Genomic DNA, 144,179 nt, shown 5'->3' on the forward strand with positions numbered 1-144,179 from the left:
GGTACCATCTGTACACATTTCTGGCACTATTTATTTGCAATTAACCAGGGCCTTATGTTTTATCCCCTGCAACTTGAAGTCTTAAATTCTGGAGGAGGTAAGTTTAGCAGAAAGGAATACTGAATCCAGCATAAGGCTTTCTAATGAGCAAAACCTACCCTGCTACTCCCTATTTAAACCGTTGTGACTGAGAAAGATCACTTTTCCTAGGTAAAAAAAAAAAAAAAAAAAAAAAAAAAAAAAGTTTTAATAGCACCTGCAAGTGCAGATTAAATCATTTGTAACGATTCATTAAACTTGATGGCTCAGATACTCCACCAGTGAAAACAATCTCTGCTGATTTCACCAGAACACAAGGACTTAATTAATAACCAAGAGGCCATGGCAATTTACCCCAGGTGACCCAAGGTGTCCAGTCACATAATAACCCTTTCATCCTCCAGAGCTGCTCCTGAGGTCAGTGTTTAAAAAGGAGAACCTGTAAGAGAACAGATATTGATGTGAAGTACCAGAAACTTTACTGATGCCGGAGACTGTTTCTTCTCTTCTTTCACCCCACCACACTCATCCCACAAGTGGGTAGAACAGAAACTGCACATCTTGAAACTTGCAGATGCACTTATCTATCTGCAGAGACACCCGGTTTAGGGACAACACTTAAGCAAAATGTAGCAGGTTCAGAAAAATCCCTCTATTCATAAAATCACATGAAGTATCTATGTGTGGATTCCCGTATGAGAAGCAGTAGTCAAAAGATACGACAAATGAAGTAGAGCTATGAGACATACTGACATTACCAACAAAGGAATAGCCAGAAAAACATCGACAACTGCATCACTTTTTAGCTAAATCACTTCTCTGCTTCTAAAACATGGGAGAAAATTGGACAGGCAGCAAATATTTTGGGACAACATGGTGCACCTCAATTCTTCATAGCACCGCTTTCACTAATGCTATTTCAGTGTCCTAAATGCTGAGTGATGGATGCTTTAACACCCTTCCCAGAAACACCCACCTGTGATGGTAAGATTGGTGGAAATGACTTGTGATGCTGAAAATATAAACATTTCATCCCAGACATTGGTCACATTCTCCTAAGCTGAGTGAAATTCTCTGAAACTCACTAGTGTACACGTACATCTGTGTGTGAGCATGTATAAAAGTGAGTGAGGAAGTGGGTGGGGAAAATATGTGTGGTACAGAACAAATAAAACAGAAAATCCCCTCTTTCCATGCACAAGGAAAGTCTATTCATGTCAGCGCAAGTACTTCTGAAGCAAACAAACAAGACAAGAGGGAGTAAATGACTATGTTTCCCTCCAGTTTAGATACCATCCCTGAAATCAAGTGAGGAATTATGTGTCAACATATTAAGGAGAAGGAAGTGATGAGTTGTACAATCAGAAGAACATGAACAAACATCAACACAAAACAGTGTCAAGAAGTGATGAGGATTAATGAAATTTGACTGCCTGGCTAAATTAAATCAGTACAGCAAAAAAAAAAATGTAACCAAACTACAAAATACTGGCCACATCGTTTCATAGAAATAAGTCTTACCACCTCCTGGTCACATCATTTCATAGAAATAAGTTTTACCATCTCCTGGAACAAATTTACCAGAACTGAGAAAAGGACCCAGAAACTCTGAATTCCCCTTCCTCTTCTCAGGCTCAGAAGCACCAAAGGGCACAATGTAGAAGCTGTGACAGGGAAGCAGTGGCACTGCTCTCAACATCTTCCCACTGCGGCCACTGCAACTGCCACCAGCTACCACACACATTCACGTATACACTTCATATATCATATAGACTACAAACCAGAATATCTGAATGTACTCTCCAGCTCCTGAAATTAGAATCATAGAATTATAGAATGGTTTGGGTTGGAAGGGACCTTAAAGATCACCCAGTTCCAACCTCCCTGCCATGTGCAGGGACACCTCCCACCAGAACAGGTTGCTCAAAGCCCCATCAAGCCTTCTCCTCCAGGGATGGGGCATCCACAGCTTCTCTGGGCAACCTGTTCCTCACCACCCTCAGAGCAAAGAATTTCTTCCCAACATCTAATCTAAATGTCCTCTCTTTTAGTTTAAATCCATTACCCCTTGTCCTATCACTACACTTCCTGACAAAGACTACACCTTACTTTTCATTTTGTACTGAAACACTGAAGTTGTGTTGGTGTTGCCATTTTTTTTTAATAAACTTTTTTTATATATGCTGACTTCCCAACAGTCTCTTCTTTTGAGTTGGATATTTTCTTCCTCCCACATTTGCATGTCTTGTGCCAGAAACCAAATAGAGGAAAGGAAACTTGGTCTTTCTTTCTTTTTTTTTTTTCTTTCTTTTTTTTCTTTTTTTTACATACTGGAAGCCCAGTGGAATTTATATATTTTTTTAGTTTTTTCACAGAATCACAGAATCGAAGGGGTTGGAAGGGACCTCAAAAGATCATATGGTCCAACCCCCCTGCCAAAGCAGGTTCCTTACAGCAGGCTGCCCAGGTAGGCATCCAGACGGGCCTTGAATATCTCCACAGAAGAAGAGTCCACAACCTCCCTGGGCAGCCTGTTCCAGTGCTCTGTCACCCTCACCATGAAGTTCTTTCGCATGTTGGTGCGGAACTTCCTGTGCTCTATCTTGTGGCCATTGCCCCTTGTCCTATCCCCACAAACCACTGAGAAGAGGTTGGCCAAATCCCTCTGTCTCCCACACCTCAGGTTATTTATACACATTGATAAGATCCCCTCTCAGTCTTCTCAAGGCAGAACAGACCCAGGTCTCGCAGCCTTTCCTCATAGGGAAGATGCTCCAGGCCCCGTATCATCTTTGTGGCCCTCCGCTGGACTCTTTCTAGGAGATCCCTGTCTTTTTTGTACCGGGGAGCCCAGAACTGGACATAGTACTCCAGGTGAGGCCTGACCAGGGCAGAGTAGAGGGGGAGGATCACCTCCCTTGACCTGCTGGCCACGCTCCTTTTAATGCACGCCAGGATCCCATTCGCCCTCTTGGCCACGAGGGCACACTGCCGGCTCATGGTCAACCTGTCGTCCACCAGGAACCCCAGGTCCTTCTCCTCAGAGCTCCTCTCCAGCAGGTCGCCCCCCCAGCCTGTACTGATACATCCGGTTGTTCCTTCCCAGGTGCAGGACTCTACACTTGCTCTTATTAAACCTCATTTGGTTTATTCCTGCCCATCTCTCCAGCTGGTCCAGGTCTCGCTGAATGGCGGCACAACCTTCTGGCGTGTCAGCCACTCCTCCCAGCTTTGTGTCATTGGCGTACTTGCTGAGGGCAAACACTATTCCCTCATCAAGGTCGTCGATGAAGATGTTGAACAAAACCAGACCCAGCACCGACCCCTGGCGAACGCCACTAGTCACAGGTCTCCAGCCGGACTCTGCGCCACCGATCACCACCCTCTGAGCTCGGCCAGTCAGCCAGTTCTCAACCCACCTTACTGTCCACTCCTCTATCCCACACTTTCTCAGCTTTGCCATCAGGATGTCATGGGAGACAGTATTGAAAGCCTTGCTAAAGTCAAGGTAGATGACATCCACTGCTCTCCCCCCATCTACCCAGCTGGTGATGTCATCATAGAAGGCAACGAGGTTGGTCGAGCACGACTTCCCTTGGTAAATCCATGCTGACTACTCCTCATAACATTCTTCTCTTGCAATTGCTTGGAGATGACATCCAGAACGAGCTGTTCCAACACCTTTCCAGGAACAGAGGTGAGACTGACTGGCCTGTAGTTTTCCAGATCTTCCTTCTTGCCCTTCTTGAAGACCGGAGTGACATTGGCTATCCTCCAATCTTCAGGCACCTCTCCTGTTCTCCAGGACCTTTCAAAGATGATAGAGAGCGGTTCGGCAATCATCTCTGCCAACTCCCTTAGCACACGTGGATGCATCCCATCAGGACCCATGGATTTGTGTGCGTTGAGCCCACTCAGGCGCTCCCCAACTACCCTCGGGTCAACCACAGGGGAGCTCTCCATTTCCCAGCTCCTTTCTCCCCCCACCAGGGTTGAGGAGTCCCGGGGGGGAGTCCCTGAAGCAAAGAAAGCATTCAGTATCTCTGCCTTCTCGGCATCTCCCATTACCAGGACACCCCCCTCATTCAGCAAGGGACCTACATTATCCCTAGTCTTCCTTTTACTGTTTACATACTTAAAAGAGCCCTTCTTATTATCTTTTATCTCTTTTGCAAGCCTCATCTCTAGGTGGGCTTTAGCCTTCCTCGTTGCGTCCCTGCAGGCCCTGACAACACTTCTATACTCTTCCCAAGAGGACAGGCCTTTTTTCCACATTTCGTAGACCTTCCTCTTCCTTTTGATCCTATCGATGAGCTCTTTGCTCATCCACGCAGGTTTTCTTCCCCCCTTCCCCAATTTCCTACTCTTAGGGATGCACCGATCCTGAGCTTGGAAGAAGTGCTGTTTAAATGTAGCCCAGCTCTCGCAAGCACTCTTGCCTTCTAGCAACCTAGCCCAGGAGATACTTCCAAGCAGGTCCCGGAAGAGGTCAAAGTTGGCTCTTCGAAAGTCCAGGGTAGCAATCCTGCTTTTAGCCTTACTTCTTCCACCAAGTTCCATCTTGAACTCCACCATCTCGTGGTCATTGCATCCCAAGCTGCCCCCAACCTTCACATCCCTAACAAGCCCATCCCTGTTGGTAAGGACAAGGTCCAGAAGCACCCCCCGCCTCGTTGGCTCCTCCACCACCTGCATCAGAAAATTGTCTTCAGCGCATTGTAGGAACCGTTTGGACTGCTCGTGCCTGGCCAAGTTGCTTACCCAACAGATGTCTGGATAACTGAAATCCCCCATGAGAACCAGCGCCCGTGATCGTGAGGCTACTACCCACTGTTTGTAGAAGGCCTCATTGACCACGTCCTCCTGACCTGGTGACCTGTAGTACACCCCCACAACAGTGTCTCCCATACCAGCCCACCCCTTAATTCTCACCCACAAGCTCTCCACTTGTCCTTCACCCTCTCCCAGGTGGAGCTGGGTACACCCCAATTGCTCCCTCACATAAAGGGCAACCCCACCCCCTCATTTCCCCAGCCTGTCTTTCCTAAAAAGGACATAGCCCTCCATGACAGCGTTCCAGTCATGTGAGCTGTCCTACCACGTCTCTGTGATCGCAACAAGATCGTGGCCCTGCGACCGAACGCAGATCTCGAGCTCTTCCTGTTTATTTCCCATGCTCTGCGCATTGGTGTACAGGCACTTGAGGGAAGCAGTGGGCGCAGTTACCTCTGGAGGGATGCAAGAAGATTCCGGATGGGGTATCGGGATCATTACCATCTCTGAGGAGCCCTCAGACAATCCTATGGGACTAATCCTTGTGGAGACTAATCCAAAAAGGATTGGTCAAAATGGATACTCAGAAGGCCTGGTGTAAGTTTATTCATCCAGTCATCCACCTCTGAAATACATTAGTATATGTTTGTGATAGTCTGAGAAATGACATCATGGCAATCCTCCCATTTTCCCATTGTCCGTTACTCAATAGTTTTCTAGCTGATCATCAAGATATAGTGGCAATCTCTAGGAAAAAGGAGCCATTGCTGATAGTGCCCAAAACTCAGGGCAAATAAAGTTCAGAGTGGACCTCATATTTGTTAATAGATGGTTACTTCCCATCACATCTCTAACACAGCTAGCCCATTCACATTTGCCTTCCCAATCCCTTGAGCAAATTCATGAGAAAACCTAGTAAGAAAGCATAATATGACACTAGAAAGTTTCTGGATAGGATAGGTGACTATCTGTTCCTCCTTCAAGTCTGGCAGGCATGCAATTTATTTTATGAAAAATGATTTATGGTTGAACTCTGCATTGCCCTCAAAGCACCTACATGTGACCTCAGTATGCTTCTGCCAGACATGTAGGGCCAGGGTGTGGAGAGAAAGTCTGTGGGTAGGTGTTGAGCCCCATGATCAAAGGAGTTCCTCATGTAAGAATATTCGTCTCTGGCAGACAAGTGCTACTTCCATTCTGCACACAAAATGGAATGAACAGACTCTAAATAGTTTGGAGGGTCTTTCATAGATCTCATTCATAGTGGACTGGTATTGGATACTTAAATAATCCCTTTTATAAAGCACTCTTTTAACAGCAAGAACTGTGCTTGGCATACCAAGCACTTAGCTCCAGATGCTCTATAGGCACTACTACCACATCATAATGCCATTGATCTATAAAATAAAGGTAAACCTTGAAAATAAGCAGCAACACTGCTTCTTCACAGTTATTTTTAGTGAAACATACTCTTCATGTAGTGATTTAATTTCATTTGGACTAGTCCAATAAGTAAGGTCAAGCCCTTGTAAGAACTACAAAGGCCAATGTTGTTTATCTAGATAAATTAGGTAGAGTGTCACAGCATTACTCTTGCATTAGTGTGGGAGGCAGATAAATGCAAGAGATGCAGCTTTAGGACATAATACTGCAAACAATGTTCCTATGATTATCTAGCTAATATAACACTTTGTTTTGGAGACTTGAACATGCAAATTGGAAATGATAAGGTACCAAGTTTTGTTCCTTTCTCTGGTAGCAATGCATTTTGTTGTCTTGAGGACCATCTGCCTTTATAAGAAAATCTTACCTGTCCCATAGATGTGCTGTGAGCATTAGTTAATGACTGCTAAGTGCTTTGAACACATAAAGCCCCATGGCTCACAAATACATGTATTATGAAATATAATTATGTAGTTATTGGAAAAGTCCCTGATTGTCTCTTAGAAACAACTGTCACACAGCACTTTCTGTACATAGAGAGTGACACATAATGATGAAGCAGTTAAAACTGAAAATTATATTCTTGCTTCTAGACAGAGCATTTGCATTTTTGGAGAATAGTCTTGTTTCTTTTTTAGGGATTGGCTTAAGAAGCTTTCAGAAAGGCTAAAAATAACTTTTTGTATTAACTAGCTTTCCCTTTCTTTGAGCTAAGCACACAGAAGTACCAAACAGTTTTGATAAGGTCGAGAATATTGACACTAGAGCTAGAAAACTATAAATGTTAATATGTTATACAGGCTCATTTTATGTAGCAGCAGGGACCATTCACTAATAAAGAATTAATATAGTTTGAATTTAGGATTGTTATAATCATATAGGTTGCCTTCAGGCACAACATATACCATAGTATTTTTCCCAAGGACTTCTGCATAAACCCTGCAATTACTGGTCAAGCTAGAGCAGCTTTTTGCAGAGATACATTTTAAAATCTTCATATGGCTGAAACTCCACCAGTACCCTAAAAAAAATAATAAATAAAAATAAGAAATCACTGTCTTAGCTTCTGCAATCTCATACATTTTACATCTTGCATGAACTTGTCTAGATTAAGCATTCAATCACAGGATCCTGCTATGGCTTTGTCTGCTAAATTAGAGATTTCCCATGTATTGGAAAACTGTTTCTCAACTTGGGACTTAGAAACCATGATCAAGTCACCTCTTAACCTTCTTTTAGATAATCTAAGTACATTGAGCTTCTTTAATCTTTCAATGTCAGGCAGGATTTTCAGACTTTCAATTGTTCTTGCTGTTCTTCACAACCTTTTGAGATTACCTTAATTCTCCAGAAGTAAGGACATTCAGCAAAAAGGATTATGGGATGCTGTGTAGAAATCCCTGGGAAAAATCCCAAGCTCTGGAACACTTACCATGGGAATGGTATTAAAATCAGTGGCCACTGGCTTTTTGCATGGCCTCAGTTAAGCCAGGCTGGCAGTTTGTTTTTAGAACAGAAACCAAAGACTTTCCAGTATCCAGTGACTAGAGGTGACAGCAAGGCAAAGACCTTCAGAGCCAGAGCCTCTAGGACTTAAGATTTGATGGGAGAATTTATATTTTAGTATGTTTTCATATTTTCCAATCTGAATTAGAATCAAATAATTTTGATTTAAAGCTCAGAACCCTCTAGGAAATTGAATCAGCTTGCCTCATACAATTTTATTAATAAAATAACTTTTATTTTTCATTCCTTATTCGCTGCATCCCATAAAAGCATTAAAAAGATCTGTGATTTGGAAAATATCCCTTTATATTTTAAAGATTGTTTTGCTAAATCAAATAGAAAACAATGTTTCTATTGCAATCAAATGCTAGCAGACTGGACTAAAATGATAGGGCAATTAATGGTTGAGAATGCTTACATTCATTAATAATTACACAGCATGGTTATGAAGCATTCTAAGTATTTGAAATTCACCACTTAACCCAGAAACACCTTGGTTTCATAGACAATATAATAGTATTATTACTTTATTTATAGATATGTGGTCTCGTTGAGATTGCACAGTTGCATCAACTCCTTCCCCTTCCTGATAATTCTGACTTCCCAACAGATAAAACAAACACATGATCATTAATAGGTAGAAAAGTGGAATGAATAACTGAAAGGATTAATGTTATCATCCTCATTCTCTCTTGTTGTAATCTGTAAACTGTTTTCTAGGCTAATTCATCATTGCCCTAAAGCTTGTTTACTTGTTACTAGAATGTGCATATAAAATGCTCCTAAAAGTGAATAATTCAATGGTGTAAATCAGATCACACGGTGCCCAACAACCACACAATGGGGACTGAGTTTCTATTCTTTCTCTCCTTTCTTGTTCTGAATGCCCCATGCCTGCAAGTGTTCAAGGCCAGGTTGGATGGGGCTTTGAGCAATCTGGGCTGGTGGGAGGTGTCCCTGCCCATGGTAGGGAGGTTGGAACTGGATGATCTTTAAGGTCCCTTCCAACCCAAACCATTCTATGATTCTATGATTCTTCTGACTTCTCTTGCCAGAGCCCACCAGTTTATGTCCAACCCACCAGCAAAAGGATTTGGCGTTAACTGTGTCTGAACCACACAAATGCCATGCCCTCTGTTGTGAGTGAAGAGACAGAAAAGATATTGAAGACACCCCTTAAGGACCAGTCTTTCGGCCCACATTCTCCTTCCCTTAATTACATATCCTGTTCTCATCCCTGAGAACCAATGCAGGAAATCCAGGCCTCCAGCCCAAATCTTATGACCTGCCCAATTTCTCAGTGGTCTCTGCAAACCTAAACAGTCCAGTAAAGAGTGATGTAATCAAAATGTACTATCAGCCAGCTCACTAAGGGACTTAAAAATAAAAAATAATGATAACAATGCAGCTGTATAGTTTTCCTGTAAAAAAAAGTAGTGACTGGTGTTATGGCCAATGCACCAGTGTCTGTACAGGGCAGTATAGAATGAGCTTCGTCTGGGGCACCAAACACCGACTTCAAAATACAGCTGTGTACCATGTTTCTGAAATGCTCATTACTCAAAATACATGCCTAAACGTGTGGTTTTATAGGTGTCCTACATGTTAGGATGGCACCTTCAAGGTCCTGCTTCAGGTAATGTTAGCATAGGTTATCCACCAAGGTCAGCCTAGGAGGCTCCTGGGGAGTGAAATGCAACTCAGAAAAGCAGCTCTGATTTCAGGCTGCAGCTCTATCCCCCATTCTGCTTCTTACGTGCCAGAGACCAAGATAAAGGACAGGAAATAAAAACTTCTGCTCCCTTTGTTTTTAATGTATTTCTGTTTATCGGTTCATTGTATCATTTTGTGAGGCAGCTTCAAAGCTTTGCAGGCAGGCTGAATATTAACCATTCCGCTACGATCCACTCAGTCACTCCTGGCACAGGTTAATCCCTGTATCATAGGCTGCCACCAGTTTGCTAAGCAGCTTAAAAGGACATGTTATAACTTTGACAATGACCTGCTAATGGTTTTACATTTCTCAGAAGTATTATGAGCTATCTTTGTCATTTTTATCTTCTAATGAGATCAATAAATTTAGGAAGCAGACATAGATGGAGCAAACTGCAATGCCACAGCCAAGGACGTGGCATGTATAACTGCTATACTATAAATAATAATGCAGAAACTATAATCAAACCTTGACTTTTACAGAGGAAAATCGAGTTGCAAGTGCCTCAGCATAAAAAAAAAAAAAAAAAAAAGCTATCCTCATTTGTTAGGAAAACAGTGTAACCCCTGATTTCTTCTTTCATATCACACCATGCCAATCTCTTAATGAAAAGCTTCACACTGAGAAACATGTTTCACTCACTGATTTTTTTCTTTTCCAGTGGGAAATAACAGTTTTTGATGTTTTAACCCTCCCTCGCAGTCTTTGGTGCCGCTACGTGAAACAAGCATGTCAGGTTAAAATTTTCGCATAGCTGCACAGCACATTTTACTGTTTCTTGAACACATATCATTATCTCTGCCTTCACCCTTCCAACAGCTATGAAAAGTCCTAGGCTTAAAAAACACAGAGATCTCAGGTGGCTGCCAGTGCAGGGGACCACAGCTGCAGGGTGACATGGCAGGGAACGTGTCTGTTGACATGATCCACATGTACCTGTTATGCCACGCTATGACCAATTTGGGGCAGGATTCTACACTATGACCAGTTTGGGGCAGGATCCTGGCCGTCTCTGTGCGGCATGAACATTAGAGATGCTCCTTGGGTGCTGATCCCCCTAGGAGGTTCGCAGTCCCAATGGTCTCCAGAGATAGTGTTTGCAAATGGGGTCAATGCACCCAATGCCTGAATGGCCTGGGAGCAAGGTACATGCACCCTTCTCTGACATCTGTTTTACTCCCATGGTTATCCTCCCCACCTGGCCCAAATTAGCCCAAAAACATGTGAACATTCAGCATACCTGAGACCCACATTTTATTTTACTGTGCCTTCAGTCTCCATTCAACATAACGAATTGAAACCTTGACATCAAGCAGCTGCACCCAAAGTTATTTCTCCAGCTCAGCAACTACATGCACAAGAAGGTGCTGTATGGCAAAATGGAACTTTCTGGAAGCATACATCTTCAGGTACAGGAGTCCCAGGTAGAGAATTATCAAAACAAGTATAATCAGGTAAGTATTTAAATAGTCCTCATTTCTGCAGCATGCAAGCATTTTTCATGCAATGGTTGTATAAGAGGAATGCACCATCTTACAGAGCACCAGCTGCACATCTCAGTCAGAGTACAGGCCTGTTTAGCTCTCCAAACTCAACCTGAAAAATATCTTGTGACAAATGGCTCCACATCCTACCTGCCTATTCTGTAGAGAAGAACTGTTCATCTTAACAGGGTTTGGATGTTCATGCTGGTCAGATTCAAAATTCCGACTACAAAACTTGATGGATTTATGCCTTGCACAGTAAAGACATGTTTAAAGAGCTTGCGCATTACAATTTTTAGGAGGTATTCTAGTAGAGCACAGGTATTCTTCCCCATTCTTAAGCACAAAGCAAACTTTGCTGCCAGCTTACAGAGCCTTCCTTTGGAACACAATTTAAGCAGCAATAGCATTAAATGTAGAAAGAGATTCATACCAGCTGTATATGTCTATAAACAAAGACAGGGCTAGCTAGTAATTCAAGTACCCCAGGAACTTATGGCTTGGCTTGGCATAGATTCTCCTACTGCAAAATAGAATGGTTTGGGTTTTGCTTTTCTTCTTTTTTTATATCTTTTTTTTTTTTTTTTTAGCAAACGATCACAGATGATGAAAATTAAGGCAATTGAGCACCTTTGAAACGCCAGCAGTTCCTGCCTCAGTGCATTGCATTGTTGCGATGTCAGGAACGAGCCCCAGGAAGGCTTTCAGTGGCACTGCAGCCATGCTGCTCTAAGTGCTTACTGCTGACACTGGTGCAGATGAGCCCAAGCTACATGTGAGCAGAAAATCAATTACAGAAACTAAAGAATGGGGAAGGGAGAAAAACAAGTCTCCAGTTATCAAATATCTTGCAAACTATTGTGCACTCACAAGCCAAGAACATCCTTGTTTCTCAGCTTCAAAAAATGCCATTTTTGTTTTGGACAACGGACCTGGATTATGTTTTCTAATACGTGTGCATGTTGCCCGATGAGGACATGAGAGTTACGTTGCTGGTTTGTGCCCAAGAAAAAGCATAGAGTTCAACACACACATTATCCCTCAGGCATATGTGAGTAGGACTAATGCAAAGATACATGTGCAATATTTAATCTAGGCTTTATTTCTCCAGCAGCATCTGCATTCTGCTCTTCACCTGCTCTGAAATGAGGTTAATAAGGGCTCCAAAATGGAAATGCTGGGCCCAGCTCTGCCCCCTCCCTTACCAGATGCAGTAGCAAAATCTCTTTGATGTCAATAGAAACAGGATAAACCTCACTGTTTGTTGGGAAGTTTATGTTTCTCTGCTCCAGATACCATGTAAACCCACCTGGCCTTTTGTGGAAGGTTTGTCTTCTTTTTTATTTACCAGCAGAAAACAGCTCTTGGAGATGTTTCATTCACAGTCAGGTGTGGTGTCATAAATGGAAACCATACAGTGTGTCTCCAGCATGATCAGGAAACAAATCACTTCACCTATTTCTGATTATCTATAATGTAGTCACCTGTGCCTGATTTAGCAGGCTGGACTCTCTTTTCTAGTTGATAAAGAGGAACACAGGCTTTGCTAATCTGAACATTGATATCAAATTTAGGGTGACACAGATCATGCCTCAGCAGTGTCTGTTTCTCTTTGCTGACTATTAAGTGAGTCTAGAAAATGAGCTCAGATTTTGAGCAGCTACAGCGCACTAATCTAATTTCGACCATGTCCTCCACCTACTGGTTTATCCTCCAATTTCCATAGACATGGCTGCAGGGGGGCCTGCTCTTCCTGTATAGTTGCTTTTTTTAGCCACAATTTCACAAACTTCTGACGCTATCTATACATCCAGCTTCCGTTTTCCCAGTAACCACCCACTTTTTGAGATGTGCCCCTCTACACACACAGTTGCAAGTGCTTAATCTCACATGGCAGCATGGAATCTAACATTATTTAACCCATACACTATGTCTCAAGATCAAAATATACCAGTGAAAAACAGCTACTTTCTACATGTTAGATGAGTGGACCATTGGAAGAAAAACGCTAAAACCTGTTTTGTTCTCTACTTCTGTCTCCAAACCCCATCCTATTTGTCTCTAGCCTTTGCGGAGGATTTTAAAACCTGAGGTGAGGTTCACCAAGCTGATGCTATGGGACTTCCCAAGAGCTGAGTGTACCTACACCTACTTTTGATATAATGGTCTGGAGGAGTAGGAGGAGATGGGAGAGACAGAGCCTCTGAATATTTCTATGCCAAAACAGATCCAGGAAAATGACAGCAAGGAGACACAAAGGATCAAAAAAATTTACAGCTATTGCCTTCAGCTGTGTTTCACCTTTTTTCCAATATTTCATCTCAAAATATTCATCTCATTTCGAATAAGAGTGATGTCCTTGTTAAATACATGCATTTTAATCAATTATTTGCTGATAAGGCTATGGTATAATATAAACCAGAAAGAATATTAGGCAAACAATGGATTCATACTGTTGGAGCATCATTCATATGTGGAACTTCATGACATTTGAACATTTAATATTTCAACACAAAGATCAGGAGTTATATTTTACAATTTCTAAAAATCTTACACATGTGCTTCACGGTTTCATTAATAACAAGCTAAATACAAAGGCCCAGTATTATTGTTAAGGATGAAAACTTAATATCTGCTGAAGCCATTGACCTAAATGCATACAGAGAGCTACCTAAATGTATTAAGGAAGGCCTTTGAAAATGGTACTACAATGCCAGGTTTGAGACTATAAAACTAGCCCCCCCACACACATGAAGTATCAGTGACACTGATGAATGAGTATTAACACTCCAGTTATGAAATGAGGAGACAAGAATGAACACCACCTGATACTGTAAATAAGCATGCTTCAGACAAAGAAGACATAATTTTCTATCTGAAGTCTAACCATGACCTCAGTCCTGACCTGAAAAGACCACTTTCCCTAGTGATTAGATCTGAGATAATCCCACTGTGGCATGCAACCAGGTGTGTCGAACTGAGCTGAAGTGCTTTTGAAACAAACACCTGATTTTTAATATTCAAAAGCAGGACCAGGAATATTTTGCAAACTGAATTCAATTTGTGCAGAGTGAGAATCCATTATTTTTTACCTTGTTAGCTAACCACACCCAAATTTCAGACAGCATATTTTAAAACCTTATAAAATGTTCTAAAATTACTAGCTTTTTATAAATAGTACTTGCTACTATGACTGCCTTATGATCTTTAAAACTCTGCCAATGAAATTTGCGTGATGTTTTATGTGTCCAAAGAATCAGCACACTATTAGGCTGGCAGGTACCTGTTTTACTGATACAGGTAACTCTACTGGTAATTCATAGTCCTAAATTTAACACTCTGAAGACCAAATATTACATTCACAATGCTGTTACCACAGCTCAAATTGCTGTTACCTAACTTGTTGCATATAAAAGTGTTTCATCCCTTGACACAAATATCTGTCCCTTCCAACTCATCTATACAAATTTCAACTCCCTGCCTTCAGATATTTATTTTTCTTTTTTGCTTTGCACACATCAGTAACTCCTGATCTCCAGCAGTAACACACCTTAGCACCTGAAGTGGTTATCCTTAGACCATCAAGTGGAGAAGATCTATGACCCACATGTTTCAGCTGAGTAGGCAGAGTGACCTACAGCAGTCACTCAGGAGGACTGTGCTCTTAACTGGAAAAGTGCATCTCAGCTAGACAAGGCATGGCCTTGTAGATGTTGCTTCCATGCATTGATCCACAGGGCTGTCGACCTCCCTTCTGCCTTGTGCAGAACCTGTGAGCCTGATGCTGGCTGTAGGCCTGGCACCTGATCTTTGGTGTTTATTAGCATTTATTTGTTGAGCTGTTTCCACGTGTAAATGCCTGGTTCTTGCAACAGGATTTTCTATGCTCCTATTCTACCAAAACTTTTAAAAGTAGAGAGTGCCCTTGTGAGAGTTTCACCTGTACAGCAGCAGGAGGTTTCAGCATGCTGAGCAGTTTCAGCACCATGATTATTTGGGTCTAATAGGAACAGTTTCCAAAATGCAGTCACCTAAGTGGTTTTATTTTAAATGTCACAATCTCGGTTGCATGAGACAAATCGATTGTGATGAAGCATCTCCCACCTGTCTGTTCTTGGGGTAATATTTCAGAGACACAACCCCACCCAAGAAGAATTCATATAAACCTTTTTCAGGTACAGCAATTTCCCTCTACTCTGCACTAACCATCAGTTTGGTTTTGGTATGACACTTTGCCACTGGAATCAGTAATGGGTCAACTCAGCACATAAACTGTCTCATGGTACATTTCTGCATACCAGTAAAAACAACAAGTAACAACAAGAAATGTTTTTAGGTACCTGAAAAGAGTATACTGATGTACAGGCATAGTCATGCATTCTCCACACCATAGTTCAGGCTTGCCAGACACGTTATTTCTTACCATAAATACCTGCTCTTCCCTATTAATGAGGAAAGAGAGATAGCTCCAGAAATACATCTATAGCAAATGACATCTGGGGAGGAAGCACTCCTCACTCCTTACCACAATACTGCTGCTGACCTTCCCTCTGGCTCTGCATCCTTTGAACCACTCAGAACTGTTTATCAAAATCATAAATGAGGCACAAGTCAATTACCTTTTTAGTGCATAAAGCCCTGAGCGTTGATTACATGTGTAAGAGGAATATTTACTTTTTAATCAGGGTTGACTGTGGGGTGTGGAGGTAAGGCTATTTTGAAGATTAATTAGTTAATATTTGTAGGTTGCTTTGAAGCTACAAGATAACTAAGTATTTTTATAACACCCAGCTAATAGCCTTAACACTTTCAGCCATACTAATGCCAAAGACTTGAAGAGTGATCATTCTAAGTGAGACATTTTTTATTAAAACCTTTGGTAGGCTGTACTGACAACATACAAGGATGGAATTTGTACTTTCAATCACAAAAACTATTTGAACTCCACCAAACCCAGTGAGAAAATGGTATATTGTTAAAACATCAGTAGAAGAGGCAGGTAGTTGCACAGATTGTATTTTTAACTCCTTTTGATTCAGTTTTTGGACTTGGCAAAAATGAGCAGTTTATATGTTACAAGCATGGTTCATCTGTTATCATGACATCCTGGTGAAGAAAACCATGAGCTTACATTTGTAGATGAGGTGCACTGAAGGATTTAGGATCTTGATAAAATTGGACCTTTCTCCCATCTAGGTGGCTAAATCCCACAGTGGGATTTAGGTACATAAGTATTTTCTGGATCTCAGCCTCTGTGACTTGTACAAGGTCAAGGACAGACCATATCTTAGAGTAAAGGGAGGAAAAAGTTCCAGGTTACAGCTCTAGCCACTGCCTTATTCCTCCTTTCTAAAATGGACAACTGAGCTCCCATGTTCTGCAGTAGGACAGCCATTCTGAAACAAAAGTTTCAGTGTTTAGCTTTATTTAGTCTCATGAATAGTCAAATCTATGCAAAGGATTTGGGGTCATAAGGAGATGTAAACACAGTCCATTTCTTAGGCAAGCACAGACTACAAAATCGCAGAGGATATTCAAACTTTGGGATGTACCAACTGCATCCCTTCAGTATACCTCATAGCAGCTGGCCAGAGCACAGTATCAAACCCCAGGAGGAAAATGGCTATTCTGTCAGCCACAATGCCGGTGTACATCTGCCACTGTGAGAAGAGGAGATTATGAAAACAGGAAAAACAATAAAGGTGGCACAGTGATGCCAGCCTGATATTCCGAGACCCATCCTCAGGAAAGTTAAGAGGCCTCTTGGCATATGGCTTCAGCTGAGACGATGGGCAAGATAAAACCCTAAGGTCTCCAGCTGAAAATATAAATGACAAATAAAAAGAAATTTCTGGAGGGGAGAGAATGGAGAAAGCCACCATGCATGTAACCAGCATTTAAAATCAGATAACAAATGGGAATCTTGTTATCATCAATTATGACAAAGTATAATGTCACATAAAGGCTCAAAAATGTAAAAGAGACAAGGTTCTTTGACTGAATATGCTCTTGCTGCATCCAGCACAAATTACAGACTGGAAAACTGAGCAGATTCTTACAGGATCAGGTATTATATGAAGTGTTCAGGATTTGGGTTAATGAATACAGTGTTCTCCCAGATGTTCCATCATTGTTCCAGAGTGGGAGGAAAGCTGGCTGCAGACCAAATCAAATTTTTATATTCCTCTTAGATAGTGCCAGACACTAAAATTTCATCAATATAACATCTGAGGCACAGAGACAACGCATCATGGTTGGATAACCCTATATTCAATCCATTTTGCTGAAGACAGGGCAAATAAACTAAGAATCAGAACATTCAATGAGTCATATCAAAGGTATAAATTGAAAGTCAACACTTGTACTGCATATAATCTAGCTGAAAAAGAATTTATAGTCTGGAATTTCCCATTTAAACACTGCTGCTGCTTCTTGCAGATATACTCCAAATGCTAACTTTAAACACTGCCAGTCCTTTCAAGTTGGGTTTTTTGCTTACTTTAGAATATCTTTAGGATGCACATCCTTCTCCAGGGTAATGGAGAGTTTAAGAAAAAAAAAAAATTGCTTAAAATGCCTGGTTTGCTTAGAAAAACGCACCATTTAGTTTTTAGTAAGTAGCTAAAAATCATTTTAAATTATTTTTCTTTAAACACATCATCCTTTTCTTCTAAGCAGAATTAAACAAAGAAGCTTCTGGGATGTGCAGAAATGGAGATCAGTAAAGGCAAAAAAGGGTGGTCAGCACAACACTCCAGAAATGCTTCAGAGGTGATGACAGGAATAAAGAGACGCAACATCTACAGGGGCCCAGAAGCTCACCACAAGAAATAAACCAAGCTTTGCACAAAAATAGACAGAAATTAATAAAAAAAATTAAAAAAAAAAAAAGTTCATTTTAAGTGCATGGCTGATCCTCATGCCCTGCAAGAGTCAAGCTGAAGTTAGAGATGAGTGTGTCCTTGGGGAAGGAGTTTCAAGTGTGAGGCTTAAAAGCAGACTGGATAAGGCCTGTGAATAAAAAGCTAAGATCCAGTTCAGTTACACTAATCTGGTTTGGGCCACACTCCCACTTACCCTGTTCACTTAGCTTAAAGGACTGTGGCATGTGCATGTGTGCTGACTTGTGCATACACATCCACGAGACCTAAACACCTGCACAGATTTTTTTATACTCTTCATGAGCAGGTCAGCAGTGAGCATTCACTGGGCATGAAACAACATTAGACTATAGAATGCTCCCTGCCTTGTGTTGGTGAGGATTTCAGTTTGGGGTGAGAAGCAAATATCTGTAGAGTCTCCTCTGCAGATATATTCACCACAAGTGTTAATGCGCTGCTTCATAGGTATTATATCGCAACACACACATATGGGGTCACTTAATAGGAGAAAAAAAACAAGATGGGGAGGAAGACTTGCCATGAAGCTACTGGCCAAGAGTGGGTCATGCTTGTGGACCCACTTCAAGCATAAGAGACATGCCTGGAGTGCAGTAAAATTCCTCTGCCTCTTCAGGGACTCATCAGAACCTGGAGTTAAGGAGCTACTGCTTCACCGTGAACTCATGGTACATGGGAGACATGGGGGGGGGGAAAGCTGACTGAGCACCATGCTTGGACCACAAGTCCAACATTTATCTGGTGCGACACTTAGGGCTGTACTTTCTCCAGATTCAGTGATTCCAGATTCCATGAATCAGCACATCAAAAACTGAAATATAGCCACTCCATTGAGAATGCATGGAAATATACTAGCCTGAATTTATCAAAGCTGAAATTCAGCCAGAATGCAGCGATTATAGGATCTTCTTTTTTGTGTCTGTGAAGGGGGAAAAAGTGTAAACTTTCAGAGTACGAAGAAAATCTCACCTTCATTTATGTCCCATCTGAAACCTTTCACTTCACCACTCACAGAAACATGGTATGTAAGTGAAAAAGTATTGACTTGCTCTTAAAGGGAAAAACTATTTGCATAATATAGTTTCATGAAGCCTATTTCTGTGTGCTGAATAAGTTGATAAAGAGGAAGATGTATTCTTGGAACTTCAGACCAGGTTTTGTTGATGATAGCTGAAAAACTTGAGCTGTATCTGTTTATCTGGAGACTATCCTGCCTTCTTAGCATAAAGCATGTTCTCTTCAGCCTGCATTTACCTGGATATATCTTGCGTTTCCATTCAGCTCTGACTTGTTGCTCTTTTTTCTTTAAAGTAATTATTTACAAATTAGATTTCTTGAGAGTAAACTATCAGAGGAGGCACACTCCACCTCTCTACAAATGTATGCAATAGATCTAATTATTTTTCTGTAAAACTACAAACAACATTCTAAATAATGACAATCATTAGGAAACATTAGGGTCTGTCACTTATAATCTCTGCCAAATGCTGATAACATTTTATTACTGTTTAGAAAGGTTGATTAAAGCTTGTAATAGATTTAGTGAGGGTGAAAAATTAACAAAAAGGTATTTATGATAGAGACACTAAAACATAATATGTTCTTAGTAAACACTCAAAAAAACCCAGCCCTGGGACATTTATAGATGTTGCTCAAGACTTAGCTTTTCTTCTGCACAATGAAAACTGATAACAAGTTTCTACATGCTAGAAGAAAAAAGAGAGAGAAAGAGAGAGGGAAAGGGAGAGGAACACACCACCTTTGCATGTCTCATGTCAGAGCAAGCGAGAAAGTGCACTTCAGAAATAAATCAGATGAAACCCCTAAGTTCCTGGGACTGCTCTTGTTGGACCACTTGAACAAACCTCTCACTTTGAAATCATGACAGGGGAAAATTAAAAATTTGGTTGGATCAGAAGGCAGTGGCTAAGGGGCACCTACTTATGCCTGGCCTTGGAGGAGGATGTTACTCACACCTCTCAGTCCATGTTCCCCACACCCCTTCATGGAGGGACACCGGCCGGCATGATGGGCATCAAAGCTTTCCTCCTGCTTGTCTTTCACTGGGGAAGGTGCTGCCAGCATTAGGCTAGCATTTTGGAAGAGCGTATTCCACTGTGCAGCTGATATGGAGTACGGAGAGGACTGCAAGAGCATGTGGAAACACCTTCACCAGTGGTGAGGACCACAGATCTTCTGGAGAAGTCAACCTTGCAGTGCATTGCAAAGATGCCAGAGTGGCTGTGGGAGCTGCATTGATCCCTGGTGCCTCCAGAGAGAACATGCATTTCTGTGGCACAATAGAATTCCTCCATGAGATGTTTGATCATTTATCCAGCCTCTTGCAGATACTAAATTAGTATCTGCAGGATAGTTTAGTAGATTAGTATCTGCAGATACTAAATTAGACTGCAGGGTCAGCTTGCTCATTGCTTCAGAACAGCCTCTGCTGAGGTCAGCTGTGAAAGAACTGGTGCAGCTGAGAAGCAGGTGTTCAAACTGAGCGTTTTCAAGCTCAGGCTGAGGCTGTCGATACACATACCATGGCAAACAGCTTCAGTTGTCCTAGCTCAGACTTGGCCTTCCATTGTTTGCTCTGCCTTTCTACCACTCCTCTAGTCAAGGAGATGGAGCAGGAGGGTTCACCTGCCTTCCACTGCCTTCAGCGTGCCTCAGTAAAATAAAATGAAATCTATTCCAATAGTCTGTGCCTGCTGAGCATCCCTGCACAGACATCAGGGAGCAGGGCAAACCTCCAGGAGAGGGCTGGAGCAGACAGCTGGGGAGTTAACTGGTTCAGCCTCCCTACCTTAAGCCAACACAGCAAGACTGGACCTCTCAAGGTCCTTTCCAACCTGATTCTGTAACATCCACTACGGATTATCATCGCTGTTGTTTTGATGATGACAGGCCAATACTTAACAGTACTTCTCAACACCAAGCAGCAGACACTATGAAAATAATTTACCAGGAACAAGAGACCAGACAGATCACAGCCAAGACCAAACACATTAAAAAATAAAAATTATTTCTGTGATGTGCATGCCATGACAAGTCTATAGCCAGATATACATACACAGTCTGTAAACATATTAACTCATGGCTCATCAGAGAGGTCAAATTTTGGTGAAGTAGAATGAGCCTGTGGTTGATTCAAGCAGAGAGCCACTGTCTGCACCCTGTGAATATGTTTGTGAGTTAAAGTACTGCAAGGTGGATGACAGATTACAGAACCTGTGAATGCAAGTCAGCCTGCCCCAAACCGTTCCTCAAATGCACAACGCGGGCAACACTGACTTCAAGAATGACTAATGGCTTTCATGCTGAAAAGTGGAATTTTTTTTCTTTAATGTCAAGAGATGATCATTGAAAGAGTGCAGATTTCAAAACTAAATTTTTTAGTAACCCAGAAAGACATAAAACCAGAGCTCTCTCAGGTTTAACCATAAGACACTGTGTCATAGCCACCAAATGAGCCCAAACACCTCTTCCGAGTTGAGATTATACAGTGATTTCTTTCTCCCTCATTCTTTCATACCTGGAAAATGAATAAAGCCTTGAAAAAATATTTCCAGGCTATTTAAAGATACACAAAAAGCAATAAATGTAAACAAAAGTCTCATATTTATGTGTTGATGTAGTGAGTCAGAATAAACATGACAGCTTTACCTGAGAAGCTAAGAGTCTGAAAACAAACCCCGCGTGTTTGGCAACAGGCACAGAAGATTTTAAAAAGAAATACCAAAAATAAGCTCAGTAACATACTTTGCAACTCCCACAGGTAAGCCTCATTCACCCAGGCAGAATCACCAAAGTCAAGAAAAAAGAAGAACCTTATAATGCTGGGAGCTGAGCATCCCTCAGGCCTGTGTCCCTGCATCCCACATGCTGCCTGTATCCCACAGAACTGCTAGCCAAAACCTGTTCCTACAGGGCTAACCCACTCTGACAGCAAGATTTCTCTTGGAAACAATAAGAAATTAAAAGACCAGCAAAGGCTGGCATAGCGAGTGAAAGCCATATACTCACAGAGGAAATAAAAAGACTGTGACAGGCACTATACTTCAGCATTTATGTGCTGGGACCAGCACAACCAGGATGTGACCAACTATAGGATGACACGGACTTGGTCCTCACCAGGGAATGCTGGCATGAAGCCGGCAGCCTCCTCTACCTCCCTGGCAATACTCTTCCTGACCCCTGTGGCACATGAATACTTTGAATATGATCCAGAAAGGTTTTCTTCTGGTGCAACGAAGAAGATGAGCAGATCTCAAAATACTTTGCTAACACCTGATTGTGATTATGGAAAAATAATCCTATGTGGTCTGAACCATTTTAGAGTAGACCAGAGACAGGGTTTTCTCTAAGGTGTTACTTAAGTCTGGCTGAACAGAGGAGACTATGACAAATCTAGGCATGGAAGAAATTGACAAAAAATTTGAAAGCTAGTTTGTATGTCCAAAATACAATTATTTTAAGAAATAGAGAGAAGATCAAAAGAACTATGAAATCCATGAAAACTCCCATATTGTCAGTGTCTGAACAAAGCTAAACATCCTAAATACTGGTGTATCAGCTGTGAAAACAGAAAAATAGCAGAGAACTCCAAGCAGGTGGAATCAGTGGAAATTTTCCCCCCAACATTAGATAGAGGCAGTATTTCAGTTTCTGCCTCCCAATTAAAAAGTGCCATATCACAAATACATATCAGAAGCAGTGATATTTTGTTCATGTCTCCTTGATTCAATAAAACTATTTTGGCGGCAGGGATTCCTTATTTTAACCTTTAACATCAAAAGGTAGCAAGCCACAGGTTAAACCATGATTTTTTATCAAGACTCTTCACTTCAAACCATTCATTTTTCTTCCAGCTTCGGAAACAGCTGCATAAGCAAATCTATGGCTTATGCCAAATGCATTCAAAGAAATGGCATCCCTTCTCTTTCTGTCTCTCTCTCTCTCTCTGTCTCTCCCTCTCTATCTCTCCATTTTTCTTTGTTGGTTGGTTGGTTGGTTGGTGTTTTTGTTTGTTTGGTTGGTTTGGTTTTCTTTTTTTTGCGTAGTATAGACTGTTTTAGAAAAGGTGCTAAAGATTTCACTGGATGCATTCAAGAAGTAACCATTCAACAGGGTAAACACTCTTTCAAGAACAGAGAACTCTATTTTTTGCCCCTTCTGTTTCTATGTTTGCACCATTTCTTATGCCTCAGATATCATACATTGCCTATTTATATGTCTCAGACTGGGTAATGCATGGGTATAACACGGTCCTCTGTATTTTATATCTGGTGCTCCTAATAAGAAAATAAATGAAACTTTCATTCTCCATATTCTACTGCCTAAATAACCAAGGTTTTATTTTATCTTTCCCTGAGCTCAGTTCAGTGTCAGTGAGAGTTGTTTTTTGTGTGTGTTTTGTTTTTTTTCCACTGTATGTTAAAATAAATAATAATGAAGCAAATGAATACACGCTTGATAGCTGAGATTTGTGGTATGTTCCCTAAATACCAGGAGAGCTTTCTGTTACGTTACTCAGTTTCATTTTTTCTACTGCCCAGCATCCACTCTGTGCTTGTAGCCAAATTTATGGCACTACTTTTTTTTTTGTTAAAGGCAAGAGAACATTCCTCTAAAAGGTCTCCTTTCTTTTGGTGGCATCCTAGCTGTTGACAAAGGCAATGTTCTTTGACAATTTAGGACTCCACACCTGCTGCCCTCAGGGTGGGAATATACTTCCTAGAAGAAATCACAACTGGGAGCAGTGGGATGGGCCCTGGGTGGTAAATCCCCTTCCCTGCTGACCCAGGGAGCCCCCGCTGCTCCTGGTTCCTAGACCTCACAGTGCCCTGGCAGCATCTTCTCTTGAAGTAACCCACTGTTAATCTTCTTGTACTGCTTGAAATGGTAAAAAAGCTCCAAAAATTAGTTGCTCCTAGTGTCTTTCTTGAGGAAAGGTCATTTAATTTAAAATATTTCCTCATGATTACTTTCTTTCTCCAAGTCACTCCAATTTCATGAGTTAACAGTATATAACTTTAGTTCCTGACCTTGAAGTAAATCTCACTCATCAGCAGCAATCCTATCTCCCTCCCATAAGCACAGAAAGTCCAGAAACAAATTGGTCTGACAATAATAGAAGAACTCGTATGCATACCAAATATGGTCAGTCCTGCAGGAACTACTGCATATCTTTCAGTATACAAGGGGCAGAGCTGTTAAAGGAAAGCTAAAACATTACCTCTTTTTTACCTGCTCCCCAAGAGCCCTGGAGAGGAACCTGAACCTAGAGGATCGATATGCTCTTCAATCCCCTCTCTATGCACTTTTCTGCCTTGCGCTGTTCAATCACAAATTCTACTTTCACTTCATGTCCCTGCTTTACCAGTTCCCATACTGTCCCATGCAGAGACAGCAATTTCTGTTGATCAGTGGATATTGTGGAGCAAAGTGTTGGGGACTTATATGTTAGTAGACTGGGCCTTCCAGGGTAGGTTTTCTATGACAGACAACATCCTGAAATCATCCTTAGCTCAAGCAAGGAATAATACTTATTTATCCAATCCAAAAAAAAATAACACAGTTGCAGAGGTTTATAACATTAGACCAGCAGAAAGGAAAGAAAACTTACTCTAAAATAAAGTCCAAATAGGCCCACCACTCTCTCTTTTCCCCCTCCTGTCTCACCTTATGTCTACCTGCCAAACAATCTCTAAACCACATCAAATCCACATGTCTAGCATCTTAGAGCTGATATACAAACTCCATCCTAAATATATGTTCATGAGAGGGAACTTGCATCTGAGGAGGAAGGCTGACTTATAACCCTGCACTCCTTTTTGGAGGTTTGCTTCAAGTTTCATTCAAATTCATTTCCCCTCCTTCATTCAGGAGGCGTTTCTGTGTCCTTTCCCTGGACTATTAACTGGCCTAACTTCTTCAAATGCAAATGTCCCTTCAATAGGCCAGGTGCAGACTTCCCTTAAGCTTTACTGAGCTATCAGTAAATCATTAATCCACAGAGGAGTAAAATACTCCCATTTAACAAGACAAATCTCAGTGTGAAGCTTTTCCTGGCTCCAAATTCCATATTTCTTAAAAATAAATATATACGTTGACAATCACACTGATGCAAACATTTGGTCCTTTGGGGCTAAACAAGGGTAACAAGGACCGTGGTACCCCAGCTTCTCCCAGGGGCTTACTGTGAGCCTGATGTGACATGCCCACCAGGAGAGCAGCAGGAACAGAAAGCATCCCTATTACCAAATCTGAGAGGGGCAGGCATTTGAACACTATTCAGTGTTTGAGACCATTGGAATTTGTGGTGGCGACGACAAAGGGTCTGAACAGATGCATTCTTCCACCAGCTTCTGCCATGTATTTATTAATCAAACATAGCAAAAAGGGGAACAATTAAACCACAAGAGACTCTAAACCTAAGAATGTCTTAAACCTCACCGTCTCCAAGTCACCCCATAAAAAACTCCAGAGACAGCCAGATGCACTGCTAAATTGTCTGCCGCATCTGGGACATCCTGAGAACACAGCTTCTGCGGGAAGCTGAATGAGGGGCAGATGTGCTGAATATCAAAAAGAAAACTCCGCTCCCTCCTACCCACAAAAAGCACCTCAGCCTGCATAGATCACACTGTCCCACTCTTGTGATCAGTCATCTGAAACCAGATACTTCACAGAGCCATGCTGAATGCGGAACTGCCGACACTGATTCACTCTGTTTGGGGCTGCCCCCACATATAAAAACATTTTGGTTATTGATCTAAAGATTCGTGACTCACGGGCTCAATATAGGACTGGGTTTAAAAGGCAGCTTTGTTCTTGGAAGTGACACATAAGGTCTCCTTGGGGCAGCAGCCCTCATCTGTGGCACCTGCTCCTTCCAAAGAAACTTCACAAAGAGTTGAAGATCTGCCCAAAAATGAAGTAACTGAGGAAGTGGGCTGTGCAGCTCTCACTCCATCCATCCACCCTTTTCCAGCTTTCCAGGCTTGGATGAGGCATCGTCATCCATGTTGCAGTGCATCACAAAGGATTATCATCATGTCTCTTCTCATTTCAGAGTAGAGGGATCTGAGATCCCTGGGACTGTCAGGGATCATTCGCTATGCGAAGCTCTGTTTAATCAAATAGCTTTAGACCAAAAGACAATCTCAAGTCAGAATCTTTACATCTAAGATGTGACCTCAACCTAAAGGAGCACTTTCTGGAGCCACGGAAATATTTAGGGGCCAGACATTGAGGCTCTCATAAAATTCGTATATGAAAGCTGTAGCAGCTGCAAGTAACTTCTTATGGCACTCAATCATTTACAGAATATACAAGAGCATACTCTTCCAGTGTACTCTACAATACTTTCCTTGCCTGGGGAAATTCATTTTGGATGTCTGATGCCTCTTTGAATTAACTGGCACCAGTTTTGTAATCAAGCACTGTTGAGCCAACAGGAAGACAAGAACTTAACAGTATTTTGGTGTGGAATACATACAAAACCAGAAGAATTGGCCCAATATGCTACAAAAGACCACAATACATGTACTCATTCATACAGAAATTAAATATATAATCACATGATGAGCAAAGGACTTTGTATGATGGCATACAAATTTAAAACATACAACCCTATTTAAATAAACTGCACACTGTGCTATATTCCAAAAAAAAAAAAAAAAAGATGAAGTTACAATAATTGTCACTTTCAGTTTTATATAATTTTACAAATAAAAATGTGAGAGTTGCCATTAACTAGCACTGACAATGCGCGTACAGTACACACATTTGTCAATTTCATTAACCTTCCAAATTAGGTATTCACAAGGAGTTAATGGCAGCATAACACATCATTACAATATTCAATGCAATTTCATGGATATTATGTATAGGGAGAAATTTTAGGCTCTCTTGTCCTTACAGCTGTTAGAAAATATTATACTTTGCAAATATCCCATTAGGGATCGGCAAATGCTAAATAGCAGAATCTGAATAGCATGAATTATGTCCCCCTCTCCCGCCTCTCCTCGTCAGGAACAGGGTGCCTCTATTTGTGTCATATTTGGCCACGAGTAAGGAATACAAATCATTTGCCTGGACTTTCAGTCCTCCTCACCATTGCTATTACAGCCTCCATAGCCAGGATTAGGATCCATGAGGTTTGGGCTTAATTTACCCGTTAACTTTCTTTATGACCTTGGGCAAATACATTATTTCTTGCATCTACAATTCCCTGCTTCACAGGGCACAATGTAGACAAAATCTATTATGGATCATGAGGGACTGAAATACCCATAGAAGGGTTACTGTCCTCCTCATAGCTCATAGAAAAAAATAGGTTTTATTGCATGAGAAGAGGAGGTCTTCCAGCTGGGACTGTGTGGGAAGGCGCTGGGTACAAGAAGAAAAGTTGAATGTGGGCAGGTGTGGGAAGGAGAAGAAAACAACAGATATTTTGAATTATCTAAAGGAAGATTTATTTGGTGATGTGATGGGGGAAGATACTCAGAAGAGAAGCAAATTGAAAGGATTTTAAGTAAAAGGAAGATTCTTAGGAAGTGAGTATATAGGAGAAAGTAATTTTGTGACACAAAATGAGAGATGGGTCATAGTACTGTACACATCAGAAATCAATATGTTCTTACTAGAAGAAGAGAATATGAAAGAAAAACATTGTCCTGCAAGACCAGAGGAGGAAGGAAAGTTGGTGAATGACAGAAATCTGATTTTAGCTTTGAAGTACTTCCAAGAGTTTTCTTTTCTGGACAACTTTGAATTCCTCAAACCAGTCATCTGTGAGTCAAGCGAGCAGGACTAGACCTCATGGAGACTGCTCTAGCATCAGCGGAGAATCCTTAATTACAAGATAAACAAAGAGTTTTTGACTCTCCTTGTAATTAGGAAAATTTTAAAAACAAAAAATGTATGTTAAATTCTCAGTCTTTTTCCTTCTGATCTGCAATAAAATATTCAAAAAATAAAAGCCATCAGCAGCCACATTACAGCAAACTAAACAAACAAACGCCCATGTGTGATCTATAAGAGCAACAAATTCCCACGCAAAGCATGCCCTACAGAAACAGTCAAAGTTACCTAAAGCAATTTTAATTGAATTTTGCATTCCTGCTCAATGCAGCTTTCCCCACAGGTCCCAAACGGAGCTCAGTATTCACCTTGTTCACCTTGTCAAATAGGACTAAAACTAAATGCTCTTATAGCTTACTGAAGAAAAACATTTTTTTGGGGTAGTTGGTGACAAGACAAGCGGTGCTAGCAGCCTCCCTTACCCATTGTTTCTAACCCAGTTGGCTACGTTGAATCTTGCAATATTTGAGGTTCTCTATTCATGGGAAATGCTTTGGATGGTCCAGCTTCAAAACAGCCAGCTCGTGTTAATTTGAATCACTTTGGTTTGCTTTTCTCACTGTTGCTCTCACTGCCAAGGGCTGTCAAAACACATTGTCCTGCTTTCAGAAAAGAGCCACATACTGTGTCATGGAGAGATACAAAACACAGCTGATAAAACTACACAGAAGAGTTCAGCTGTCTTCCTACTCTATGAATTTAAATGTCTCCTATAGAAGAGCATGAAGAAGCAGTTTTTTCATTAATTTGTCATTTTCCCCTCCATACAGAGCACCAGCTTCACTTTGCCACCTCATTTTGCATTTAGTTTTGTCTATTTTCCATTTTGGAGATTTGATGTCATCTAGCCTACTGGAAAAGTGAGCTTTTAACCATCTTCCTTTCAGGAGAGTTGAGTTATCCATCCAACCAGTTGTGGTAGTTTAAAGTTAGCTTTATAGGTAGCCTTTTCTTACCCTGTGTCTTTGCTTACTGTAATAACATAAGATGGAACATGGAACAAACGGGTGCCTCTGCATCTCCAAATATAGGCATAAAAGAAAATGTAATGTTACAGCCTGTTTAAATTTTGGTCAGTATAAAACTGTTTGATAACTAGGGGAGAGGGAAAAAAAAAAAAAGTAAAACAGAAACATTTTTTCTTATAGTTGCAGATTTACCACAGACAGAAATAGAGTAATCTTTGACACAGGACAGAGGGAATATTTTTAATAAGGTGTTGTGCCAAATTGGCTTGTTATGCTTATACATAAAGTATCCTCGTGTCCTTTAAATTAAAAAAAAAAAAAAGTTCAAGACGGACTGAAGTGCCAGCAAATGTTATAAACCAGTGGATAGTGGGTGGGTGGTGTGAAAACGTTTCATAACTGCTAACAGCAACCCTGTTGTGAACCAAACAGCTGTGCGCAGAACACAGGTGTGCTCACACAACAAGGGCTATTCATGCCTTCCCACAGGGCGCTGGCCAGGTTTGCAGAGCCACAGCTGACCACATAAAGCATCAGAGATGGAAAAGGCTGCGAGTGAAATGTCCACTAAAAGTGTAAACACCGGATGCCACACAGGCGCATGCGCACACGCACAAACATACGTACGTGTTTAGCACGTTCTGCTCACTATTGAAACGAAGCAGAGAATATAATGGCTCAGGAAGTTAATAGGAACATTATTTGCATGGAAAAATAAGTAAGAAAGTACTGGCATATGGCACAAAAAAAAAATAAAATCAGTATTTTTATTGACATTATCAGTCCAAAATATCATTCAAATGATGTATCCAGGAATTTATAATTAAAGAAAATTTAGAAGAAGTTCCTAATAAGGAAGGACTGCAGATTCTCTTTTCCTGTGCAGAACCTCCAAGATAAAAAATAAATTTCTAGAAAGTAAAATGTTATGATTAAATATTAAAATTATTTACATTTCATATGTTCTGCACAAAATGTTTTGCAGCATTTCTTTGACAAATATCATGGCAGTAAATGGTTGTGGGGTGTGGGGGGTGTTGGTTCTGTTTCTTTTTTTTTAACTGGATTGTAACTAGACAGTTTATAAAAAACAATTCATATGAAAAAGGAGTGGTAATTAGAAACCCCCAAGTTCTAATTCTGACTACAGAAATCCTGTTTTGGGCATTTAAATTGAACACACGAGAAAACATAATGGTTCAATTGCAAAACGTAGAATTCCTTTGCGGAAAAGCACAGGACTACCCGCCCAAATAGGTCTTCTCTGTCTATTGTACCTATTATGAAAAAGCAGGGGGTTTTGTTGATTTTTATTTTTATTTTTAAATATAGTCTCCAGATACGATATTTTTATCCAGGTGGTACGCATCAGGAGTGAATGGTAAAATGCTTTCCAATTGTAGATATATAAAAGACACCTCTTATTAAAAAAACATGGTAATGGAAGTAAAACACAGCATAAACACGATGCTGACTAATATCTCTGCATTTAAAATTCTCACTAGCCAGTCTGAGGTGAAATCTCACACAACACCAGCTTAGGCACAGCAAAGCCCTGCCTGGTTCCCATGAGTGCTGGTACTCATGGATTCAATTCTTCTTTCAAACCCACATACAAGCTATCAACACTGAGCAGGGTCTCGCTAATAAATCTAATGATCAAGCGACACTCTGCACCTGGAATATCCTCCAATTCTCTAAGTACCTTTGGGCTCAAACAAAGTTATGAATCCTCGTTCCTCTCTTTCAAAGGCATTTAAATATCACAAGTCCTGTTCCCAGCAGATGTAGGGCCTCAGCACTACAATTAGAAAAGCACAACGGCAGTGGTAAAGATATATTCAAGGAGCTGCTGCAGATGCACACTTTTGGCCGCCAGCAGCAGCGACCTAGATGTGTATCTGGCCAACGTTCGGAGCGTGGCTGTTCCGCTTCTATTAGCAGCAGCTAGTGGTCAGCCTCCCTGAACCACGCTTCAGAAAATAGCATGCACAAGCCTCGCTGTTTACACATTATGGCCACTATCTGGGGTAAACTGAACATCCTCTCTCACCGACTACAAAGCCCTACAGAAATGCTTTTATCGCTGCTGTCGTTGCTTTCTTGTAAGATGGCCCCAGCTGTCACAGGAAAAAAAGGTCCCGAGATCAACCGAGATCAACAATTTGCATGTGTATTTTTGATGCTGGTTGACAATCTGATAAAATCCAGTGTTTATCACCATTAAAACACTTGCAACTGAAAAGTGGTCCGTGGGTCTTCGCACATCCACAGAGCACATGCAGCTGTGTTTCTCATTAGTCCCAGTTTTGTCCATGAACCTCATGAGAAAGAGCTATCTCAGAAAACCAGAGCATAATTCAGTCCTCTACCTCCATACAGTCCCTGCCCTCTCTGCCAAGCTGGTGAAAAGTCTGTGGAATGGCTGACCGCCAAGTTTTTGGCTGACATCCCCAATTTACTACCTGTGATCTGAGAAATAGTGATCATACTCAACCAAAGGAGTTAGTTTGCCTCCTCTCAATGTTAGTCCTTCAAGAGTCTACTGATATTGCAGGTATTAATTAATCACAGCTTATTTCTATAAAATATACTGTAGTAATTTAAGCAGTACTCAGGCAAAAATAGTATTAAGATTGGCTAGCAGCTTGTAATTATGAACATTTTCTTCGTCACAGCCTTCTTAGAAGTGATTTACTCTTGCCTCAAAATGTTGAGCAAACGTGAAGCGAATGCTCGCAAAATTCTCAAGATCCTTTTTGAGATTTCTCTGCAACCAACAAATCCAGCTTCTTTCCAAAAGCAGCAGAATTTGATATCTTCCAACAGAATGACATCTATCTGCCTTGCAGCACACCATTTAGCCACTGTTCTGTATTTAAAGAGCCAGCCAGGGAATTACAGGGTCATTGGATCTGTAATCTTTCAATAAGTACTGGCACCAAAACTTTTGGCTTATGTATGATGTAAATTGTTTCAGCTCCAGAAGCCTTGAGAAAGATCTATAAAAAATAAGAAAAGCTCAGGATCTGGCCCATGTATACAATTGCTATGAGCTTACACTAGCTACACCTGTGCAAAAGCCAGACTAGTTTCAGCCTAAGTAGATCTAACACCTTTAAAGAGAAACCTTAACATTGGCATTCATATCTTAAACCTTCCAATCAGTCTTACAGAAACCCTATTTTTGTGCTTTTTCATGTGGAAATGAATGACTTGCTGTTCTTTTGTGTGATAATTTAGCTAAGCAACAATTATTACTTTGTGTCCTCAGCTGTGGAAAAGACAGAGTTGAGTTACTTCAGTTCATTTGCCTTTCTTTCTCTCTTTGGATTTATGAATTATATATATATATATATATATTTTTTTGTCCTTATAAGCAGTATAAAGTACACATTACTCTAGAAATTCACTTTCTAATCTCAAACAAAGATAAAACTTTGCACTCATGTAGGTTTGGTGGTGGTTTTTTTTCAAATTTTTTAATCCATTTTTCAAATTCAGGCCAAATTCTGCCCTTTATCTTTCTTCCTTCTTAGAGGATCTGTACATGGAGATTAAGAGGAAAAAAAAAAAAAAAAAAAAAAAAAAAGGATGGAAATACTGCCACAGAAAGAAAAGACACAGTGTATGAATGAAAATCTTCTGTCTTTGGTCATAACATCCTTTTATTTCAGAACTGTGATTTTATAGAGTCTTTAGAGAAAGCCTGTAGATAGATTAAAATATGGGTTAATATAAATGCTACAAAGTTGTCTTTATAACAATACGTCCAGCAAGTCACACAGTATGGTGGTGAGCCCAGTAGCACCAACATAGCTAATGCCACTGCAAAAATTCAAAGTCCAGGGAAGACTTCCATGTACAAACTACACTAATCACTTCTAAGAAGCAGATTACCTTCAAATGAGAAAATGTGAAGAAAAAGCACCAACTGCAGCAAATAAAAACCCCACCAGTTATTTAAAGAAAATTGCACACAGCAATGCTGCCAAGATGCCACAGTGTCTCCGTCACAGTCGGAGGTGGATGGCTTCTGTAGGCTTGGGCAATTCACATTTCAGATTCTTTTCCCACTGCCCACATGTTCAATTTTACTCAACAGCAAGCCCTATTTGTCCCTTATTTACCTTCTAAAGCAAAGCCCACATTGGTGGGAATGAACACCGAGGTGACACTTAGAAAAAGCAACATCATTTGAACAGCTGTAGACAGTCTGTTATTTATCAGAAATTTTAACAAAGGCCAAAGGAAAAAAGCAGCAGTTCAGTAGAGAGCGAGTCCTGCCCTAGCACAGCTGTTACACAAGATGGGAAAATTTCAAAATGAGAAAGTAAACACCACTCTATATTCTAGCGAAGAGGGAAGAGATTTTTCTTCCCAATCCTTGGAAATGGCAAACTTAACACTAATGAAATGCAAACATTCCCCTAAACCCTCAAATATAAAAAAAACGGATCCAGTTGTGATTCTTTTCTTGTGGCATTAGTTTGCCCACACTACCCACAGGGTGAAAAGCTACGGATGCTGGAGCAGACCCCCAGCAGCAGTAAAATAGGATTGCCTTATTGATTGTCACGCACTGACGGTATTGCTGGGCAGACGCAGAGTTCCCAGCCAGCCTCTGCCAAGCTCGCTTCTTGTTGTGCTGAGATTTGGGGAAATGCCCATGGGGGTAAATAAACTCTTCCTCCAGTAAACAGCTATAATAAAAACACCGCAGAGAGATGCTTTTGAGAGTCCTTTCAGCAGGTTCTTGTTCAGGGCAGGAGCCAATGCTCCTTTGATAGCAGTATTAGGAATTCAAAACTGCTCCCCTTCTGCATCAGGTGCAAACCGATGACAGAGCCAGCATGAACCAGCCTGACATGGCTCCTCTGTCATTCAGAGGCTCACATCCCTCAGTGCTGTTCACTTACTACTCAGGTGGCAAATGCACTGTAGAAAAAATAATCCCAAGCCTCTAAGAGGGGTACCTAAAAGACTCCCTCCTCGCAACGTCGGAAGGTGAGCGGCAAACAGCTTTGCACCAGGTAATATGTAGACCTGCAGTGTTGGACCTAGAGACACAAAAGGACTTTACAAGCCACCTGTGGAGCAGTGTCGTCCTCACAACACCCACCCAGCTCTGAGGAGAGGTGAGGAATGAGTGCCCCACTGCTCACCCACATGGACTCAGGCCTGTAACCGATGCATGGGGCCTCTCCTGGGGATGAGCAGCAAGTGGAGCAGGGAAGGCAGAAGCTCCCTGTCCATGGGCTTTCACCATGGGGTCCTCCCAGCACCTCCATCTCCCTGTAGGTGGTTCCTAGAAGTCAGAATGGGCTGGTTTTCCCAAGGCAAAACATGTACCTGGGAAACCACTCAGAGTTATATATCCTGATCTACCTACCACAGACAGCCTCTCAGGCTGCCAGAGGGTGTTAAGAAGTGGAAATAGTAGCTGTTGTTTCTAGCACAGATAATCACCACCCAGAGGTCCACTACCACTGGGATGGCACAGGTAAACTGGACGTTGCTTGGTACCTTAGAAGATAGTAAGAGATAAGTTAAAAGTGGGAGGGGATTTGTTGCTTCATTTATGGTTGGACCAGATGATCTTGAAGGTCTTTTCCAACCTTAATGATTCTATGAATCTTAATGATTCTATGATTTAATGTTGTATTCTATTTTTAGCAGTTTTCTTCTCTTGTTATGTCTCGGAAACAAAGTGTGGAGATCTGGGCATCTACAAGAGCAGCTGTGTTGCACAGAGGCTTGTGCCTCACAGCACTGTCACAGCAGAAATCAGGCACTAAGCAACACAGGCACTGGACAATTTCTGAACACCAGTCACGTCCTTTGAGTATTTTTCTTACAAGGAAAAAGAAAAAGGCAGAGCACCACAAGAACAAACATAACCTGGTAGTTAGAGGATACCTAGGAGACGTTAGATGTAGAGTAGGGTCTTAGATCTTAATCTTCTACCTCCCATTTAAATTCCCTAGTCACTGGTTCGGGGGTATTCTGGGCTAAGCTCTATCCACCTTCCTCATTGGAACAGCTTCCTTCTGTGCAAACAATCAGACGTTAGTTGGAAAGGGAATCTCACTCATAATCTTCCACCTCTTCCACATGAAATTCTTCACTGTATAAAAAGTAGTCTTTTTCTCCATGATTCGAGGTATATTTATTTTTAAAAACAAGAATAGCTTCTATTCAGGGAAGTGAGAGACCCTTGACAAAGTGCTTCATGGGTCCCTTCAGCAAACTACACTTCTCACCCTGCCTCTAACCACTTGGATGTGGTGAGGCTGGGTAAGTCCAGGGTAGGTGGAGCATCTTGACCAGAAACTCTTTGCAAATGTCAGAGTTAATGCATCCCAGGAAAAACCTCTGGGTTTTGGCAATCTGACATTTTTCGATGAAAAACTGTTTAGTCAGAATTCTTTTTCTGACAGTCCTTCCCCTTGACTCTGTTGTCCATTTCCCCTGGTTATTCAGTGAGCAGCAGCCTGCTGGAGCACACGGAATGCTCTGTGCCTTATATCATACCCCAAAGGTCCAAAGCAATACGCCAAAGAAATAACACTCTAGCTGTGTTTCTGAGCTTTAGCTTAGTTATAACACCATGGGTAATAAGAAAACTCAATGTTCCAGTTACTAATAGAAATTTTACTAACTTCTGAAAGGGGAGTTTTTAATCATTCACTTGTAATATTTTCCTTTTTAAAACAAATATTCAAGTTTCTAGGAATTTCTGACTACTAAGCTTATGAAATGGAGCCCATTTTTGCTGTGTCTAGGGAAGGATAAAGAAAACATGATGCACAAACCAGGAAAACTGTAGAAAAAATATTGGCTGGAAAGTCTGTGTTCCTGAAGACAACCAAGGATAACATTTAACCAGAAACTGGTTTTGACATTCAGCTGTCAGTAGTTCCCCTAAGCACTGGAGCCTCTCAGTCTGCGAATAAAATCCTGATTCATAAAAATGCGTACACTAAATAAGTGTATGAATCCACCAAATTTCTTCAGAAAATTCAATGGGAAATGACCCTTCAAAAACTGATTTCCAAAACTCCAAAGCATGTTTTTTATGCATGCAAATCGATATATACACTCATGTATGTATAATGCATGATTTTATAGGTTTCATTTCAATTTCAGTGTAAAATCTACTTCTTATTAGGAGAGAAGGATTAGCATCTAAATGTTAGCCAGGTGGTTACAGAACTTGCCTGTATGAAACATGATAGGTTAAATCCCATTTACACTAATTACATCCACAGCAGCGCTTGCACATATAACCTCACATGTGTTTCAGCTTTGAAACTTAAAGCACATTAGCTCAAAGTTAACTTAGGACATCCATGTCTTTCTCTGAAATAAGCTAAAGAATTTTCCCTTGATTTTTTTCTTATCCATCAGCAGCTCACTAGAGGCTCAACATGTATTTTCCTGTTCACAAATTACGCCAATTGAAATGCACAAGCTGTGAAATAGAAGAGATGAAAACAAAGACAATAAAACTCCTACCACTGGTCAATCTGCACATAAAATCACACATCAATATAATTTATTATAAATTCCCTAACACCCCCACTTTGAATTTAACAGTTGTCAGTGAAACTGGATATATTGACTTCTGAACAAATATCAGTTAACAGAAAATATTGCCTGTTTCTCTGGTAAAGTAACTTCTGAGTTTTCTCTTCAGAGGATTCTCCTGTCACTAGTGGGTCACTCTGCCATATATTCAGTGCTCCGCACACTTTTTATAGCTAAAAAGCTATGTATACCTTCACCTTCATAAACAATAGTTTATGAAAAAACTAAAAGCAAAGTTCTAGGATCCATTGCTATTATTTTGTAGGATTCAAAACAGAAGACAAAAAGAAAAAAGGCATCTCCTTTCCGAAGTCTAAAATCTAAAATCTGGCTAAGGTACAACTGGGGTTGTGGGGTTGATGATCTGAAGAGATAAGGCAAGAAAAAAAAGCAAGCTTACACCATCGTTAGTCAGCCAGTTTAGGGGAGAGGAAAAAAAAAAAGACATTGTCACACTTACTTTAAATAAATAAATAATAGAAGGCATAGAGGTTTTGAACCATATCCTATCTAAGTCATTGGAAAGATACTTAATGGCTACAGTGCCTAATATTTTATATTTTTAAGCTGAGATCATAAATCATTTTAGTTCACATGTATATTCTGTTAAACACAGTGAACCTTACATTTTACAAATGCCTGATGAATGTCTTTGAATAGGCTATGCTATGAATAAGGTGGGTTTCAGGAAGACATTTAAATGGATAGCAATAACTTTTTCTTGCAGAGCACTTTATTCATGTGAAAACCCTGAGCTGGAAGTTGCTGGAGGCTGGGATTGCACGATGTACAGGTGCCCTGATCCTGCACCATCTGTGAGCATCTCCTGCCAGTCTCTGCCAAAAACAGGACACTGAACTGTGGGGGCTTTGGCTAAAATGGCCTAGCTAATATTTTTATGCAAGATATGGAAAATCAAACAGGTAGCTTCACAAAACTCCCCTCCCCTCCCCTCCCCTCCCCTCCCCTCCCCTCCCTTCCCCTCCCCTCCCCTCCCCTCCCCTCCCCTCCCCTCCTCTCCTCTCCTCTCCTCTCCTCTCCTCTCCTCTCCTCTCCTCTCCTCTCCTCCACAGTCACTGTTCCACACATTTTCTTTCTAAATTTTTTTTATTTTAAATCACTGTCAAATTAAAATCGGCCTCACAGGATCAGCCATACCTGACTGCAACAAGCTAGTGGTTTAAACTTATTTCTTTTATTAACAGAGTAGTGTAGTGCTCTTCCTGCCTAACATTTTACCAGAGCATCTTTCAGAAGCATTAGCAGAAGATTACACAGTCCTTCTTGATTATCTCAGACCTTAAATTTATTATGCCCCTATCACACACAGCTATTATAGTCAACTGCAGGTTTGTAATTGCTCTCAGTGGGAGAAGGTTCAAGCCCTTTATTTCTTCCTCAGAAGGATATTGGGCTTGATCCAATTCAGGCCAGGCTCATACTGTTTTGTTCTCTAAAAATCTATTTCCTTATTTTTACATTAATTCAAACTACAAGATAACCATCTTTATCTCTGGCCCTTGACCTTATAGATAACCCTTCTATATTCCAGCAAATAAATGTGTAGCAGAACACAATATTAATTAAAAGGCAGCATACCTTTGATTTAAGTATCAAATAAAAATGTGATAGTACCACTGAAGGAAAAAGTCCTAAATATGGTTCATCATATAGACAGTGGGTAAAATCAAAGTGCAGCTGTGAGCCAGTACCAACAACACATGCATACTCTCCTCTGATGCAGATGCCATCATAACTTGAATTTAGGGGTCAGATCCTTGCGCACACACAAGCAGCTTAATTTACCTTTGCATGCCTATTATGTCCTGCCAACCTGCTCAGAAGAGGAAGAGCCACTGTCTCAAGGGAGAATTTCTGTGGGGGTCCTTGACTTGATGGTGGTACGAATAATATGAGATGCTCACCCCTACGCACACATATACATCACCTGCAATTGTACTCTGGTCAGTTTGCATCTGGGTGTTTTCTTAAATGAAGATGCATTTGTCTTCCCAGTTAGTTGTTCTCTGTGAAAACAAACTTTGATGTTTATTTTTTCCAAGGTACCTAAGAAATCTCATTTATTACTAATTAATGGGCATAAGAGAAAAATATAGCTCAAAGATTTTGTGGGAGGAGGCCAAACTAAATAACAGTGGCTGGGGAGGGGGACAGAAATCATTCAGTTGCTGCCACTCTTATTTAGACTTGATGGGGTTTCCAGGAACACAGGGTTTAACAGTAGCTCAGCAGTGCAAACGGTCAGTGTGTAAGCTTGGCTTTCACATATTACAAGTCTACAAAACCTCTCTCTCCGAAAAGAGGCCTTCATTACTCATTACCCTCCCCTGGGAATCCCACACAATAATTGCTTCCAAAGAGGGAAATCAACTGAGTTCTTCATCGGACAGAGAGACACTATAATAAGGTTTAGGAAGTGATTATCATAGAGAGATGCCTGATTTAGGAATTAATGTGTGACAAGTCCCCTAGCACTTGATTTTGTTCATAATCTACACTGCAAAGTCTGCTACTCTTCCCATTCCCTCAGTATTGAGTTTAAACAAGAAGAGGAATAAAACCAGCTTACAGTAGTTGCCAACTACAGCAGCTGGTTTTGTCTTCTCTTTAAATGCTATGAATTTCTCCTTTACTACATTCTCAGCAAAAAAAACAATTGGTGGTACAAAACCTAGATTTAGTACCCATTGTATATTTAGAAATCTTTCAAAGCTCAGGACTTTGGGATATGGAATTTTCATTTTATAATATCAAAAGGTTTAGAAAGTAACAAAATTTTGATGTACCTATTTTTTATCAAACAACTGACCAAGCTAAGCTGTAATAATGAATATTTGAATGCTTAATTTATGTTGGTGAACTAAAATGCCTAATAGTTAAAAATTCATTGCATGATAAATAGCGCTACTGAGTAAAGTTAATATTCTTTGGATGGGTATCATAACTGTGCATTTTCAGAAACTAAAATGTTTTGATTTCATTGATGTGTCATTTTAGCACTAGATTTCCTGTCTCATATACTTGTTTTAGGTTTAATAACAATATACGTGTTACCAGAACATACTGTCAATTTTAACTAAATTTTAACATTTTTTCTACTTCAGAGTACAAATCCATACTGTTTCCTCCCAGCATCTCCAGTCTGCTCCATCACAAATTACTCTTAAGACCCCAAATATTGGTGTAAGCATTTATAACATAAATGCTACCATACCTTGTTTTGTATTTTATGTATTTAGACACACCCAAGTTTTGACATTGAAGGATTTCTACTTTAGTGAAGCTCTGAAATCTTGACAATTGATATGCTTAACTGCCAGAGAGGCTCTGCGAAGGCAAAAGCTCAGCAGTGATGCTGTGGCATGACAGAAAGATCCAAACTGAGGATGTTTGTGAAAAGGCTTTCAATAAGCCAACAAGATTTTATGAGACTCCATTCAGTATAGCATTATTATGGCAGAACTATTAGGGCAGCTCAATTTACACAGCACAATCATATTCCCGGTGTATGCAAAAAAAAAAAAAAAGTGTGAAAATAAAAGACTACTTAGGTTACAAATACAAAACCTATAATGCTCAGCAATTTAGGGAACTTTCACTGTTTCCTATAACAACCTTATCACATTTTCTAAGATCTGTCATAATAAGGAAACACTTACAGCATTGATGTACTTAAAACTTTGCTACTGAGAGCAGTCCATTTTACAAATTGCCAATTAGTCATGTTCAAGTAGTTACCACTACAAATTTGCTGGAATAAATGAATAAAATAACAACAGCTTTGATTTTCTCATTTTTTAATCTTCTGCAACTTGATCCTTGGGAAACTGAGATTTTGAAAGTGCTCGACATGCTGATTTAAAATATGGAACCTGGAATTTGCCCAAAATGATGATATCCTCATAAAAAGGCAGGCTGGTCAAATTTGTTAGTATGAAGCATAGACATCCAGGCTTTAAAGACCCATGTGCTGAGAGAGTCTCACATTGACATGGCTTTAAAGGTCACATACATACTCTGCCTCAATTGAACCCCAAGGGATGCTGTGGCTAAGCACACAAGATGTTCAGATACTACAATTAGGTTTAAATGGGCATATGGCAGAAGAAATCTGTTCCCATAGGAGGAGGAAAAGGAGAAGTAATATCACAAGCAAAATTAAGAAAAATCAGGATGACAGCATATAACTAAACTAATAGAAGGGGTGATACAAAAGGGAGGAGGTTGAGTTGCAGGGAGACACTTGAAATTAAGAAGCCAATTGTGGGAGCATGGCAATGCATTCAGTGCTTGTGTTGACCTTCAGCCAGAGGAGAATGTCATTCCTTTTCATTCATTTGGATTTGGGTATTTTTCACATTTATCTAGTGTTTTAGGTACAAGGCAGTTAATCTCAAAAACAAGCTTGGTTTGAAAGCTTAATAAATGTGGGAGTTCACACAAGACAAAGAAGTAAATGAGTAAGGAACATTTTTTTTTCCTCCTGTTCAAAGACAAGCTGTCCTCATACACTAGTCTCCAGATCTCAGAATCTCTCAGATAACACTGTCTATATCTGCCAGGCCTCCTTCACAGACCAGAAGCTAATTTGGCTAGCAAGTTTGGACCCAAATCTAAGATACTCCTTGAGTAGTCCTTTCCTTGAGCTAATAAGATACAAATCAGCCTCAGAAAGAATGAACATTTTGTGTGATAGTTTTACTTCTGTCATGTCTGAGCTCAGCTCTAAAAGTGTAGTTGCAAATGCAGAAAGGGTCATTTGTCTGCCAAAATGCATTTTGGGGTAGCACTTAGCTCTGCAGTATCAATAAAAGGGCAAGCAGCAGGGTTGTGGCCTCCTCTTTGCTATCTGCAAAGGAGCATGATGCATCTCACTCATTTTTCCATTCAAAAATAATTTAGATGAACACAAGAAGTTCTTCACATTTCTACTATCCTGTGTATTTAAAAAAATCTAGAAAGCATGAAACATTCACAAGCCCTCCCATTTAAAAATTCCTCAGGTCTACAAAGCGCACCCACCTGGAACAACGTCATTTTGGGAAGGATTTTTCCATACGGACAAAAGATAAATGATGCAAGAATCCTCTGCTGACACCTCCCCTACTGCATCCAAAAGACAGAGAGTATCTGGTAGCTCTCACCAGGCTGGGAGCCAGTGGAGCTGAATATGGGGTGGGAGGAGGAGAGTCTGAAAGAGGCTACCAAGGGAGAGGGGCAAAAATCTCAGCATCCTCCTGGAATTGCCCCAGTTTAAGCTCTGACTCTGGTGTACAAAGCACAGTGCAGATTGCAAGCATCCTTGTCGTGACTTGGAAGGACTGCATGGAGTCCTTCATCCCAACTTTCACATTTTTGTGGTCCATTTGTTTGCTTTGTTTTCCTTAACAGCACATTCTAACAAGATTATTTTAATTAGAGTCGTATCTATATACAACTTTGACTGCATCTTAATGAAGGGCTTTTTTTTTTTTAGTCTGGTATTTTTAATTTATAGCTAAAATATCTAATTACCAAAGAAAATATAATGAAATCCACTAAATGTGAAACAACAAACAGCAATTCCAATTAGCAGGGGGACTGATAAAAGAATTTACATTTCCAAAGCTAGAGACGGATACTTTTTCTTATTATGTTACCTGCTATTCATTTCATGCTATCAAAGCTCCTTTGCACAACAGAGAAGCATTTACAAATTCCACCCGTGATTCTTCCCCCAGATAACAGCACAGAGGGGGAAGAAGGAATGGGCAGCAAAGAAAGAAACCAGGGAAGTTTCAGTGAGAGTTTGTGGGGAAAAAAACTTGGAGATTTTTTGCCCATTCCTATGTGCAGCTTTTATCTGCAGGAGCACACATAAATCCATCAGACCCTTTTGTAAATGTTGTCTGTAGAGCAGGTAGAGCATTGTGACACTAGCTTCAGCTCCTAAGACTCCGGTAAAACACTTTGCCTGCACATAGGCAAAATTATGCCAGGAGACATCTGACTACTGCTGCTTTCATTGATTTTGCTCCCAGGAAGACTCATCACCTACCGCAATGTCACTCTGTATCACTCTGCTGAGGAGCTGCACCCCAGCTTTTGTGTACAAGCTTGTAATTACCAAGCGTGGCTCCCACGAGCGTGGGGACTGATTCACACAATAAGCAGCCCTGTCACCTTTCCCATATTCAGCCAGACACTGGAAATGATTAGCCCAATACAATTTCTTACAAGATTGAATTGCAGGCTAGACATTGAAGAAAAACACCTCTTTTCAACATAAAGATAGGAATTTAGCAGATTTTAGATGGGAAACTACAGTTGTAATGACATTATTCTGGTGCTTATCACATAAAACTCCAGTTTCAAAACTCAGTTCTACAGCATGTTTTAGCTTTGTCAGTCAAAATTTTCAGCTGACATAAAATCAGCCAGAGTGAGGCAGGAATTTTTTTCATGTTTTGTCTTTCCATTCTGAGGAGCCTGAGGACAAATAACTACCCATTTCTAACCTTGTATGAGAAACCCAAACCATTCTGTTTAAAGGAAAAAAATAAAGTTGTGGAGGGCTGTTCATTTTCCTTGTGCTGCTTTGATGGGAAATTCTCCTCTTTCTGCTCACTGCCTCTCCTTCCTCCATCTGGCTTGGGAGGCATCAGTGACAGCCAGGAGAGCACACCTACAGGGCATAGGTGGCACGGGAGCCAAACTCACCCCCCTTCCAGGCCTGCTGAGAGCATTCCTTGAAAGCATTGCATCTGGCCAGGGTGCAGCCTTGTGCCCAGTGCCTTCCTAACTCCGGCACACAGCAGAAATGGCTGCAGGGAGAACTGGTTTCTGATCCAGAAACCCAGAGTAGCGATGTTTCCTGCCCACATACCCTTGTTCCAATCCTGGGAACTCTCCTGACAAATATTGTGAAGGTCAGCTATGGCTAGCAATAACAATATGCACCACCAGCTCTGATGACACTGCCAAATAAAAACATGGAGCTGATTTTATCCTTCTCCTCAGTCCTCTTTGAATCTGAATTTCGATCTGTTTCATCTTTTCTTATCTTGTTCCCTTTGTATTTTCTGCTTCCTGTCCCAAAATGTTGGGTAATACTGCTGTGCACTGGTAGAAAGACACTCTGCTCCCTAGAGCTGCTGGTAATTCAGCGGTGTGGGAACTGATTCATGTAGCCACATGTAATTTGTATAGCACTTTGGGACCCTTCTGGAAGAAAGACACTATAGAACAGCAAAATCATTTGCATTACAAAGGTTCTGGTGGCTGTTTCTTGGATTAGGCACTTTAGATTTGTATTATGTCTCTATGTCAGAAGAAATGGGAGCTGAAATGAAGTAAAAAAGTCTTTTCCCCAAAGTCAGATATGCATTCCATATATTAAGTACTGTATATTCATTAGGTTTCTGATTTTTCCTTTCCACTTCCAAAAAACACTTCTTTTCCATATTGTGTTTCATTGCTTAAAAGCAAACCTTCAGAACATTCAGATTAAGGTGTTGCATTTTGAGTTTAACATCAACATTGCTCTTTCACAGCAGAAACACAGCCTCAGAGGCAATTCCAAGAATTCAGTTTCCCAATCATTAGATGAAATAACACAGTTGCATTCTCTGATGGGAGAGCCCCCATCTCACAGGGGAAAATGTTCATCAGTGCCTTCTACAAACCAGTGTCCAGGAAGGGCCAGTAAGGTTGTTCTCAGGCAAGATGCCAGATTGCCTCTTCATGGGGAAAAGGTACATGGAGAAAAAGGGGGCAGAAGTACATGTGAAGAGTCCTAGGTTTTAAATGAAGAAAACAACACATTTACATTTTATATACATTTTATATATACATATAATGTAAAGAAAGGGTTAATATGAAGTCAAGCATAAGGGAAATTTTTCCTGAATCCTCTGGCCCAGATGTATTACTGATATAAATAAGGTTAGCTTCACTGACTTCAAACCACAATTTATGCCAGATAAAGATCTGGCTGACTTATTTTTCCCCCCTTAACCCATTACAACAATTAAATGACACTATCTATAGCCCTGCCTTCAGCAGCAGGAGAGCAGAAAGTATTCTCTAGCAATGACAAGAATCCATCCTTTTCTAAATAGATTTTAGTTTAAAAATGCCCCATTGAATGTTTTCTTACCCGCAACACAGGACAAACTTCTTCCATTTACAACAGGGATATTCCAGACTGCTGGAATTACTCCAAATACATTCAACTGCAAAAGACAGTGCAATCATTCAGTATCCCTCTGACCAAACTTATATATACATACCATACGCTCCTCTGCCAGCACAACACTAACTGTCACATTTTCATGTCATTCCATATAAACAGACCCTTTTCCTTATTTAACTGATTTTTTATAGTGAAGAAAAGTTGTTTAAAGTGATATTTTTGAGTGGGGGACACAGTCAGAGATTACATTTTAAGTATACAAAGAGAGCATCCTATTTTAAGATATTTCAAAGAAGTCCTGTGGTTTATCTACTCACAACATGATGACTGACTCGGTCTGCCTCCTTACTGCATGACGGTCTAATTGTTCTGCACTTTCTCCCACTTGGAGAGGGACCAAAAGTCCACTGACTTTACCACAGATCCAGCTTTGGGTCAGGACCTCATTTCATAAGAAATGGTCTGTCTGCAGCAGGATTTACTGCTGGTGCAAACTTCTATTCAGTGTGGCTATGGATGTCACAATCTGATCCTGAGTGTTTTTAAATGCATTCTTCCATAACTTATCATGCGTGTTCAAAAAAGTTTGAGTAAAATCTTCAAAAAACATGATGCTACAGCAAGCTACTGCAAAGAATACCACAGTAGAGCGTGTGTCAGTGTTATCAAATAAAACAAGATATACATCTGTTATTTAAGTTATTACAAAGCATTTGATGTCATACTCAATAAATAATACTCCAGGAAGTTTAAATGTTACCCTGATGGACAGTTAGCAAAGAATAATTTTAAAATGAATAGCATATGTGGAGAGTATCTGATGGTTTTCCACTCTGAAAACTGAAAGAGAGCTATTTGTGCCAGAAATTGACACTCTTCCAGTCATCACCGTGCTAGGGTAGCTGTGCTCCAATACAGTATACAGTGTGCATAACATATTCTCACAGTTAAATGTGGGCCAGAAGTGTAGGAGAGAAAGAAAAAAAAATAAAACAGCAATGTAGTTAGGAATTCCAGGCTGCTGGTTATTAAAGTGCCCTTCGTTCACCTGCTACATCCAAATCACAGCGCGGTGATTGGCGTTTGCTCTTGTAAGCGGGCATTGTGTAAGCAGTGGGCAGCTGGAACCCTCCGAGAATCTTCACTTGTCAGAGATGAATCAATCATCTCAAAAGATGTCAGCATCTGCCCAAACCATTTTATATTAGAATAAATGGCAGATGGTGGTGTTTTTATATTTAATCAGTTCCACCAAATGCAGTTTCATCTCTTATAAAACTAAACCATCTGCAGTGTGTAGGTGTACAAATCTAGCTAAATGCCCACTGCAGAGCCTTTCCTCTTAAAGGTAAACTGTACATGTTTAACATTCGTGGATGCTAAGTTCAATAAATTTCAAAAGCTTTAACAAACTGCTCTGTTTTTATAAATACTTGTTTATATTTTTATATTTTAAATATTTAGTATCAGTGGTCGGTGCCTACCTCTCACTTCTGAATCTTATTATGTAAACTGCTCATACTTGACAGTATTAAAATACTTTCTATGAAAGATCATTCCTCCCTTCTTTCTATAAAACTGCAAACCTCAGGTCCAGCCTTGTAAAACACTGTTCAGGAAGAAACTCAGTGACTTGTCCAGAACAAAAGACCCCAACAGTGGTATACGTCTGGAAAGAAAAGGTCATCCTTGCAGGATCAGATCTGAAAGTCTTGATCTTAGTAAGGTTTTACCTTAATTTTAGCAAGGCTTTCAACACAGTCTTCTAGAGCAGCCTCATAAACAAACTAATGAAGTACAGACTAGATAAATGGACAGTGACGTGGACTGAAAACTGCCTGAACTTTTGGGCTCAAAGGATTGTGATCAGCAGCACCAAGTCCAGACGGAGGCCAGTCACTAGTACCAAAGAGATCTATACTGGGGCCAGTGCTGCTTAACTTCTTCATTAAGGACCTGGATGATGAGACAGAACACACCCTTAACAAGTCTGCAGGTGATACATCATTGGGAGGAGTGTTTGGTACACCAGGTGCTTGTGACATTGAGATCATCCAGAGGGGACCTCGACAGGATGGAGAAATTGGCACAAACTGAAATACAAGAAATTCCATTCAAACATAAGAATTTTATTTTATTTTATTTTTTTTACTGTGCATGTGGTTGAGCACTAGAATAGGTTGCCAGAGAGGTTGTGGAACCTCCATCCCTGGAGATATCCAAAGCTGGACTACACGCATCCATGGGCAGCCAGCTCTGCTGCTGACCGCGCTTTGCACAGGGAGATCAGACTAGGCAATCTCCAGGGGGCCCTTCCAACCTATTTAATTCATTCTGTGATTCTGTGGAAATTAGTGTTCTTTGACTTTCCCTTGATTTTTTTTCCTAGTTTCTCCCTGTGTGGCAAGCTGTTGCTGTCAGCTGCATGGAGACACCCATGATATCAATATAAATTTCCCCAGCACCACCTGGGTGAAGCCTGACCAACAGCAGGCTAGACAGCTGATTTCCTACAGTCAGATGGGATTTGATGGGAGTGACAGGAGTAGCAATAAAGCAGCCACAAATCTTAGCACTGACTTCAGTCTTTGCACTTTTTTCATTTCATTCAGTTAGCACCAATGCTGGTGCACAAAAATTAGCACAAATTAGAACTACTGACATATACTGGACTCTGCTCAGATTTAAACTAATAGTGAAATCACTTGGAAGGTCTCAAAGTTCCCAAAGTTTCATAAAGAAAAAATAGCTATGTTCTCTATGAGAAAGAATTAACAATCCAACAATGGAAAATATTGAGCATCTATCTAGTTATCTAATATTTCAGCAGCTTTGGAAAGTGATCTAAAAATAAAAACTTGCCACAAGTTTGGAAAAAAAATAAATCCTTTGCTCTGTCATAAATCTGCAACACTAAAAGTAACATTTTCCTTAGCACAGTGTCAATAAATACAGTGTCAGGCTTTTGTGTATCATTAAATAACCCGTACTTTTCAACCCAGCAGAGGCTATACTTTGAGGAATGGCTGTAGACTACAAGAAACTGGGGGGAGAGGGAGGAGGGGAACATTCTCTAATTTTTCTAATTTTCTCTATTAGAAAAATGAAGAAAATTAAATGAGACTGAAACACCCTTGTAAAGCTGCCACCCAGGCAGTCCCTGGAAAGGCAGACACAGAACATGTGAGGGAGGGCTGCAGCCCAAGGTTTGCAGGGGAACAAGCTGCCCGCAGAGGCTGGACACCCCAACAGCATTGGCAGGACAGGGACAAGACTATGCCAAGAGCAGCTGGCAGGGAGAAGGGCTCAGCTCAGAGGGATTTACACCTCCCACCTTACACCCCACGCAGGAGAGGAGGAAAGCAGAGCTTGTAGTTGAACAACCATTCCTTCCTGGCGTTATATCTAGGACTGCGAACTTTGTTCAAGGTCACCTCCTAGGGCTTTGTTCTGGTCCCCAGGGAGCGAGCAGAACGAGGTATCTCAGCCGGGAAGTAGGGCACCCATCTAGGTTATCACAGTGGTTTCCGTTTGCAGCGATTCATGGAAAGCTTTTCTTCAGTTTCAGCCCAAGCGCATTCACAAACACTCCACTCAGGTTTCAGTCTGAGCTTGCCTGTCAAATACGGCTCATTTGAAACTGAGTTACTCCTGAAACTCCTGCTTTCTGCATGAAAGCGAAAACTGTTCCTATGCTGCATTGTTTAAAAAGTTGTCTTTTTTTTTTTTTTTTAATCTGGAGAGCTCAACACTTATTTTTGAGTTACTAACTAAGTTTTGGGCCTTGCATTCCCCCTAGGTCAGTCTTTTTTTCAAAAAAATTTTAGGAGTCATCCAGCACATGCCTATACACCTTACCAAATCCTAGTTTCCGTGTGGGAATCATTTGTACTTTCACATCAGGCTGTCTTCACCATAACTTGGTTCAATACAGTTTGTGTTAATAAGCAGGAAAAGTAGGCCAAAAATCCATCTTTGAAAATGTCTCCGAGGGCAGGTGTCTGGGCACCACAGCAGGGCAAAGAGAAGGCTAAAATCTAGGAAAAGTCAGACTGTCTGAACTGAGTGCTAGTGCTGGAGCCTGGGAATTTTCCTAGAGGCAGAAGAATGAAACGGAGCACTGATACAATCCTACAGAAGCACATACTTTGCCCCAATAAAATCACACAGATTAAGAAGCTGGAGAGGGCAAGTTAAGCAACAAAGAAATCAAGACAAAGAGATGGAGAAGGCAGTGGGCCAGGGAAGGAAGCAGAAACCAAATGAAACCAAGCCTGTGAATCAGAGAAGCTGTACACCACATGAGGACTGTGGGCTGCTGAGGAGGTTCTGATATAGATATGAGGAACCCCTGGGAGGGGGGAAACAAAAAGCAGAGAGTGTACATATGATTTTTTCTTTTGAGAGAAAGATGCATATACACACATACAGATTTTTGTACATAAGCACGCACTTAGCCTTCATAAATTTGCATGCCATACGTATATATGCATACATGCAAGTGCATGGATGTGTTATTTCTTGTGCTATTTCAGTAGCAAACTGACTGGTGCGCAAAGAGCGCAAAGAGTGTTTGCCTGTTTGCTATCAGCTGCCACATCCCCGAAGAATAAATTGTAAACTCACTTTTCCAGTAGGACTGACGCTCTCAGAAAAGATGAGATGACGTTAGTCAGGAGCTTGGTGGGGAGGCCAAAGGGGCTAATACAGATGTGAAAGCATAACAGGCAGACAGGCTGTTTATTGGAAAACCACCAGGGAAGCCAAGGAAAGAGACCATGCCACAAACCACTCATTCAAAATGGAGCTTGGGAGTGCACCACAAGCATGAAAGCACAGCTTAGCTCAGCCAGAGGTGCTCTACCAATGCTGTGACACTTTTGAAATAATAGTTTGATATTTGTATAAAATACTTGATTCATTCTAACTGGCAGGCAAATCATTGGTCCAAAGGGAAAGTCTCTGCATTATTAATTTAATAATCAAAAACATTATTCAGAATTTCCAAACAGATTTTTTTTTCCTACCAGAACTGCACAAGTGTATAAACACTTCATCTACAAAATCTACATGTTTAGCTGCAAGGGACTGCTATAATTATTTTAGCTGTGGATAACACCATGAAGTACCGTATCCAGCCACTGTCCTCAGATCTTCGAAATTAACATATATTCAGAGATTTTATTATGGTCTACAGAGATTCTGTATACTCAGCTTTCAAAAAATGCAGCACCACAAGAATAGTACTGATCTTAGCCCACCCAGCATACATAAATACACAGCATCTACGGCAAAACAAAACAAGCTATTCCGTGACTTAAAGCCTAATGTTGCTAAATGCAGAAGGCAAGAAAAAATGGTAGGCAGGAAAAAAAGTATTGATATACTGATATATATAGGTCGGTTTTCCAGGGAAAAACCATGCCAGAAACAGAAAGTACATGACAGAAAGCACAAAGGCCCACAGGCAGGGGATGGACATCAAACTGATAAATTGGTACAGGAAGGTGCCATGGCAGTGAAGGCAACTTCTGTAAGGCCCTGAAGTTGAGCTTGGGAAGCTTTCGTTTGATGTAGCTGAATGGGAAGCCAATGAGTGGCATAAAGGGAAAGCAAAACTACTACTGGATCACTTCATCTACTGTCATGTCAAGTCTCTGTTCAATTCACAGCTTACAGATTTACCAGCTAGCACATTCCTGACTGCAGATTTCTAACTGAGACAACTGTGCGGAAAGTTTTCAGTTTGGCTCCACCAAGAACGCTGTTTTGTTCACAGAGCAGAGAAATGCGGGAGGAGAGAGCTCTCGTTTTCTGTCACTGTCTTTGCATGACATTCAACACGCTGAGGGTGGTATCCTTACCGAAATGCACCATGCTTTGTGCAGCCCTGTGAGGGACCCAGATGCAAAAACAACCCCAGGGTCCTGTTCTCCAGATAGCAGAGACCAGATTCATTGTGGTCTTGAACAATTTTGCCACTGGGGACAGGAAAGAGGATGGAGCCAATTAATTTGCACCAACAATGTTGCTTCCCAGCCTATTTATAGTGTGACATTAACAGCCCTGGAGGACACAGTATTTGACTGTCCAACTTGGAGAACATAGCTGGAAGGGAAGGAGGGGAAGGAACAACAGAGGTAATGGAAATCATAACAACATGTAGGTTACAGAGCCATGAGAAGTCTCTTTTGTAACTCAGGAAAATGCAGCAAATAGGAGTAGAGAAGGTGGGCATAGGGGTTCGGGGCATAATCTGCAGTTAGTCACACCCAATTAACACAAATGAACTCCTCTGAGAGAAGCAGAGCTGTTCTGCATTTACACCAATATAAATGAGAGCTGAGTCTTACCAAACATGATAACTACTTCTGTTGATGATTTCTTTTGGCTTGTTTCTTTCTCACCCCACAAAATGCTGCGAAATGGGCAAATGAACATGGAGCTCTCTTACAATAAATTGGATGAGTGAACAGAGGAAAATCAATTTCTTTATGATGGCTCCTACTATGAACAAAACCAGAATGCCTAACGAGTGCTGGAATGATAGATGGAGTTTGAGGACAGAGTCTATTATTACATTATGTTAAACTAAAACAGCTTTGTTGACTTCAATACATTTATTCCAAATTTTGCACAGATAGAGATTGTGACTGGAATATATACAGTATACAAAGTTTTGGAGCAAATTTTGGAAAGTAGGGGCTTCCTGCTTCCTGACACTTAGAACTAAACTGAACCAATCACCAGTTACTCAACTCTTCATGAAAATCATCTAACATTGCTATCAATGAATATGCCAGATGAATTAATATAAAAAAATCTCTAAGTTATGAGGTTTAAAAAATAAATTCATACCAGGGTTAGAATTATGGAGAAACTTTGCAAGAACATTAAGTCATTTAAAAATAGCAAAACTTGCTCTTTTCCGTCAAGTGCAACTGACCAGCAGAAGACATGTCTGTAAGACATTCTCTAGCTCACAGCTCAATGGGAAATTAAAATGAATGCCATATGCAATAAGTACGACGTGTGTTTTCAAATCTTTTTTTAATATGTTCCTTTTTAAGCAACAGTTTGCTTACCCTGTTTCATACCTTTTATACACATTAAAAAAAAAAAAAAAGGGGGGGTATACATGATTACAAACATATCCAGACTCCTGCTCTGAAGTCATGCTTCCAGGGATTTAGAAGGTTTCAGGTGGGCTGTCCAACAGGATCATAGAATCATCTAGGTTGAAAAAGACCTTCAAGATCACCAGGTCCAACCATCAAGCTGACCTACCAAGTCCCATCACAAAACCATGCCCCTTAGTGCCACAGGATCCTCCACATCACAACTGGATAGCCCACCTCAAACCTTATAAATCACCAGACTATGATAACAACATATCAGAGGTATATTAAAGGCAGCAAATATCACCTGTATTAAGGCCTAATCAAGGCTTTCAAATAATCTTTCCCGTTGCCAGGCTGTTACAGTATTGCCCCCTGGCAAATCTGAAGATAGGCACCAGACCAGAAACTGTTCTTATCTGGAAAACGAATTTCTACAATACTGTGTAAGAGCTCTGTTCAACTAATGAACATCTTTTGTAGGAGAACATGTTTCGTATCAATGCTAAAAAAAAGCATGTATAGGTTTCAGGAGCCATCCTGACTGACATTACTACGGAGCATTGAGTCACATCAGGAAGTTACCATTTGTGGGACATTCCTCACAGTGCACATTTTGGAGAGTAGATAAGGATGATTGGGTTCTTCAGTTTGCAGTGGCTAGGAGATAGCGATGTTTCTGGTCTGCAGATGGCAGGGGAGGAAGAGAGATACCGCTGCTGTCAATGGCATGTTGAAGTGAAACGTGTCCCGTTTTCAGACTGCAAGCATCTTTGTGGAAGAGACCTTGCACAACTCCAGTAACAGCTCAGCCGAAGATGGTATTTCTTATACATATTAGGGTTGACTAAAAGGGCAACCTCCACAGCCCTGATTTCTTACATCTTTTCTCTTTTCCTGACAAGGAATAAAGGAATGTCTTTATCCCTGATCCTTTATTCTGACTCCTTATGTCTTTATTGTAACCTGCAGTACAATACCAGAGGAATGGTGGAGCACAGCACAAAATCTCAGTGTATTTATTTGCTCAGTTTTTTTACATTTTTACAGAAACAGAATCTTGAAAAAAATGACATAGAAGGGGAATGTCTATCTGCAGGCATATAGGCATAAGACAGACCCTGAGGGCTACAAAGGACTTCAAACTTTCTGAATTACATATATTTCAATGTTTCAATATTTTTGACACTGAAATATTAATGTTTCAAAAAAAAATCTTTTTATATATCCAAATATTAAAAACTAATATTTTTGCTTAATTTATACCTAGTCGCATCCCTAGTTGTTATTTAACAAAGGGTTCTAAAATCTCCTGCTAACTGTTCACAAGTAGTCATGGTTTCCAATGACACCTTCCGTGCCAGTCCCCTCCTCAGTAAAAATGGAGAAATCTTGCGCTATGAAGTGATCATGACTGATTTCCCCCAAGTTGAAACCTAGTTTTGCTAAGCACATAAACCTACTTTTAATTTTAATCTCTGTTCCTGGAGCAGGTATTGCAAGTTAAAAGTTTTGCTGATTAGAGATTGCCTTAAGCACATCTTCAATGCTTTGCTGAATCAAGTCACAAATGCTGATTAAGATGGAAAGCTAATTCTTATCACAAGGAAGATGAATACAATCTTAGAAGACATCTACTTTTTAAGGTCAGATTCTAAGCCCTGATATTCACTCTCTATCTGTAACATCTCAGAAAATGTATGAACACATCTGACAAACCAGGATGCACATCTGTTGGCCACTCCCGGTTACTAGACAGGCTAACAGATTTGTATCAGATACGCATGTGCATTTCCTGGCTCCCCTCAGTAAGTGACCTACTTGAGCTGCCTGTGTGGAAGGTTATGGTTTAAGAAGCTAAGTTTGTGAATTCCCCTCCTCATGCAGCCTGCACACAGACAGCAGTGCCCGTGAAGCTCCTATGGATCATTTCAGCAGACGTCTTGAAAGGGTTTGTGCATGCCAATATCTACCTGAAAGTAAAACCACACCATTAGAATAAATTTAGGACATTCCTTAGAATAAATTCAGGAGATTCCCTGTCAGCTACAGAATAATAAAAGTTCTCCTGTGATTTTACCTCAGTGCGATTCCCATTGGCTTAATGAAATTACAGACAGCAAATCATGGCAAGACTGAATTCAAGATTTGCAGGGAGGCAGTCAACATACCATCCCCGCTGTAGGAAATAAATATGCATCAGCTTTGCAGGAGACCTTTGTATGTAGTACAATGCCTCCTAGGTCATTGAACAGCCTGTCCTATCACCTACCACCTATATTATAAAATACATGCTGCCTCCCGTCCTCTGAGCACAATTTGAGGAGCAAAATCACCTCTCTTTCTGTCAACTCCAACTAGGCAATGAAACTTGTTATTACCTCCCTCCTCACTCAGCCTCCTTGGAGAGCAGTGTTCAGATTTCTTTTCTCCATGGTACTACATCAGTCACTATTACCAGTCTTCAGCCTTTGCTGGATCTATTACACATCATTCTGTAAAAATGTTCACAAAGATTGCTTTCCATCCCAGGTCAGAATTCGATGCATATCAAGAAGGCCTATAAAAGGAATAGAGCCGTCAGACATCACGTCATGCTGAAACAACCCCAAAAAACAAGTTGGCTTTTTAGAGGAGACAATGGGCTTTGAACTTGGTAATTACCAGTTACTCCTGATGACTGTACATAGGGAAACCCACAACCTCTTCTGTTCATGGAGGCTGCAGATGTAAACCCTTCATTATTGTTGCTGCTATACAAATGTTCTTTTGCTTTTCCGTGTATTTAACCTTTATAATGGCAAAGAAATTCAATCTTTAAATCTGCTTTAATTATATTTCTTCTTGACTGTTGTAATAAGGTCTCTTGAGTGACATCTTTATTTGTGTAAAAGGCAAAAGAGTTTGCAAAAATGGGTTTTAAAACACTACCCTGGCCCACAAAAGTATTTCTCTCACAGGACACAATAGACAAAGAAACAATACAGTGTTTGCCTAGGGAAAAGAAAGAAAAAAAAAAAAGCCTAAAAGGGAAAGATTTTTCAGGGATCCAGTTAAAACTCAAAGTGTTATGAAGATTACAGATGGCACTGCAACCTGAGAGGGCTTCACAACATGGCAGAACCCTTTCAAGGCTATCTAAATTGCCTCTAGTGTCCAGGACAATATAAGATTCATAAGGCACAAAGGCATCTTTGCTCGTCTCCCGTTAGATGCGTTTTTTTGTGGTGCCATTTATAAAACCATAAGATTCCACTTGTAAAATAACCATATTTTTAAAGATATTTAAGCACCCCAATATTCAGAAAATAGAAACTCAAATACTTTTAAAAGTTTGGCCCATTATCACCTGGAAACATGGTCAGATTCAAGGAATAGGTAAATGCAATTTCATTCACTTTTTTTTTTGTCTTTTCATCATCAATATCTTTTTCATATATTGGTCTAATTTAGACTGCAAGCTCTACTGAGCAGGAATATACTTTTACATTTATAGAATGCCCCATAAATTAATGGCACTAGATGTGTTTTTATAATAATAAGTAAGAAAAAAAAATCAATGATTCAGTGAAATGATACTTTCCTCACACTAGCAATTGATATTAATGCCTCCAGCAATAGCTGATGCTGGCTATCAATATCAGAGCCTCAGAAAGATCCTTGAAATTGTGCTCATGTGTTTCTACAGTGTTTGCATTTTTGGACTCTTGGAAAGTAATTGAATTGTGATAAAGCATTGCAATACAAGATGTCTCTTGGCTCCTTGCTGACATGAAGGCACTCTGCTTATCAGTGAATTAAAGGCAACTTTTTACATTCACATGGATAAATCATTGCTGATATATTGCCATTACATAAAATGGCTAGGATATGTGCGACACGCTCAGCTTTTGTTTCATTATACAATTCTTTGAACAGTGATAAAACTGCTGTACCTCCCTTTATACAGGCCTTTTGTCCTCTCCCAGCTTTTCTAAGTGCTTCTCTGGCCCACATTGCAGGACACACAGTGTGGTTTCAGGCATATAGTTTGCTCCAGTGGTATGTATGCAAAATGAATGCAAAACATGCAGCCAAGATAAGCCCTGGTAGATCTGGAAAGCAGAGCAAAAGAGATCATTTTGCTGTTAGATCATTACCTTTAAAATCTCTTCGATTTGGTAATTATACCACTAACAGAGGGAGAAGAAACTTTTTTTTTCTTTTTTTTTTTTCTAGAGATATTATCCTGTAACCATATAGAACTTTCCAGGATGCCTAGTGCCTGTTTGAATGCTCAGGAATTAACTGTTTTATCCACCTATTTACACAGGACAAGGCTGCTAAATAATTAGACCCATAAACCTTCATAATTAAAGAAAAATCCGGTTAGCATAGAAACAGGCACAGCCTTTGGTTGCATGAAAGGGCACCTCTAGCTAGTTAACAATAGCCGATGCATTCCTGATCATAAGTGCAATGATTTTAACAGCTGGTCTCATAAAATAGATCCCCAAATTAATACATTTAAGACAAACTTGAGTTGCTAGATTAGGGCACTCTGCTCAAGCAGTGGGAGCATTCGTTAAATTGCGCATCAGATACCTATTGTCTGAATGTGGTACTGATAGTCACATTGTAAACCTGATTCTCTAATATTCTTGGGATGCAATACACTGCATTTTTTTCATCATTTCCTCTACATGTAAACTGATCTCTTGCATTGAAGCAGTACTATTTAAAACAAAAGGATTTGATTTATAGCCAGTCCCCAGCCTCATAAATCACACCTGCAGTGTGGTGCTCTGAGCTCCCTGTGTTCTGCCAGCATTTACCTTTTATAAATGATTTGGGTTTACCTCCCATTGTGATGGAGTCTAATACAATTGCATTCTTTTCTCCCAGCATTCACTCTTGCTGTTGCTCATTATTCCCACTGGGAATTCAGACCTAGTTTTTGCAAGCTTGTCAGGGGGGAGGGGATTCTTGATGGTGTGTGTGTGTGTTCTTTTTTTTAATTAAGGAACATCGAGTTATAAATTTATGTTCGCATTCTGTAGCATTTTCTATCACTAGATATACTGTGCAGTGACTTCTTTCCTCCCCATTGACTACGCTTATATTTAAGTTCCCATTTGCTAGACTAATGATTTGGAACTTAAGCAGGACAGCAGCTTGAAATGTCCAATACACTGAATATTTGACCTTCAGGGTAACCCAGGTACATACATCAGCCACTGCACAGACTGCATAAGGACCTTGAATTCTCACTTTAAAAAAAAAAAATATCAAAAATAATGCTTTAACACACACACAGCCAGGTGATTAAAGTCCAAGGATTTTCTACTTAAATCTCAGAATCTATGAGTGCCCGAAGATGAAGTGCCCAAAAGATACTTATATAATATTTTGCAATTGTGTCTCTACTTCTCAATCATATTACAGTTCTAGTTGGTTAAGCACAGTTCAGAAACTGGGAGATACAAGACTTGCTCCTTCAAGCTGACAGTCTTAAGTCCTCATTCAGGGAATCATTTCTAAGTTATGGTATCGCTTAACTGAGACTGATGGAATTTGTGCACTTGATTTCCCCTGTACCAAAACAACAAGATTTCCCCTGTAACAAAACAACAAATGACTTAATTTGTTCAATTAACAACCATCATCACTGCCATTTTTACTGTTACAGAATACTGCTGCTACCATACCTACAGCCAACAAAGAGTTAATTATAGTCTGAGATTGGTAAAAGCCACAAAATCAAAGTTATATTTCTGTCACGGATATTCTATGCAGCTTAGGTTCCGTTTTGAGTCCAGCCTTACAAGCTTTTAAAATGGAGTCTGTTATTTGATGAGATGGTTGCAAAATTTAGACTTAAGATTTGGAAGGCTGCAACGTGTGTCAACTGAGATCAGACTCAGACCTAAAGTAGCTGGAAAAACATTTCTGAAATGAAGAGTCATTATTCAGAAAAGCTACTCCTTTTCCAACATAACTCACAGGTGGACTGGAATAAGTGGACCTGTTCCAGTTCAATGAAGGATTAAGCTAAACACTTCTATTTTCAAAGTATATTAAGTGAAACAAGAAGACATTTTGATTCCCAAATTAGAAGTGTCCATACGTGGACTTATGCAGGAAGAGCTTCTGCACTTGAAATGCAAGCCTTACTGTCATCTAAATTAACTTTCAAATGAAGGCAGAAAGCCTTGAATTAATGAGTCCATTGTCTGTAAACTCATATAAAAGCATTTTTATGAAAAGTAGTCTTCTCAAGTTCATAGTGTGGGCATAATCAGTTGTAACAGTTCTTGCTAGGTAATGACTAGCCTAATTTTTAGAACCTATTTTGAACTTACAGTGTCTGATGTATAAGAACTAGTGATTCCAATAATTGCTTCCAAAAAAGAATTCAGCAAATTCAAATGTTCTGAACAACTGTTTTAATTTTCCAGTAGTTCAAAACCAGATTTTCTTCCAAGCAAAAAAAGGCATCTATAAATTGACTCATAATTACTGAGAAGCAAATACCAATTTTTAATGCCAACATTTGTTACCTCAAGTTTCAATTTCCTGGATTTGTAATCCAAATTTGAGAGAGCCACGAGAAGAGATGGTAACTCTGCAAATACTGTCCATCTGATATTTCATCTTGTTGTGGGACAACGTAGTAAAACAGTAAAATGCATGAACCTCCTCGCTCTTTGGAATTATTCTTTGATTCACAAGTTAGTTTTACTTTGGGATTTAACTGCAACAAAGTGCAATTATGCAAACCCTGGTACACATGCATAAGGCTAAATTAAGTCTTGCTGTCTAGTCTTGTGCTGCCCCCAAAGCAACCCTGCAAAGTATATAACTCCATGGACTGTTGCAAGTCCTCCATTCTGATTTGTTTTTTGTAAGTACCTTCATATATTCAGCCTCCCATGAAAAGAGGTCCAGGATTATGGGCTTCATTCTGAAATAGGTTCACATGCACTACGTCCACTGAAGTATTGGAGAGCTTTATTGTGGGTTCGGTCCAAAGATACTTCAAGTGCTTTTCATCCAACTGCATGTTAGGCAGCATAGTCATGACATACAACATATGCTTATACACTGTTTCAAATAGCCCTAAAATTCCAATGTTTCTTCTTGAAGGCAGTGTCTTTATATAAGGTCTTCTCAAAAATAAACCTGCAACAAAAAAAATGCTGTATGTTATGTAAAAAAAGAGATTTTTGGTTGAATACATGAAGTCTATGTTGTATGTCATGTAACAAAAAAAAAAAAAAAGATTTTTAGTTCAATATGTAAAGTCTACTTTTCCATTAAAGGAGTCATTTGTGTTAACTTTGAAGCTTGATTTAAATATTAGCAAATCTGAAAGATTCTTTGTTGTCTTTACACAAAGCAAAAAGACATTAAATATGCCCCAGTGTCTACCATGAATGAAAATTATTTCAGTAAATGTAGATATGTTTTAGTTAATGGTTTTGTTTATAATGTGTTGCAGCAACTACATGCTATATCTGGAACACTGATAAACTCATCCGATCACTTCTTGGATACTGGCACAACCAATTTAAAGAGGACTTCTAAATTTATGCACACTAAATTTACATTTGCTCACACAACTGTAACAGCTGGAAATGTGCAGTTTGATTTGCATACAAAGCTTTGACTCCTTCATGGACTGCACTGAAGGCTAGTATCTACAACTCTACTGGAAAGTTGGCCCCCTGTGATTCCTTACATGCTAGTATTTTGGACATAGTCCAGCCAGCTGGTTTCTGAGTTCACATTTATATCACAAAAAGACTTGCAATCCATTATGTTATTGGAATCCAAATGCCAGCACCAAATGCTTCTGTAATAGATCTGATACTTTGAAAATACATTGAAATATCCAGACCTAGCAAAATAGGAGTGGCAATTTCCACTTCTCCTGCAGCCTGTTCACCCCTGGGAGAAATCTGTTAAAAAAAAAAAAAAAGAGAGAAGAGAGAGAGAAGAGAGAGAGAAGAGAGAGAAAAGAAAAGAGAGAGAAAAGAAAAGAGAGAGAAAAGAGAGAGAAAAGAGAGAGAAAAGAGAGAGAAGAGAGAGAGAAGAGAGAGAGAGAGAGAGAGAGAAGAGAGAGAGAAGAGAGAGAGAAGAGAGAGAGAAGAGAGAGAGAAGAGAGAGAGAAGAGAGAGAGAAGAGAGAGAGAAGAGAGAGAGAAGAGAGAGAGAAGAGAGAGAAGAGAGAGAGAAGAGAGAGAGAAGAGAGAGAGAAGAGAGAGAGAAGAGAGAGAGAGAGAGAGAGAAGAGAAGAGAGAGAAGAGAAGAGAAGAGAAGAGAAGAGAAGAGAAGAGAAGAGAAGAGAAGAGAAGAGAAGAGAAGAGAAGAGAAGAGAAGAGAAGAGAAGAGAAGAGAAGAGAAGAGAAGAGAAAGAGAGAGAGAGAAGAGAAGAGAAGAGAAGAGAAGAGAAGAGAAGAGAAGAAAGAGAAAAGAAAAGAGAAAAGAAAAGAGAAAAGAAAAGAGAAAAGAAAAGAGAAAAGAAAAGAAAAGAAAAGACTCAGCCAAGAAACTTGCAAAATAAATACCTGATTGAGCCATTAATATGCAATAATAATCAATACGGATGGCTCTCCTGGCAGTAAACTACTAGCTGGAGGAACCATTAACTTCAAGAAATTTTAAAACATAGGGTGCAATATGATCCTGAAAACACTTATTCATATTAGCAGTCCTTATTCTAACAAGGTAATCCTGATTTGTGAGAGCCAGATTTACTCATTAAAGTAACATCCTATGCAAGTACCATAACATACTTATTGTTTCTTAGGTACATTAATAAAGTACCATTTTTAGATCATTTGTTAAAGAGTTCTGCAAATACTATTTAGAAAACTATTTTTAAAAAGGGAAAGAAAAAAAAATATTTTGCTTTCTTAAGAGCTTCAAATTTTAAAGCTGAGCTATACATTCCCAGTAATGGTTTTGCTTCAGTACAGTAAGCAGGAGGGAAACAGGACTTACTCTCAACATTTCAATAGGCTTAGCACCTTCATTAACTAAGTGTTCCTCCACTGGTGCTCAGTTGGACACTTTTTTTTTTCTTTTTCATTCTGAGAAAAAAATAATTCTTGTTTGTGGCCCTACAATTGATCTCAGCACTTTGCAAAAATATGTACATAACTTTACTATTTCTCCCCTGTAAACCCTAGCCACCTTTCTCTGGATGGGTCGAGTGGTTGCAAACTACTTATCATCATCCTAGATCATTTATGCAACATTTATGCATCATCACTGACCTCCCTCTAGAAATGTGATTTTTTTGGTTTATACACAAAATCCTGTTTTCTAGAAGAATTTTTAGAATGATGGAAGTGATTGCCAATGCAAATAACAATCAAATGTTTCTGCTGCAAAAGAAATTACTTATTCTCAGATGTAACACCAATCTCATCTTATCTAAGTGCACATCGGGAATAATTCTCTCGATGCCACAGGTTATTCTGCTTTCTTGATCCTTGATGAAAATGATTGGTATGCTCCCCAGAACAGGTCTTGAGACATTTTTAAAGAAAGCACTTGACAAAGAGAGAGCAATATTTGAAGAAAAAGAGCTTATAGAGAAAAAGAATTTTCCTTAAATGCAAAGGAGGTAGAGAAGGGTAATGTATTTCTCAAAGGCCCAGTAACGGAATGCACAGCTTTTCACTCCTAGGTCACTAGTTCTGATATAGCTGACGTTGTCAGTCATCAGAAGTGGTAAGTCTAGGCTTAGATACTGGTAGGCTGCAAATATCCAAGAGGCAGAGTGATTATTTACAGCAACACAGGAGACTGAATGGAGGGAAAATAAGGAGAAATTAATGTTAGCTTTCAAAATTACATGAAGACACATCTCTAGATAGAATACAGCTAAGAGAAATCCTATCTTCAGGGTGAGGTGGACTAGTGACCTAACAGCTGTTTTCTACAAGATGCTTTCAGATCTAATAGGACTATTGCTGCACTCAGGTCAAATGTAAATTTTCCCTAGACTAACTTAGAATATTGCTGCTGTCCTTCTTTCAAATACTCAAAGCTCCTCTGTCACCCAATCCGTAAAAAATTAATCATCTGTGGTGGGTAGGTTCAGAATGGCTGGCAAGGTTCATTATTAAGTCTTTTTTAATTAAAATATGACAATTAAATTCAATACTTAAAATATCATTACTAAGTTCATTATTTTGAAGTTATTCCAAGTGTCACTGAATCTCAAGGATTATAGAGCTAACCTATGTATTCTATATCACCATCAACACCATTGCTTTCACTTTTTATTGTCTTCTTTCAAGTTGCATGTAGCCTCTTCAGGCCTGGGGCTATGTTATCCTGTCAACTAACTAGTACATTGGATTCTGATACTGTCTGGGCTTTCAGGACACTGCTGTAGAACAAAACGCCATTGTGATCAATATCTGGAGAGCTATGACATTGCTAGATGAGAGCTTGGCTCAGTGACTCCATTAGCACCATCAATACACATCTAAATGGCCGTGTGAGCAGCTCTGTGATGTAGTAGAAGTCACTTCAGAAAAAATCATTGACTGACTTAGTGCACAGACACAGAACTGACAATTAAATGAACTAACAGCTTCAATTTACTTTCTGTGATTAATTCAAGCTACTGTGTAGCCATGCAGAATAACGGTAGGAGCAGCATGACCAAGCCTAAACCCCAGCTTCCATTTTGACACAGTCCCCCAACAGAGAATTTTTCTGTCAAGGGCAGTTAAGACATCTTAAAAATTATCTTTCTAAGTTAATCTTAAAGGTGCTCTTTCAGACACAAGGCAAAATATTTTGGCCAAAAAAAAGGTGGAACAATTACATGAAGCAGCTGTTGAGTGGGCAGCAGATCTTGTTTACAGTGGGCAAGGAAACCTTCTGCATCTCGTAGAGTCTACTGAGTATTTGCAGATAACCCATACCTGGGTCTGACTCACTGCTGTTTCACTTAGTGGCTATTTAAATCTGTGCAAAGACCGTGAAACTTGGTCACTCTGTGCAGACTTTTACAGCTACTTTGCACCCCGCCGAGCAGGTCCACAGTGCCAACGCAGCAGCTCGTGCCATTACTTGCAGTAAAACCTACATTTATAGCATGTTTTTCCATGATCCTCCTCATCCACTGTTTTTCTTCGTCCTGGATAGAGGAATGGTTTATTTACTTTTCATATCCTATCCTGTCTGAAAAGGGTATAACACTCTTTAAAACTGATAAAACAGTAAGTTGCACTGAAGTGGCTTTCTGAAACTCATCCAAGTTCTTCAGTACAATTGACGCTGTTTCCTTTTAACATAGAAGTGGCAGAGTTGAATAGACTCCCTGGAGACTCCACAGATATTTTCAGTAGTGACAAGAGCCCATCCCAAACATAACTTTCAATCTGTTCATCCCTCCTTGAATACTAAGTAGAGCCTTTTCTTCTTACAATGTACCAAAACTGTGTCTGTATAACAAAAACACCTCCAGCACTTCAATACCACCTGAATTGCTTTCTAAGATATGCATATTAATGCCACAATTATTCTCATTATTAGATGTAGATCGGTCTAAAAAGACTGTGTACTGCCTTTTATCTGACCAGCATAGGAAGTTCCACTAGGAGATGCACATTTGTGTCAGGGGCAGCATAGAGCATCTTGAAATTCAAAAGAAACTCTAATGAAGAAAGGATTCACCCAGAGGACAGTAGAGATTTTATGCAAGCCAGAAAGTGTTGGAGTCCTAAAAAAATAATCATTAAGTTCTAAAATAAAATGCCAACTTCATAGTAGATCTATATAACAGCATCAGTCAAAAGTAACTTCTGAGAAAATTTATACTTTTTTCATCAATGATTGATAGGCAACTATGTAAAAGAATTCCCTACCATTGGTCTTGTAATTCGTTTGTATAGACATCGGATCTCTGAGAATGCAGTGCAACTTCAGTCTTGGCAAAGCCATGGTTATTATCAGAGCAGTATCTTTGATTTTTCCAACAATTGTCTGCATATAATCTCATCTAAAATCTTACACTACAACAATAAAGTTTGGAGACTGTTTTTGTGGAGTTTATATTATTTTTTTCTTGGACTGCAAGATAATTCTAAAGAAAAGAAAACAATTAAGATGCATTGTTTGAGCATGATCACTCATTCAAATAAACACATCATTTACAGAACACATTTCTCTCACATTTCACATGCTCCAAGTTTATATGTGTGCACCCTCTTTCCAACAATTTGCATGCAATGTCTGAAAATTCTTCTATTAGAAGAATAAAACCCTACCTACAGACATGCTAGACCCCCTTCTAATGTCTTTTCAAAGGGAGATGGGTCTCAGGATAAAATGCAAGACATGAAAGGCAGGAAGATTGCACACAATTCTCTTGTGAAACAAGAGACATCATGCTCTGACAGCGCAGCCAGCCTTTCAGCATTGCTATACGTCTGCAATCCAGCCTGTCTTCAGTCCTGGAGCACAGCTGCAGTCCCAGGGGGTTCCTTCTCCCAGGCCCCTAACACCAGGTTGGTTCCTGGCTCTGACATCCTCGGCACCGGCCCTTCCACAGTTCCCCGCGTCCCAGCACCCCTTCCTCGCGTACGCATTGCAGTGCCGGGGGCTGATCACCCGCAGCACCTGGTGCAGAGGCACCGTGGCAACTGCGCGTACCAAGGATGCAAGAGGGGTCTGAAGAATAACTTACTCTGACAGATAACAGAGCCAATTAAAAGCAGTGACATGATGCATGTGCAGTTCTACAGAAATCTATGACAAAGGAACAGAAGAGCAGTGTTATCCTGCTATCTCAGCTCAGAAGAGAATTTCTACTGACTTCGTGGGGCATTGTATCAGTCAAAGAGTAGCAAAGACACAGTATTCTGTGGTCCTATGAGATTTTGCAGTTGCATGACATATGCATTCAAAAGATAACAACTTCAGGTTCCTATTACTATGAATGCATTCAGCTATGTTTAATAGCAAGCACAGCATCATAAATATTTCTGAAACCATTTTGTTTATCTTCTAGCATTGAATTTGATATGACTATTGTTAAAATAGTTTATAAGCCAAGTATTGTAACCATGGAAGCTCATGCAAATGCTCATGCACATGTACTTGAAAAACATGCATGTCACATTATATTTGGCATGATTATCGAGTGGCATTTAAACAGTGTAAAACTGGTTGTAAGAATAATTTAGAGTTGTACTGAACGGCTGTATTACTAAATATCATCATATTTTTTAAGACAGAAAGTACAGTATCTAATTCTAATTTTTAAATGATTGTTATTATTTATATGGACTTAGCTGTCCTCTGTCAAATAATCTCATACAGCCATTGACCCAAAAAATAATTGATCATCTAAACAACATAGAAAGGTTCGGTACACAACACAGCATCCTTTTTGCAGTTTGTGGACCTAAGATCAAGTGCTGTAGAACACCAGCAGTGAAAATTCAGAAAACGCACCTCCAAAGGAAATTAATTGGAATGACGGGCTGTCTAATTTGAGGATTGAAGCCTAAGCCAAATTGTGCCAGGAAACCAATCCTGATTTCTTCCTATTCTTGTTGTTTACTGGGGGTGAACAGGAGGTGCAGGGGGCGGATACTTCACTTTGCATACATTTTTTTACTTAATTCACAGTTCCCAGTTTACCACAAGTTTGACTTCAATGGGAGTAGTGACCAAAAAATGAGAGTTCAAATGCACAAATGACAGTTCATCCTCTGAGAGTTAAGCATTACACAGGATATTAACAACCAGCTTTTGTGAAACCTGACAGCAAAGGCTTTGTTGCGAATTGTTGAAAAGTGTGCACTACCTAGCCAATTAGCAGTGTTCACCCAGCCTCCTAAGGTCTTCACACATCCTGCTTGGAAAAGGGGTCTCAGTGCTATTTTCCCTCCTCCACATTCAAAAGCTATACCACCAGGAATCAAAACAATCCTCCCTCCTAACCTGCACTGAAGGAACTAATAATTTTTTTTATATATTATTTTTAAGTGTACCATGCTTTTTGACACCAAAAGCAACTTTCTCAAGAACAAGACAGGGTAACGCATTTTGTGCCATGTCTTTAAGCCACTGAAGGACAAGATGCCTGAACAAGGAGTCACAGAGCCACAGGGTCACAGAGTGGCTGAGGTTGGCAGGACCTCTGGAGGCATCTGGCCCAACGCCCTTGCTCCAGCAAGGGCATCTAGAGCAGGCTGCCCAGGACCATGTCCAGATGTTTCCTGAATTACTCCAAGGAGGGAAACCACAGCTTCTCTGGGCAACCTGTGCCAGTGCTCGGTGCACTCACGCTGAAGAAAAGTTCCTCCTGATGTTCTTCCTCCTGTGTTTGTGCCTGTTTGAGTCCATAGCCAGACAGAAAGATGACAGGGAACAACCAGCTTGCATACTCGGCCAGGTGGCAAGACAAGCAGGCATTGCTATATGAGAAAACAGAAACTACTCCACACCTTTCTCTGCATAATCATGGGGTCCATACGCTTAGGGAACAGTTTTTCACTCCTTTAATGATCCTGTCATGAGGTTTGCGATAGAGACAGTTTTTGTGACAAGCTCAACTTGCTCCCTTCACACTCTCCTAGCCATATCAGGAGATCAGCCTCAATGTCTTTCATGATGGGCACACTATAAATAAATTACTGTGAAACTTCTGCAAACTGTCATCTCAGAAGGGCCAAAAAGCCTAATTTTTGTCATTATGGAAGCTTGGGGGTAGAAGTTTGAATCTTTGTTCTGTTATTTTTTTTTCCTCTGGTAAAATGTCAGTTTAATGTTTTTGGAAAGATTTTGCCTTTTTTTTTTTCTTTTTGTGGGCATATCATCAAAGCCTATTAGTGTAATACTTGCTATCGTTCATTTACTGGAGAAAACTCGTTAAACACATGTCACTTCAAAACTGCGTGACATAACATGAAATTAAAATGACCTTTATTTTGGCACACTTCTGCACTGAGTTAGGGTATTACTAAGTCCCAAGTGCTGTCTGTTTATGAATGCCAGTCAGGCTACTACTATGGCTCTAATGCGCTCAGAGATTGTGCAGCCTATGAACAACTGTAGCTAACTGCAAATATTGAAGTAACAGTGGGGTAAGATCCGCTACTTTGAGAAAATGGATTAATTTATGTTGAAAATCTGACCAAATAGAAGTGGAAGCATTGACCAATTACTCACTTTTGTCAGATGCTGTTTCGGTGTTTGGCCTCCTGTCTTGCAATCCCTGAACTTGCATCTTGGGTCTAGGTTACTTCTTCCCATCCATATGGTTCTCACACTACATCCGTAAGAGTGACAGCTGAATGAGTCACGGTCATGCTTAACTTTAAGCACACAGGTGTCCAATTCTTGGTCTTAAAAATGCACATGACTGCATCATAAAAAAAAACACAGGCTACAACACAGAGCTTCAAAGCACTGCCACAGAGTGCACAGATGTGTACATCAACCCTCTTGCAGCCACCATCCCACTTTCAGGACCCAAGATAGCCAAACAAGAATCAAATTTCCACTCATTTCCTGAGGTTGCTCGACAACTTTGGACAGCATCAGATGAATGCTGTGGATCACTAAGTTTCTGTCCCCTGGACCTTTTAACACACATTCAGCCGTCTCCCTCTCACATCAGGGGACTCCTCCAGAAGAGGTGCCGAGCTCCAAGACAAAGACATGACTGATTCTTATATCTGTTCCAACAAGGGGCTCCATGGCTATTGCAAATGCAGCATTTCACTGTGTCCAACTGAGGTCCTTCTCCTGAGGCCTAACAACACAAAAGACATTTTGTAATAGCTCCCTTTGAAATCAAATTAGTAATGTTTCAAGGCATGACTCGTAAAGGGTTGCTGTCCAGAATCTACATGTGTTTGACAGATACATCTTCCACCTAACGGGCCTCTTCAAGAGTACAGATGGAATCAAGATGTGTGAACATAGCTCCAAAAAGAGAGCCATGGGATATCAGGATACACAGCAAAGCACTCTATCTCAACAGATGAAAAGGAAACAATACCAGATACAGTGTGAAATAGCTCACTCCAGCTGGTAGGCCAGATTCTGACACCATTATATAGGTGAGATTATTGCAGACGAAGATGCTATTCCATATGTGCAAAAGCTAGCAAAATATAGCCCAAAGTAAACTACAAAACCTTGTGCCAACTCCTTATAAAGGTCACACAAAGTCACAATCTCCTTTTCACATATGCTCATACACTGCAAAATGCAAAAAGTTGCTGTGGGCTGTAGTTCTGTATGCCCAGGTACGCTTACGGGCTGGAGATTAGAGTCTTCAGACAGCAGCTTATCTTTACCTACCTAGACAGTCTGTTAGCTGAAGGACTAAGCACAGTAACTTTTGCATGGTGTGTGTTTGGTTTGAAAGGGCTAATAAATATCAGGAGAGGACATTTTGGAGATATATATGCTAGTGTATCTCATGGCACAGAAACTGTGGGTCTTGAGGGTAAAACAAAATGAACTGAAAGGATAGAAAAGAAGATGAGTTTTCAAGTTTGCCATGATGTATTCGCTTATTTGCCAGAAAACTTACCACCCTATTGTCCTGAAGGGTGAACCTCTCTGGAGCAGGGGTATGAAATGAGAACTTCTTCCCAGGGTGTATGATAATAGGAAACTGTTTGATAGCTGGCCTTTCCAAACACCCACAGGCCCCATTTGACTGTAGAGAAAATTAATTTAAAGCAAATTAATTTAAAACAACTTCCTAATGCAGGCCAGGCCTCAGCTTCATAACTCATTTTCACATGAATTCACAGACAAGAAAAAAAATCATGGTAGTGTATCAAAAAACCCTACAGCAGCCAAATAAAATGACAAACTTGCTGGCAGGAACTCCACCATCTACTTCTTGCTGCCAGTGTCTCCTGCCTGAGAAGGGGACACAGCTAGGGATGAGCTACATGTATTTCAGAAGATGAAACAGAGTTCAAGGCAACTCCTATAAAAGATAGGCTGTGCAATCTACACTGTGTGTCAGAACCAGCCATTTCCGAAAAGAAACTAGATACTTTATGCTAAGACTAAGCAAAGCCTGGGAATGACAACAGCAGAGTGCACTGATGGTGCACTTACGTTAGACTCCCAATGGCTCATTTCTTCAACGACCTTCAAGTTCTGGCAGTGCTAACAAGAGGAACAGCAAACGTTTCAGGAAACGGAACAAATTTCTGCCTAATTACGAAAAGGACAGAGGAGCATGCAGTGCTCTTAGGCAGTTCTGAGATAAGGTTATAGCCACGACTTGGCCTAAGTTCTTATATATCAACATTTTCAGCTGCATTTGATTACATTAAAAAGCCATAAATCACTGATTAACGCACGTGATTTTCACACTGTTTTTCCAGGAAGTTACTTTAGTGAACAGGTAACTGTCACATTGATTACAGAACTAAATAAGAGTGCCATCCTGATAAACCTGGAGAATGACATCCCTATGAGATATGTGCAATACGAGACTCACATCCTGATATGAATGAACAACCCAAAAGAGGCTGGAATTCGGTTAACTCTCCATGTTCATACAAATCTTCCTGCTTGGGCTACCAAAGCAGTCAGTTGTCACCTTGGCTTTGGTCATTAATAGCAGTCCCTCAGGACAAGAGCAAGAAAACCAAATCATTACCACCAGAATTTGATGGTAAAAGACTTTGCACATGAATGCTACTGTGGCAGCAGCTCTCTCTCTTGGATTATAAACCTAGTTAAACCTTTGACTAAGAAGTTAATAAATGAATGGTAACCTGATCATTCTTATCAGTGTTTCTGTAACAGCAGCAGAGTAACAGCTTCCCATTGTGTCTGAAGCAGTAACTGGCATTCTTCATGTGATTGTGATTTGTAAATAAGCTTGGCCATGGAAACTGTGCTGTTGGAGTAATGGGTAAGAGGAAGCTTTAAAAAAAAATAAGAATAATACATTAATTACATGTAGAACGGAAGCCCAAAGGCAATGATCAGCCTGTCTCACAGACTGTCACTCAGGTTAGGGAGTGTTAGCCAATGCTTATGCACTGAATTCTCCCCTAGAGTGGTACCTCTTTCTTTTCAGTCTATCATGACATATTTACAGCTTTGTCTCTCAGCAGTCTCTACTGAGACTCCAGGGATCCACACTGGCCCATCATGAATTATTTTTCTTGTGCTACTACTGCGTAGAGCCAACAGAAGATATTCAGCAAGGAATTAAGAGTCTGTGTTAATGTGATTTCTGTCATCCCCCTATATCCTGGATTAGGTTAAACATACTCTTTTTTCCCCTTGCCTGCTTCAACTGTTTCCAAATATATATGGTGTAGAAGTAAGTTTGCATTATCTACATCTATACTAGAAAATTGAACAAGCCTAGGACTGTGTAGGGGGATTACAGCTACTGGTTACAGATGATCCCTGTCCATTCTATTTAACCCTCTTAGCCTCCAGAACAAGATGGCCATGTACCTATACAGAATGGGGTCCTGGTGGGAGCTAATCCCTGAATGGCACCAATAAATTATTTGGGAGAGTCCTAGTTGGACCTGGCCAAAACCCAGCCAGGGACTTTTCTAGCACTTCAAGTGTAGACAATAGAGTACTCGGGAATGTTTCCTGACATTATTTTTTTAATGGAATATACATTGCTATAGAGAACAGAAAAGAAACCCAAATTTATAAAGAATCCAAAGTCTGGTGCTTTAGTTTTATATTTGTGCTTTATTTTGTTTTCATTTAAACTCCCTTTTTTTTCTCATACAGTCTAGGAAGCATATGAGGTACAGGAAGCATGTGAGCACATAAAATGGAACCTGTCAAATCCCGTAATAAATGCTTCTTTGCAATCGTATCTGGTCTCTTCTTTCCTGACATACTCTTGTAGAACCACATTCACATATCTTGAACACCAAAATATGAAATAATAACACATACTAGCAAAGAACCAGATCCCTCCTCACCAATGTTCCTACCAGCCAGTTCTTTGGTAAAAATCACCTTACAACCTTCCAAAATCATATCCTACTGATTTACAAAATTATTCTACACTCCTATGAACAACCTGATTAGCTGTAAATGTATTATCAAAACTAACTCATTATATTAGACACAGGAAACACTACAGGTATGTAAATTATACAATCACTTCCATAAAGGATACAACTTACTCAAACCAGAAGGGGTCTAACTGCCTTTAAGTCCTTCATGGAGTAAAACAGACTGAGCCTCTCCTACGGCAGTAGCCTAAACTGTATCATTTAGCAGATCTAAACCAGAAATTGAGTCATATTAGAGAGCATGGGAGCATTTACAGGACAGAGTGCCACAGTCCTTGTCTGAGTGTGACAGGTCCCACTCTAAGGTCACTGGTTACTGGGTTATTCAAGCATTCACTGTTGATGCAAAGTTAATCTGTTCCTGCTCAGTTGTGCACCTAGGCCACATCATTCCTCAGTTTCACCATTCTTTCTCAAACAGATACACAGGCAAAAGGACAGTGGTTTCAAGTCTTTACAAAAGGGAAAAGTTCTGCTCAGAAACAAAAATCCCTCCCTAGTATTACCTAGTAGCAGTAACTCCAAGATTCTGAGACCACATTTAGCTTTACGGAATAAAACATAACAAGCTGTCAAAATGTGCATAAAAAAATTAGAGCCATTATTCCAGCTCAGAGTTCTGGGGACATAAACAATCCTCTTGAAGTTCGCTGTGACATATTTTGCAGTGCGAGCCAGTCATTAGCATTACCTCTTGTATGCAGAGAGCTGTACATGCATTCTGCCTTAGGAGCTGGCACCGCAGCGCAGAAATCAACAGGCCTGCCTTGGAATAGAAAAGAAAACAGTCCAGGGCCAATTCCCTGCCCCTGAGCACAAGTTTGATGGCACAGCTCGTGTCCATATGGCTAAACTCTCTCCTTCTGCTCGCTCCCCAAAGAGTTGTCCTCATCCATATCTGCCTGCTTGGAATAGCCCCTGGCTCGTGCTGCTGCCTTAAGCCGTATTCATGTGCCACCAGGGAGAGCACTGGCTGGCACTAGCATCATACTAGGGAGAATGCTAACAGTTAAACACCACAGATCACTAATGTTACTGCTCCTGACCCTGTCTATTTTACTAACACATATACAGCCTGGAACTTCTGCTAAAATATTATTCTAAAACATGTTTACTTTCTCATAAGTGACTTTCAGTTGCATAATAGGAAATGCAGTAAGTGAGGTCCAAAAAAAGGCATGAGGAATTAAGACATACATACATTTTGTGTGCACAGGGACATAAAGATGCTGTACCAGGTGAGGCCACAGCACACAAACTTAGGAAAAGTATGAGATCAGGGTAAGCATGCCATATTTCCTCAGTACACTGCCCTGCAGCAGCCTGTGATTCATGGACTTCCTGAACCAAAAGTGGGATTTGGGTATTCAACAGCCCTCAGGATTCTTATGAAAGAAAATGAACTCTGGACTTAAATGCTGCATAATTAAAAAGTCAGCGACAATAGGCTTTAGCAATATGAATTATAAACAAGGGGCAAATCTATTCATTCAGAAAATGTGTTTTACATCAAAAGGACATCAAAACAAGGATGAACAAGAGTATTGTCATTACAAGACTGCATCAAGGTGAAAGCTACAATCTCTAAGAGCAAAATGGCACTGACATCCTCACAGAAGGCCTTTGCTTGGGCTCAGTGCACATGAAGCAAAAACAAAACAAGTTTCATAGTGTACTCTAGGCAGAACCTGCTGTGATAGAAATCCAAATGAACGGCTAGTAACTCAGTGGCAAAGTGTAGGATCCTTTCTATTTAGAAACTGATAATTTCTATCGCATAGTTTTCTCCTGACATTTTTTTGTTTGTCCCTTTAAGGGTTTGCAAAGTCTTCATGACAGCTGTGTCTTTGGGTCCTTATGGGTATTTCTGAGCTACTTTCTAAATCCATATTAGGAGCTGAGGCAGCCACGGCAATAAGAAGAACTTTTCCATTCCTGAGTGGGAAATTCCATGAGATAAAACATTCTTGCATTTTGTCCAGCAGAAATACTGTATTTCCACTGAAAATGCCATACTAATAAACTCACTATATTTTTTCTAGAAATAAATAGGGCAAAAAACTTCTGACCTCTCTCTCTGTCTCCCCTTTTTTTTCTCCCCCCTTCTGCTCTGCTCTTCATCAAAGTGTGAGGAAGTTGGTCAAAACAAAAATCTAAATGCATTTTTTCCTCCTAATAATAAAGTAATGGATATCCCCTTACTTTTGCCATGATGTATCAAAAACATACTGAAGGAGGAAAACCATCCTGCTTTCCAAAACTTGATGTTGACCACTGATCAGTGTATCCCTATGAGGAAGAAGTCAAGAAAAGGGGACAGGAGACCTGCATGGATGAGCAAGAAGCTCCTGGCAAAACTCAATCAGAAGAAAGTACACAGAATGTGGGATAAAGGACAGGCCTCTTGGGAGGAATATAGGAATTTTGTCAGAGTATGCAGAGATGCAATGAGGAAGGCTAAAGTCCATTTGGAATTAAATCTGGCAAGGAACATCAAGGACAACAAGAACAGCTTCTCCAAATACATCCTTAACAAAAAAAAAAAAAAAGACTAGGGAAAATGTGAGCCCACTGCTGAAATGGGGTGGGTGCCCTCGTGATGAAGGATACAGAAAAGATGGTTAATGAATGTCTTCTTTTATTCAGTCTTTACAGCTAATACTAGCCCTCAGGAATCCCAGACCCTAGATAAAAGAGAAAGTCTGTAGAAGGGAAAACTTTCCATCAGTCAAGGATCAGGTTAGAGATCATTTAGGCAAACTTGACACCCACAAATGCATGGGCCCCAATGGGATGCACCCATGAAAGCTGAAGGAGTGAGCAGATGTTACTGATAGGCCACTCTCCAACATCTCTGAAAGGTCATGGAGAACAGAGGAGGTGCCTGAAGACTGGAAGAAAGCCAAAGTCACTCCAGTCTTCAAAAAGGGCAAGAAGGAGGACCCAGGAAATTACATGCCAGTCAGCCTCACCTGCATCTCTGGAAAGGTGAAACAGCTCATCCTGAAGATCATCTCTAAGCATGTGAAGGAAAAGAAGATGATCAGGTCAGCATGGATTACCAAGAGGAAATCATGATTAATCACTCTGACAGCCTTCTACGATGGAATGACTGGTTGGGTAGATGAGTGGAGAGCAGTGGATGTCGTCTACCTTGACTTCAGAAAGGTTTTCAACACTGTCTCCCACAACATCCTCTTAGGTAAGCTCAGGAAGTGTAGGTTAAATGAGTGGACAGTGAGTGGTGCAGTCTAGTTTGAGACCTGTAGCTAGTGGTGTCTCCCAGTGGTCATTACCGGATCCAGTCCTGTTCAACTTATTTGTCAGTGATTTGGAGATGGAACAGAGTGCACCCTCAGCAAGTTTGCTGATGATACAACACTAGGAGGAGTAGCTGATACAGAAGGCTGTGCTACTATTCAGAGAGACCTGGGCAGGCTGGAGAGTTGGGCGGAGAGGAACCTCATGAAGTTTAACAAAGGCAAGAGCAGGGTCCTGCACCTAAGGAGGAATAACCCTATGCACCACATGGGTTTATGAAAGGCAGGTCCTCCTTAACTATCCTGATCTCCTTCTATGACAATATGACCTGCTTAGTAGATGAGGGAAAGGCTGTAGTTGTTGTTAACCAGACTTTATTAAAGCTCTGGTGAGGCCACACCTCAAGTACTGTCCTCAGTTTTGGGGCCCTCACTAGAAGAAGGACATTGAGGCCCTGAAGCGTGTCCAGAGAAGGGCGGTGAAGCTGGTGAAGAGTCTAGAGAATAAGTCTTATAAGGAGTGGCTGAGGGAACTGGAGTTGTTTAGCCTAGAGAAAAGGAGGATCAGGAGAGACCTTATTGCTCTCTACAACTACCTCAAAGGAGGATATAGAGATGTGGGGACTGGTCTCTTCTCCCAAGCAACAAGGGATAGGACAAGAAGAAATGGTCTCAAGTTGTACCAGGGGAGGTTCAGGCTGGATATTAGGAAAAATTTCTTTACTGAAAGGGTTGTGAGACATTGGAAGAGGCTGTCCAGGGAAGTAGATGGGGGTATATACCTAGGGTTATTTAAAAAGCTATGTAGATGTGATGATTAGGGATATGGTTTAGTGGTAGACCTGGCAGTGCTAGGTTAACAATTGGGCTTGATGGTCTTGGAGCTCTTTTCCAAACTAAATGATTCTAAGATTCTAAATACATTTAGGGAGGGTGTTGAGAGGATGGAGCCAGACTCTTTTCATTGGTGTCAAGTGACAAGATAAGAAGCAATGGGCACAAACTGAAAACTAGCAAGTTTCATCTGAATATGAGGAAAAACTTTTTTACTCTGAAGATGGCAGAGTGCTGGAACAGACTGCCTGGAGAGGTGGTGGAATCTCCTTCTCTGGAGATATTCAAAACCTGCCTGAATGTGATCCTTTGCAACCTGCTCTAGGTAACACTGCTTGAGCAGGGAGGTTGGACTAGATGATCTCCAGAGGTCCCTTCCAACCTCAACCAGTCTGATTCTGTGACACTGTGAGAGGAAACATTCCCTAGAAACTTACCTAGTACTAAAAGGTTCTTGCCTTGTACTTACAGCTCAGTCACAGCCACGCAGGTGCAAGTTTTAACATCTGTGATCTGACTCCCTCTGAGACTTCCCCTTTACATCCATGTACTTTGTAAACATGACACGAGAATTATTGCAATATTTTTATTTGGGAAATTAGGGAATTAGCAATTAAGCTGGAGCTGGAGACAGAGCCATTTTGACTAGGATACAAATTAAGTTGAATGCAGCCTTCAGCCAAATTTGGAAAGGAGGTTTAAGGTTCTGCAAGACAGAATTCCCATATTCTACGTATCACTATGTGATATATAGTAGAGGAAGGCTGGTTATGTCATTTGATTTTGTTCTGCCAAAGATGTCCTAAACTATAAAATGGTGACAGTAGTACTGCCAACCTCACGGGGCTCCTGTGAGGACAATAAACTGATTTGCAGTGCTCCTACACCAGGCACATATTAAATGAAGGGTAAGGCAACCCACCACCACCCTATGGCCTCCTCATATGTCAGAGAAGCATACAGGGCTCCTGGTATGCAAATCATTCTCATTTCTAAATACTGTTGTTACTGATTACCAGCTATTCAAAGGAGCAAACAACAAGCTGACAGTTTTGCCAGCAAAAGCCATGTAAGAAATTCTGGGATCACTAGATACTGGCAAGGGCAATACAAGAAACACAGTATCCCAAGACACACAGGAAGGACTAGGATGGGATCGATTTTGTCAGCCAACAAACTTCATACAATTGCCACTACCCATAAAGGTGCTGATTATAATATCATTTATACCTAGTAAATTAGATTTCCTTTCACCAAGAGGAACAATCTTTGCTCTGGTGCTCTACTCTGGATTGCGAGGAAAGTAGGGAACCATACAAGCCAATAAGGAAAGATCTGTGATTATTTTTTTAACCCAAGTCAGAATTGATCTGGCTTCCTCAGATCACTTATCACCTTCAGATCAGAACACAGCCACTATGTTAATGCAACACATAAAAATACCGTGCTTACAGTTATATGTGCAAGTCTAAATTAAATATGGTAAGGGGAAGAAGGGAGTACAGGGCAAATGAATCTAATAAAATCAGATCAGAACACATTTGGATTACAAAGGATTTCAGAAAAAAAATCAAGGAGAAAAAAAGTGTAAAATGATTCCTCAGACTAACCAATAACTTTAGTATGCCAGCCACAGAGCAAGGACTTAGTGCTCTATTCTAGCTTTATAGCAAAAGGAAGTATTTTTATGATGTGGAAAGTATTAGGAGGGTAGAAGGTACCACAAACTCCTCAGAAACATTGACATTTTCAAAGCAGTTTCAAACAACCTCTCAGAAGGAACAGTTTTATAGGACAGTGCCCCCAAGCCTCTCACTCCCCTCTACTGATGTTAATGTCTTAGAATATACATGGAAAAAAATAAGACATCTCTACAAGGTATCCTCACAGTATCTTGAAAAGGACAAACACACAGAAGGGGCTTTACAGAAATACCCCATGAAGTTCCCCATTTCTTCCTCCCTCCCTGTGTCATGGCAGGAGGAAGGGCAGTTATAATAAATACAGGATTCCCCCAAAAAAATAAGACAGGCTTTTCTGAAAACACCATGTACACAAGATTGTTTCCCATTTCTTTCCCCTCTGGTGGTTAGAGTCCAGATTACATAGGCACGCCTTATCACTGAAAACAGACAATTAAATACGGGAACGGCTGTCAAGAGAATGGTCTATATTCTTGTGAAACCATTTCACCATTCTTCCACAAACAGGAAAATATTTAGCAAGAGGTGTGCAAACTGGGTACAGATGCAAGAGTGTGATTGAAAGGTGGATGTCATCTGCTGACAGCAGATCTAGACATACGGACTCAGCATGAAAAATATACCCTTTTTCCTAAAATGATTGTTACTTTTATTCTGAAATTTCAAATGGTTTCTATTCACACTTCCAATAGCAATCTATCATCTGCAGTCCCATATTTACAGTATTTCTCTGAAAAACTCCTGACCACAGCAAAAATATTCACCTGCTTGCTCACACAGACCAAAGCATTTGAGCCATTGGAAAATACAGCAGGGAACAATACATTCAGCTGTTAAAGCCCACTCATCCAGCTAGCTTCTCTGTCCTTCTCTCTAAGAGCCTTGCAGAACTTAAGTTCAGTGACATGAGAAACTCCCAAATCTGGGAAGTGGTCAGACTGCAGAGAAAGTACTTTCCAACTGCTTTGATGTGTTCTGGTGCAACTCTACATTACTTCAAAAGCCCTGGAGACACACACTGCAGTAATATAAGGGATGAAATTTGTCCTGATATTTTTCACCACTAAAATCCTGCATAATCCTCATTTTGAAGACTTAAGTGAGACTTAAGCAGTACATAGCCTCGTACCAGGTCCTCTTTGTGTTGGCACAAATTTCACCCAGGCAAGACAATATTTGCTCAGGTGCAGTACCTTGGGTGAGAGTTAATCCCTTTCATTTCTGACACAATAGTTATTATGTACAATAACTAATAAAAGCCGCTCTCAAGATCGACAACCTACACATTTTCAATTTCCTCTCATGTACTCCTTAGCCTTTCATAAGCTCCTTTGATCCTGTATAGGTGTCAATCTTTGCATGCTTATAGGTCACAAGAAAGTTCATCTCATGTTAATAGCCCAGTCACCTTAGGATGCATTGATTTTAATCCATTTCCAAATTTAAATTTACCATCCTGTTTCAGACACTTCATTATTCTTGAAGATGCCAAGTCGCAGGGACTGTGATTTTGCTTGGACCCTGTATTAAAGAGGAAAACGTCAAGACAAATATGAAAGCTTCCTTCTTGCCTGGCCTGTTGGGGACAGACATATGTATGTACACTGCACCCTTCTTTATCAGTGGAAAACTTGGTTATTTCAGGCAGGATTTATTTGGGCTACTAAACCAGGAGCCCAAATTCATGAGACAGTGATCTTACATGAATAATCCAAAATACACAACAGCTCGAAATACAACTCCACCTCCAACACGTTCACGTGCTCAGGACACACTGGGAAATCTGCAGTGAGGAAGGACTCCACATCTGGGGAAAGACAGAGGGGCTGCCAGAAGGAAGAGACCATAGGAGAGCTCATGGTGCTGCTGATGGCTTCTCCTCATTTCTTCCCTTTTTCTGTTTCTCCCCATTTGTTCTACTGGAGGAGTAAGATGTCCTGCATAGTTTTTTCCCCTTTTTTCCCCCCCACAAACCACCAGTACCAGACCAATGCTCCCAAAATTCTGCATTCTTTGCTTTTTCAGACAGGACCAGATGCTGCCAGAGACAGTGAGCAAGGCTAGAGGGACTGGACTTAATCTTTTCTGGGAAGGCAAACCTTATAGGATTGTTTGTTTTCATTCTGCTGTAAGACATTCCAGCTAGTGGGAAGTTTCAAGAACTTGTTCCAATGGCTTGTTTCTCCTGCTCTCTCCCATGACAAATTGAAATCAATATTTTTGGATTCTTGTCATTCCCTTAAAGACTCTCTCTTGCCTTCTCCTCCCCCCTCCCCCTTCCGAGGTCACACAAACTTTGCTTTGGACTCCAAACTATTAATTTTTCACATTACTCATTTTAGGTGTCTGAAAAGCTTCTTACTCATCAGCCCATAGAAGGAAGTGTTCCTTCCCCCCCTCCCCCCCCCCTTTTTTTTTTTTAAAGACAAAGAGATATGTATCTCAGCAGCAGAAATGAAATTTCCTTCATGCCGTCACAACAAGGTGTCTCGAAGCCCCATTTGCCATCCCCTGCTTGGCATGCACTTGGTGGCTCTGTTTTGTGCTCACTCAGAGCCCCATTTCTCTGGGAAAAGAGCCAAAAAAAAAAAAAAGTGCCAGTCAAGGAAATCCAGGGTGGCTTTTCCTGCAGGTGAAGCAACTGCGGGAAATGGTTGTGAAGCTGATTTCTCACCAAACACTGGGTTGCTCATCACTGACTTCTGGTAGCCACCAGCTTAAGCTTAAACTAACTAGAGATTAAAAGCTCTGTAGCCCAGTGTTGGCCTCCAAAGCTCAGCAAGGATTCCTGTCAGCAATGGCTGGAGAAGAGATGAGCCTGTAACACAGGAAGTGGCTTGTGAAGCAAGAAGCAGCCTTCCTCATTTACCAACAGTTCCCTTTTCTGCTCGGCTCCTCTCCCGGACCCATTTGGACTAGCCAAGGAATATAACAGTGCAACCCTACCTGTCAGCAGGGAAGCGTGTTTGTGCATCTCATTCCTCTATCTCTACCAGAGCTTGGCTCTTGGATCTCCTCAGGCTCCTGATAACCTCCTGATGTTACCACAGCTGTTTGTTTAACATAAACCCATAAAATTCCTGTGGTTGCCACATCGCCCTTTTCTCCTGTCCACACCCAGGACCTCCTCATCTTCTTACATCCCATAAACAACTCCCTGCAGGGTCCACATTTACTGTGATAACTAACAAGTCCATTAAAACTTCAGCTCTGACACACATTTTATACAGCAGTCTTCAGTGCCCTGCTGTCAGGTAAGACTTTGCTGAGGCATTCAGACTTTACCAATAAAATAATATTTGTATTCTCACAATCATCTACTGAAATCTCCAAGAATGCCATAGCAATAGCTATGAAGTACTTTTAAGGAAATATATACATATATATATACATATATTTATATTTTTTAAGGATTATATATATATATATATATATTTTTCCCCATAGAAACTTCAACAAGTTTAACTTTATGTAGACAGGGTGGAAAGCTTTTCACAAAGCCAAAAAAAAAAAAAAAGAGCAGATATTGCTACAAAGCCAGTTTTGTCCAGCTCACCTATTCCTTTGGTTCGGAATGGATCAGATGCAAGTAGCGCCATAATCAAGTTTTTCTGGTTTGGACCCTGGGTGGACAGAATATAGCTGAAATCCAGATGAGCCACATTTTTTACATCAGGTAAGCCAACATCACATACAGGGCAAAACAAAGCAATTTGCAAATGTCTCTATCTAGGCTGCAGGTCTGAAAAATATGCTGAGCTGCTTGTGCTTGTTTGGAAACTCTCTTAAGTCAGCAAGAAGGTCTCTACTTTCTGCATTGCTTCATCCCTACCTGGGACAAGGTCCTGTGCAATTGTTTGTACAGCTGGATAGAACATTCAGGATGTCTGTTTGAGATGCAAGTCCTAATTCCCCTCCTGTCGGTCACTTGAGAATGTATTTTCTGACAGGCTGTATTATACACAGTTGCTTCATTCAGTTTTCTCTGAAGCTGGGATTTTGATAAACACGTAGGCCAATGATTACATGATGTGATAGTAAAAGATAAGGAAAATACTAGACAGTCTGTATTAAGAGTTTTTTAAGAGTTTTTCTTTTAATAAAACAAATATCAGGAAGTGTTTATTTGTACGTACCTTTCTGCAAGTCCTCAGCCTGTTTCCCAATCAAAGAAAATGTTGCTCACGCAACAGCAATAAAGCTGTCATACTGCCTTCGGCTGTAACTCGCAATCTGTCCATAACCGATACTCCACTGAAAAGAAAAGGTGCAGGCCCTCAGTTGGGATGAATTGACTGGCAAGGGGCTGTGCTACTTTTCAGCTTTTTTTTTTTTTGGCAAATGCATTTAAATCCTCCAATATGAACTTATGTCATTTTGTCAGGGTGCTTTACCCACAGAAGCTTCAGAAATTAATCATGCTTTCTCTGCAATCATGGAAACATCACTGAGTTAGCATGAAATTACTTTTCAATTTTTTCTCTCATTTTTTTTCCACCTTTTCCTACTCCCCACATATACCTGTCCTGGCTGAAAATACCACATCGTATTTTACGGAGGATTTTTATCTGTGACAGTTAACAAGATTCTGCAAATTATTTTTAAGACTGCTGCATCTTTGACATTTCTTAAATTGTTTTACAGACTTTGTTGCTGTTTGGTTACACTCACAGACACCTGTAAATTCAATATCTTCAGAGACAGTCTCCTGTTCCACACTTTCGCAAACTTCCAGATTTGTGATTCATTTTAGAAAAAAAATGGTCAGCAAAAAAAAAGTTCCTTTTTTTTTTGGTTATGTTTCGCAGGAAAAATGTAAAACACTGATGAACAAGAACTGCAGAAGAAAATATTGGAGCAGGGAGCTGTGTTTATAAAAATTTTCTTGTCAGTTTAATGTATGTGAAATGAAAGATACATTATAAAGCCTGTTAATAAAAGATATTTCCAAGCTAAACCAAAGTCAACGGCAGTATTTTTGCTCAACTTTAAACATTATTAGTTTCATAACTAATTCTCTCACAATTGCTAATATTTTGCCTTGATGAACTCTGTGCTGCCTCTTCATTATGAAAGTGCTGCAAGGTAATACAGCAGTTACATGACAATGCAAATAGGACCCATTCAATTTGCACAAAAAAAGGTTGCAAGGAGCAATTAGCACTTCATTAATATGATATAAAATGCTAATTTGCCATATATCCCAAGTGACTCAAAACTCCTTTCCATCCATATGTGCAAATAATAGTTAATATGATGCAGCGTGTGTGAATCAGGTTCATGGTGCATTAGCCGGAATCTCTGTGTCAGTTTTCTGTATAATAGCTATTAGTTAATATGAACAGTAGCTCATATTTAACCTATGACAGCAGTGTTAAATGATAAAAGGATCTGCTGGCAGCAATATCTCATAATTCCACCCCTGTAAAGTTCTCCCTTCCTTGCTATCCAGGATGAAGTATTGGGAACTGACTTCTAATCTAATTTATAAAGCAGATTGAAATGAAGTGCTGGTAGCACTCAGCTCGGCTGCTCAGCATTTTGAGAGGCAAGATCATTCCTGGTGACTTGCACAGCTCAGGCATTTGAGCACTCACTGGCAGCTTCTAATGATCAAAGTATTTGACTTAAATAATTGATTTATTTATACCAGTAAAGAAGCTCCAGGGGGTTGTGAATATTATGAGATATAATCACACCACTAGGGAATTAGAGACACTCAGATGTGCCTTGTGCCTGCTAATGCCCTGCGGGTGTGATTAGGATATCACACATCAAAGGAATTTGCTCTAAAATTTTTCATATAATAAATTAATAAAAGTAATTTATTTAAATAATTCCACTGATTTAACGGGACAGATCTGATGCGAGATGCTGTGTGCAATGAACTACAGTGATGGGGGTTGATGCAGGACAGAAGAGAAGCCCTGACCATCTCCAGTAACTACCACAGCACCAGCAGAGTCCTCTGGCTAGCAGCCCCAGATGAGGTGTTAGCATCACCTCAAAGCTTACTGCCTGTGATGAGCATTCCCAGAGATTTTAGCCAACCTGCATTGTTTGAGATGGAGTAAATGGTGCTCCTTCAGTGAATCCTTTGCAGAAGAGAAACGTTGATTACCAGTGACACAGAAGGCAGTACAGCATGCTGGCACAGGCAAGCTCAGCGAGAGCTGAAACACCTCGTGGATAACCCAGTCTCCTCTGACCAGGTTTTTTGTTCAGGTTTTAAAGAAGAAAAACTGCCTTACTGGTTTATATGGTGTGGCCATCATAGACTACAAGTGTTTTACAGTCCTTAACGCACTTTCACCCCAGCATACAAAAACAATACAGAAATGTCCTTATTTCAATTGTATTCATAAGAAATTGAGTCACACAAGAGACCAACTAACTTGCTCAAGGGCACACAGTCTGTGGCAAACCAGGGGATTAAGTTTGTACTGAGTTTGTGTAGTTTGCTTGTATTCCAAAAGTACATGGGCTTTTCCACAAGGACATTACAGAGTACATTACAGCAACAGGCAATTAACATCATGTTATCTTTAACCTCGTCTCCTGCAAGGGAAGTATAAAGACGTTTCAATTCCAGAGGTACAATTCTTTCCTATATCCAGGACTCACAGGGAAGCAATAAGGGCAATGATAGGAAACACAAAGGCAGCCTTTCAGCAAAAGGATGTGCTTAACCCCTGTGGTTCCTCTTTGGTATGAAGACAGAAAGCAGTATGTGGGGACATGTTGTGCCTTGGACAAACTAGTACTCCAGGTGAAAAACATGACGGCTATTCCTGGGTTGCAGAAAGAATGAGTAAATAAGACTTATTGAAACCACATCTCTACTCCCCTGGGGTCAGGCATAGTCTGTCTTCAGTGCCCTCCAAAGACGTTGCAAGAGAACTCCAAATCAGCAATGCTGTTTAAACAAGTCGTGCAAGTTGTAAGTAAAGAAATCAACAACAGTTATAAATTTATCCAAAAGCACCGTCTCTGTGGCTAAAATTAGAAGGGGAGGGGCTTCAATTGATTTGTTCATGCCTATGGGCAAAAGCCAGAGGCTGCGTTCAACTATTCCACACTTAAGTGCCATTCCCATCCTTGTGTATCTGTTGTGATTATGGCACAAGAAGCATTGTGCATGCCTGCTGGGCCCATTATCAGCCTAAGTCACAGGAAGAGGTACCCAGAGACATATCACAAATCAGATATCCATTATATCATATGTGTTTTTGTTGCAAGGGTCTGAAGTCAGCTACCCCAAATGCATCCAAAATTCAGTCTCTCTCACTCAGCGAGTTCAAAAGAAACCTCTCCAGTCTTGGAATTTCAGGATTTAAACTGAGTCTGGAGTCATGCAGTCCACTACCAATTAGCCTGACAGTGTTACACATAGCATGCTGTGTTGAAAACAAATGTACGCATTTCTCTCTGTTTAGAACCTCTTTTTTTCTACACATCATTTTTCCTACATGTACATAATAAATACAGTCAGTCCTACTAATGCAGATTTACTGGGGACTTTTTTCTTCCCCCATCTTGGGCATTCACTCAATGGGATGCAACATAGGCTCTGTGAGAGTGCAGCCCCCACATTTAATAAGGCTGGTTCTGCCCATATTGTCTTGTAACGTGACGTCTATTTGCCTTGTATTAATTATGTCACTGTGATTTCTGGGTTAACCCATCCTGATTTAGCTTTGTAGAATCAAAATGAATACAGTTACTGTAAAGAACCAGAAGAACTCAGAAATAGTATTCATATACGGGCCCATCTTTAAATAGAAGGATAAAATTCAGGAAATCACTGACATAACTATGATCATTTGAGACAGTCATGTCACCAACTCTGATCCCAATTTCCAATTCTTCTTGTTTTCTGTGACTGCCAACTTGAGCTTCAACAGCCACCTGATCTGAGGGAGTCTGATGCTGACTGGGTAATCTCAGACGTGATGCCAGACTGGATTATAACACGGTTCAGTAATTCTGATCCTAACGCTATCTCAACATGCATCCCACAGCATGGATGCCTGTTAGTTAAAACTCCAAATACAAGGAGTCTATCCTTGAAGCACACCATCAAGTTCACAAGCATCCAGTGAAGATCAAGGACTATTAACAACATCAGGTCTTAGAACAGAGGGGTTGGTTTGATTGTTTGTTTTTTTTTAACAGCATGTGCTTTGTTATCTCTATCAGCTGTGGCCCGTGTGTTACTCTCAAGGTTAACAACAGCTACAACACCTTGAGCAAACCAACTTCTTAGGAACCCAGAGAAGTGAATCACAGAGAGACCAGAAAGCGCAGACTTCGATGTCTCAGCAATTAAATTACTTATTCTTGATTGGAGACAAAACTTGAATGTCAAGGAACATAACAGTATTAAAAGATGATGCTTATAAATATGCTAGAATATTCCACGATTATTAAGTACAAATATTATTTATTTCTATACATGGAGGTCTATAAGGGACTATGAAATTCTCTTTATTTGCATGCAGTGGTGCCCTTGGGTTTAGCTAAAATGAAGGGTAGCTAGAATTTCTCAAACCTCAACCCCAACAGAGCAATGAGGAGCATGGAGGGACCTTGTATCTACTATTAGTGTAACAACAGCATGCCAACTGGCAAACCATGGCCAAGCTCAGAGGAAGGAACCTGCATGCCAACACAGGCATGTGAATCACAGGACAAAGGTGACTAAAGAGTAGCTTTTGTGAGCAGGATCTGGCCTTGCAAGCTTGGCCATAGCAAACCAGGCATGGTAGTGACTAACGCATGGTTCTGATGAGCCAAACCACAGAGACAGCCCAGGAACCAGTAGGAAGGTCAAGGCTTGGGGTGACAGTGGCTCATTTTCCCAAGGATACAGAAGTGTGATATTTGCATAAACTGAATCTCTGACTTGCCTCCATCTTCATCCTCCATTGCAGTAATTCAGTCTGAAGGTAACAGATGCATGAATCACGTCAACTCACACCCAAGTGAAAGATGCCAAGTAAAATCTAGGGTTGGAAAGGAGGCTTTTCAGGGCACATGAAGCCAACAGTAAACCCAGCAAGGCCAGGGGTCTTTAGAGATGAGAGGCAGGGGGGCAGATCTCCACTGATGAGTGGCTTCCCCTTCTCCAGAAAGCCACCCGCCTTGCAGCCTCTCACACCACCTGAATTCAGTTAGAAGCTACTCTCCCTCATCCCAGTGCTGGTGTCCCCAGCATCGTGAAATCTTAGTGCTGGCAGTGTTTGCAGCTGTAGGAAATAAGATATAAACTCTAGTGTCATCAGTACACTGCTGGCAATGGAGCCTGGTAACCCTATCACTTGTTAGGGCCTGAAGGAACAAAAAAAAAACAAAAAACCACAGTTAAATAAACCACAGACGTGGTGATTAGCAGCAGACCTGCCTGCTCATTCTGCCTGGAAAGGAAATTCCCTCCTTTTGAGCTGGCTGTTAATGTGCCACTCTCCTCCAAAAAATGTGTGACATAAGACGGCATTGTCCTCCTGAACCAGCCAGGCTCCTCAGCAAAAGTTTCAAATTTGGGACTTCAGTTAGATGATTAAATCCACACTTACACAAAAAAGGGTGCTTAGGGGCTTTGAGAGTTCAGATGTATGAAAGAGATTAGTGCCAACATGAGGCACAGCAGTTTGAAAGTGCCACTCCAGGTACTGATCTCCTGGTCTGGCCACCCCATAGTCATGGAGGGGGATACCCTACCTTGCATGGCTGCTTACTCTATATTCTTCCTCCACACCTTGTGGGCCACGTGGACCTTCTTTTTGAGAAGAAGTTCTGTGAATCAAATGAAAAAAAGTGTTAACTGCAGGGCCCCATTCAGTCCGTGGTGTACGCTTGTAGAGATATAGCCAATACCATCCTGGGAGGAACTCAGTGACACATTTCTACATGAAGTAGAAAGAATAACACTTATCTTTTTAGAACTTTATATTGCGCCTGATAAAATCAGTAGGAAATTTGTCTTTGGTTTCAAAGGGAGTAGAAGCTGTACTATAAATTTTAAATAGAGTTTGCAAGGTATTTTTTTTAATCTTGCCTTCTTCCAGAAAGTTACAAAATGAGAACAGCTTCTTTGCAACTGATGAAAACAAATGTAGAACTCATTACTGCTTAACACCCATTGTACATGACAGAAGCACTGTGTTTTTTTAAAGTGCTCTCCCTGTTTGATGAAGAGCTGCAATGATTTTAAGTAAAATGTTTAAATCTAACTCCTCATTACTTGAAGCCCCTCACCCCCCTGCTAGCCTGACAGGCTTGGAGGCTGTGAAAGGAGGAATGTAATGAGTATACATTAATGTTATATGCTTTCCACAGTTCTTGTTCTGGTGTGACCAGATTTATGTACAGAGTAGCTTGAATGTAATCCATCAAGATTATACATAGCATTGGTTTCAACATTTCTGCAGGTAGCACAGACTCCAAACTCTCTTAGCTGCGGTTGTATGAAAGGAACTGAGATGTGGTGACACAATGTTCATTTGTTTTGGTGGCAAGACTCAATTAAAACAACATAACGGGGTTTAAAAAAATACTAATCTGTGAAAAAATGTGAAAGTGAGTTAAGTAAAACCTTCAAATATTCCCTTGTTCAGGACAAGCTGTGTGGGCTGACAGCTGCTCCCAGGGGAGCAAGAGGTCTTAGAAAAAGCCCTGCTGCAAAAGGACTGGCTGTTAAGGCAAATCCCCACCAGTTGGAGCCCTGAGGAGGGTGAAGCCCAGCTATTGATGCCCAAACACAGAGAAGACATTGTAAAGGAAACATGGGGGATGAGAATGGCAGTGGAGGAAACAAAATAAGGACTGCGTCCCACACAGGGGGACAACAAACTTGGGAAAGAAAGAAACCACTTTTTCGCTCGACAGTTTTCAGGAAGAAAGACATGTCCCGTGGTGTTCAAAACACCACCTGGGCAATTAGGGTCACCCCATGCTACCTCTGCTTGAGGCATGGAGGAGGACAAGACTGGATTCTTAAAAAGAAAACATAAGTACAAGGAGGCTTCTTTGCAAGGAAGAATCATTTCAGTTGCTGCCATCATTGATGGACACACACAAAAAGTGACCGGAGTATTTCTAACTTTCCATTTTTATCACAAGTTTTGCAATAGCCAAGGTTGTTCCCAGAACCCCAGGATCCTAGGGCCTTGTCAGCAGAGCTCTCATTTTCCAAAATGGACTGAAGTCCAACCAAGTCATGTTTTAAAGTCTTTTCTTTTCACACACAAGCTATAATCACAGATGTTCCACAAACTGTTAGAAATAAGTTTTAGAAAGTCTCAGGCAGGGGCGGGCAAGGGAAATGAAGAAGGGACACATAAGGAGCCTTGGCTCTGTAGAGCTCAGAGTAGCTTCACAGAGCTAGAATTGCTGTAGAGAAAAAAAGCTCTCATTGTTATTATACATTGTCCAGAGCCACAAAAGGATTGAAATTGAAGCCAATAATCATAATAATTTACATTAGAGAGTGCCTTTCTTTGAGGAACTTATAGGTAATTTTACACACCTGCAACTCTCATATGCCATTACACCTCTCTATGTTGTTACTCTTATAGCTGTTTCATGGCACAGCATATAGAAGCCCTGAAAGTTAAAATGCCACGACCAAGGACACAAAGTCACAGCAGCTACCAGGACCACAGAAGTCCTCCTCCCAGACCATTCACCAAATAGATCTGTATAGTCAATGCTGTTAAGTGATATGAATACAACTACAAATGAAAAACAAAAACATTGAAGGAAGATTAAACACTAAAGGAAGACAAGGAGTTTCCTCATTTAGCACTGCAATGTTCTAAGTCTCTGGTATACTGTTCCTAAGTTCTTCTAATACATGAGTCGCAGAAGAGCAGGACAAATTGCTGGAGTCCTCCACATGAAAGAATATTTCCCATGTGTGAAGTTGGATTTATTTTCCCAGAATTTTATTCCCCCAGAACCTCTTTCCATGAAATAAATACACACAGGGAGAGGAATCTATTTGCAACCTTCATCCTTCACAGTGAATTGCCTATGATAAAGGTTGTTCCTACAAAGTAGGTAGGGTATTCAGCTGTGGAAGTATAATTAAAAGACATCTGTACAGTTCTTGGAGTCCTCAAAGAGAAGATGTGGCTAGCAAGACCTGGGACAGCCCATTAGCAGCCTGGTTTTCTCATGACGAACTTTCATGTACACCCCGTGGCAGTTTCCATTAAGAGCAGTGTTGCATTTGTTTAAATTTGCATTAAGAACAGCAATGCTTTATTTCCTAGAAGACAAAATCATCCCAGCAATTACTTTACAAGACAAGCATCTCTGCTTTCATTTAATAATAAATAAATAAAAGGAGCTGTGTAGCTCTGGTGTGCACAGAGAGCTGCAGGAACCACTTGGAGCTGGCCACACTGAACCTACCCCAGGAGGGCTGAGGAAACTCACAGCCCTCAATGCTAGCACAATGCTAGCATTCAGTGCTAGCACAAAGCCAACAGGGCACTTGCAGGAAGATGACAACAGGACAGACCCATGACCCTACAAGCCCTGCCTTGATCCTCTGCTGGCCTCCAGGGAGTCTGTGAGAAGGGTGTGCATGCCTGACAAGCATTGCTCCTTACCTTTCACGCTTTTTACAGCTCCTGCCTGGGCAAAGTAATGCTGAGGTTCATCTTTCTGTGCACAGTTAAACAGAATAAAGTGGTAGGTTTAGCATCAATAATGGCTAACACAGCTCACCCTCAAATGCTCCACCCCTTTCACTTTGCCTCACAGGTCTAAGTGTCCCAAACATGACATATCCCTAGCACATACAACAGGCCTCTAGCTTGAGACACCAAGATAAAGATGGGAAAGGGGTGTAGCCCCTGCTGCTTTAACATACTCAAAGTTTCTCTTGGACCCCTGTCTCCTGTGTTGGTACATCCATGCTCACAGCAACAAACAGTGAACTGTCCAGCTGAGGTGACATTAGGTTGGCCCTTGGTTGGACTTGATGATCTTAAAGGCCTTTTCCAACCTAAATGACTATTATAGAATGAAAATTATGAATTAGCAATGTGGTGCTGCTGTGTAGGAACTCCAGCCCTAGGCCCCAAAGCACCAAGGACAATCTGAACTGCAATATGTGGGGCAGAACAGATCTGTTTCTGGACTTATTACAGATCATGCCTTGTAGAGGCAACATACATTTGCGTCACAAATGGTTGTGCTTCTATCGAACAAATCACCAGGAAAGATACAGCAGTGTTTATGTTTTCAAAAGCCTCACACAACAAACTAACACTGTTTCCAAATAACTACCCTAGCTGGCCACACAGCAGCAAGCACCTATGTTGTTGCAATTAAAAAGAACAGTGTTTTAATACAGGAATAGTTTGCAAATCACAAATTCTCTTTTCCCAGGTCCCAGTTGTTACTTTATTATCACCACCATCTTTAAATCCCAGAGAAGGAGCTAGGGATTTAAAACAGATTATCAACATTATAGCAACATTTATGGAACTTGGATCTAAGCAGAGAAGTTGTAAGAGGGAAGATTTTGGAGGAATTACTGGAAAGTTGGTCTGTGTGTACTGCTGGAATGCTTAATGCTTCTCCAGCTAAGTTTCGGTTTGGTTTTACAAGCATGGCATCCTTTGCACATTAGCACATGGTATGTGAAACTTCACCCTGCTTTCCCAAAATAACAGCTCTAAATGAGTTTCATGGTCGATGTCCTGCTGATCAAACACGGGTTTATGAGCAATACAAAGAATCAATAGGATGCTTGCACTCCATGCATCAGCCCAAGTACAAACACACTGTAGAATGCCTGCCTCATGCCCATACAAGCATTATTTGCTGGCTAATGAGCAAGGAGGCACAAATACAGTCATACCACAGCTCATGAGTAAGTTGAGCTGAAGTAGTAGCATACAATGGTGGAGAAACTAGAAAGGAAGTGGAAGGGAAAATATGGTAGCATGTCTTCTGCACTCTCCCTTCTTCCACTAAATTCATGCAAGGTCCTCCACAAGCCAGCAGTAAGCTTAGGATCCACCTGAGGGCATCATCTTGACACAGCAACACACATCAAGTTCACATGCAGCACTGAAACCCTTAGAAGGGAATATTAATACTTATCCTTCATACTTTAAGACTCCTGCTAACAGGGCACAGGAGTTAGCTGGAGCAACACAGCTCATGAGATGCTAATCTCTGATATAACTGGAACTTCAAGAGCACTAAGAATAAATTTCTCCAGCAAGACAGATCACATTACGTCTTATAGAAGTATGGAAAGGCAGCCAACATACTGTGATCCCCATTCCTACTATATGATCAAACACATCCTACTCTTTTATTCAAAATATCTCTATTTTGTTGTGTGACAAGAAACACACACAACCAGAGAAGGAACTGCAATGACAAGAAAGTCACCTCAGCCCATGACTGGGTTGGAGGCGTGTGTCCATCGCACAGCTGAGAGTGATCCTAATATGTGAGTAGAGCAGAAGCGTCCCAAACATATGGCTCCAAGTTCGTGAGCTCTCACATCACAGAGTCCAACATTCTGCCATCATACAAGAGAAGCTATCACATGTGACAATTGGACAAGAAGGAGCGTCCCACCAAAAAAAAAAAAAATGGGCAGCCTGCAAATCACTCCCTGCCTACAGCTCCAGGTACTTTGAGGCAGAAGGTCTTGAGCTGGATGAATTATTGCCAGGTCTGGATATAACTTGTAAGACCTTAAATTGTGCAAACCTACTACAGAGGCAAAAAGGAGGGGAAGTATTGCATATATTGCATAGTTTCTAAGCTCTTCCCCACCCAAAGAAGCTCAGTAAGGTGAACGGCTGCATTGCTAGCAATTTTTTTCCTACAACATCTATTTCCCAGGAGGCAGGGACCAGGCCTAGTTAAAATAATCAGGTCCCAGATCATAACATCTTGCCCTCCTTTCTGCACCAGGAGTACCATTATGCTGGTATGCATTGCTCAGCCTCTCACTATCACACATACAATTAAGTTCAGCTTCTAAAAGCCCTACCTGTAATTGGAGCCAGCTGCAACCTTTCTGACACATACTAATTGCCAGTAATGATTTAAGTGCAGTAAATTCACATGCTGCAATTGTTTTAAATAAGGGAATCTCTCATAGCTTTTCCCTGAGAAAAATCTGTTAATCTTTGCTGCTGACTTATCAAATCCTCGAGTCACCTGTTTGCCATCATTTTCATGAGCTGATAACGTGTTTATTAGAGCCATAATATGCAGGTGGAAGCGTAAAGGTCTCATTTGGTGGAGTATGAATTCTGTCTAATATATCTGCGTGGAAAAACTTGGTTTTACCATTCAGCTGTGCCTCTGCAAAGAATAAAATCCAAAATAGTATCTTTTATTCTTTTCAAATAGAGAATTAGCTTTTCTAAGCTCAGTATATATCTCAAAATACCTTTTGGATGAGCGTGACAGATTGTTTTTTGTTAAGCCCAAGATATCACTTCCTATGGTGAATGCATGCAGCCCTAGATAATTTCAGCTTAATTGTATTCCCCTTTTAATTACATATGTATGTGTGTATATATATATATATATATATAAAAGCAAGTTCTACAAGGAAATATATGCCATGTTGATTCTACGAGGCTGGCTTAAGAGTTCTTCCCACAAACTATTTTAATTTCCTACAGAAGATACCTGAGATATTGCAGACAATACATTTTGGGCAAAATTAACCTAGTATCTCCCTGAAATATTCAATCCCATTTCTGAGTAGTGGAAGATTTTTTCTTCTGGGTGGCAGATTTTGTTGTTGTTGTGGTGAGTTTTTGTTTTTTTGGGGAGAGGAGGAGGAGGGAGGGGTGTTTCTTTAATTTTTAAGGCATGCTAGTAAAATTACAGGAGTTTGAAAATGAATGCACAAGGTTTGTCGGTCTACTTTTTCCACCAGTAAGCTACTTAGAGTGGACAATCACATAGCAAATGGGTTCTGCTGCAGCTGAGTTCACTGGCTCTTCAACTGGTTTATCTGTGTGACTACATGACCTCAGCTCCTAGGGGAATGCATATGAAAAACTAGCCTTAAATGAATGTTGTCATGTCTAAGACCGGGAGAATAAATACACTGTTCCAAAATAAAAAGGATGCCAGTTGCATTACAGTAAGGGGTCATTCTATTGCTTACGAGTATAGTGAAGGAAACAACTCTCTAATTTTTAATCAGAATATTGAAGTTATCATCTTCCCATTTCAGGATGTATATCAATAAGACTTACAATTTGCCACTGCCATCACTGACTCCATGGTTTCCTTTTTTGTTTTAGAAATATCTTTAATTCTTGTCTGTGTTAATAGGTGAGGGCATGGATAGACAGAACCTACAGCAAACCATGAACAACCAAATACAGTTTGGGGCCTACCCCAGGTGTCTACTATCTCCAGACACATGTTCAAAACCTTTGCCTGTGAGGCTTCAGGAGCCTCCTGCTTCTATCACAGGGCATTAACAGCAGGGGAAATGTATGAGCCAGAATGTGAAGCAAGGGTACTCAGCCACGTATCTTCAGTTATATGAAAGAGAAGAGAAATAAGTACTAAAAGAGAAGTACTGACCAGCCACTCAAAGAATCAAGGCACCTTTTCCTTGTGAAATAATGAGCTTGAATCTGAAGAGAAAGAATATACAAAAAAAGAAAAGAATATTAAAAAAAAAAAAATGCCAAGTGAAAGCCCAGATTATGACTGGGAGAGCCAAGCTTTCCAACTGCAAGAAGAATTTCATCTGAGTTAGGACTCCTTGATTTGGCTCCTGAGAATGTAAAGTAGAGGCCTAATTCTAGGACAGTATGTGGTTTACTATAAAACAAATCTAGCATATAATAATTTCCTTCCACAATTCCCATGACTTGTGGCATGGGCCCAAAACCTCTTCCATGATTCACGTCCAAACCTCCCAGGAGAGCTCTGATGGCCAAATTGTTAGTTTTAGTGCATGAGTAGTTTGGGTGAAATGACAAATGCTAACACTCAGTCACATTGTGGAGAAGAGATGACCACAGTTATGGGCAGACAGCAGAACTCCACTGATGGTTTATTATTAGTATCTTGAATATGCGTAACAACCCCCCCCCCCCCCTTTTTTTTTTTTTAAGGTAAATAACATTTTCCTACCTAACTGCCCACTCCTCGGGGACAATTTGTTAGTCATTCCACAGCACAGGCCAATTCCTCTTTTCCAGAGAGGAGGACAGAACGTCTCAGCAGATCAAATAATCAAATGCACTGACATTCTGAGGTGCCTTAAAATTCTTAAAGTCTGCTTCTATGCCCAATAATCTCCTGAATCTGCATTTTATACAAACTCTGAGCCAGTGCTGACCATGCCCAGACTAACACCTCCTGGAATAGCTTTCCCTACCACTGAAAACCTTGCCAGAGTAAATAATGTACCAGTTTGCTGATGCAGTCTATTCCAGAACTCCTCCTAGCTTTAACCTTTCCAAATAGTCTCTGAATCTGAAAATACAGCTAATCTGTGGCTTCAGCTAGTCAATTTATTCATTCCAAATTTCATGTTTGTTGTTAATTATCCCCTTTTTCTTCCTGTTTGCAGATTAATCATGGATCAATCCATCAAATCATGCACAGAAACAAGTCCCAGCCTCATGGTCTCTGTTCACTACTCACTGATAAGTTATACCACGCTTTTTTCCTCCTTCTCCCAGTCTAGATAGCCAGAATTCTTGAACTGAAGAGAATACTGACAAATATTAAATAATACATGTACCTATGGCACAACTTTGCAGGAAAAAAAAGGCATTTGTGAGCATTTTTGTAAGCACAAAATTTGTCAGTATTCTGGATTCACCAATTTTCTAAAAACACCTCCTTAGATATCCCACTATTAGTGAGCAAAATATTAGAGAAAAAAAATGATGAAGAAGCTCGTGGAAAAAACTTTTCAACATTTGACTATTAAAACAATCACTGGAAAGCCTGCATTATGCAGTTAGCTCTATCTAACCACCTCACCTAAAACTTGTGGCAGTTAAAGATAAGTTGACAGTGGCAAGCAGAAAGGCAGAGGTAAGCCTCAAAGGACCAGCAACAACCTCCCCCCCCTTTTTTTTTTTTAATTTTGTAGCAGTTCCTGCTTCACATGTGGTGTCCCACACACCCAGTGGACCACAAGCTCTGAGTGGGAGCAGCAAGCCAGCTATTCCTGTTTTTGAAGCAGAAGTGAGGGCGGAGAAGAAGGAGAGGACCATGGTGACCACTGAAGAAGTAGAACGTGAAGAGCAAGATTTCCTGATTGAGGTTAGAAGAAAACATGACTGAAAAAAGTAGTAGCCTCCTAACATATTTTCTGACACCTCCCAGAGATATCTAAGCAGCACTGGACTTATCAGATAGAGGTACTGAGAAATGGAAGTGAGCCAGAGGCCCGTCATGTGAGGACAGGGGATAGGCAACACTAAAAGCTCAAGCTTACAGAGCAACATAAAATATATGGTGCCTATTTCCCATGCAGCCCCTTAAGCATGGAAAGAGTAGGGTAATACTGTGGGAGACAAAGATGGGCCTGAAACCCTGCGTGTTAAACAGTCAAGGGCATGATGGAAAGGAGTTGCTTACAGCCATTACAAATCCAGTAATGCTGGTAAAAAATAAGAGTTCAGGCCAGGCCAAGGCACTCTGGCTTGCCAAACTTGGAAGTGGCTTCATTCATACCTAAGCATCCTCTCACCCTCCTATCTGATGGGCTCTTAATACAGTTCCCCCATCTCCCATGTGTGAATAGACAGTTGTAAAGTTATGTTCTTACTTGCTGTAGAATACCAGAGCTGTAATAACAGTGCAAAGGCTGGGAAGAATTCAGGAAAAGAATCAAGTATTTAAGAAAAATGCCTGGTTAACTATCATTAATAAAAACCTCTTCACAGAGCAGCAAGTTTCTGTTTGTTATTTATCATCCAAACTTCTCTTGAAAACAACCACTAGCCCCCCGAGGACTTTTCCAACAGTCACAGAAGATGTCTAATGAGGCAACATTTAAGAGACCTAATTATGAGAAAAAATAAACCTTGATAACCATCTTATCCCACATACAGCTCAAATATGACTCAAAGTTTATTTTAATAATCCTCATAGGTGAATGCAGCACAGTCCAAGCTGCACTGAACTGATGCAGCTACTGAGAGAACGTGAAGAGGAGCTGGAAACTCACCCATGGCAGGACACCAGACCAAGCGGAGGTTAAAAATCAGAGACATGTTATGGAGGACTGAAAGCAGCAGCCTTGAGAAAGCAGGGCTTTGCCTTGCAAACTAATATCATTATATCAATTTTGGCCACTTTGCTCTGATCACCTGTGTCAACAAGGCATTTCCTCTGTTCTGTACCTTGAGCCACGTTGCTGCACCTGCCCTTGAGGGAGGAGTTATTGGATTAACCCAGCTTCCTCTTATCTGTGTTTACTCACCAAAACTACTCTGCAGAGAAAACTCCCTGAATCAGTCCCAGAGCTGCAGTTTCACTCATATGCAAAAACCCAGATGTAGCATTAAACATGCAGAGCTAAAAAAAAAAAAAAAAAAAAAAAAAATGACCTCATTGTGAGTAACCACCACAAGCCAAGCTGGGTGAAGTCACTGGGGATTTTTCTTTCCAGCACGCCCACACCACTGGGACTCTTTCTGAGGGACAGACACCTGCAGTGCTGCTGGGCACGGCCAAACCTTTCCTCCTCACTTTCCCTGAACTGGGGGAGAAGAAAGTGGGCAGCCAAGAGAACAGATGAGGAAACAGGTTCAGACATGTTGCTTTTGCTACCTGCACTGGGCCAAAAGCAAAGAAAGAAAGAAAGAAGAAAAAAAAAAGAAAAAAAAAAAAAAAAGGAAGATGATGATGATGGGAGTCATGAGGAATTTTGCTTAACACCACTGCTGGCTCTGCTCCAAACTCATGACCCTTACAGCATGTCACTGAAGGATTGCTAGGCAAGCTGCTGGAGTCACTGAAGCAAGAGAGAGAAGTCCCCAGATTTCTTACTGTGTGTAATTTTGTATAGCGTGAGCTAACCATAAAACCCCCGAGATACCTCTTGGTTTTAATCTTAAAATGGGCTTAACAAAGACACAGAGGACAAGGAAGGGAGAAGAAAAAATAAAGGGGTGGGGGTGGGGAATCACACAGCCTTTAGCTTTAAAGCTAAAGTTCTGATATCAAAGATAACAGGCTTCAGCAACATTTTGTTACATGAAGCAGTCATTCAATCCAGACCTGGGAATAAAATCTCAGGGCTGACTGCCCAATTGCTGAGACAGAGTGAGACACAGTTCGTAATGAGTCTTCCCACAGAACAATCGGCTTCTTCAAGGTGAACAGAGATCCTAACCAAAGGACAAACAGGAAACTGTTAATGACAATCTTAAAAGGTTAGATAAGAAAACAGGTGCCAAAGTGCCTTATATTTATCTACTTGGCTTTCACCTGCAGATACTTGTCACCACTTAGTGCCTCCTGTGCGGACCTCCACTGACCCACCATATTACTTGCAGAAGCCTTCACTTAAGTCATTTTTGTTCAAGAAGTGTAAATTCATATCTGCTTGTGAAAAATCTGAGAGTGTTCTTAAAGGCAAATGAGTTTGCATTTCTCTCATCTGTGAATGGTGTTTTGCCTTTGTAGAGGCCATTCTCTAATAATATAAGCCTGTATTTGTGTCAAAAATGGTGATTTGGATCTTAAACCCAGGAATCCAAAAGGTTCCATTCAATACATCTATTGAACTTTTAGCATACTGATTTCTTGGGGCAGAGTTCCCTTCACAGCAACCTGAAACTCGGGAAGCTTTCATCATGGCAGAAGGATCAGTTCAAAATTCAACAAAGCATTCAGACGTAACTCTCACAAATTTAAAGAAGTAACATCTAGCTTTCCAGGCCCTTGTGCCATTTCTACTGGCAGAAAAGTAATCCCTGCCAGTAGAAGGAAGCCTATACCCACCAGTATGACAACGTGCAATTTCAAAAAAAAAAAAAAAAAAAACCACCATTTTCTAAAAGTGGGCAGGAGAGAAGGATATCAGCACACCGAAACATTTTCTTGCCCTCTGTTTCTAAGCACTTATACCATTGCTTCTGAAGTCCCCTTCTTCTATCAAGTGGAAAATTTCTGAGATTCCAGAGGCACACACGTGACTTGGCTAGAAAAATGCAAGGCCCAACCTTTTAGCACACAGGCCACCCACATGAAGAGATCACTCACAGGACCTGGGATAAGAAGTCTGAACTCACAAACAAATCAAGAGTTTGATCTTGGGCAGGTTTAGGAGGGCTCAGTCACATTGAATGAGTCAAACAAGAGGCTCTGGCTCTTTGCTACCAAAGCTTTATGATAGGAGAAGACACAGATCAATATTGGAGAATAACAAAATATTATGAGCATTGATTGGTTGCAGAGGTACAAAGGAATACTAGACATTTTGAGTTGTAGGTAAAGAGGAGGTGGGAAAACACAATTTCTCACCAAGGGAAGGAAAATTAAGATGGAAGTGAAAAAGAGTAGTTGACAAGCAAACAGGACACTCAGATAATACCTGTTAAATTGAGACTTTCTCGATACCTAGAAGACAGAATGTATTTAAGGTGTAATGATGCCTTAGTACCACATCATTTTCTGGTATTCTGAAAGTTTACATAGCTGCAAGGCAACAGTTTTTCCCGATAAAATCATTCAGCAAGAAGCTTTCTAGTGATTCACTCAACTTCTAAAATAAACACTATCACAGCTGATCATAAGCACTTACCCATGCTGTAACTGCTGTCATGTTCAGATACACAGAAGTATAACACTACCTTCAATAACAACACCAGGAAAATGACATTAGTTTTCTGAGTCAAGCAAGGTCTTTCTTTCAGCTCAAGGGCATTCATCTGTTTGCCTGTAACACGGGAACTTTTGAATGTCATATCCAGGCAAGCCCAATGTTCAGGAGAAGTTCTACAAATCAAAGCACAGACCATATGATTTTGATGACAACCCGTTCACCCAAAGAGAAAAGTGCAGAATGCATGCAATCCCTCGCCTCTCCCTAGCCAAACCAATAACTTTATTTCCCCCTACAATTGCTTATACACGGAAAAGAAAAATAACAGTTGCTATTAACCATCTGCTTCTCACCCCATTATAGTTAAAATGTGGGCAACTGAATAATTTACTTCTTTTTGCTCTGCCTGGGAGATAAGACTGCTGCGAATTAAAAGCATGTTCCCAGATCCTAGCACAGGAACAAATAAGGGATCTTCAGCAAATGGGAGGAGTGGAATGATGGGGGGGAACACCCTGTTTCCTGGTGGGGGTTGAAATGGGGATACTCTAAGAATAAGGGCACAAAACTATGGCTAGCAGGAATGCCTGAAGAAGCAGTAGATGGGAGGGTAGCATGAAGAAAGCCGATGGGGAGAAAAGCATGATTAAATGAGCCCTGGGTGCCTACGGCACATTCACGGTTACAGAAACACAACATGATGATTTCCAATATAACATCCTTCCAAAAGTAGTAACAACAACCTCTCTGACAACCTTTGAACTTTTTATGAGCCAGGTTTGTTGAAAGAAATGGGTTGAAAAGAAGTCATGAGGGATGCTGGACTTACTCTGTGTACTGAAGGGTGCTAGAGAAGCAAAAAGACAGGGTAGGCCATGGTACAGGCTGAATGTCACACCTGGGGACAGTCAAGGAACACGGTGTTGATCTGCACGTACACATCTAAGGGCAGGTGCTTACTGATAAAGAGGCAGCATTTTTACCTCAGGGTATCTAACACGCACGTCAGCTACCTTAAGGTAAAAAAATTAGTGAAGATGAGGCACTACAAGTTTTACCATGAGGTGACTTGCCAAGATGAGTGTTGTGCCCCTGCCCAGGGTTGACCTGAGGGAGTTTACTTCACGGTAAAAGTAATAGTGTGTTACCTTCACTGAGCTTTCCCGTTCAGGCAGTTGACATGTACCTCTGTTACCCTGAGGAAAAAACACTCAGGTTTTTCTAACAGTGAAAGTATGGTGATTCACATCTAAGTGCCCTGTTCAAGAAACTGAAACCACTTTTCACTGGCTCTAGATGTCATTAGTGTTTTTTCTTTGCTTACTTTCATTTAAAAGCAGATAATTTGACTAATACACAGATGCATGCATACAACAGACAAGCCTCTGCAAATTCTGCAAAGAATCTTTCCATGTACTGTGAATATACTTTATAAAGATCTGCAGGTAGTGATTGAGTAGTACAGTTTGATTTCTCCACGCAAACTGAACATTTCATCATGGCACTGTCCTGCAAACAATTGAGAGGAAATTTAATAGAACACATTCAATTCTTTACCACCATCACTCTGAAGGAACAACCCATCTTCTTATTTTAATTTTGAATAAACCTTATTGTTCAGCATTGAAAAATATGTCAAAAGTCAACATGTAAGTGAAAACTCTTTCATGCATACCCATCCCCTTATTATTCTGTTCATGTGCCAGTATCACAACGAAGTCAATGAATGCACATTAAACCTTTCACAAGCATTAATTATTCAGAATAAAGCTATTTTTTTGCTTAAAGTCCATATTATTAAAAAATTATCAGAAGCTTCCACACTACACTAATTGGGAGCCACTTTCGTGTTCCCTGAATCACAAGACAGATATGCTAGACAATCACTGTAAGCCCTTCAGGGCAGGGGCTGGCCCTTCTTCTTTGTTTAAGAAATGGTCAGTATATATTTTTACTCATAGTTCACTATGAACAATGATCAGTGACAATTAGTAGCAGTCTCAATGATCTGTAAATGCTCCTTTACAAAGGATTTTAGAGAGAGGTCGTTTCGCAAAAGGTCTTTTAATTAAAGCAATCTTGGCCTTTCTGCAGAAACAGGCAAAGGAATTGGATTGATTTTCATGTGTCTCATTCAACCAGGCAAGATACAACAAGGTAGTCAAGCTTCCTCTGACCTCCTCCACATTTCCCTGTCCCAGTAAAATGACCTTTCCCATTCTGCAGCACCAAGAGCAGCTGGCTGATGGACATAACTGCAGCTTCCCTCAGTACAATACTCAAAAAGGTTGTGTATCTGTACACAGCAGTCAGAAACGCATGGTGTGCCTGCTGGAAACATTTTAGATGCATTGGCAGATAAACTCTCAACTGGTATCTCTGGCATTTCCCACTGGGATAACACAATGTAACCAAAACTGCCTCCTAGCAAAGACCTAACACCTCACGTCTGCTCTGCCTTGAGTGAGCCACTGTTTCAGACATCTGCCCCCTTTGCATGACTACATTAGGAGTTCAAGAACTTGGGAGATCTATGCACTGACATAAATCTCATACATAAGTCTCATAAGTCTCAACACAAGGAAGCTCAGTCATATAGGAAATAGGAGTTAAGCAGGCATACATAAACAGTTAGCTTTGGGCCTAGATTCCTCCTTTCCACCATTCCAATAGTGTAAAGTTTTCCAGACTTCCAGGTACACGAACACAGAAAGTTAGGGTAGAATTAGTTTTACAGTCACAACTAGTGCAGTCACTAAGAATATGCAGGCATAAAAAATGACATTTTAGCCATCTCTTAGAGTACTTCAAAGGTCAGGAGACTTATCACACTTTATTTATTCATTTTGATTACAGGAAAAGGTATGGTTTATATATTTGCTCTGAGCTGGGACATGCAAAGATGGTATTAACAGCCACTGCAACATACAATGCAATAAAATATGGCCTTGATTTTCTTTTATTTCAGAGGTTTTGGTCATGTTTACAAACCTTACTGTATTGATAGAAGGGCTAAAAAAATGTATTCTGGTGGGAGCTGAGATTCTCAATGCCACCACCTTCACCCAGAAGCTAGAAAAACGTCAAATATTGTGAGAATCACAATACAAATCACAAGGGAGGGTAGGCAACAATCTAAAGGAACCTAGAATCTGCCGTGCCAAATCAGGCCAACTGCTCAAGTCCAGTATCCCACTCCTAGCAGAGGCATTTAATCACTGCCTCTGATTTAAAGACAATAACCCCATAATGCACCTGGCCAATTATGAAATGCTGTATATGGATAAGGGAAAATCCTTCCTGATCCCTACAGAGACTAGCCAATGTCCTGAAATATGAGATTTAATTAAGCCTGTCTTATTACTTCAAATGTTACAACTATTCATAACATTTTCTAGGCCCTTTTCAATCCGGCATGGCATTCACATTTACAACCTCCTGTGGCACAGGAGTCTACCAGCTCAGCCTCATGCTGTGAAGCACCTTCTGCAAATGAATTAAATTTATGGCCTGTTTTGCCTCATTTTCTTAACACAAAGCCATACCAGCCAGAAATGTATGTTTTTTCAGGTGACATCACCTACTTCAGCTAGTCACCCCCAAGCCCACACGGCTGTTGGCCTGGTGATAGAATGGGACAGGGCCTTAGCGCAGAAAAAAGGCGACACAAAAAACAAGGACATGAAACTTCTCTTGGTACATTTTTTTCCCCTACTCATATTTTTATTATCCTCTCACCTGTTAATGAAACTTATAATGAAAGTCTTCTTAACGAAGGGAAAAGGGTGTTGTGGGCTGAGTCTCTAGCTAATTTGCATGGTCATCATAGCAAGAGTCTGTAAGTAACCAATGTCAAAACAATCTGTGAAAAAATGTCAACCAAATAGCATTTTCATTCCTATCAATAGCTCACAGAGGCCCTAGGACAAGGCTTCAGGTGGAGCAGCTCTTCCTCTTTGCTAGAGAAACCTCCATCTCACATTTGCCCTTGCCTCACATACATGATACCCTGTTTTACAAAGTAAAATGTTGAAGTTGGGCTAATATTGCTACACATGGAAGGTATTTCCACCCTTAAAGCAAGACCCTATAGGTTTGCCTGCAGGGGAAAGATGAGGATTGTTATCTACAGTGGAACAATTGTTAATAAAAACAATTTTTAATTATATTACTGTTACTTTAACATCCATTCTGGAACACGAACTGCTTTCTACCTCTGCAAATGCACAAAAATTCACTATTAACATTTTGAAAACTGCAGATAAGATAGAAATGCAAAACCTTAGGCACACGTATAAAGAGAAAAGGAAGGAAGGAAGGAAGAGGGAAGGCTACAAGTTAATAATTGTTCAAAATCTGAAGTCTACAGTAAAGAGGGAAATAGTTTCATTCTGTTAAACAAACATCTTAGTAATCACAGGGTCTCCTGCATATTTGTCACAATCCTCTGTGTAAATTACAATAAAAGGATTTGTAGATTTGTTGGTTCAGACTTTGCCTTATACAAAGTCACTTCTGAAGAGAATTATATTGGAGGAGGGAAAAAGAGGAACTGAAGGAGAAGACCATTCAGAGAAGAAAATGTTGTAGTTTTGGAAATTCTCCTCCCTGAAATTGCACAGTACCTCATTTTGGAAACTCCTGAGTAATGTTGCAGCAGCCCTGGAACGGAATGAGATTCTTGGCAATGCCAGGTGACAATCTGCCCCAACTGTGGCTGCAATGCTGCACAGCCAGCGAGGCCAGAACTCTGGCAGCCCATTGCCTGATTGTGTGGACCACTATTGAACTGGAAACAGTTTTCTCCAGGGAAAACTGATATTTCCCACGGATTTTTTTTTTCATGTTTCTTGCTGGTAATCTGTATGACAGAGAAAAAGGATATCAAGAAACTGGGGGTGAGTTCAGCAGAAGACCCCCAAGATGGTTGGAGGCTGGAGCACTGGCCCTGTGAAGAGAGGCTAATGGATGTAGACTTGTTCAGCCTGAAGAAAAGATGGCTTCAGTTCAGACTGGATGAGGAAAAAGCTTTTTCACCATGAAACCAGTAGAAATCACACAGTGGAATAGGTTGCCCAAAGAGGCTATGCAATCTCCTTTTAGGGGACTTTCAAGACCTGACTGGATGCAGAGCCGAACAAGCTGGTCTTCTAGAGTCCTTCTGAGGTCCTTTCTAACCTAAATGATCCCAATCATCTCCACCAAATGCAGATCTAAGAACTAAACCACTGGGAGTGGATGGACTCACTCAAGTGCAAAACACACCACCCCCTTCCATCTCCTGCAAATAGTTTTAGAAGTCATTCACCTTCTCCTCATCATCAGTGCTTCTTGGTCTGCATGACCATAGAGTTTACCAAGTACTTCTTGTGTTATCTGACACTTGTTTATATACATTTCTACAGCATTTACTTCTGTGGTGCACAAACAGCGCACTCCTGATAATGAATCAAGGTTCCTCAAACACCAAGAGCACAGCCTACAGCCACAAACTCCCTGCAAAGTTTGGAAAGGCTTCAACCCTTCTTTTAGTTGTCTTGTCCTATGAATAATATTGCCTGTGGTACTGAAGGTTCTGTTTGACCTTCTGTGACAGATGATAGTGGTAGGCTTTGCCTTCCCGTTGCTTGCCATCTACCTGGCTATTGTTAGCCAACTAAAAAGGTTTTAGGAGCCAGTGGAGCAAATGAAGCAATCCCTAAATCCTTTCCTTCCTGTTAACATCATGCTTGAAAAAAATATGGATATCAAACAAATGCATAATATCTAATGAAATGCAGACTTCGAAAACCTCTCATCAGTCTTCAGATGAGCCTCTGAAATGTGATGATGCTCAGCACACAACAATAAATATATTGGTCCATACCGATCCTGAGGTCCTTAAAATCAAACACAAAGTATATGAAGTCTCTGTGAAGATTCTAATAAAACTTTACAGGCTTTGGAGCACACAAACAGAGCAGGAACAACAGATTGCTATGATTTTAGAGAACTTTGTGGTTTTCCCTGTTTGCCAAAGCAAAATGTCAAGGGTAGGAATCCAGGGAAAAACAAATGTACATGGAAAAACAAATGTACACTTTCACTGTCCTATACAATCATGTTAATTAAAAACATGGTTCTTTTCAGTATACTGATCTCCACACCTCTGCAAGGTAAACACAACACCCTGTTTTACAGATGCTGAAGTGAGGTGCTGGAAAACTAGGTGATTATGTTGAAAATCATACAATGAACAGAGAACCAAATCCAGGTTTTTCAAATCCTGGTATGGTGCCTATACACTGTTAATGTATCTTTTCATACAAAAATTAAGATCCTTCTGTCCTCAGAAAAGGTTTGCGAAAGTATTCAAAAGGTTCATTTTCTCTCAATTTACCAAAAGATTAATTTGTGAAAATTTAGACAGACATTTGGCTGAAAATATTAACCAAATAACTGCTCGGACTAGATCTCTTTTGAACACTGCGAAATGGAATTACCTTGGAATTTTTGAATTGTATGTGCTTTTTCTACCTTTTGCTTTTTTCCATTTTGTACAGCAAGAACAAGCCTTTACCGGCTGAATAAATGCAGAGACTGGGGTGGTGGTGTCTAAAAACTACAAGATTAGACAAGTAAAATCTACCACAACACCTGCTGCTCTTCTAGATGCCCCACATGCAGCATTTTTAGCAAGAATTACTGAGTCAAGAGATATCTAATTAACATTTAGTCCTTGTGCTTTCCGAGTTTGACCCAGGTGCAGCAGTGAATATGCTAGCTGAAGTTTCAGTTTTCTAGCTTTCAGTTTTTAATGAAAAAAAAATTTATTTTCTACCAACAACAGTTTTAATGGAAGGTTTTTTGAGCAGTCCCATTGCCAAGTGCTCTCAAGCCCCATTAATTCACTGTGTAAAGGCATTTAGTATCTCTAAGTGCTCAATACTTTTGTACTTGACCCTCTGGGATCAACATAACATGATACTTAGAGCCAGAAAAGTAGTTCCAAGTAGCACAAAACCTGAAAGTGTCGATTCACATTCACTGGCAGCTTTAACTGGGATGGACGAAGCATTTACCGTTGCCAGATGTCACCTCTGTCCTTCTGTTGGATGTTACCATCCCAGGGACAGTGTAGCAGAACAAGCATACCCTCCCGAATCAGCAGGGTTTACAGCCTGAAATCGGCAGCAGCTCATATGAGTACAGCAGGATAAAAGCTCCTTTGGCTTGGGTGCAGGCACACATCACATTCAGCCAGCCCCATGGCAAGGCAGCATCCCCAGCAGAGGGGTGGGGAAGGTAGCTGGGAGCCGTTTCTCCTTCAGCTATCTCTGATTGAACTCTGTCACCAAACATGAGTCAACACCCAAAGCCAGTTAGCTGGCTGCTAGTGTACAGTGCTGCTAGTTTAAAAAAAGGAATGACCCCATAAAAATAGTTAGGGCTCAAACTTTCAGTGTGCACATCTGTTCGTGGAGGCAGACTCTAAGGTCACTTTGAATCGCGGAATGAAGCATACAGCTAGTGAAATCCAAGAAAAATGACTGCCTTTCCCCTTGTGTCTGAACTTTTATCTGCTCATCTGAACATTTTGCAAAAACCAACAGAAAACCTATTACAAAGATTGCTGGTGCATGAAATGATTGAGAAATATTTGCAGTTTGAAAGCAGTTTCACTTCCTGCCTTATACCACAAAGAAGCTTTTTAATAAAGTTAACATCACTGTTATTTGTTTTACAACTATGTTCTTATTTTGTCTATTTTTGATTTCTTGAATACTTATGTTAACACAAAGAAAAATTTGCTCTTGGAGCCAGAAGTTCATGGTTTTTCATTGTAAGCCATGTTGATGATAATGTAATGATGTTTCTAATAATAATACTTTTCACTTACACTGTTAAGCAGCTTTCATCCAAGTATTTTAATGCACACTACCAATTTTAGTTAAGCTACCTAAATACATGCATACGATTTTACAGCTGGGCAGACTGGGTGATTTTGTGACCTTCTTTCCATAAGCATAAAGCCTGAAAACTAGACTGTGGAGTCCTGAGTTAAAATACCCCAGGAACCATTAAACTATACTGCCTAAGCAACACCTATTCACAGTAGTTAAGCTCCAGAGCTGGTAGAATACTAATTAAATTAATTTTGCGAATGCTTCTGTGCTGCTATTTGTGAGGTTGTGTTCCAATATGCAGACAAGCTGTTAGATAGTCATAAAATATATTTGTGAGTCCTGCAAGTAATGAATTTCAGCATGAATAACTATCTAAAGACGGTCCTACGAAATAAAAATCATAACAAAAAGCTATCGTATGTTCCCTACTATTATTTTTGGTGACTTAAAATGTTTCAGCTACCCACTCAGAAAGCCACGTGACCAGTATCATAATCTTGCAGGCTATGTCTCTTTCTAGAAACTACTTTACACTGTGACCAGAATAAAAAGGCTAAATTTGTTCGTTACGGTTTTGACTAATTCAGTTAAACACAAAAGCAAATACCTTTCTGACCCACAAGGGAATTTCTATAGGGATGGCTGACCAGTAGTTCTTGCTTTCAGCTCAAAAGGAGGGTCGCCGGTTTCTATGACAGCCTCTTACAAAGTTGTGTCATTGGCAGTGGTGGCGTGTCAATTACCCGATGAATATCACACAGCAGGTCTTTGTTAACAGGGTGATACTTCAGCCCTTTTCCTGTGCTGCATCGAAGGTCATGTTTCTTGCATCTTCTTCTGAAGCCATCTGGGGGCACCTGCTGGCTGTTGGACTTGCTGGACCCTGGCTCAGCTTTTGCAGGATTCTGGCCATTCCTACACAACTAACATGGCATGTATATGTTGAATGTCCCCCCCACACCACCACCTCCACCACAGCCCTTTTTTTTTTTCCCAAAGGAAAAGTTAAATATGCATATTTAAACTCAGAGATTTTTATTCCTATAGGGCTAAGTGAGTTGCAAGCCCCACACCAAAACACACTCCCAGTTGGTAACAAATGTGGGAAAAATGCATTAAAATGGAGTATGAACATCAGCAAGCAAAGATGGTATCTGGTCATTGATGTGTAACACTTTCTTCCATGTAAAAAAAAAAAAATTAAAAAAAAATAAAAAATTATTTGCCCAGAAGTAATCCTGCAGTGAGTTGAAGGGTGGGAAACTATAACAATGTCTATATTCCTCCTGCGTAGGTAGACCTGAGTAATTTAGATCTATTTGTGTAGCACACTGGAAGGTTTAAGCATCAGCATCTGAAACAACTGGAAACGGCAGAAAATGTAGAGAAAAGCTCTTTCTGAAGTGCAGAGACTTCTGTTGCCTTCTGGCCACTACACATTGTACGGCAGTGAAGGCTGCATCACCACCGGGCACGCAGGATTTGCACCCTGTTTCCAGAAGGGAAGTGCCACTCTGGAGACACACGGAGAGCCCTCTGTGCTTCAGAATTCTGCTTTTTAGCCTTATCCAGCAGGAAGATCTTTCCTTGCAGGTGGCAACATCAGCTGATGGTCCTTTGCTGTACCCACGCTACATTCTGTAGCCAAACATCTCATTAGTTTTGAACACCGTGTATAAAATACCATGCTACTTTTCATGGTAAAGACATTAAGCTGTTCACTGTGGCAGCCTTGGCCTGATTTCTTTCTTTCAGCTTACAATTCATTTTTTTTTCCTTAATCCTTACCATGCACTCAAACACACAAAGATCATCAGGTCGCTGCAGACAGGGCTGGGCTGGTGGTGACCCTCTGTGCATGCCCATCGCGTACACACGTACCTGGAAGGATGACCATATTTCAACCTGGAAAGCAGGACACCAACAATGGACAAGTAGCATTCAACAATTCAAGTAGCATATATAAAAGGAACCTTGGAAATCAAAGGACAACCTCGCCTTGTTTCACCAGAGAAAATGAGGTCAATTTATAGTAGGGAACAAGGTGTCTTAATAACAGTATTTTTCTCTGTATGATACTTTCTTTTTTTTTCTGCCAACTCCCTACATTTTGTGTCTATGCTGTGCCATCTTTTATACCCATGCCCCACATCCCTGCACTGCAACCCACTAACCTTATTGTTACCCCGGTTCCTTCACTCCAGCTTCTTATAACTCTAAAAACTCCACACACACACATACATGGAACATATATATCTGTGTTCCTTTTCACCCACATGAAGAACCTGTAGTCCACTGTCCACTGCTCTGAACCTCCTTTGCTCTCCAAATTCTCTTCTCTGCATCGCACAAGATTTAGGACCAAACCTTGTAACTCCTTCTAGAAATATATGTAGGTACCAAATGCGATATTAAAGAGTGCTGTGAACTGTACCTCTTCATATCTATTTTCCACTAGATCTGAGCACTCATCATTCAGGGTATTAGCTTGCCTTCTCAGTCTCTGGAGCTAAGCAGGGGCAAGTCAGGCTCCATTTGTTCACGCAGTTGGGCTAACATATACAAAATACATTTGTACTCACCATATGAAGAACGGATGTTACCATGTCGATGGGCACTGTAATAAATAACAGGTTACACAACACAATGGAATAATCTTCCATGCTATAGGAATAACAATTGGTAAATACACTGGCTTCATTTTTATGGAGCATTTCAGATTTTGTCTGGGTTTTAGTGCACTGCAAGCAACATTTGCTTTGTGTTAGGTTACTCTTCCCTTTTATTCTCTTTTAAAGCAATGGAAATTTGTTCTATAGTTACTGATTTTTTATTCTTATCATATATACCACTGTGGTATCCATATAAATGCAGCGAGATTAACCGTTCGAGTGTGACTAAAGCAATCTTGGAAATAACAGGGATAAAGTGATATATTCCCCAACCCCCACTTCAGCAAACAAACAAAAAGTTGCAGAACAGTACATGTCAGCCAACATAGAAATTTTCAGTATTGTTCCCTTCTTGATCTTGATTTAACAGGCAGAAAAAATGGAAAATGTGGGAGGGGAAAAAAAAAGGCACAGACAAGTACAGTTATGAGGACAAAGAGAAATTCTCATGTGCTGCATTAAATCCAATTTTCAAAGCCTTTCCCAGTGTAAACCAAACACCTCCTTACTGATTCAACTAACAGAGGAAATCACAGTCTATTGATCCAGTTAGCGTAGCTGCAAATTGTATGCAAGTACGCAGACACTTATTAAACACATTTTGGAAACAAAAAGTTGTTTCTGGTATATCATCCCTCTCAACATGGCTGTAGCAATGCTGCCAATTGTGCTGCAGTTTAATATAGATTTCCTATGGAAATTAATTCCACATGCTGATGGCTTACTAGTTAATGTCCACGAGTTATTCATTTATCTGTTTTGCATTTATCAACTGTCAATTTCATAGAATACCCCCCACCTTCTCATATTATGAGACAGCGAATAGTAGCTCCTCATGTTTCCTCCACTCAGTAGTTTCCAATAACTGTCTTATGCTTCTCAAGGAAATTTTACAGTGTTCTAAATCTCTTTTTATACAGGCCTCTTAACTAGGATCATTACACTCCTACTTGGTCTATTTTATTTCATACAGAGTTTGTGAGGCAATCAAATACTTTCAGTATAATTGATAAGCCCCTTATTTATAGAGGTTATTGTTAATGTTTTCCTTATTAATCTGTTCCTTTACAGATAAAAGGCAGTTGTTAGGTGCAGACAAGCATACATCCCTATTGAGATTGCAGAGGACAGGTTGTGTATTCACTTTCTCTAAGTGATCTCATGTATTTCTGTAGGGTTGACTGACTGTGTTAAGGCTATAAATTGGTTTGGGATCTAGTTTTGCAAGGAAAGCATTGTTAACCAAAGCTGGATCCTCTTACTCTATTCATATGCTTTTTATTCTACTTTATTCTCCTTCAGCAAGTCTTCACATGGGAGATTTGCAGCTCAGAAACAGCCTGAAGTCATTGTCTCACAATAAGGAAGCATATCTAGGGAGACCAATTTCCCTTCTGTATTATCAGTACTCTTCATGTACGTGATAATTATAGGTCAGGGCCTGATTCTCAGCTTACCACCACAATAATGAAAGTCTATTAATGTCCACTAAGTTGCTCCCACTATAATAGAGATTTCCAAACCCTACAATCAGTTAAGATAAATATTACTGTTTTGCGAATGACCTTGTGTGGATCTTTGTGACCATATGTTTGAGTTCTAACATGCATCCTGGACATAAACATCAGCACACTTTTTTTTCAAACAATTTGTGAAAGTGGTTTTGTTAAAAGCAGCATTTGGTAAAAAGTCCTTTAGTGGATGAATTTCTGCACTTAACAGAAAGCAAGAAAACAATTGTTTCCTGTAATTGGACAGTTTGATTAGAGGCAGGTGGTGCAGAGCTAAGAAAACTGGAGCCACGAAGCCAATTTTAGCGTCAAGCACATTTCCTTTTGCTTTAGGATCCAGAAGCATAACATGTAAATTACTTCCAACAAAAAAAAAAAAGGAGGAAAAAAAAGAATGTAAATTTAGTTCCTATTTATTATCCCTACTTGTACTCCCTCCATAGTAGAAGCTTGCAGCACAGAAAGGAGGTGCATACTTGATGTTCATAACACGCTATGCACACAGAATCATGGGTATAAAAAGAACATAGAATTACAATTAAAAAAAGCTCTTGTAGATTTCCTTGAAAAGCTATGCAAGAGATGAGGTGAGTACCTGTTCTTGTAAAACCCAATTCAAACAACACACCTGCACTAAACTATTATCAATTGTAGCTGCATTATTTATTATTTTTATCACTAGTGAAATAAGGAGTCCCAGTGATGGACCATAAAGCAGCACCTCTGAGTGCAGTGGAATTAAATTTCATTCAGCTCTTGCTGAGATTTCAGTGGGTATCAATCCTAATTACTGTACAAGTAAATACAATAACCAGGTCTGCTCATCCACCTCAGCGCGCATTAAACCAGACACCATATCTAGTCAAGAAGAAACTGTAGATATATGAGCAATCTGAAGAGTGCACTGTCAGTCTGAATCTTGCTCCTCACCGCGGTGTACCCGGGTATCTGACAGAGCAGACTGACTGATATCAACTGCTTTAAATTGCCCTAAAGTCCTGACTGCCATGGGCGAAGAAAGAGGCTGACCATTTTATATACAGATGGTCTAAAGTATGCAGAATACCTTACACTGAACTGGGATAGAATTAATTTTCTTCTTCATGGTCCACTTCACACTGAGCATTCATAGGATGACGGTTTGAACAACTGGAAGATAAAAAGCTCGGGGACAAATCTGCTGCTCCTGTAGAGCAGCATGTAACTTTGGTCAGTATTCAGTGTAAGAAATGGATCTAAATGAAGAGAACCAACTCCTCGGAGGATGACAACACACCAAGAGCTGCAGTGCCACCAAACACCCCTGGGGAACGGACTCCTCACCTACCGCGGGAGCTGGGCGTGCAGGAGACACCCATCACCCCCATCCTGACATGGCAGCGAGGATGACGTGACCCCATTCCACCCGCTCCGACCGACAGCCTGCCGCACGTCTCGACAGCGAGTGAGAACAGAAAAGCGATCCCAGCGGTGCGAGGCTCGCAGCGCGGCTCAGCTGGGCCCCGTGCGTGGGAGGAGGAAGTCGTCTTGGTTAGCTGTCACCCAGCACCACCGCCAGCGGCTGCACACTCCCACTCCCACCACCTGCATCCTACCCGAGCGAGCTGCACCTCTTGGTCCGGATTTAGATGGTGTGTGAGCACAGCCTCCCTCCTGCGTTGCTGGGAAGGGGACGGGGAAGGCCCCTGCGGACAGCGGCGCTAACCCACGAAGCACTGCGAGCACGGGGGAGGCAGGAAGGAGCTGAGCTCGATGAGTGCAGGGCAAAACTTGCAAGGGTGACTCCTCATGTCACACACAGCTCACAGCTGGGCCCAGCATCCCGACCCAGTCTAGAGCACGGGAGTGCCTTTGGGCAAAGCTTCATCCAGAAGCACTGCCTGGTACGGTACTCAAAGGAAATTCAGACAGATCAAGTTGGAAGTGCCAGCAGCGTGATCGCAGGGACAGCTGACACTCATGAAAAATACATGAGGATGATTTTCAACACCACTTACATATGTGAAGAGGCAGAATGAACTTCCCCAGTTGGTGCTTGTATCAACACATATAGAAACATTGGTACTATTGCAATAGCAATATTTTCACAAGGAAGATAAGTATTGAACAATATCTTTACTGTATTGGGCATAAACATATCTTCAATCAACATCAGCCATGCGTGGACTCTTTTCCATCTATACTTTCTGTCAAAGACACATTCATTGTGGGCAACACCAGACATACATGCTGGGCAAGGGACTTTTTGCATTAGTACTTGTACCTTTTAGATGAGGTAACATGCTGTATACAATTCCCTCGATATTTATAAATTAGACTTAGTAATAACACAAGAGTAATGAACAATAGACACTCTAAATGGTTTCTTAACTTCAGAAAAAATGCTCTTAATTAAAGAAAACTACAAATTCTGAGAGATAAAAGTGTGGCTATATGAAATCTAGGAATGACCATGCATCTCTGACACGTTTCATGGTCAGAGCTAATAACTTGTTAGTTCCATCTCAAAATATCCTCTAGCTTTTTCTTAGTCATCCAAAAATTGTTCTTACTCTAGACATTAATTCTTTGAGAGGAGCCCAGCCAGGACGCAGCAGGATGATTCTATCAAACCTATCATCAGTTCAGTTGTGACCGGACAGAAGGATTTCAGATAAGAGAAGTAGTCATTTCTGACAAAATGGGAAGTACAGGACTTTCTGAGCATCCTCTAGAGCTCATGCCTCCTTTGGCAAGTTTCTGTGACATTCACTAAGAAGAGAGAAAAAGGATCAGTTCTGATCAAAACTGGACATTTGTCTGGAAGAGGCTTCCTAAAACTAAGAATCTGCTCCTCAACACTAAATAAGATTGATCACTCTCCATTAATGTCTATAATATCTGATTTCTCCATAAGATCCATAAGTTAAATTCTAGTCACAATGTCAGTCTACTGAAATTCTTCGCATTTCCTCAGAATAGTAAAAATAAAAACAAATAGATTCTCTTTGTTCGACATAGTATTTCTCATGCAGTCATGCTGACTGTGAATAATCAGATCACAGTATTTAAGCTGTCTCACTATATTTTGCTTTAGCTTTTCCAGCATCTGCCCCAAGGCTATTGTCTCTTTTCATACTACAGTATTTACCTAAATGATGCAAAAGCACAGGGACACTGTGTACACTTGCGCAATTGCTAGATGGACAAAATTGGAATAAAGTCAAAAGAGATTTTAAAGATGTTTAGGCATTTAACTCCTACAGCATTAGGAACAAGGCATGTCACAAAACCTGGTTGTTAGACTGGGACTGGAACAGAACTGCATTCCTCTGTACAGCTGGAGTCTGATGGTCATGTCTGAAGTGAAAAGCATCTTTATCCCTGAAGTGGAGAGAAAGCAGACGCAAATCAGCTGGAGATAAGGTCAACAGCTATGGCAAGGGAGGAACTCCTGTCCTTGTTAAATCTCCAGCAATTTCCAGTACAACTAAACCTCCTCCAGGAGCAACCGATGCTGTGAAATGCACCATCCCCTCCATAACCTACAACCTTCCACTTCAGACACAGGACACATTCCTTAGCCCATCCCTCTACAACAAATATCCTGCAACAAACAAGTTAATACTAGTAAAAAAAAAAATACTGCTGAAACAAGGCCCTCCAAGACACATTCATTCTCCAGGAGGAGAGGCTGAGAGAACAAAGACCACATGGCACATGTTACTGAAGGTGCTTGAATACTCCAGTGAAATGTGTGGTACAGAAACACACATAAAACAGAAACCACCCAGCTGATAATACTCTAATATATTCTGATTCTCATCTAGGTTATGACTGATGTTACACTCTTACCAGTCCTCTGGCCCCTCCTTGTTATCTCATTTTGTCCCATTTGCCTCAGCATTCAGGAAAGCTGGTTACCTAAGCATGGGTTATATCGACCTTGAGAAATTGAGTTTTCAGGCATTTCGATTTCATGATCACCTGTTCAGGTGATCCCGATCTTCTCTAGTAATTCGCTTTTCTCCCTTGGGAAATTTCTGCCATCTGTCCTCTATTCCTTCCTGAAAATGGAGGCAAAGATAAAGCTTTCAGCAACACCCTCAATAAATGCCTTCACTTTTTCTCACAGGCCCCATCATCCCTTTCAGTAACCCCTTATTCCAAATGCACCACAAGCAAATACATTTAATTCTCTTTAAAAGTGAGCAAGGGTTTCTATCATCTGTTTTATTCTGGCCCACTACATATATTTCAAATGCTTATGCACGTTTCCTTTCATTCTCCATCTGTCTGTCTTTTTTTTTTCCGTTCATTCGTTCTGTTGAGGATTGTCATCTAATGTAGAGCATTATAACAGAAGTCAGGTCTTCTAAGTCAGCTGCTTATCCCTCGACTTTCTATGTGACCCCGTGTGTGTCATTAAGCCTTATTAAGCCTCAGTTTCCTGTCTTTAAAAAGGATGTTGTCTGTTTTAACCAGTATATTAAAATAGTTTAATTTCATCAGAATAATAACACCTTATAAATGCTCAGTACTATTTCTAATTCATGCCAATCATGCCACCCACATTAATAAACCACTTTGTGTTTACCTCTGGGCTGATAAATTTGTCATAATCGATTGTCAGGCTCTGGGTTCACAGCAAATAACTAAATCTCACTTTGCAGCCATCACTCCCTTGTTCTTGAATCCTTTCCCTTCCTGTGCAACTTTCCTCCGAAAGTGCTTCATGAAACCACACAGAGACAGCCTGTTAAAGTGAAACTGATATTTAAAGCTCAACAACAGATACTGTAATTAGAATGGTCCCCTATACTGCTAGTTGTTCTCATTTTTTAAAGATTTTAGTAACGGTGTCTGAATTCATGCATTTATTAAAAGCACTTTCAACATGTTGGAATCATGTTGAAATGAGGAAGGAGAACCTAGTACAGGTAACTGGGGGATGGATCCCATCTATTTAGTTGTGGCTTAGAGAGATGCAGAAAGTGTGTAATATTCAAATAATGCCAACAAATTAAAATTTGATATAATTCACTTATCTTTGGTTTGTGTTTTTGATTTATTTTTAAGTATGATATTATGTGAAAAGACTGACAGAGACTGGATACTCTCATTTTAGTTTTGAATGGCCTCATTAACATTCAGCTCCATGAATTCTACTGTTTCTTTTAGCAAAGCAAAAATGCCCTTCCTACTCAGAGCAACCCAACAAAATCTAATTTGGTTACTGTCACTGGAACGTTTGTGGACACAAGTCCAGGTGGCCTTTGTGCTTCATGTAATAATTTGCCAACATCTTTTACATGTTGAGCCTTAGCTGCATTCCCCACATGCCCAAAACTCTTCTCAGCATTATTTGCACATAAGAGTATTTAAGAAATGCTGGATCAAACCCTAGGATATCAGAGCATGTGTTGTACAATTTATTGGGATAGAAACACCTCAGTCATCATTTATCCTTATTTATAAGAGGTTGTATTATCTCTTCAGCTGGTTGCTCTAGCAGAGAGAATTTCCTATTGGTTGCTTTCTATTATTATGTCATATAATGTCTCCTCTGGGCACTTTCAGTAACACCCATCTGTGGGACACAGTGCATAAGGGGAAGAGTGCGAGGATTTTCATAATTCCTTTGCAATATGAAGGCTTGATCAATGGCCTGATCTTAGACATTGACAGGACTGGAGTAGAGCTGAGTGCATATTCCAAGTCAGGTATTCCTCTCCTCTGAGCAGATAAAAAGGGTAGGGAGAAAACACAACTATGGCTCTGTCTCAGTAAACCCATCAGGCAAAATAACCCACAGCAGGATCACTCCAGGAAACTTCGAAAGGAACATCAAGTTCTACAAACCACAACTTTTTTTCTCTAAGGTGCACCTTACCTCTATATCTTCAGTGACCAGGCAGTTACAACATGTGCCCATAGTTTCTACATATGACTCCTCAAGGATGCTGCTTTTGTGCCCTGGCCCTTCACGCATTTACTCCTAGCCAACATTCATGATTTTTTTTTTTCTTGAATATTGTTATCTAAAACTTTTCTTCTCCTTCCAATATCAGTTACCTGTTCTTCATGTCACCTGGTGTCTCCTGTGCTCACCGCTATTTTTTGTCCCTGTCTGATTGCCTTAGCCTACCGCACGGATCTCTGACCATCCCCTCCCACTAACCAGTAATAATGAGCGGGCAGGGGCTGCAGAAGATGCTGACTTCTCAGCAACATTTTGATTGTTCTTGAAGATAAAGGGTCTACTATTCTTCATTCATCATCCAAAGATAAACATATACATTTACCTGCAAACAAAAGTACTGCTACTCTCATATAGGAATTGTTAATGTTACACGGACTGTTATATCTACCCAAGACAGATACCACTTCCCTGTTGCCTTCTGCAAGCCTCTTTGACTTCAGGCCTTATTTTTTCCTTCTTCTCTACATGAGGATATATCCCCCTGTGCTCTGTTTCACAATAATGCAGCACTTTCCAAGACATTAAGGATTGGTTTGGCAACATCGAGCTCTTCCACCCCTTCCTCCCCACTGGTTCTTCACGCCTAGAGCTCAGTTCTCAGCCAACGACCTGCTGAGACTTTCACCCTGCAGGCTGCTCCGTCTCCAGCCCACTTAGCTGGCTCCTGCTCCCCAACTCTACCTGAGAAGTGCTGAGTAGCACAACTTGCTCAAACCCTTCACCTTTGCATTCATGCAGTTTTGGAGGCCTGGTCCCCAGGCACATCTTCCTACAGGGCAATATCCTCCCACCTCTTTAGACTCTCACCCTGCCGATGTACCTCTCGGAAAAAAAGGAAAAGGTCATGCCTCACCCACAGACCTTTCTGGTTCAGCTGATCCTCTCACAGAGGATAATGTGTAGAATATATATTGCAGTCATAAATTGTCGATAGTTAAAAGAAAAGGAACCCTGCGGAGATATCTGAAATCTCAACTCAGACAGGCAGCAATCTAAAATAAACTACAGTTGGCGTTTCAGCTTTGATACTGCTGCCACCAAAGGCAAATGGCACAATTCCCATTGATTCCAATTAAATCATAGGCCCTCTTTTTCTTACTCATCTTTCTTTTTTAGATGTCTGTATTTGCCTTTCTGCAGGAAGTTTTTCTGCAATACAGTGTAGTTCTCATGACCATGACATTTTTTTTCAGAGAAATCCATACAAGTGCAAAAGTTGGTATTCATTTTTTTAATAAAGAAAGTAGTTACGATTTTTAGCTCCCTTAATTAGCAGCATGGATGAAAAAGCAGCATAGTTTTGTGCTCATGGTTAGGTTGGTTTCAGTTTGCTATATAATCCATCCTAAGATCCATAACACTTTCTGCATATCTCTCTACTTAAGAAAGATCACTCTCTTATGACACTAAATGCATAAATACCGAAGTGCAACTGTTACCCATTTTGCAGTGACATGGGTGTTTAGCTCTTATGCACTTAGCTTGACCTTGATATGCCTTTTCTCAAAGCAGACCTCCCTCCCTGCATTTTTAGGCCGTGCTTTGCACACATGCATGCTGATGTGTGGCATCCCTGTGTTGGTGCTGCCACTCTTGTGGGAGTCGTGTCACCACAAACTGTGCAGCTCTGTTCTTCGCTGTCCTTTCTGACAAGGACAGGCAACGAGAGGGTCTCCTGGTTTACATTTCAGCTGTGACACTGAGCGTGATACCGAATCTGTGCTGTGGGCAGTTTAGCTGCAGCTGTGTTGAGACATTTTGGGGTAAAGTTTCAGAGTTGTCAGCTCTCATGCTCCACTAGGCTCACAGTCCTCTTTTCTGGAGGTTATTATCTCCCGTCCTTGAAACTTCGGCTTTCCTGGTTGCACAGAAAAGCCTGAAAACATGGAATCTGACAGTATTTTGAGGTGTGACTCATGACTTTTTACTATGAAGGGTACATGCTCTTGCCTCCTTTCAACTTCCCTTTGCCTCTTTGCATGCAGCCGTGCACCTGCAGATGGTCAGGGAGGAGTGCTTGCACTCATGCACCCTAAAAGCAGCTTCTGTGTATGCAAAAGCCAACACCCGCTTGCACAGGTGTCCGTATTCCCAACGGGCGGGTGCAGGGGTTCTGCTTGACAGGGCTGCATGTGTATAAGCAGTTGCCCCTTTGGGCAAGCTTAGTCTCTAAATATCACATTTTAGCAAAGTAGCGTAGCTTCTTCCACACATTCCTTCCACAGCACATTTTTGCAAGTAGTTTTATAACAGATGTCTGTCAGGTTGTTGTTTTTTTTCCCCTATCTGACACCACTTTGCAAAGCTTATAGCTTTATGCCCCTGACGGATCTTGGGATGCATTTGCTCTCCTTTGCTCGTCAGAGTTCTTAAAATAGCTCAATGCAAGTTGCACATCTTTAGGACAAGATTAGATCCATTTCCTGCATGTGTGCCCAAGGAGGACACACAGTACAAAGCCTTCCAGAAACAAACTACTGTCATTCGGGCACGGAAAAAAAAAAAAAAAGATGTAAATATCAAATTGCCATTGCCTGTCACCCCTTCAAGGTCCTCACTTTCCCCAGTGGTTCATTTCTGCCCCTGTTTTGTATTATCATATTTCTCCCATCCCACCCTCCATGATGAGCCCAGCCTCTATCTTCCCACATCCTCTTCTCTTTTGCATCTTCCACCAATCTCCCCAGCTCACAGCTCTCCCCCAAAGAAGAGGACAGGAGGGAGAATGACCCCTGTATGACTCTCCGAATATGACTCTGATAGCAAAGGGGAACAACAGCCACAACACAAGCCAACTTTGTATCTTGCCTGAGTGGCCATGCCTCTGAGAGTGGCCATCTTGGGGCAGGAAATGCCTCGATATTTTTATTCCGCGCAGCACCATCAGCAACAGCAGCATCACTTCAAAAAAAAAAAAATCGTAGTAATTCTGAGATTGTTGCATAGAGGAGGAGAATGGAGGATGCCAAGGTGAGCTGGCATGGGATCTTAACAACGCAGGGCTGGCAGCCCTATGCTTGGCTCCTCAGGGAACTGCTGCTATCACCCTCTTGTCACTGAGCCCCTTCCCTCCCTGTGTATCACCACCCTGCACACCTACCCCGGATGGCACCTCAGGAAATGACAACCATAATTGGTGCTCAGGCTATCTATCAGGCATAAACAATGCAGTTGATGAGGGTAATTTTCAGATGAGTTGAGATAAGTATGTTGTGTTTCACTCTGACCTTCGCAGTTATTTTACACAAAGCCCACAGCTCAGTTAACTGTTTCTAATGCTGCTGCTGACAGTGCTAAATATGGAGAGAAAGAACCAGCCCAAACAAACTGCTGGGGAGGAAACATTTACAAGTGTCTGTCCTCATTAGCACCACTGCTCCTCAGCTTTCTCCAAGTTCTCCAGGGCTGGCAGGATGGGGGCCTTGCCCTGTAAGGGATGTGGATCTCTTGATTATGCCTGGATCATTTCAGCTGAAATGACACTAGGTGATGCCACCAACCCCTCAACACCACGGCAGCCCCACAGAAACCTACTCAGAACAGCCTCAGCCACCTTCAGTATGAAGCTGCCCAAAGAAATAGCACTCCAAATACCTTTAGCAGCAACGCCTATGACTCAGATAGCGCTTCTCATCGGTAAACGTCAAAGGTAGCCAAGCATCATTACCCCATACAGATGGGGAAAACCAGGCCCGACAGGGTAAGTGATTTGCCTGCAGCCCTGTAGCACCTGGCAGACCTCAGCAGAAACCAGGGCCAGGGCCATGTTGTGCTAATTCACGGCAGAGAGCCAGTGCATTACACTTGCCTCAGAGGGGTTACAGCCTGCTTGCTCCTCTGCATACATGAGCTGCGTGTGACCCCACAGACTCTTTTGCCTGGAGACAGGATGAAATATAAAGTTAGTGGGTTATTTTTGCCATTAAATGTGTTCTTCAGCCTAGTCCCACCATCTAGTATACATGAATACGAAGCAAAACATAACGTGTAAGTAAGTGGCTGAACTCAGTAAAGCTGAGAGTTGCATTTAATAAAGTCACATATTTGTGATTATGGAGTTTTGTTAAAAAACATTTTTAAGATAACATCTTATTTGTACAATGTAGTTAAAATAAATGGTTAGGCTAATCAGTGCAAGGGTTTAAATAGTCTTAAATACATTAGCATAATCACTCGTGAAGCACATGTAGTTTATAAATGAATTAACAGCTACAAATTAACGAAGAAATGTCTGCTGTTTAAAGCATCTGCCCAGTTTAAGGGGAGAAAAACAGGAAGTGGGGCGTTCTGATTTCCAAAGACTCCCAGCTTGTGTGCTGTGAAAACACTCGGTTGTGCCCTCCGCTCCTCATCCTGCCCAGCCACCCACGGGGCTCCGGAGGGCAGCTCTCAGGAGGTAGGACTTGGTGTGTGAATGAAGCTTTGCAGACCCTAGTCCTGAACTCTAATCAGCTGCACGTTATTCAAGATTTTTGTATATTACATTGCATTGGGGTTAAACTGTTACAGGTTTTTAAAGTACTTGTACCTTACTGGTATTTAAAAAAAAAAAATCTGTTTTATTAATAGGCTGATTTCACAGACCTATTGAGTCTTCTGAAGTGAGCAGGAAGCATGTTTCCCGTTCTGTGTTCCCTCATCCTTGCACCACACACGCATTAAGTAAAGGAGGATGGCTTCTTCACTTCCTGAGGTCAGGCACACCTCAGCCAACCTGACAGCACAGTCCTCTTGGAGCTGAAGAAGACAAGTACCTACATGGCTGCTCTACAGTCAAGTAAGGAGCCAGCTTAAGCACCCAACTGAAGAAAGCCCTGCTGGAAAGACCTCTGCAGCCCCACATTACAGCCCCCATTAAACACACAAAGGTGCGCACACGATGTAACACATGGGCCTGGATTCATTAATCCTTCATTTCCTGGAATGAAAAATGAAGGGTTATAGCACTGGGCTACTAGACACAGACTTCTATGGCTTAGGAAGGAAGTAAATTTTTAAGCAAATATTCCCACATTTGCCCTGTATACGCTTGCCTAGGCATCTGTCTGACTATCATTAAAAGACAGAGCTGGGGCAGCCATTTTATGTTCTTGTTAATGTTCTTATTTTTTACTTTAGACCGGTACATGTGGGAGTTAGGAACTACATTTTCCAAAAGGGAAAGCAAGGGGAAATTTTCACCCAAAGGAGGAAGGACAATCCTATAGTGGTTTGCTGCATAAGATCGCTTGAACAAGCTCATTAACCTTCCCTTCCTCAACTACCACCCCACCCAAAAAAACGCACTGGCAGTGGGTGTGTTGGGGCTGTGGTAAACACCCCGTATCCCCTCCCTGCCCTCCCTGACAGCTGAGACGACAGGTTCATTCGTCACTTTTCAAGCTACAGTTTCATTGTGAGCATGTCAAACACCAAGTATAGGGCAAAAATTTAGTAAACAGATTGCTTTTTCTGTTAAATCTATACTAACACCACTTTTCATTTTTTTCCTGTGAATAAAGATACCACCATAGCACACTTATCCCTTCACACATTAAGTCTTCTAAAGTGTTTTTTTCTTGTTGTATTTGGGACAGATGAGTTTGTTTTCTTTATCTTCCTGACTGACTGGGAACCACTGCAAGGCAGTACTCAGGAACCTTGCACTAGAAGTCCAACCTTCTGGCTCAACTCCCTAGTAAATTTACTGCTATTTTCATATTAAGCTATGGGCAACCCAGTCACCGCTCACACTGAGAGGTATTAAAAATACTTCCCCCAGTTCTCAGAAAGAGAATAATCTAAAATCTCAAAGTATTTGAACTGAAAAGGAAAAGAAAAAAAAAAAAAAAAGAGGAAGCCTTAACGTGAAGAGCTATTATTATGCCTTCTCACATTTTGCTGTAGCTAAAAGCATGAGTTGTATATATAACTAATGCACCACCCACCCAAGCAAAAAATACTTGCTTGAAAAAGTAAAAGCATGCCTGTCAGAGCTCATCCTCTTCCATTCAGTCTCCATTGTATATTTTCGTTCCTGTGATAAATTAGCCCACTCCTTCTCAGGTGATGCTAGCCTTCAAATTTTAGCACAGGGCATACTCAAGTAAAATCATCAGTGCTTTCTTAAATTCACTAGCAGGATGAAATCACAGGGCATCTAGTACTCAGCAAAGCAAAACCGAAATATGAAGGTAATGGGGTGAAAGTTTGAGGCCTGCCCTCCACTTGCACTCACTCACACACATAAATGTTTCCATCCTGGCAGCTATAAACACTGTTTACCATCAAACACCTGCAACATATTTCCAGTACTCTCATGCTCACAGTCTGTGTTAGGATGTAATCTGTTTTGTATGCTAGTACATAGCAGAAATCTGAGATTGCCCTGGGGGGTTACAGTTTGTAGGTGGAGCTGCCTGGTCACATCTTTCTTCTTAGTACTCTCATTTCTGTCTTTTTCCTTCAAGCTCCTAAATGTTCTCGGTCTCAGCTTTTTTTTTTTTTTTTTTTTATTAAGCATAGCTAACCTCTTTACCAGTGTAAGCCATAACCATTTTCTGGTGTATGCAGGCAGACTTTCTAGACAGTGAAAAAGAACCGAGAAAGTTAAGCAGAGACACCTCTCAGTAAAACAGCATCTTACAATTTTAGCTCTAGAACCATGCTCACAGATACAGAGAGCAAAACAAGGAGATTGTACTTTATTTTTCATTGAAAGACGGCACAATCTGAGAACAATTATACTTTTGGAAGGAGGTGGTGACAAATTCTTGGAATTTCTATGAACTGTAAAACAAGGTTGAGAATTTCTAGACAAGACTCCAGACATTCAAAATATTTACCAACTTCACAGGTGGTTTTACAAGGATATTCCAGTAGATCTTGGACCTCTGTTGTGTACCATTATTACCATCAGGATATCAGAGAGGTCCTCTCACTAGTTTTGTTGCTTTCACAATCTCAAAACAAACTCAAGTGCAACACAGTTGGCCCAACTCCTAACCTCTGTGCAAAAGAAAACTATTTCATTTTAGACAATGTCCAGGTAAAGCCGTAATGTCATATACTGTTCCTGGACAAGGTCACCTCCACAGTCATCATATACTTCTCCAGCATGTCCTTATGATGCATCCTAATTCTTCCTTAACCCACCACAGAAACCTGGACAGAATGAGCTGTTCCATCATTTCTAGGGCAACCGTCCTGCCAATGCATCTGATATATAGAGCAAAGCTGTACGGGCTCCAAAGGAGAGTTTTAATAAGTATCTGGACTGAGTTAGAAAAGGCATAAATTTGGGAGCAAGATACCCAACAAGCACCATGACATAGATATTTTGCAGCTTATAGTTGAGGTCAGCATTAACATGGTGACATACCTTAACCACTGGCATGCAAGGACAGAATAAAACATTCTAGAAGATCTCTTCTCAGATGAAGTATATGAATCTGCTCCCTTGTGCTGCAAGGTATAACTACATTAAGGTATTTATGGAGTTCATGAGGTTCAAAACCATTCCAAGCCTTTGCTTGGTCACAAGCAGTGATGGATGTGATCATTCAGTAGAAGAAAACTCTGCTCCAAGACTTGTGCATCAGCTTGGTCTAAAACCACAGACATAGCTGAACTCAACTTCGCACAAGGGAGGAGTCCCTGGGATTGTTCCCTTTGTTAATTTTTACGACACAAAGCCTTCTTTTTCCAAGGTTGGGGTGGACAGGAAGGCCTATAGGCATTGATGACCACTGAGCCCTTCAGATAAGTGGGATTCAGTTTCCCTATACTGATATTTCTACCTTTGTTATGATATAAGTTTAGCGCTTTTAAATCATGCAAATGAGTCTAGAGATTGCCATGGGTGTGTGTTTGAGAAATCCAAAAATAAAATAATGTAATGCAGCCAAATACTTAATTACCAACATGTGCATCTGTTGTCAAACCATACGCTAAGTGAGTGGCACTGCTCATTAGTTCTGCTTTCAGGAGCTACCAGGCGTTCGTGTCATCACTACCAAGAGTCTTCTGAGTCTGAATCATCTCCGGAAGGGACAGATTCTGTCACTCATGCAGTCACTGTTAACAAGAATGCTGATGGCGTAGCAGGTGTTTCCTCCACTTCTCTAAACCTGGAAAGGTTCTGGCACGGTTTCCCTCCAATTTTCCCTCTTCAGAAAGGAAAAACAATCTTTCTCTCCTGGCTCACATGAACATGCAGTCATGTTCCAATAACTCAGGTACTGGATGCAATAGCTCCTCTTCTCTCTGTTCCCTACTATACTGCATGATTATCCCTCGGTACAAGGTTCTCAGGAAAGACTGCTGGTTTATCCGGCCCAGTTCTTTTTCATACAGTAACTCTCTAGGCCCAGTGAAAAAGAAAGAAGTCTGTGACCCATAAGAGTAAAAAAGATCTGCTCATCATTTATCTGACCTGCTAATTCTGCAGCGTGTTTGAAATGCTCTTGCAAAGTCACAGACTGATAAGCACTTTTAAACCTTTATGGACATCTAATGTACTGAAATGGACTTGGAGAGCTTCCTGAGCTCTGTCCGCATCAGGCAAATGCCAGCTGGGATTCAAAGAAAAGAAGAGAGCATCGCTACCAAGAAAACAACTCTCAAGCTGTAAAGAACATCTGTGATGGCAAGAGGACCTGCGCAATCCCAAATATGGGTCAGACAGGGCTTTGCTGGATGCCAGTTAAATCCCAGCCCAGCTCTCCTCTGCTCTCCCACACCGCCTCCGAGCCAGCGAGGCACAACGCAGGTCTCTTCCCTCACTCATTAAATGTTTCTGGCCACAGAGGGCTCTTCGCAGGGAAAAAAAAAGCAGTTGGCCAACACTGAATGTGGCCAAGCCCAGGCTCAGGTAGTGGTATTTCTGCGAGCACAGCAATAACGGGTTGCACCCACACAGCTGCTAAGAAGCTGAGGAGGGCAGGATTCACCCTCCCTCCTCCCCATGTCCCACTTTAATGTGCAACAAAAAGGCCAAATCAAAGCCCTGTTTTTTCAAATTGCAGAAGATGGCTCAGGCACTTCTTTTCACTCGTAATCAAATGCACATTTTCTTTTCAGCGCAGCGGCTCCCAAGAGCCAAAGTTCAAGTTGGAACATCGAAACTCACATGGCTTAAATCACTGGTGGGATACCTCTGGTGCTGACACCGATGTACCCTGCTCAGGCCTACTGAGATCTTGGACAGTGCCGGGCCCACACGCTCCCCTCTGTCAGCTTTCCTCTCCCTGCCAGCTGCAGCAACCAACACTGCCTACAGCAAATGTGTCACATGCAGGTAGGTCACTAAATATCATGCCCAAATGCAACACAGGACCAGATGCCATTAAAAGAAAAATAAAAAAAAATCCTGTCGATGTAAGCACTATGCTTTTACTTCCCCAAGTCTGACAAGCCTCCTACACAGCCAGAAGCAAGCAGCTATTTCCCTTGTAATATCATCAGCCTCCAGTAATGTTCACTTGCCTGTTTTTAATCCCCTCTGCAGCCCTTCCTACCATCCCATGATAAATCCCTTCCCCTCTACCATTTCACAGCTGCCCAAATCTTTTCCTCTCTCTCCCCACCACATCTGGCTTCTAGACCATTCTCCGCTTATTTCTGTTAATATTTTCAAAGTTTATCTAGGGCATGACAGACTTTTTTCTTCCTTCTTGGAGGTGGAGGGAGGAGGAGGGGGAACCTGCTGTTCAGCTGGCTTTGGCAAGCCTGGGCAGCTCTAGCTGAACTCCCCAGCCCTCTGCCAAGAACAGCCTAAATAGGAGCACCAGAAACATCTTTTAATGTTATTTGTATTAATATTTTTGGAATCTTCACATGCACACTGGAAATGGCTTTAAAACCATGAAAAAAAAATAATAGAGGAGAATTTTTGGCAACTGCATGAAGCTCAGACTGTATCATACACAGTACTGTCATAGGGAAGTGGCTATATCGGGATGAGGGTCCAACTGCTTGCATCAAAGGCATATTTTTCTATCACTTTATTTAATAAAGTTGTTCTTAAAACAAGGCTGCTCATAGCCTTTGGACAGGAGAAACCATTCCCTACTTTGCTCATCCTAAGCAAGGTCTATCAACAGTGTTCGCATTCTTGAGGAGAAAGAAACCCTGTCCCTTCGAGATGTGTCCAAAAGGGAAAAACAAAGACCACGATGAAAGAAAGGTACCTATGTACCTTCCTCCCCACCAGTTCCTTCCCCTATCTGTCAGGGAAGCAGGATGGGGCTCTGCAAGGCCCCTAGCAGCAGGATGCTTTCCTGCACCACCTCTGACATGTGCTTGCTACCTACTACATCAGGCCCAAAGAGCTCCTCAGAATTTCAGGGATTTCAAAGCAGAGTGCAAACTGGGCCACTAAAATGTCAGTTATGAGGGAACTGGTCACACTTTTCATGCTAGAGATAAGACTGGGCTGGGAGAGGGGTTGTTAACCTTTGGACCTAGGACCTATCTCCACAGCAGTTTGCAACCACAAGTCAAAAGCCTCCTTACAATAGCAAAACATATGTCTTGATGCATAAAAGGAAGCAAAATAATCTGTGTGAGTAATCTAGCTATGCACACTTTCGGAGGGAAAACAGATAAGAATCTTTCAGGTGAAGTAGGGGGCATATACTTGCAGAGAAATCATGTTTCCCTGGCCTAACATCATTTCATGATTGCATCTGTTTCTCTGGCCAAGGAATGCCAATTTCTGTTCTTCAGAAGCCCAGCCCTCGTTCTTAGATTCTAGATGGGCTTTTGCATTTTAGTTGTCCCAGTAAGAGACATCAACCTAATAATCTACAGTATTGGAAAGCTTTTCTTACTAAGTGGACAAGCAGGATGTACATTCAGGCTTCCCCCCATACCTCGTTGGAGCTGGGAGAGCTTAAAGATAAATGACACAATCTGCACTTTCCTAGACAGCAACGGGCTTTGGATTTTTTTCATTTCTTTCTGCCATATGCTAGAAGTGACTATCATTTTACATTTATTATAATATTTTGAGTTGTTTTTATGTGCTGTACATTCTTTCTCCTGTAAAACAAGATCTGTGCAGGAAATTTGATAAAGTCATTTTATGTCTTATATTCATTGCTACTAATGTCACTCGCTGACAAAATTAAATTCCAATCATCTGAGTCAGCCTCTAATTTCAGATCATCATCCCATTTTCCCAGTGTTTTGTCAAATAAATACACTTGTATGTGTAACTACATACAGAAACCTAAAAATGATCTACATGACACTCTCCAGCTTTGCAAATTAGAAGAAATTAGTTCTTCCAGAGTAAGCTATTTAGGTCTCATAATCACTTTCTGCCTCACTTTCTAAAGCTATAGTATTACCAAACTTCTATTGCCTTGTGCATATAGAAAGCATTTTATTAGCTGAGACCCACTTCCTTGCTTCAAAGTTATTACCGCCTAAGAGCTTGTCTACGACTGGGAAATGACAGCCCAGAGAATTGCCCTGCAAATATACTGAGGTCCATACGTGCACCCATCCATTGAGGCAGGGCACTGACCCCGTTACTCTTCACATATCATGCAGCCCCGTGCTTCCCACTGTGCTGAAGGGCCACACATCTCCCTCTGCCCATCAAGCAGCCAGCCACGAGCTGAGTGACCTGACCCATTCCAGAAGACAGCGCAGATCCTGTCAAGGCTATTCCAAGACAAACAAAACAAGAATTCAAGCCAAGAATCCAAGGAAAGGCTGAAGGAGCAGTAGGATGCAGTCAGGAGTCAGACATATGGGCTATCTTCAGCAGGTGACCAAAGAGGGCCAGGGCACGGGACCAAGGCCTGGTGCAGGATCACCCCGCTGTTGGGCTGTCAGTGCAGTCCTCGGCACAGGCTTGTCCCACAGCAACCAGCTTACTCTCAAAAAATGCCTGGTCCCATTTCAGCAACAACCAGGGACCATTCCCAATACATGTTTTGGGTGGGCCACCTTGTTGGGGTGGGAAGGGAAGAGAATTTATGGTCAAAAGCTATGACGTGCCAGCTGGCCTTGGGCAGCGAGCACTTTCTTGGGCTATTTTATTTACTAGTGTAGAAGTAATCATGAATACCACAATTCATTTAGCACAGCAAAGTTCGCAGAAGGGGCACTGCCTCTTACTGGGCCTACCCCAACTGCTCCAACCCAGCAGACTCAGTTTGTTTGTATTCTTTTGTTCCCTAAGATATTTCTGTAGACTCTATTTAATCTCCCCAGTCTTCATGCATTGTCTGGGCTGATTTTTAATTGACCAGAAAATTAGATGAATGCATCTATTAGGCCAGAACACTATTTCACCTTGATCTGGTCCTCAAACTGAGATTGTAGATTGCATCTCCAAGTAGCAATCTACTATCTCACAAAAGTCTCCTCCTCTCTCATGGTCATTCTGTCCCTGAATCTAAACTCCTATTGGATTTAATTCCAAATACATTAAGTACACACTGAGATCAGCAGAAGCAAGTTATAGGAAAGATAAAGATCCTGTTAAACAGAAAAACAATATCTGATTTAGTTAATACTACTTAGCAATTTCTATTTTCAAAGTACATTACAAATATGAATTAATCTTTGCCATACCCAGGGGAATTAGGTATCATTACGTATCTCTTTCAGATGAGGAAAACAAGAAGAAAAGGCAAAAACAGCTGCTAAGTTAGGGTTCCTTGGTTTTTGAGCACTCCCATTCTGTGCAAAACAGAAGCAAAGTGACCAAACATCAGGGACCACATGAAGAACACGGCTTTCTTGTCACTTTTCCACGACACTGTGGAACCACTGCGGGTGCTGGCAAAGGTTTCATTTGCTTGACAGACACAGAAAATACAGAACGAATTAGGAAAGGAACCAGGACAAAAGCTCCTGGCACCCAGCCTACATCTCAAACCACTGGACAGTGTTGACTCTCACAGTTAGAGAGATTCACAGCTCCAAGGGGAGAAAGGGAGAGCATGCACCAGAGCAGAAATCTGCCTGCTAGGGAGCGTATGGTACATCTGTGTAAGGTAAAAGAACAGATATGTATAAACACTGGAAAAAGAAAGTGACTGTACAAACACTAATAAAGATGAGATATGTTTCTGAGAATACTGCCCAGGTGTTCTTTGCAAATCTGATCTCATAGGGACTTTCTTGTAAAGTATCAAGGTGAAACAACATTCAGCTTATAATGCTTTTTAGTAAATGCAGATCAGTCAGTTCTCCTGCTCAAGTGCTCATTGATTTCCCTCTCTGTGGTTATGGTTTTCCCTTTCCACCACTCCGTTACCCTGTCCTACCTTAGCCCCACAATGTTGCTTTACTCTGCTGCTGCCTCGACCAGTCCTGATGAAAGAAGGTGTTTGTAGCTACATGAAAGTGACCAATTTTTCTTCCTTCCTTCCTTCCTTCCTTCCTTCTTCCTTCCTTCCTTCCTCCCTCCCTCCCTCCCTCCCTCCCTCCCTTCCTTCCTTCCTTCCTTCCTTCCTTCCTTCCTTCCTTCCTTCCTTCCTTCCTTCCTTCCTTCCTTCCTTCCTTCCTTCCTTCCTTTCTTCCTCCCCAGATCTGCAACCTTTCTGGTGCTGCAGTCTGCCTATGTCTTGAAATCATTATGCACTGGTTGCAAACAAACGTGAATAAATTAGAGTAATATTCAAATAAGTGGAAGGAAAAAAAAAGGAGTAATGGGGAGGGGGACTAGGAAACCAAGGAAGGAATGCTAATTAATTTAAATAGATTGATTTGCCCTGTTTGCTCAAAAAATTAATTACAAAAAAAAAAAAAGGTAAATTAAGAATTAAAAGCTCCCAATAAGAGGAGCCAAAAGGTTTTCCTCTGGAATCTATTACGAGTATCTGAAAAGGGATTGTGTCTAATTAGACATTATTTTGCATCAAGATGACCTCATATTATAATGAGAGATATGCTAAATTACTTGGAAATAATTATAATGATTGAATATCCTCTATGACTGCCAGTTTGGGAGCTTTCATGTTCACATATATTCTACCCACCTCGGTTTCTTATGGTCAGGAGTTGGATCTTTAGCAGGTACCTAACCTGGAAGAAAATAACATTTTCCAAAACCTCCTCAGGTGTCAAATAACATTACCTTTTTTTTAAGACACTTAGCAACACAAGAGACAGATGCAAATTTTCAGGTAATAAAACCACAGCCTACACATGTGGCAGGTACCCAGGCACAGTTATTTGCACTCCATTCCCCGAGCAGGGCACTCACAGATGTTATTAATCTTTATCTTTACCATGAATGTATCCACAAACACTCTGTGCTTCTAACACGTACTGCTCTAGGATGGAGCTTAATTCTCATCTACATATTTCAAAAACGTTAGCTCTGGGTCTAACAAGTGTCAGTTATGATTTCAGTCCTATGGTCTGGCTCGGTGAATCAGTCAGGCTTCCTCTAAATATTTTGCTGTCTACCAAAAGGAAGGTCCAGTACAACGAGCTTTGGACATGCTGGGTTGTGTGAGGCGGGTAAGAAAATGCTCGTCATACTAGAAAACATTCAGAAAGTTGGGTCAGAAGGATGTATCAATGGCAATGGATGAGCTGCAGGAAATCCCCCTGTGTTTCAGCATCTTTCTGATCCACACAGAGGTGGATTGAGCTGCAGTGAGCAAAACACATTGGGACGAAAGTGGAGCTGCTTACCCTGAGAGCCACCTGAGGAAGGGAACAGCTTCAGAGTCGCCCACAATACCTTGAAAGGTGCAAAGGATAAGGGCTTGCAGAGCTATATCAGGTCCCTGCATGGGGCCAGCAGCTGAGTTCAGCTGCAAATCAGGCTGGACAGAATAAATATGAAGTCTCCTTCAGGTGGAAAAAAAAAATAACTGCATCGACCTTCACGTCGGTGTGGCAGCAAGGCAGACAAAACAGCCAACTTCATTTTTGTGGGAATTGCTAAGGATGTCTCGCAGTGCATTCAGCTGGTGTAACTGGTCTCAGGAAACATGATTACAATTTAATCTCTCTGCTCAGAGTCCATTTTTGAGCTTGGTTCACAAGGCCTGGGTAGGGATCTTCCTGAAGGCCAGTGTACAGACAGCTGGCATGGAAAGAAAGCGTACTGACATGGTGTTCAGCTAGAAAGCAGACGAGCAGAAAAAGGATCCGTGTGAGATAGCCACCTACGAATGCAACAAGGATGCTCCCACTATTTAAGCACTTCTCCCAAGTGAAGGACTGTGCTCTTCTGCCTGAGGGGTGGCAGCAGACAGAGAGAGAAGGAATTACCGAAGCTATAGGGCAAAGCATGACAGAGAGTTAAGAGCAGAGCCCATTACTGGCTCCTGCAGTCATTGACACAAAGGGTGGATGGGACGATAGGAGGATCCCAAAAAGCTCCAGCCTAAATGCCAAGGAAAAGCCCATCCCAGCTCCACAGAACATAGACGTGCAGAGGCATCTGGGCTCCTCAGTATCTGCGCTGCTCCGTGCCTTGCAAGGTAAATACACGAAGGGGAGTGTGCTGTTATAAAACAGGCCGGCATCTGAGCTGACAAGAGAAGGTGCATTTCTCACATCCAGGTCCAGTGCCCTCATCCACCAAACAACAGCACTTGGGTCTCACCACTGATGTGCGTGGCTGTCAACGCAGGCCAGCCACAACGGCCACATGCATTTTCAGCTGCTGTAGAGGTTCAGAAACAACACTTTCAATATTTTGTGGTATTGGCTTATCCATTCATTGTGTAGTGACATTAGCACCCATGAATAATCATAAAATAAAAAAAGGATAATTAATATTTAACTTTGCCAGAGGGATGTACTTAAGGGAGAAACCATGTTTTAGAAAGAGCAGCTGATATTTGTCAGCTGGAGAACAGGACTAATTAGATGCATCAGGCAGTGGTGACATGAAGTTGAAAAACAGCTTGTCATCTCTGAAATGACTTATAGTAAACGATTATATATAAAGATACTTTGTTATATGCTCACACACAGGTGTGTTCCTCATTTTCCAAATACTTCCTGTGTCTATTGTTCCTGTGATAAAACAGGTGCAAAGCAGATTTCCTGTTCATAGATACACTGTAATTGTATTTTAGGTAGAGCAGATATGTGGTCCATTTCTTATGGTCAAACCAACAAGGTGCTGAACACTGAAGCACCTTCCATTCTCACTGATTTCCGTGGAAGACGGTCAACAGCTCATAGGATCAAAGGCTTGATGTCTGAAACACATAAGGAAAGTGATGTTGTAGGGGATGAGGCAATGAACCTGGAGGCCAAATTCATGTCTGTTGTAATGTTGGTTGACTGCAGCCAGACAGTTCATTGATCATAGCAAAGGATTTGCCCCAGGGTGTTTTAATTTAAAACAGATTGACATTAATCTGAAGAACAAATCACCCAAATCCTAAACTCTGATCTGATGCAAGTCAGATGCAATATGACAGCAACTCAATCTCCTGGGCAGCAGGGCGGCTAGCTTCAACTTCACACTCATTTCCAAACAGTGTCCGGAAGTTCATGAATGCTGCTGGAACAGGCCCAAGGAGGAATAACTTACCCCAGGTAGAGGCACACATCCTTCAGGACGCACAAGATTTACAGGAAAAGCCAAGCTTCAAGGGGGACTGGAGTGCAGGTACCAAGAACAGGAATGGGCAGCTTTAGGAAATAAGTGCTTGAATGGTGAATGAGCTGTACTGATGCTGAGCAAGCAAAGCAGAAGCATAAATTCTGAGACGCTGGTTAAACTCCAGTCACGAAGCATTTTAAATAGCTTGTTAACTTACGTAGGAAGTTGAACACAAACTCTGATCATTTGGATTGAGCTGCTCAGACAATAAAAACATTCAGGATGAAGTATAGCCACGTCCTGGGAGTAATTTGTTTAAAACAATATTTGAGCTGTCACAAAATAAAAGACAATATTTCTCTCTGTCCATAACGAAATCACACCAATGCATACACTTTGGCACCAGAAAAGAATATTTAAGGCTGCATGTAACACCTGTAATACACTGCTTATATTTATAGTCCTGGTATGATTGGTTTCTAAAGAAAAATTATGTCCACAGACAGCATGTTTTGTTCCTTCTCGTTACTCATATGCAAGAATGAAAGATCTATTACAACATATTCTTCCTTCCACCTGCTTTGATGAACTGCCTCAAAGCTCTCCGGGGAGACTGCTGCAAAGCCTGTGACTTAAAGCTTAGGCTCAGAAAACAGATACTGGATTGCAAGAGCAGACTCAAAGGTCAGTTGAGAGCAGCACAGGCAGCAGATTGCAGTTCCATTTCTAAAAGCAAAGGATACCGCTGTGGTACAGGTGATTCCCCTCAAGCCTATACCCTCACAAGGAAAAAAATTAACAGATCTGCCTTTAGGGACAAATGTAAAAAGTTCAACTTGAAACTCTAACACCTGTTTTACAGAGATTTCTCCAGACTGCATATTATTTAAAAATTGTGTTTCACCCTAGCACCATTTCTCACTAACTTAGTTAATGATTTCTACGTCTGCTCAGTTTTCCAAACAGTGTATTTTGCTCTGTTCAGGTTTGTACAGCATGCCCATCGTTGTGATATCTCAACACCTCCCTGCAGTGTGACAACCCACTTCCCTGATGTGCATCTGTCACATGTTGATCTTTCTTTTTTTCTCTCTTCTCCTCCCAGGAAGAAATCTTCATAGATGAAAATAAATATGAATATGTGCAGTTCACTTTTCAAATATAGCTATCTAATGCATTTATACTTTCATGCATTACATATAACTTTTTAGAAAGCTATTGCTATCGCTGTCTGCTATTATCTTTGCTTTCAGTAGTGAAGGCAGAGTTGAAGAAATGCGTCTTAGCAGAGTGCCTAGGTTTCTGGCAGGTCCCACGTCTTACTGAAATTTACTCTGCAGAGTTGTATAGGAACCTGATAAATTTTAGCCTCATGCAGAAGCAAAAAGGGAAATATTTGTTATAGAGCCTCAGACAAACTATCAGGTGTTTGCAGATGAGCTCTGAGATCTCAACCTGGACTTAGCAGATAGCTATACTGAACAGTGAGGAAGATAACGCTGTGACTAACGCTGAGTTTTGTACTCAGGATCTTGACAGCACTCCAAACACTGCCACACCAGCTGGTTCACATGGACGCGCGGTCACCCTGCTTCGTGATGACACTGACTTGGAGAAGCTGAATGCTTTGTCCTTTGTCACACACCAGGCCACCAGAGTGTCACAAACAGAAACTGGGGCATTGGGACACAGCCCTGTGCTCTAATTATGTGGCAACCAGCATCTTGCTTACACAGGCTTATGTGCATCTGCAAAACGAGGTGATTGACACACTTCCCATTGCGTTTTCTGCAAGCATGCAAGCAACTATGTGGCCGAATATGTAGCACCTACTCAGGGCTTTGAATATTTCCTCAAACCTATTTTCCTTTAACCCTTTCAAGCATGCTGCTGACTATGGTTAATTACAGCTTTAGAGAAAAATGTATTAAAATACCTCAGTGTATTTCCTAGAGATACAGAGGTTTCAGTATGCACATCTGCACAGCATTCATCGTATTCCTGAACGGTCCTGTACAAAACAATGCTTCTGTCATTACATTTTTAATATAACAATTCCCATGGGGAGGTGTTGATGAGGACTGGGACACAGCTGAACAGAAAGCAGAAGGAGTGCAAGATGAAGGGCTGTTTTCAGTGCACAGATGAGTGATGGTTCTTGTAGGAGCTTATCATTAAGTATAGACGAATTTTAAGTTCTGCTGTTTTCAGTAAAAGCTACTAAACTGAAAGGGAAGACTGAATTTAAAGGAAGTGATTTCTAAGTGAAGAATTTCCTTGAGTATAAGAAAGTATTTTAAATGTGGAAATCATCAAAGCCCATGGATACTATTGAGAACAACCAAAGCCAAACTGGCTCTTACAGCTGCTTTCCCATACCTGGATGCGTAGAGCGGCTCTCTGAATCCCTAAGGATCACACCACAGGAGGGAGGACTCAGACACAGGGACATAGGACCACCAGCTATCAAGATGCTGTGTTGGCCTCAGAAATCAGCTGAGCTATGGCAAGGCCATCCTAAGGCAGCACAAATACAACATGAAGCAGTCGTGGGGATTTGTGCTATCACATGCATCACTTGTGACTAGGAGCACTTATCTTGGGAGTCTTCACAGTTCAGCTCACCGTTGGTAACTCATTAACTCAAACACTTGCAGCTGCCTGTCCACAACTTTATAGTTTGGCCTTTGGAAAGCCACTCACACCTTATTCTGTTAATCCATTAATTGCTCCCTGACAAGTGCTGATCTTCCTTGTCTTTTTCTGAAGCCAAGCCATGTGGATTCGGGTTTTGCAAAGCATTGTGCCTCAGGTTTCCTGTCAGAAAAACTAAGATAGCAACATTTACCTACCTCAGCAGGTAGTCCAGATGTTTAATTATTTTCAAAACTTCTTAAAATATAGATAAGAAGTAAAAAGAAAAAATATATATGCAATTTTCACTCTGTAATTTAAAAAGTACAAAAGCTGTTTTCCCAAGCAATACCCTTGCTAGCCTAACGAAATGAACCCAAAATTTATCAGACTATTTATTACTTTAAGACTTTGTAAAAAAGCAAGACCGTTCGAGTAGTCATCCTGACCTGATGTTTAACTAGAACAAATTCTGAGGAAACAACCCGCTCATGATTAAAATACCATGATGTCTGCCATTTGTTTCAATCAAGGTCAGCCAAATTTCATATTTCGTGCTGGATAATCCAGTCAAGGACTGTTTGAGGCTCTAGATACCATTTAACAAGAGACAGCTTGATAAAAGCTAGGACAAAATATGGCTGCACCTGAAGCTGTGCTGCTGAGAAGGGGCTGCTAAAGTTACTGGCACTACCATACACCGCACAAGATGTGATATGCAACCTCGTGGTCTCATGGGTTACCAGATCAATTGCTTGCTGTAGTCAGAGTCATATAAAAGAACACAATTGAATTCAGAAGGACTTACATATGCAAAGGAAGCGAGTTACAGCCTCTCTGTCCAAAGGAAAGGCTGTCATTCATGTCTACGTGTGCTCTTCAGTACAGTATTTTCCATCCAAAGAAGTCCTGACCATGGTAGGAGGAATAGGAAGCACATGCAAGCTCCTCTGTGAGAGGAAAAGTTTGAGGCTACAGTGTGGAGGAGCACAAGAGCAGACCCCACAATCAGGAGCATGTGTCCTTTGATAATGATAAATTATACGAAGTGTATGTTGATAATCATTAATATTTATACATGATTTAACACCTTTTAAAGTGATGTTTCTGGAGGTATAGAAGTAGAAGACTATTAAGATATGAAAGCCTTTGTTAAAACTTTGCTTTTATCACTGATTTGCTAGTACAGGGTATGGCTGTATAGGATTTTGAATATGAGACACAACACTACAATGGTTTTCCTTTAAGAGAAAAAAATGGCAGGTGAATTTGCTCTTGCAGTAATAATAGGTTTTAACTGCGCACTGCCTAAATGCAATGGTCTGAATTGTTTGCAAACAAGGTAAGAGGATGTTTTACTACTGTGTATCCTGAAAGACATATGTGAAGTCAGGATGGTTTTCAATGTATTTGTACCATTAATGTTTTAGAGTGCAGCAGCTTTGGTGACATTGCAATGCAACCAAACAGCAGATGTGATGGTCACCAGTAGACTAAGTTGTTCAAAATACACCATGAAGCAGCTAAATGATGGTCATAGCACAATTCTTACAACAATAATGCATTAGAAAGCTCACTCTGTCTCAAAAATATGTTTCTCTCATGGGAGCAGTCAGGTCTACATATCTACAATACCTTTGACATCACTTAGCAAAGAATTTAGAGCCTGTATTTAATTAACCTAGTTTTGGTTCACATTCAACATCAGCTTAATGGAAACTCTCAGTGGGACAGTTTGGGAGAAATCACAAATGACAAGGGAGGGAGGGAGAGAAGGACGGAGAGAGGGAGGACACAGACTGGGGAGAACCTTCTCCTGCTCCAAGCAACCATCTCATACAATCCCATTTCTTCAGCCAGGTAGCTGTGGTTTTGCTTTGGTTTTTAATCAGTGGTATTTCAGCTCAGAATGCCCCGTGGCTATCCAACAGAGAACTGAAAATATAACTGATAAAGGGATGTCCACACATGGAAATAAAAGCCTGACCTTCACTGCATTAGGAGGGATGCGATGCCAATGGAAACAGAAATTCACAACCCACCCCAGCAAGCTGTGACTTTTTAGTCATTTACATGTGTATAAAGAGGGTATTACCTCCTTATTCTCCTTGATGAAGTTTTACATCTACTTGTCAAAGGTATAAATGATTCCACAAGGCTTGAGGCATTGAATACTCATGGCCTATATATTTCTTATTACCTATTATAATATCTAAAAAATATTTTATTAATTTGACAGACTTTATTAGTGTAGAGGTTAATTGCCTTTCTCTGACACATTTTCACTGCCTACATCTGTGTCATAACACTGTTTGCTTCATTAGTTTTTAAAGTGGAACAGCTAAAACTCAGGTTATAGAAACAATAACACATCTACAACCGTGCTTCTGTACCACACTGCTTGCCATTCAGCTGATGAATCACCTATATTTCAGGCAAAGCTGGCCTAGCGTTTGGACGAACGCCAGGAAAACAGGTCAGTGTTATCAGCTGTAGGCACTGCTAACCCTTTTCATTTCCCTTGCCATCTTCCAAAAATAGCTCTTTCCTGCAACAAGGTATTAGGAGTTAAGATGACAGCAGCTGAAGGATTCCTTTCTCTTTATCGGGGAGCCTTACTTCTCGTTGCACCAATTTTTCAAAGCTTGATTTGTGGTTTTAGCAAGACGTAAGATTTGGCTACAAGTTTTGTTCTCCAGGCCATTACTCAGAGGCACACGTTGGTGCCGACTGAATGATTAAGTAGGAAAAAAAGGATTAGCCGTTTGTGCTGAAAAATCACCAGGACCCTCAGACATGTACCAGCACCTACTGATCAAAGGACAAAACAGAAACATGGGTTTCCCACTATGAAAACATGCCTGTCCCAGGGGAACAGCTCTATCTTGCAGCCCATGCCCAAGAGATGTCAGTTGGTTTGTCCGAAGTGCCAACACGGCAGCCTGCTGCATGCTGGCCACGGAGAGAAGCGCTCCGAGGACACGAAGAGCAGCTCACAACCCAATTAAGGCCCATAACAGAAAGCAGGCACCCGGAGAGCACAAAGGAACAAGAAAACAACACGAACCTAGCACTGCCTATTTTTTAAGGTTGTGCTGGATCGGCTATGGTTGTGTCTCCTACAGCAGGGGTGGATGTAAAGCTCTCAAGCTATGGATGAATGTCTGAGTCAGCCAGACATCCTTTTCCTTTCTGTCCTAAAAGGGTCGCTGTGCACAGCTCCCTGCCTAACCCAGACACGCGTTTGATATCACACAAACCACCACCCTTCGCCGCTGGTGATGAAATGAATTTTAGCCCCGCGACTTCTCCCCGTTAATTACTTCCCTGTTATAGCCCACCTTCATCTCTGCAGCTACACGGGTTTGGCACCCAGCTTAACGCTAGCTGAGTGTTAACACTGTGGCCAGAAAACACCTTCAGACCCCAGGACGAGGCGATAAGGCCAGCACGAGCAGCCTGGCAGCTACCACCCCGCACCGCCCGGCCTCCCCCCTCCACTCTCTGCAGAACAAAATCACCGAGTACAGTGCACACAGGCAAGAAACATAATTACACACACACACTATCTTGAGCCCTTCATAATTACATTTTAAATTGGTTTACTCGGAATCCTTTCAGCTAATCATTTTCACCCAACTCTAATCAACTCTAAGCACTAGAATAAATATAACAGCATCTTTACCTGGCTTTGCCCCTCTCTTCTGCCTTAAGCCCCCACACTCCAGTTTGTTGGGCTCTGGGAATTTGGATATGGCCAGTTTTAGGTTCAGCTTTCATTATGAGCAAGCACCAGGCTTTGCTTCCAAGCCACCGAAGCTCACTGGCAAAATTCACACGTGCAAACCAGTGGCAGCTTCCGCCTCTGTGGAACCCCACAAATGTCTTCTTCACTTTCAGTTCCCGTGCCTCTGGATATCTTATAAATATACTGCTGAAAGAGAATTCAAAAACCCAGTGCAAACGGACGCCTGCTTCTCATACAAAGTCAGCAATTACCCTGCTTTGCCTTAAAACTGAGCCTGAGCCAAGGGTGGCTAAGCTCAGCCTGCATCGAGGGAAGCAGATCACAGCTTCTTACCTGCTGTGCGAATGTTCCTACACAGACAACTGTAAAATCTGCATTTTCATGAACAACTCAGCATTTCTCTGAGTTCCTTCTCATCTGCAGCTTGCATTCACAGTTTAGGATAGGAGGCTTCAAAATTCATCCCTAGGTACCTTCAGCTTGACTCACCGGCACTATAGCATTTCCTATATCCTTCTGTCTGTCTTTCAGTACACGACCAGTCTCTCTCCTTTACCTCTGCGTATGCCCTGTGTTGGCTGCAGCCCCACCTGCATGGCAAAGCGCAGCTCCTAGCAGGCTGCTGGTACAAAACCTTCAGGGCTGCGAAGGAAAAGGGCAGGCATTTTCCCTTGGTTCACACGCATCCTCGATAACTCACTCAGCAGTGCAGCAGTGTGAATGCAGCAGCCCTCAGCAAAGCTTTAATAGCAAAATTGAAGGTGTGAAGCTTCATTACTTTTAAAATATACCAAGTAGTTCTGCATATTCACTGGTATACATGCTGCTCCGTCTTACAGCATGGAGCGCTTCCCAGCCACAGAGCTCAGAGCTTTATTCATACCGAGGAATTAAAGTTTCCCAGAACTCTGTAAGACTGGCTACTATTTTCAGTTTCTCTTTGTGGGCAGCTATGGGAGAGACAGGGAGGTGAACTGCCTCGCTGGGGGCTCAGCATGGGCCTGAGGTTTCACTGGGCTAGGGGGAGGTGGGAGGAGCTGGGGATCGCTGTGCTCCAGAGACAGAAAAACATCTCAGTATTTTAATCGACAGGCAGAAAAACAAGTAAAGAGGAAATTAAATTTCCATAAGGCCTTTTCTCCATCACCACCGTGAGGCATCACACCCGCCAGCAGTTGGCCAGCAGGGAACGTTTGCCCTTGGCTTTCTCTTGCCACATGTCCACCTCACGTAGCTGCACCCACGTCCCGCTTCCCTCTGCGCCAGCTCTCGTTCCCTGCCTCTCCCGAGGACCCAAGCAAGCTATTTGCCCTCAGTCAACTCGTGTTTATGGGTTCTGATACAAAAGACAAGTGTTCATATGGCATACCGTATCTAGGAAAATGTCATGCTTCATACATTCAGTTATCAACCACTATGCCAAGTGCTTTATGTTATCTACAAAAAGCAGACTTCAGAGGGAAATGAACTACAGCAAATCAAAGTCTACTACTGGGAAAGAGAGGAGAGTTGTAAGCCAGGCTTGCAGTGCTCTTCCAGCTGCATAACTTTCTAAATAACTTTACCCAGCTGAAGAGTCAATAAATGGTCGCCCAGTCGCAATCACAAATAACAACTCACCTGCTGTTACCTGGAAGGGCTTTTCTCAGCCACTGAGACACAACATCCCGGGCACAACTGCAGCAGACAGCAGCGAGCCAGTTAGGAGACAGCAGAAAGAAGGGTAAAAAACAGTTCCCACAGCAGCTGGAAGGGAAGCGAGGAGAAAGTCCCACTCATCCCACTCAAATACCTCCAGATGTTGCTTCCTTCAAACTGGAGAGCAGGGTAGCACTCATACTAGTCTATCCATGCACATGGGGCTGAGCACTGATGCAAGTACAACAAATTCATCACACCTCACTGTCCCGCTATTTCCCGTCTTCCCTTGCTTGCCCACACCTTGGCAGCACCTGGACCGAAGCGCAAGGGCCAGCCTCCATACCTGCAGAAATCCTTTAGCCTCTGCAGTTAGCCCTGCCACAGGTCTGAGCCCTGCACGGGAGCAGAGGATGAGCATCCCTGTTCACCTCTGCAGCTAGGGACACACCTGCCACCCAAAAAAATAACCCAGATATTTTTGTCTTAATACAAAGGGCTGTGGAATGGCTGGTTCACATAATTTATATTTTTTTCTTAATCTTGATGCTGAAAGGTTGAGAGTCACTGAATAAGAGACGGTTCTGAAATGTACCAGCTCTTCCAGATTTGGGGGAAAGGGCTGCAAAATTCAGAAATTCAACCTTGACCCAAGCTTTATAGCTGCTGCTTTATATTGTGTTGAGACAAAAATGGGGCCTGGATATATAAAAAGTTCAGTGGTTTGGACTTTGGACTTGAATCTGGATTTGACAGTGTGAATGTATATATATCAGCAGTTAAGGAAATTACCATAGGAAATTAAAGGCACTAACACACAAATCTGTGGCCAGTAAGAACAATAAAGAGGAACCGTTTAAATATACCAGGAACAAACAAAGTCCTAACAATGGGATAGCTCCAACGCTAGATAGGAATCTCAAAATTGTCAGTCATGATTCATAAAAGCAGAAGCATTCAATAAATATTTCTGGTTTGCATTTGGAAAGTAGCAGGATGATGTATTCTTATCTCACGGTGATAAGGAAACACTTTCTATTCCATCAGTGACTTAGGAGAAAGTTAAACAGCAGCTATCAAAACTCAACATTTTTCAATCTGCAGCACTTGGTAAGTTGCACCCCAGCATATTAAAGAAATATGCCAAGGAGTTCTCCAGAAAAGTTCATGCTGATTTTTAACACATCCTGGACCACTTCCAGAAGATGGCAAAAGCTCACGAGGAGTCACTGTTTACAGAGGGCAAAGCAAGCAGCCTGGGCAATGACAGGTTGGTGAGCCTACCGCTGACCGAGGAATCAAGTGGATTGAGGGGAAGGGTTAACAAGGTAGCAGTCTTTCCAAGACTAATACTACCCCGTACAGCTCCTGGCCTGCATATCACATGGCTCAGCAAGTGCCCTCTGCCCCATGGCTCATTTGCATTGCAGCTTCATCCCACACCGACAAGCTCACATGGGTCAGAGTTGAAAAAGGCTCAAAAGACGGCAGCGTAATTAATAGTCATCAACACGGCGTCGTGGAAAAGACTTGTCAAATGAGCTCAGTGTGGCTTTTTAGTGAAATTACAAGTTGAGCTGATAAAGGTAGCTGTGTCTTCGTTGTGTGTTTCAACATCTGTGAGGCATTTAACTCAGTCCCACGCGGCATTCTGATTAAAATAATTAGCACTACCCAGAACGAATGTACCTCATACTAAATCGATTAAAAGACGGTGAGCCAACAGAGCTCAAAAAGGCAGTCCTAACTGAATCATCCCCATCTTCAGAAGATGTCTAATGGGATCCCACAGAAGACTTGTCTTAGCCCAGTGCTGCTCACTAACCTTAGCAATTACCTGGAGAAAATAAAAGAAAAAAATTGTTTCCATTAAAGGCTACAGCTGATTGAAAAATCATACTGGAGTGGTAAATAATGGAGGGACAAATAGTTATACTGGCAGATCTGCATCACTGGGTCAAGTGGATTCTTTGGAACATGAGTTTTAATAAGCCAAATGCATCAGGTACAAAAGAGCTCTAGTGATGTTTTTATGGGCTGCGTTATGCAGGAGATCAGACTAGAGGATTGCAACAGCCCTTTCCATCCTTAAAACCTAAAACTCCCTCAAGACATGCCAGGAGCCCCACAGCAGACACAGAAAGATCTAATAGGCATTCTGTAGAATTCATTTGGACAAATAAAGCTTTTTTCCCAGCTGTGTCCTCTAAAGTGACTAGGAGAAAAGCAGGCAACGATGAATGTTAAGCACAGCATATTCACACATGTTGACTCTAGTATCCTCAACAGATCACTGGGATTGATAGGCTCCACCAAATGGTGCTTCAGAACAAGAACACAGCCCCCATCCCCAGCTGCCGTCATTAGGTTTCAGAATAAATGCTGAATGAAAGGGAAAGGATGGAAGCAATCCCTCCTACTGTTTTAATGGCAGGAAGACATTTCTGCTTTGCATTTCACTTGAGATACTCTGCCACGAATGTTCAGTCCCCCAGAAGGTCAGCGCTGAATTCCAGAACTTGAGCACGACTTCTTTTTCCCCTTGATTTTCCATGTGGTCTGCCTCAGCCTTTGGCCTAAGCGCTCCAGCTTCCAGGCATGCAGTCAGCCTTGCAGAGTAGAAGGGGACATAGTCATGGCCATGGCCTGATCCGTGCTCTTATCCATGCTGTCTTCACACTTACTAACAGAGGAAGCAGCTACTGAGTGTATGTGTCAGGTCTTAGCAAAGAGCATGCAAGGAGGCACAGGAACTTTCACGCTGCCCTATACCCCGGCATAAGGATCTATTTCTTGCTGACTCATAAACCTCATAAAGGTTTAAAGTCCTGTTTTTCTTTAGAAGAAAAATAAAAGAAGAAGACTCTGAGCAAGACTTTGAGCTCTTCTTCTTCCACTGTTTCAAAGCCATTTTGTTTGGTAAGCCGAAGCCCACAGCCCAGGGAGCTGATTTCTGCCCCATCGAACAACCCTCTCATTTGGGATGCACTAGGGCTTTCTGAGGAAGGGAGCCATCACCCAGGGGAAGCTCATCAAAGAGAAAATGCTCACTTCCCAGCCTCGAACTCCAAAGTCTTGGTTTCTCCCAGAGCAGATGCTTCCCAAAATAGCCCCAAGAATAAACCTAGAACATGACCCGAGAGGAGCAACAAGAGCAAGGACAGGTCCATCAGCACCAACCCTCCGAGGAAGCTGCTGAGCAGTTTCTGCACCCTGCTGCAACAGCAGGGACACCTCCAAGCTGAGCTCACCGCGTGCATTACACTCCAGTCCCATCACCTCCACCACAGCACAGAGAAGCAGCAATTTTCCAAAAGGCTTACAGAGAGGAATTACCATC

The 144,179-nt window shown here is 41.1% G+C and overlaps 2 long non-coding RNA genes across 6 annotated transcripts; both read right to left on the reverse strand.

Moving 5' to 3' along the window:
* Positions 1-51,052: 51,052 nt before the first annotated feature.
* On the reverse strand, positions 51,053-68,134 carry LOC106030701 (uncharacterized). 3 transcript variants are annotated; one of them, XR_010830594.1, is made up of 5 exons: positions 66,787-68,134; positions 58,493-58,762; positions 55,537-55,695; positions 53,983-54,161; positions 51,053-53,574 (listed from the first exon to the last, which is right to left on the reverse strand). It is a non-coding gene; the product is annotated as an uncharacterized lncRNA (long non-coding RNA). The 3 variants fall into 3 exon arrangements; XR_007165976.2 differs by having other exon boundaries at positions 53,983-55,695; XR_010830593.1 differs by lacking the exon at positions 66,787-68,134 and adding an exon at positions 59,481-59,543 and having other exon boundaries at positions 53,983-55,695.
* Positions 68,135-68,145: 11 nt separating this feature from the next.
* On the reverse strand, positions 68,146-111,979 carry LOC136790521 (uncharacterized). 3 transcript variants are annotated; one of them, XR_010830597.1, is made up of 6 exons: positions 108,735-111,979; positions 107,941-108,033; positions 86,173-86,247; positions 80,589-80,706; positions 80,009-80,075; positions 68,146-68,290 (listed from the first exon to the last, which is right to left on the reverse strand). It is a non-coding gene; the product is annotated as an uncharacterized lncRNA (long non-coding RNA). The 3 variants fall into 3 exon arrangements; XR_010830595.1 differs by having other exon boundaries at positions 107,941-111,979; XR_010830596.1 differs by lacking the exons at positions 107,941-108,033; positions 108,735-111,979 and adding an exon at positions 95,663-95,917.
* Between the last annotated feature and the right edge of the window lie 32,200 nt (positions 111,980-144,179).

Source organism: Anser cygnoides, chromosome 3 (genome assembly GCF_040182565.1).
Source record: "Anser cygnoides isolate HZ-2024a breed goose chromosome 3, Taihu_goose_T2T_genome, whole genome shotgun sequence".
Classification (NCBI taxonomy): domain Eukaryota; kingdom Metazoa; phylum Chordata; class Aves; order Anseriformes; family Anatidae; genus Anser; species Anser cygnoides.